Source organism: Chenopodium album, chromosome 12 (assembly GCF_948465745.1).
Source record: "Chenopodium album chromosome 12, dcCheAlbu1.1, whole genome shotgun sequence".
Lineage (NCBI taxonomy): Eukaryota > Viridiplantae > Streptophyta > Magnoliopsida > Caryophyllales > Amaranthaceae > Chenopodium > Chenopodium album.
In genome coordinates, this window is record NC_137845.1 from 1,288,918 (window position 1) to 1,404,207 (window position 115,290).

At 34.1% G+C, this 115,290-nt stretch overlaps 17 protein-coding genes across 17 annotated transcripts; 11 read left to right on the forward strand and 6 right to left on the reverse strand.

Annotated features, from left to right (window-relative positions):
- Positions 1 to 15,180: 15,180 nt before the first annotated feature.
- Positions 15,181 to 16,804, forward strand: LOC145571510 (LOB domain-containing protein 15-like). The gene is made up of 3 exons (XM_081630543.1): positions 15,181 to 15,399; positions 15,570 to 15,903; positions 16,132 to 16,804. The coding sequence occupies exons 1-3, from the start codon at positions 15,386 to 15,388 to the stop codon at positions 16,684 to 16,686; spliced, it is 903 nt and encodes a 300-aa protein (XP_081486669.1). The 5' UTR covers positions 15,181 to 15,385; the 3' UTR covers positions 16,687 to 16,804.
- A 4,039-nt stretch (positions 16,805 to 20,843) lies between these two features.
- Positions 20,844 to 22,967, reverse strand: LOC145571511 (peroxidase P7-like). The gene is made up of 4 exons (XM_081630544.1): positions 22,701 to 22,967; positions 22,006 to 22,197; positions 21,743 to 21,908; positions 20,844 to 21,504 (listed from the first exon to the last, which is right to left on the reverse strand). The coding sequence occupies exons 1-4, from the start codon at positions 22,926 to 22,928 to the stop codon at positions 21,110 to 21,112; spliced, it is 981 nt and encodes a 326-aa protein (XP_081486670.1). The 5' UTR covers positions 22,929 to 22,967; the 3' UTR covers positions 20,844 to 21,109.
- Positions 22,968 to 26,564: 3,597 nt separating this feature from the next.
- Positions 26,565 to 27,484, forward strand: LOC145571512 (biogenesis of lysosome-related organelles complex 1 subunit 1-like). The gene is made up of 3 exons (XM_081630546.1): positions 26,565 to 26,858; positions 26,949 to 27,154; positions 27,233 to 27,484. The coding sequence occupies exons 1-3, from the start codon at positions 26,717 to 26,719 to the stop codon at positions 27,320 to 27,322; spliced, it is 438 nt and encodes a 145-aa protein (XP_081486672.1). The 5' UTR covers positions 26,565 to 26,716; the 3' UTR covers positions 27,323 to 27,484.
- Positions 27,485 to 27,617: 133 nt separating this feature from the next.
- On the reverse strand, positions 27,618 to 29,146 carry LOC145571513 (cationic peroxidase 1-like). Its single transcript, XM_081630547.1, has 4 exons — positions 28,919 to 29,146; positions 28,619 to 28,810; positions 28,247 to 28,412; positions 27,618 to 28,093 (listed from the first exon to the last, which is right to left on the reverse strand). Exons 1-4 carry the CDS (start codon positions 29,129 to 29,131, stop codon positions 27,708 to 27,710), a joined length of 957 nt encoding a protein of 318 aa, XP_081486673.1. The 5' UTR covers positions 29,132 to 29,146; the 3' UTR covers positions 27,618 to 27,707.
- Positions 29,147 to 30,007: 861 nt separating this feature from the next.
- LOC145569959 (protein TIC110, chloroplastic-like) lies at positions 30,008 to 37,174 on the reverse strand. Its single transcript, XM_081628929.1, has 15 exons — positions 36,391 to 37,174; positions 36,215 to 36,274; positions 35,678 to 35,801; positions 35,524 to 35,592; positions 35,301 to 35,399; positions 34,980 to 35,046; positions 34,684 to 34,748; positions 34,501 to 34,595; positions 34,176 to 34,300; positions 33,919 to 34,064; positions 32,979 to 33,195; positions 32,463 to 32,617; positions 31,819 to 31,944; positions 30,646 to 31,617; positions 30,008 to 30,551 (listed from the first exon to the last, which is right to left on the reverse strand). Exons 1-15 carry the CDS (start codon positions 36,918 to 36,920, stop codon positions 30,309 to 30,311), a joined length of 3,093 nt encoding a protein of 1,030 aa, XP_081485055.1. The 5' UTR covers positions 36,921 to 37,174; the 3' UTR covers positions 30,008 to 30,308.
- A 1,471-nt stretch (positions 37,175 to 38,645) lies between these two features.
- LOC145569960 (putative tRNA pseudouridine synthase) lies at positions 38,646 to 45,412 on the forward strand. Its single transcript, XM_081628930.1, has 8 exons — positions 38,646 to 39,044; positions 39,162 to 39,194; positions 39,599 to 39,711; positions 39,804 to 39,952; positions 40,635 to 40,779; positions 41,685 to 42,119; positions 44,001 to 44,423; positions 44,920 to 45,412. Exons 1-8 carry the CDS (start codon positions 38,750 to 38,752, stop codon positions 44,941 to 44,943), a joined length of 1,617 nt encoding a protein of 538 aa, XP_081485056.1. The 5' UTR covers positions 38,646 to 38,749; the 3' UTR covers positions 44,944 to 45,412.
- Positions 45,413 to 51,095: 5,683 nt separating this feature from the next.
- On the reverse strand, positions 51,096 to 53,277 carry LOC145571514 (protein NUCLEAR FUSION DEFECTIVE 4-like). The gene is made up of 2 exons (XM_081630548.1): positions 51,922 to 53,277; positions 51,096 to 51,677 (listed from the first exon to the last, which is right to left on the reverse strand). The coding sequence occupies exons 1-2, from the start codon at positions 53,070 to 53,072 to the stop codon at positions 51,254 to 51,256; spliced, it is 1,575 nt and encodes a 524-aa protein (XP_081486674.1). The 5' UTR covers positions 53,073 to 53,277; the 3' UTR covers positions 51,096 to 51,253.
- A 4,648-nt stretch (positions 53,278 to 57,925) lies between these two features.
- LOC145569962 (RNA-directed DNA methylation 4-like) lies at positions 57,926 to 61,905 on the forward strand. The gene is made up of 10 exons (XM_081628933.1): positions 57,926 to 58,304; positions 58,400 to 58,480; positions 58,721 to 58,809; positions 59,672 to 59,746; positions 59,877 to 59,918; positions 60,353 to 60,510; positions 60,654 to 60,772; positions 61,120 to 61,201; positions 61,285 to 61,361; positions 61,444 to 61,905. The coding sequence occupies exons 1-10, from the start codon at positions 58,169 to 58,171 to the stop codon at positions 61,680 to 61,682; spliced, it is 1,098 nt and encodes a 365-aa protein (XP_081485059.1). The 5' UTR covers positions 57,926 to 58,168; the 3' UTR covers positions 61,683 to 61,905.
- Positions 61,906 to 62,095: 190 nt separating this feature from the next.
- On the forward strand, positions 62,096 to 63,479 carry LOC145569963 (protein LURP-one-related 7-like). The gene is made up of 3 exons (XM_081628934.1): positions 62,096 to 62,447; positions 62,850 to 63,050; positions 63,184 to 63,479. The coding sequence occupies exons 1-3, from the start codon at positions 62,187 to 62,189 to the stop codon at positions 63,322 to 63,324; spliced, it is 603 nt and encodes a 200-aa protein (XP_081485060.1). The 5' UTR covers positions 62,096 to 62,186; the 3' UTR covers positions 63,325 to 63,479.
- A 169-nt stretch (positions 63,480 to 63,648) lies between these two features.
- LOC145569961 (uncharacterized) lies at positions 63,649 to 67,745 on the reverse strand. The gene is made up of 7 exons (XM_081628931.1): positions 67,336 to 67,745; positions 67,080 to 67,246; positions 66,055 to 66,266; positions 65,395 to 65,649; positions 65,180 to 65,266; positions 64,608 to 64,780; positions 63,649 to 64,069 (listed from the first exon to the last, which is right to left on the reverse strand). The coding sequence occupies exons 1-7, from the start codon at positions 67,710 to 67,712 to the stop codon at positions 63,958 to 63,960; spliced, it is 1,383 nt and encodes a 460-aa protein (XP_081485057.1). The 5' UTR covers positions 67,713 to 67,745; the 3' UTR covers positions 63,649 to 63,957.
- Positions 67,746 to 73,306: 5,561 nt separating this feature from the next.
- LOC145571515 (short-chain dehydrogenase reductase 2a-like) lies at positions 73,307 to 75,694 on the reverse strand. The gene is made up of 2 exons (XM_081630549.1): positions 75,424 to 75,694; positions 73,307 to 74,391 (listed from the first exon to the last, which is right to left on the reverse strand). Exons 1-2 carry the CDS (start codon positions 75,522 to 75,524, stop codon positions 73,563 to 73,565), a joined length of 930 nt encoding a protein of 309 aa, XP_081486675.1. The 5' UTR covers positions 75,525 to 75,694; the 3' UTR covers positions 73,307 to 73,562.
- A 2,309-nt stretch (positions 75,695 to 78,003) lies between these two features.
- Positions 78,004 to 85,665, forward strand: LOC145571516 (U2 small nuclear ribonucleoprotein B'' 2-like). The gene is made up of 5 exons (XM_081630550.1): positions 78,004 to 78,161; positions 78,537 to 78,709; positions 79,815 to 79,908; positions 84,413 to 84,492; positions 85,112 to 85,665. The coding sequence occupies exons 1-5, from the start codon at positions 78,086 to 78,088 to the stop codon at positions 85,382 to 85,384; spliced, it is 696 nt and encodes a 231-aa protein (XP_081486676.1). The 5' UTR covers positions 78,004 to 78,085; the 3' UTR covers positions 85,385 to 85,665.
- A 1,167-nt stretch (positions 85,666 to 86,832) lies between these two features.
- LOC145571517 (F-box/LRR-repeat protein 3-like) lies at positions 86,833 to 90,563 on the forward strand. The gene is made up of 8 exons (XM_081630551.1): positions 86,833 to 87,477; positions 88,093 to 88,218; positions 88,335 to 88,439; positions 88,539 to 88,932; positions 89,014 to 89,143; positions 89,303 to 89,597; positions 89,682 to 89,939; positions 90,123 to 90,563. Exons 1-8 carry the CDS (start codon positions 86,833 to 86,835, stop codon positions 90,171 to 90,173), a joined length of 2,004 nt encoding a protein of 667 aa, XP_081486677.1. The 3' UTR covers positions 90,174 to 90,563.
- Positions 90,564 to 92,628: 2,065 nt separating this feature from the next.
- On the forward strand, positions 92,629 to 95,666 carry LOC145569964 (WRKY transcription factor WRKY24-like). The gene is made up of 5 exons (XM_081628935.1): positions 92,629 to 93,049; positions 93,156 to 93,350; positions 93,555 to 94,216; positions 94,356 to 94,520; positions 94,929 to 95,666. The coding sequence occupies exons 1-5, from the start codon at positions 92,732 to 92,734 to the stop codon at positions 95,407 to 95,409; spliced, it is 1,821 nt and encodes a 606-aa protein (XP_081485061.1). The 5' UTR covers positions 92,629 to 92,731; the 3' UTR covers positions 95,410 to 95,666.
- Positions 95,667 to 104,874: 9,208 nt separating this feature from the next.
- LOC145572747 (cation/H(+) antiporter 14-like) lies at positions 104,875 to 107,917 on the forward strand. Its single transcript, XM_081631718.1, has 3 exons — positions 104,875 to 104,928; positions 105,524 to 106,519; positions 106,688 to 107,917. Exons 1-3 carry the CDS (start codon positions 104,875 to 104,877, stop codon positions 107,915 to 107,917), a joined length of 2,280 nt encoding a protein of 759 aa, XP_081487844.1.
- A 1,419-nt stretch (positions 107,918 to 109,336) lies between these two features.
- Positions 109,337 to 111,427, forward strand: LOC145571518 (glutathione S-transferase L3-like). The gene is made up of 10 exons (XM_081630552.1): positions 109,337 to 109,406; positions 109,496 to 109,570; positions 109,671 to 109,731; positions 109,927 to 110,010; positions 110,108 to 110,206; positions 110,327 to 110,432; positions 110,521 to 110,603; positions 110,754 to 110,861; positions 110,982 to 111,062; positions 111,160 to 111,427. Exons 1-10 carry the CDS (start codon positions 109,396 to 109,398, stop codon positions 111,169 to 111,171), a joined length of 720 nt encoding a protein of 239 aa, XP_081486678.1. The 5' UTR covers positions 109,337 to 109,395; the 3' UTR covers positions 111,172 to 111,427.
- Positions 111,428 to 112,643: 1,216 nt separating this feature from the next.
- LOC145572749 (uncharacterized) lies at positions 112,644 to 114,836 on the forward strand. The gene is made up of 3 exons (XM_081631719.1): positions 112,644 to 113,546; positions 113,993 to 114,538; positions 114,688 to 114,836. The coding sequence occupies exons 1-3, from the start codon at positions 112,644 to 112,646 to the stop codon at positions 114,790 to 114,792; spliced, it is 1,554 nt and encodes a 517-aa protein (XP_081487845.1). The 3' UTR covers positions 114,793 to 114,836.
- Positions 114,837 to 115,290: the final 454 nt, after the last annotated feature.

Genomic DNA, 115,290 nt, shown 5'->3' on the forward strand with positions numbered 1-115,290 from the left:
TTTATGAGTATAAGTTGATGCTTTACTTGAGTGGTGGAATTTGTTCATGTGCGACCTTTGTTCTAGTAATTTGGTTCTTTAAACAATATCATTGCATGTAATAATTCTTTAATTTATTTATTCTTGATTTGGTAACCAAGTTACATATTTTAAATTGTTGTTTTGTGTAATTTGCATGCTGGAATTCTTTATTTAGAATATGGAGATGTCAAATTTCCCTCTACTCTGTTTTATGCGCGGGGAACTTGTAGAAACAGGAGGTGACGTGTCATATATTGGTGGGGAGAATAGATTTTTGCTAGTCAGTAGTTCTATGGGTTTCTCGGAGGTTCTGAGTAAGATATATGAAGTTAGGGGGTGTGATTCTCGATATTTTGAGTTGAAGATTAGAATGAGGTATCCTACACACAACTCATATGCAACCATTCAATTGAATGATGATAGCTCATTAAAAAAACATGCGGGCTACTGTAAGACAATATTCAATGTCTAATATTCAATTGTATTTAGAATTGGTTCCTAAGCAAGTAAGTGTGGTAGATAACACGGGATCTTTTCGTACCGTTCAATCTTTGTCGGGTATGGTCACAAACTCGCCGGGAAGAATTCCTAATGAAGGGAGGGTATCATTTACAAGAATGCTTACCGATGATCATTATGTTGTTGATCATTTATCGGATCGAGTGATGTGCCAGTTTGGATTTACCCAAATTATCCCTCTTTCGTGTAACAAGAGTGAGTCACTTCATCGTATTGATCGTAAAGGTGCAAACAATAAGAATTATGTCAAGATCCATGCCAAGTATTTAGAAGAGTGGAATAAGCGAGAAGATAGAGTTGTTGGTGGCACTTTGGCCAAGGGTCAAACAGCAACATTGGATGCCTATTTAGCTTGGTATCGGACAATTACAAAGCTTATTATCACTCCGCCGGACCAAGAACGTCCTTCAACTAAATATCAGCCCGCCTCTAATGAGTTTGTGCTTGTAAGAATTACGCAATGGTGCTTATGTGAATTTGATTAGCTTTTTTTTTTATGACAATTAAAATTTAAAGAGCTAACTATTTTTATTTTTATCTAGTCTGTAACCATTGCTAAGGTGCTGAGAAAGTGCACTCATGTGGAAGAGTCTACTTTCGTTTTGCCTGTTCACAAAGCTTTGGAGTTGGCATTGCACACTTTACAAAGTTTAGCAAGTTCCTACACTGAGACCTTGCATACAGTTGGCAAAGCATACATGCTCCATGATGTAGGTGTCACCACTCAATCAACATCCTCATTAGGTATCCTTGCTTCTAGGCCACCACGGCATATCCCTAATTCTCCTACTCCTACTCCTACTGATACTTCTACTGCTGCCACTCCTCCTACTACTGCTGCTGCCACTCTTACTACTGCTCCTGCTGCCACTTCTACTCAAATTGCTACTGCCACTTCTTCTGCTGCTACTGCTACTTCTTCTGCTGCTACTGCCGCTTCTTCTGCTGCTACTGCCACTCCTCCTCCTCAACGTACTTCTCTTCTTTGTCCTCCTACCTCACCACTTACTTCTCTCATATCACGACATACTACGCTCATCCCATCTTCATTCTCTTTGAATTACGAGTCTTCTCCTCCTCAATCTTGTACTCCCCAACTACCATTAACCTACTTAAGACGATCACGCACCTCGAGTTCTACTATTTCACAGGTATTACCCATTACAGAGGTTAATGAATCTGCATTTGGATCATCGGAACATCATTCAAAGAAGCAGCGTGGATCCTATGTGTTAGATAGCTAGAAGCAATTTTTTGGTCTTAAATTATATGTAAATAACATTTTGTTAATATTTTGATGAACATATGTTTAGTTTGTGTTAGAGAAATGCATTAAGACTTTTGATATGTATATCATAAACCGGATAATCTTTGCTATTAACTTTGTCTTGGATAAATGCATATTTGTTGGTTTGTCACAGATTCTTTATAGGCATTATGCCTTTTTATTTTTCCAGGTTCATATTTTTTTGGGGCACATTTACAGGTTCATAATAATTTACAGGTTCATAATAATTGGGAGCACATTTGTAGGTTTAAATAGCAATTTTACAGTGGTAAGCTCACAGGTTAAAACCGCTAATGCCGTTTGCGGTTTTACAATAAAAACCGCTAACAGTATTTGCGGTTTATATGTTAGCTTTGCCAATGGTGTTTGCTATTTAATTATTAGAATCGCTAACGGTGTTAGCGGTTTTAGTGTATAGAACCGCTATCACCATTAACGGTTCTATGTTGAACCAAAAAATAAAAAATAAAAAACCGAACCTTGTACTAGTCCTACATGGACAGTACTGTGAGAATAAGTTTTCAAACCGACGCATTTAAGGAATTGCTTTATAATTAAGCAATTTTTATGGAAATCGTTCGGTTTTGGTTTGTTTTTTATATTTTGGGTTTTGTTTGGTTTTGTCTTCTTCTTTTTTTAGTTGAGGTACAAGTGTATTGAGTTGAATATGAATAGATTCGAATGGTAATGGATAAGGGAAAATGGTACTCGCATTAAAATTACAAGCTAAGAGCGTGCGTGTGAATATAAGTTACTCGTGTCTATTAAGCTTCATTCTCCTTTTTTTTCAGATGATTTTTTTATTTTAAGGATTGTAGTTTTTTTTATAAAGAAAAACAAAAATTAGAGGGGTATTTTGAAAAAGTGAAATTTATCACCCAAAACCCCGTTTCAATTTATATATAGGATGATTTTTTTTCTTTTCTTTTCAGATGGTAGTTAGTAGTTTTTTTTTATTTTATTTTTTATTTTTTTATTTTTAGGATTGTAGTTTTTTTATAAAAAAAAACAAAACAAAACAAAAATTAGAGGGGTATTTTGGAAAAGTGAAATTTATCACCCAAAACCCCCTTTCAATTTATATATAGGATGATTTTTTTCTTTTCTTTTCAGATGGTAGTTTTTTTTTTTTTTTTTTTTTTTAAGGATTGTAGTTTTTTTATTAAAACAAAAAAAAAGAAAAACAAAAATTAGAGAGGTATTTTAAAAAAGTGAAATTTATCACTCTAAACCCACTTTCACTTTATATATAGGATAATGAATATGTGTTTAATTTTATAATTACATAATAAGGAAAGTTTGAGATCGGTATGCGTTGAGTCTGTATATGAATTAGGTTTATTAGAAACGATAAAGAAAAATATTAGTTTAAACGAAAAAAAACAGTTAATGAGTATTATGATGTATGCAAGTAAACATAATTGATTTGCCAGCTAATCGAGGTATGTATGTTTAATAGATGGCAATGGAAAATACGATCACGTGGGGGTACATCAAGTGAAAGTTGTGATTAGGAATGTTAGTGGGGCTAGTCAAGGCTTGTTTTTTCAGCTTAATTTCAGTTCATTTCAGATTTAATAAGTTTATTTCAGTTTAGTTTCTAATTTCTTTCTCTCGTAAACTATTCATTTTAACTCAGTTTGGTTCAGCTCTAATTAGTTCAGTTCACTTCAATTAAGCCTCAATCGCTTCAATTCAGTTCAGTTGTTTTCATCAGTATATCGGAACAAGCCCTCAGATAGGAGACATGCCCCTAGAGCGAAAATGGAGATGGAAATCATACTCAATATGGGTTGTGAATTAGTAATGCATCTTAAGTTATGCCCGCCTTGCCCTTTAACGAACTACATATATGTAACACCAAAAGCTAAAAATTACCTTATACCCATTTAAATTGAGAAAACAAACTTTAACAATTGAATTTCATCTTTTGGATTCTAGTAAACTTATCCAACATCAAATTCAATGAAAATTTTGGTTTGATACTTGTTTAACAGTTAAATTTTATATATAACAAAGATACTTAATGAACACATATAGGAATTTCGAGATGAGGATTATTAAGCGGGAGGTTGGGCAAGGAAGGTGGGTGTGGATGCATATACCTTGTTTGGTTAGATTTAAATCTGGTATGTGGAGATGGGGATGGAAATATTAGGTGGCTTGCCGGCTTGGGGATGGGGATAAGAAGATTAGCATCCTCCCTCGCTCCGTCCCATCCCTTATTGTGATCATGCTTCATTCAAATGCCTTAACTAACAAGTAGAGAAATATGAAGGATTTTGGAATTGTTCTCTTGGTTAAAAGCTTAGGGTAATTGTGACTATTCCGTGGGCCGTGGCTACGACTAATTGTTGTGGTGTTCTTGATTCTATATACGAAGTATTTATCATATAAAGTTGTTTGTCATTAGATTATGTTGGTAAAGATTGCGATTATGTTGTTGTATTATTTCTACACAATACGGTCAGTTAGACCACAACATGGTCATTTTTTTTAAAAAGTCACATTACCCATTAACTTTAAGTTGGGTCAGATTTATGATGCTTTGTGAACAAAACAAAAAAAATAATAATAAAAAAAAAGTTAGAGGATCAATTTATAATGAATATAGTTGAATACTTCTCTACCATGTACAATTAGCTCAAATCATACCTATGAAGTATGGTTATGATAATGCGATTATTAAAATTTTTGAATTTTTTTTACAAGAGATATTAAAAGATTAAGAGATTAAAAAAAAAAAAAAAAAAAAAAAAAAAAAGGAGAAGAAGGCATGAACTTTGTTGATTTATTATGCATCAACGTTGAACATGGCATGTCCGACTCCGACAAACTTGACTTTATCTATGGAAGTAATTGATTTCTTTTTTGTTGTCTATGTATGGTGTGCGGTTCATTGGTTTACAAATTACAACTATACAAGTTGTATTCGATGCTAGGTAAAATGGCCCAACACAAATAACTCATCTTGATGTATGATGCTCCTGCATTCCCTGTATTAGTATGTAGCTCCCTCGACTTATTAATTAGTATACAAGGAAACACTTCTTCGTTTTTCAATACATGCTACAAATTGAGTTTTTAATTAATGTATAATAAGTTAACTTGTTGCAAGTATAATGAGATTGAGGAGTAATTGTATTTAAATTAAACAACGGGTTGGAAAATAATTCAAACCATTTTATCATTAGTTACATTAAATATAATCAATTTATCGGTAAAGAAAAATCTGAAATGCTAAATTAAAATGACATTTTTGTTTTTTTATATGAAAAACCTTTTATTTTTGTGGTTGTCATTGGTGCTAATTAAACACTGACTATAAACTTTAGATATATTAAATTTGTATGCACCTCACCCCTCCAAGGATGAGTCACTTGCAAATAAAATGTCTTCATCCACTCATAAATTTAGTCCTTAATTAAGTTTGCAAAGTCGTTGGCTTCTATTGTTACAATAAATTGAAATAATTAAAAAGAAACATAATATATTTATAAGCAAAACTTTAATGAAATCCTATTTTATTGTTTTTGGATAACAATCTTTCATGGAGGAAAAATCAAAATGTAAATGCCTAATCTCTTAGCCGATTCACAATGTTTTTAAAGACGTTGTAAGAAATTTGATTGTTTTTACTTTCTCATTTTTAATTATTGCTATTGACACAGAGATAAATCATGTGACCCCTTCTTGTCTATTGTTCTCATTTTAATTTGTAATAAATTCTCTTTCAATCATCCTAAAGAATATGATATATCGATCTTTAAATCTAGAGATTCTAAGTCTATAAGACTAACTTACGAAGTATTTTTATTTCCTTAACAAACATAAAATGGCTAAAAAAACATACTATGTATTAACTTATTACAAGTTGAGTAAGAAACATAATGGGCTTGTTTGGCTATTGACTGTTGGCTGTTAGCTGCTGGCTGTTTAACTTGGCTTATTTGACTGGCTGTTAGTATTGGCTGTTTGACCATTTGTTGTATATAAATATGTTTGGTAAAATCAGTTGTTAGCTGTTGGCTGCAACTATGCAAAATGACCTTAAAGGACATTATTATGTGTTCTTATTAATTTATTATTAGTATTATTATTAATTACTTAATACTAGTTACTACGAGTAATTTTTAATTATTAATTATAATTACAAAACACTAACTATTAATTATTAATTACTGATTATTAATTTTATATTACTAATTACTAATTGTTACTTACTAACTATTAATTATTAAGTACAAATACTAACTATTAATTATAAATTACTTATTTTTAATTACTAATCGTAACTACTAGTTATTAAGTACTAGGCACTAAGTATTATTAATTACTGATTATTAATTATATATTACTAATTACTAATTGTTGATTACTCCCTCCGTCCCTTAATTATATTCCTATTTCTAAATTTACACGGGAATCAAGGAATTTGTAATAACCTTAAAACCCATGATTAGAAAGTACAATGGGAATTACAAAACATTTATTGTTGTCTTTGAATAAAACAAAGATAGAATGATATTAAATGAATCACATGTCATCAATCCTTTGAAAAAAAGGATCAATCACATTTGTTTATGAAAAATAAAAGGACCAATCATATTCAATTATAGTGCTGCACATAGATTTAGAATGTTATGAGTGAGAAAATATGAGTGGAAAAATTATGGTTTACGTGCAACCATTAATTGCAAAACTAAAAAATAATTAAAGTAATGCCACATCACAACTATTTAGAGATAATTTGGGGATATTTGATATAAATTCACTTACTAAAAAGGGAAAGTAAGAATGTAATTTTGAAACACCCAAAAAGGAAAGCAGGATTGTAATTAAGGGACGGAGGGAGTACTAACTAGTAATTATTAAGTACTAAAAATTAATAATTATTACTATAACTATTAATTATTAATTACTAATAATAACTAATTATTAATTATTAACTATATATTAATTATCACCTATTAATTACTAATTATTAAATATTAATTGCTAATTATTAATTATTAAGTATTAATTATTAAATCCTAATTATTAATAGTAATTAAATATTAATTAATAATTACTAATTATTAATTATTAACTATTAATTATTAAAAATTAAGGACAGTTTTGCAATGGGCTACAATAATTTTGTAGCCATTGTAACTTTTAAATATGCATCATTGATATGCAATATTAAATCATGGCCATTTATTTATTTGATTATACAATTCTATTAGTAATAAAATAAAATTTTAAAAAAATACAAATCATCTTCCCTCAGTTGCATCAAAATTTAGATCATCTTCCTTACCGAGATACTCTGTTTTTAATGCAGTTTGTAGAACTTGCAATTTCTGTTTAAGACTATTTTGCGCGGAGTTCGTCTTTCCTAGCCTTATTGGTAGATTCTCTGTTTGTATGAAACGTTTAATGGCATTAGCCATTAATTAGCCATCTAATATAATTCTTAATTCTATTAGAAAAGAGTTAGAATTAGTGACTAGTGTAAGTGAATGAAAGATCATATAATACCTTCTTTGATAATATTCCATCTTTATTTGTGTTAGTTTATGGTTTTGTCTTTATATACTTCAGGAAGATGATGGTTTATTTACTAATTTTGATGGAAAAATAGTAGATCTTAGATATTCCTATGTTAATTATTAATAACACAACAATCAACATTTAGACTTATGACCGCATGTGTGCATAGTGCATACTAGTATCCTCAATTTGAACGCTGCGCTGAAACTTCAATAACAATGGAGATTCGATTGTAACAAAAAAAAAAAAAAAAAAAAAAAAAAAAAAAAAAAAACTGCAAAACAGGATTTTTTTTTTTTTTTTTTTTTTTTGCTTTATTTTATATTTAAATAATTTTTAAAGTCAATTGAATGAATAGGCTAGATTGAAAATAATTACAACGGCTACAATTTTATTGTAGTCATTGAAAAGTCTTCCTAAAAATTAATTGCTAATTACTTTATAACTTAAAGAACATGATGTGCTAAGTAAAAAAAAAAAAATTAAAAATCGGACTATAGATGATGTGACACAAAAAAAAAAAAAAAAAAAAAAAAAAAAGGTGTTGACGAGATGTAAACGGATCGAGTAATGGTTGAATCGGGAGAGTTCCACGGGTGACGGGACCACCTAACTGGGTGTACCGACTCTTTACACCCGGTTTCTTTTTCTAATACCCCACTCACCGTCCTCCACACTCTTCCCGCCATACACGTAACCCTTCTTCCTTTTCTTTTCTCTTTTTAATTATGGTCATTAAAAAAAATTAAAAATAAAAATCTCTGCTTTCTCTTTCATTTTGTATTTTTTTTTTTTTTTTTTTATTGTTGGAAATTTGAAGAGGATAATTTAGGGTTCGTTTGGCATCACTTTGGTTTTCTGTTTTTTGGTTTTTGTTTTTCAAAATCATATGATTTATGTCACGTAATGAATCAAAAATTAGTCAAACTTATTAAAACCATGATAATTATGAAAACTGACAACAGAAAAGTGGAAACTCCTTTTTCTTGTTTCCTGTTTTTGGTTTTTTGTTTTCAAAAAAACTGGAAACTGAAAACAAAAAACAATGCCAAACAAGCCCTTAGTTTTTAGATGCCTCTCTTTTTATTTTTTTCTAAGATGTGTTTGATTTTGGTGGATTTTGCCTTTCGGTCTTTAAAATATTATTATCTTGACAAATAATTTATACAAAGTACTACATATAGGAGTATCTTTGATGTTGTCAACAGTTTATACAAACACTCCATATACGAAGTAGATCATATTCAATACAAAGTACAATGATGAAAGAACGTACTTTTCAAACATTGGCCTTGTTTGGTAATTGACTTTAGGCCTTTTTTTTTTTGTTAAACAGTCAAAATATATGTTTGGTAAATGGCCATTACTCGATCTGTTACATCTCGTCAACACCATTTTTATTTTGTTTTTCTGTCGCATCATCTGTAGTCCAATTTCCTTTTTTTTTTTTTAACTTAGCATATCATGCTCTTTAAGTTATAAGGTACATTGATTATCAAGGACTCTCTTCGTCTTATAATTCTTTATCCAATTTTTGACATGTATATGGACTTATGTATATGAATATGTCTACTCCATACTTTAAAGCTTTGTATTACTCAAATGCTCTATATGTATATAGAAAAAACTTAATCTGTAATACATAACTGTTTAATGCAAACAATAAAAAGTACTCTCTATTTCGTATTATTGTTTGTCTATTTCGTATTATTGTTTAATTAGTAGTTTTAATTATAAATAATTTTTATAATTATTTTAAATATATTTCTATCTTCCAAAAATTATTTCTTAATATTTTTGAAATTCTGGAAATAAAAAAAATATAAAATTATTAAAAAAATATATATATTTTTAATTATAATTGCTAATTAAAAATAAATCAAAAACAAATAATCTCAGCCGTCTATTTTAAAGAAATTGTGGTAGTCAAAAGTCATAAAACTACATTAGAAAGTTCAGCAAGAATACCCTAAGAGGAATAAGGATGTAAGCGTGCATGTTACTATGAAAATGGGGCAAGTTTTAATGGAAACTCATCCCACCTCCTTCCCATTTGAGTGCAGTGGGGATAGGTGATAACGATAGTGATAGTTAAAGTTATATGTTGGTAGGAAATTAAATGATCAAGTAGCTAGTGTTGTAATTATTTTCAAAAAGATAAAATCGTAATTATGTCTCCTATAATTAAAAGATGAAACCCAGGGCGGGATAGGAATCCAATGTGATAATCGGCTCGATTACCATCAACGTGACACATGAGTTAGTGTATGTTGATCAGCTGAATATTTGGGCGGGGGATGCGATCAAATTAAATGTGGATTACTTTTGACAATTAGATGAGATGCACAACTTCAATAAATCATAGCATGTGATTATTGGTCATCTCTTTCGGTATTAAACATTATACATGTGATAATGTTACAAGATCTCAGGTACTCCTATAATAATTTCATCAACTTTTCAAACTAACTCAAAGTCATCCATCCCAATCCACCACATCCATGGCTGTTAATTGCTAAAGTGTATATGTTAGTTTATGTTCAAGTCCACTCTTTCTACCGTCAATGACGCTTACTATTCACGTGCCAAATTATCAATCAACATGTATCGAAGTTGTCATATATATATATATATATATATATATATATATATATATATATATATATATATACATACATACAAACTATATAATAAAAAGAAATTATAAAGGCTTCTTTATTTAGTCTATTTCCTAGCTTAATTTCTTGTGATCCAACAAATTTTTCAGACGACATTCAGAAAGCTACCTTACACTCCAATAAACTAGGACAATTGTCACAAAAATGAATGTCGATCATCCTAAATATCTTCATTCAGTCAAAACCAAAGAAGCCACGGCTGTTGCTACTAATGCTGCTGCTACTACTACTACTGGTGTCGCGAGTTGTAAGGTGGGGAGAAGGCGGAGGTTGATATCTCGAGAAGCTTCTAATTTGAGCAACTTGTCCGTGGAAGCCGGGGGTGGTGAGTATCATGCACAAGAACCCGCGGCTGTGCCCTTTGTGTGGGAATCAAGTCCAGGTACACCCAAGCGCCACATTACTATGAGGTCTTCAAATTGTGATCATGAAGTTGATCACTTATTTCCTCCCTTAACTCCCCCGCCTTCGTATCAATACAAAGGTAACAAATATGCAAGCACAAGAATAAGGCCGGCTTTTACTTCTAGCAAGAAAAAGAAAGAAAATGATGGTAATAGTAATAATAATAATAATGTTAACCTTATTCAATCAATATTTCCAAGATTGTCTTTTACTAGAGATCATTCTCCAACATTGTCATCATCCTCATCTACCAAGTCATCATCACGGCCATCAACTTCGACTTCTTCATCATCATCATCGCCGTCCTCACAATCACGTTCCGTGGTGTCAACTCCTTCTCCTATACATAGGCAAAAGTTGTCATTTGAGTACTCTAGTACAGAAGTAGAGGAGGAAGAGGAGGGAGTAGTGGGTAGGAGTGGTTCCCCTGTTTCTACTTTGTGTTTTAGTCGTCTTTCTTGTTGCAATGCCAAGTTTCGAGGTCTCTACTCGACTTGGTTCTAGCTTAGATGAACAATTGCCAATGCAACACATTGGGCTACCACATATATATGTTACATTTTTGTTTTTGCAAATACCAACCAATTAGTTCTGGTGATTCCTGATTAGATCCGTATTATGTAAGCTTTAGGATCTAATTGCTTTAAGAAAAACCCTAAATGCAAATATTTCAATGGCAAGGATGCTTAATAAATTACATATCACTCATCAATTGCTATCTAATACGCATGTACAATGTGTGTATAAGTGTCATTAGAAATTGGAAATATATGAACATTTGGATATATATCATTGATCACTATTTGTATATCTTGCTTGCATGTAATATGTAACAAGCCAAAATCACCATAGAATTGTTTGACGACGTTAGCATTAATTTCCCCCCAGCTTTTTGGTTCTAAGCTTTACTCTCCTATCATGGATGCACTGCATACGCCAAGTTGACAATGATTCAAATAATGAAGTTAGATCTTGACCAAAGCGTTATTATAAAGAAGCTAGATATACGCAACTTTACCCCTATACTATGTGAATTGGTGATGATAATACATGTAAGTATGTAACACCTTCACCACACAGAGAATATTATTGTTTAACTCTAAGTAGGGGATGGGTATCAGTAGTATGTAAAATATACTTTCACAAGAAAGAATCTGATTGATTGTTATTTTGAATTTTGAATTTTGAAATTTGAACGCTACAATCTGCAGCAATCTTGAACATTAATATTCCCTTTTTATGCATGAGCTTAATTATCAAGCAATACTCTGTATGTATTAGATAAATAGCGAATGCTTAGCGCACAAATCGCTGTTGACTGATATAAGTTTTAGTTTCAATTGAATACAGAGCGACTGTACTGTGACTGACAATCCGGAGGACATAACATAATGTTTCGACGTGCCATATCATGCGAGCTGTACGTAATGTCCGATGTCCCCTATTCATACACCACTGCACCCTCATAGCGCAGCTAGGCAGCATGTTTTCACTACCCAAGTTATTACCAAGGCATATTTTTAATCAATCTGAGGTCTCATTTAATTTGCTTCTTGTTTTGTGGTTTAATTTGACAGTTTGACTGGGTATCATCACTTGTATTAAGGTAAAACTAATAAACCCCTGCCATTATAATAAAGTTGAACTACCATTGATTTTTGTGTTACTTCTTTATTATTGATTTGCTACTAAGACAGCTCGCTTTGAACTAACACTTTGGGCCTTCCTTTGTTTATTTGCAGATTTCTTTATATTTCCATGCATATATGGTCAACGCACAAGAATCTAATAGTAATGGCTTGGATGTTAAGAATAACTTGCATGTGAGTTGAGACTAATTGTACGTATCATAAAGTGAAAAAGAAGATGATGACAATCATATATATATACTTCGTATAAGACAAGTGAATTACTCAACCTATTATTACGAAATACTATCTGGTTTTAAGATAGAACAGTACAAGTGTATAATAAGAAGGGAATCTCAATCAATATGTAGCAAGAGTGCAAGACTACCAACCTTGGCCTACACTACAATATTTATTTAATACAGATTGTATCTCATAAACTCTATGTACATATCAATCTATTTATTCAACAAAGTCTTCTTTTATTCTAAGTTTTAACATGACAATAACATTTTTAAAAGGCCACAATATTTAAAGGTCCTTTAAATACTTATGTACTATACATGTAGCTTTTAACTCATGGATGCAAAGGGCATGAGAATTGTGAAAATAAGTAATATTAGTTCAAATTTCTCTAAATTTAATTATTATAGATTTATAGGTTGTATAACTATATGATAAATGAATCTTATTTAGTACGAAGATAATAAGCAGGAAGTATTTTTTTTTTTTATATAGGTGAAACAAAAGTTAAGTTTGATATATTTACTCCGTACTACTCCACTACCTTCATTATAATTTGCTCTAGCCACTTTTTATTTTTTTTAATCTAAATTTTGACAAGCAAACAGTTGGCCAAATGATTGACTTTCTCTAAACCGAAAAAGGATTTTTGCGCCCCGACGTCTCTCCTTTTGGACCACAGCCGCAATTTTTAGTGGTAATGGACTTGGTAATTATTTTAAAATCGAATTACAAAATTTTACCTACAGTTCATTGTCATTGACTAATTCACTTGGTAATGAACATTAGTTTGACGGAATCGATGTAGTCATGAACAACTTAATGGATTGATAAGCCTTTCTAATATTTGTTTGATGCACCGTGTAACATCATCATTCATCACCTAACCATCATTAAGTCCGATATGATCAGGCTATCACACATACATGTATGATATATCGATGTATGTATGACGCATTAATAGTAGATGTATTAGTAGTGTAGATCCTGCTCTCTTTACCTTAAATAGTCACTAAGTATTATATCCAATGTATAAAAATATGTTTTTGTTAGTAATCAATAAATTTATTGAACACATACAACATTGGATGATTGAAAAAAATTAAGTTTGCAACTATGATTATTTGATCATTGCTGCTTATGTCATGTATGTTTTACACCTTGGTTGATCATAGTATTCAATTATTCATAATTGCAATTAATATTAATTGTAACATAATTGGGGTTTGAAAAATGGGATTTATATATTGAGAGAAAAGCATAGTCACATGATGGCCGGTGAAGTTAGATTGACTGCAATAATATTCTTCATGTAGAATAATATAATTATAAAGTAATTAAGTATGCATGCAAGAAGGAAATGCTAATAAGTAGTAGTACCAAATTATTTAATTGGACACTCATGTGAAGTAGTTAATATAAGGTGTATGTAAATTACTTAATTTGAAACAACTGTGCGATTTCTTAGCCTTAATTTTCGGGTCAAACAAGAACTCATGAACTCATATGAGTCATGGGTTTCAATTCTAAGCAACACCAGATTGTAAGTTTTAACAAAAAAAAAAAAAAAAATTAAAATAAAGATAATTAAGCTAATGAGCAATATGTTAATTTGCAATTTTTCATTGTGTTGTGTTAGGGTGTTTTATTTGATCCAAGAGTTGATACATCAACTTACCTAAAAATTTGACAATTATAATAATGAGAAAAAAAAAAAAAATTGCATCATATTTTGAATTTTGCTTTGCATAATGTTTGATATTCTTGATCGTGTATAGTTTTTAAATACTCCGTATGTACTTGTATACTATTTCATTCATATAATTTAGAACCGTAGTACATTATCGTGAAATCATATATTCATGTTGATACAAAAATAACAAACAAGTTAATGATACACTGATAAATTGAATTGTTAATTTACAACCTTAAACATCACCAAGTATATATAAACCAACCTTTAAATTTGAAACATCTAAAAACAGTGAGTGTATTATGTTTAGTGGTTAGTATTTAGTAGCTTAGTTTGTACCCGATTGGATAATCTAAGTTGCCTCATTTTCTTACCTAACATCAGGATAGCGGCTTTCTTGAGTCAACTACCTCTTTTGTTACTTTGTATGCTTTCCCGCTTAATCACTCTTCACTAATTCAAGTTTGAAGGCTTAGTAGTCACTACTCACTAGTCAGTCGTAATAATTATTCATATAAGGAAAAATTAGTCTAATAAGGTGTACCACAAATTTAATAGGTGCATAATTAACGTATAACCTTTTGAAAAAATAAATTTATGTTGATTTAGTGTTATCTCTTATCAGGCTTCACTTAATATAATTTTGGGGCCAAATCCACTATTTGGGGTGAATAAGTAATAATATCACTCGTAAATTAAATTATGACTTATTATTATGACATTATATGGAGCACAAATAAAACAAAAAAAATAAAATAAAAATGAAGAGATAAGATTATAAAATTTGAATAATAATCACCTCATAAGATTTAATCATACGCTAACATATACGGATTTAGTTACACTTCACATCCATTTTATATTACATATTTACACTTTGTATATGACAATGTGAAAATTGATCATATTGGCCAATTGCAAATTTTAATTAGAGGATTATGGTCTAAATTCAATTAAATCACAGTATATTGCTCTGAAAAAACCAAATATAAATTAAAATAATGTGGTCAATGATTAATTGGCTTTCATAGCCGTGAAGTAACCACACGTGGGGGAAACATGAATCAGAGCTGGCATTACCAATATATTTTCATAATTTGTGTTCACTTTCCTTCTAATTTCCTCTAGAATTTTCTTTTTTTGCGATCTCTTTTTGAAAATAACAAATTTCTTAATTGTATGCAAGAACTACCGTATAAATTACGTACCATATTATATCTGCTTCTTTCATCAATTATTTGGTGATACAAAAATAAAAATTGTGTTTTATTTGCTCCATTGATGGAATTTTGACTTTGCCTTTAAGCAACCACCCTTTCTCTATCCCCCTCCACTTCTTACTTGCCTCCCTCTTCTTCTTCTACACAACATATGAATGTTCAGAGAAAGGTAAATGAGCTGAGCTGAGCTGAGCCGAATACTATCATATATAATAAACCTTTGTTTTAGTTGATTTAATTTACATGACCAATTCAATGTATATATATTGTATCGTTCTTAATTATTATAGTGAATTTTATATATAGATATTGACTTTCTTGTGTTGGTGACATTTTCAGGGAGAGATTTGAAGAGGAAGAAATAGGAAAAAGGATAAAGAGAGAAATCAATGCTTCAAAATCAATGGTGGCAAGTAATAATTGTTATGATAATAACAATAACAATAATAATCATCAGATAGTAGGAAGGAGATCGCACATGATGGGTGTAGGTCCTCCTCCACATCTAGGTACAACTTTGAACACCATCACCCCTTGTGCTGCCTGCAAGCTTCTCCGGCGACGATGCGCCGAGGAATGTCCTTTCTCCCCCTATTTCTCCCCTCATGAACCCCAAAAGTTCGCCGCCGTTCACAAAGTCTTTGGTGCTAGCAACGTCTCCAAGTTGCTCATGGTATGTCCTAGTCCAACTACTTTCACCTGCCTAACTTAAACTTCTCAACTTTTTTTTTTTTTTTTTTTTTTTTTTTTTAATTTTTATATTTTGAATTTCTTACAATGGCCGTCTTCGCATTCAGAAGACAGCCATTGTAACAGAACTATGTTATCAGTGATTCTTTAATTTGCTACAAATCTAGAATAAACGGTGTTTTTTTTTTTTTCCTTTTCTTTTCTTTTATAGGAAGTTCCGGATAATCAAAGGGCAGACGCGGCCAATAGTCTAGTATACGAAGCGAACGTGAGGTTAAGAGATCCAGTATACGGGTGCATGGGTGCAATATCAGCTTTACAGCAACAAGTTCAAACATTACAAGCGGAGCTAAATGCAGTTAGGGCTGAAATTTTGAAGTACAAATATAGAGAAGCAGCAAATAACCTCATTTCTGCAACTAATAATGCTACTAATCATCCTCATCATCATCATAATCATCATAATAACAACAATAATTCTTTGGTTACTTCTGTTGCTGCCGCGGTTATAGCTGCTAGTTTACCACAACAGGTACAATCCCCTCCGCATCAGCCTCAGTCTCAGTCTCAACGAGCATCTACACCGCCTCCACCGGCTACTCCTCCTCCTCCGTCTTCAGCTTCAGTCGTGGTTTCGTCTTCACCCTCCGGTGGTGCAGCCTCCTTGTATACACCGCCACCACCACCTCCTGATCATTCTGTTACCAACACCGGGTTTAATACTATATCAACTAATAATCATAGTAGTGTTCCATATTTTGATTGATACTTTTTTTTTTTTTTTTAATTCTCTTCTAATTTTCAGTTTTTATTTTTACCTTCACAAAACTGTAGTTTAGACTTAAGACACTTTTTTTTCTACTATAACATTGTCTGTTAGTATTAGTTTAGATTAATCAAATAATTAAGGCAAAATAATACTGATACTACCTTGAACATTTGAGCTTACACAATATTTACAGCATCTATTTTATTTTTAACCATTAATGGAATCTTTGTAGCCTTTTAAAAGAACCAGCAATAATTGTTTATCAATTTTATCTATAAATGTGTACAACTTTCTTCGTTCCTTAAAGATTGCCTAAGAAACGGGGGTAGTATGCGTGCAATACAATAATATTATTTCTAATGGTTTTTTCTTCCTAGCTATTGAAGAAGGTTGACAAAAATGTTCTAAAATGTAATTAAGTACGTCCATTTCCTATCAATCTTAGTTTTCTTAGTACAATGTGAAAGCAAAGATTGATATGTAAATGAGACGGTGAGCAACAAAGGACGCAACTGCAACCAAAGATTAGTTATAATCTTTCTTAAATTAGTGAAGATAGAGAGTGCATACCACATTTTACATCGTTCTCTGATATTCTCCGTATGATATTTTGCTACCATTGGGCTATTAGGTTTCTCAAGATTAAAGTGACATGAAGGTGACATATTATATGTACGATATGTTGGTCCACGGAATCATGTATGTACTCGGTATTGTGCAAGCTTGGTTGATCACAGGTTTATTAACAATACATGTTTTATAGTCTAAACTTTAAGCCGATCATCATTTTTGTTTAGATTGATTCAATTTATTATGTCATGGTTGATATAGTTCGATTTATGTTGAAAACATTAATTATTTAGAAAAATGTGTTTTCTAACAAATTATACTTGAAGTTTATATCAAATTCCATAGAATTTAATACAAGTGTAGAATGTGTCCATGACTCCAATTTTATTATTTTAATTTGATGATGTAAAGCACAACAATATTCTCTGATGAAAAGGTTCCATCATGCATTTGATGTCACCCAAAGAACCCAAAAATGCTATGGCCGCTGGCTAATTTGGTTGATACTTTCTATATCAAATCAATTTTAACTTATAAATGGGAGCAAAATCTTTTAACCAAATTAGTATATAATACCAGTACAATAATTTCACTAGAAGTATGAGCTTTATATTATATCAAGTTTAATTTGAGTGTTATGCTATGCAATACGTATGTAATATGATGTATATGTATATACTATGGTTGAACGGTCAAATAAAAATGGCAACAACCTTATTGATGAACTATATACAAATTGCGTTTCCTTGGCGTGGGGAGCTTACTTTGAGTAGGAATATGGGATAACAAAAATTAATCACTACTACCAAATATTGCACATCAATTTTAATACTTCAAAATTTATTATTATTATTATTATTATTATTATTATTATTATTATTATTATTATTATTATTATTATTATTATCAAAATATTTCTTGTTTAGATATGGGGAATCGTGCATGTCCTACATACAATTACATATTGTACACGTATGCATTATGATCCGTATGAAAATCAGATAGATTTATACAAGATGCGTATTTTAATTCTTAAATTTGTACAAATTGTACGTTTGGAAACCTTAGAAAATGGAGAAGTGGTAATGGAATTTGGCGTCACGTCGTCATTGCTTAAACATGTCGCATAGATTAAGCACCTTTGATCTATAGTCTACAACTCATTAGGTCCAACCCTATTTGCAAAAAATTAGTAATTTTTATATAAATAGAGAACAAGAAAAGTTTTATAAAGATAATTTAATTACATTCAATCACTAATAATTGAATTTTAGTAATTTAAAATGTAATTATTTACTAATAAATCGTAGATAATTTTTATTTGTATTGGGTTACTTTTATGCATATTTGGGGTAACTTTTATTCATTTCAAAGGTAACTTTTGATCATTTAAGGCTACTTTATAATGGATGTACAATAATTATTGTACACCTGATTTTTTTAAAAGTTTGTGATTTTTATTTTGTGATGACATTTTGAGATAGTTTTTTTTTAGTAGACCCAAAATCTAACCCAAACCAACCAGTTTATCCAAATTAATAGGTCTGCATATTCCCATTTTCATAGTCATATTGATAGAAAATATCGTATTTATTGCAACTTCGGTTAAAAAATATACAGCTTGAGTCTAACAAAATATATTTTGGTCCGAGGTTACAAAAGTGGCAAGTTTGTTTTACGTTGCTAAAACTTGTAACACACCTAGTCTGTTGTAGTCGATGCCATTATTACATGTTGGTTGTTGATATTGACAATTGTGAACAAATAAATATAGCAAAGGTAATTAAAACTCAGGCAGAAGAGATGTTGAGAATATAACACACAAAAAAGGGGTAATCACATGGTTAGATAAAGCAGATTTCAATGCTGCTTTAATAACACTAAAAACCCTATTATTAACCGTAAGATCCAGTTAAATAGTACTATATGCTCAATAAATTAACACAGCTTCTGGCTGAAACGATTTAATTCAAAGCTAGTGGGACTTGGAAAATAGCAGATCATGTTCGTGGGATGGTTGTTTAATTTAGGATCTAGTCAGGCTATTTCATATAAAAATTGTACTGTATAGTTTTCTGATTTTGTTTATTGATTGAAATTAAGGTATAATTTAATTCTTAATCATATATTATAATCATCTATATAATTATTATTTTATATAATATTGACTCTTCCTCCCTTGTTCGTGCTAGCAATTAAGTCTTTCTTTGTTTAATTAATTTGAGATGATGACTTATAATACTATAGATAATCTAATGGAAACTAGGGTTATATTATAATTTAGTTTGAGGATTGTTAATTAGTAGTGTGAACAACGTAACTTCCCATCAAGGCACCATATTTTAGAGGTGAAAGGTAGCAAATGGCGATGTTTTTGTACTCTTGTTGACTTTATGATTTTGACAATTACTCAATCTGAATCATCAAATCCCGAGACTTTAAGTAAGATACTAAGATATACTTCCTCCGTTTCTTTATAATTGTAATACTTCCCTAAAATAGAAATGTCATAATAGTTGCAACACACTATAAAAGGAAGATTTTTATGGTGAAATTTGTACTATTATCTTTATTTAAAGCACATGGCCCACTTGTTTATACTCCTAACAACCTTTTAACCTCATTTTAAGTGTATTATATCATGTGAGATCTATTTTTCTTAAATACCGTAATTAAATGTGTGTTACAACTATAAAGAAATGGAGGAAGTATAGTTCTATGAGAAATGAGAATTCAACTCCAACAATAATAATTCGATAATAATCACGTTGAGAGAGGATTTAAGAATATTCACGGGTACATACCTCATTGCAAGTATGAGTAAATGTTAGATCATAGGGACAATAATTTGCGGACGTTATTAATTAGTAACCCATTTTGTTTTTGGAAAAAAAAAAAAAGAAATTTGCCACGTCACACATGAAAGCATTATTCTAATAACCATACGAGTAATACCCTACAATTCCACAAAGCTTTAGAGGCTGATTTGCCTGATTGGGCTCTTTTGCAAGCAATTTTGAGACAATAACTAATCATCATTAATAAAGATTAAAGAAGTTACATTAAAGTTAAGTTGGGACTTGTTCTCTTCAACCTGAAACAAATCGATCTGGTCTGATCTGAATTTTTCTGATTTGGTCTAGTTTGATCTGATTTAACAATTTGACTAAATTTTGATCGCATTTTAATACTAATCTATAAAGAAAAACATCATCAAAATGGATCTTGTTAGATTCGTATCATCATGAACTTTTTAAATATGTAATTTTTATAAAAAAAATTTAATACGCAATTCACGATATTTAACGATATGTAAATGATAATCAAAAGTTCTAATCTGAATCTTTCCGATTTGGTCTGATCTGATCTAAATTTATTAAGAAATAAATAATAAGTATTTGAAATCAGTTGAAGAGAACAAGTCCTTAACAACACATATTTAGACACAATAATACATGAGTAGGCCCAACCTACCCAACCCACATACAGTAAGGTGCGATATTAAGTAAGGAAGCCCATGAGGTATAACTATGCTCCCTGGCCCATAACCCAAGCCCATTAGAGACAATGCATAAAAGAAGGGAAAAAAAAGCTTCATTTTTATTGACCAGAAATTTCTACAATTGAAAACAATATTATGTCACACTTAAAGAAAATTTGTTGTGCTTCCCTCAGTAGTACAACCAAAAATAATTTCACAACCCACACAAATAATTAAAAATTGGTACCTAGCTAAAAACAAATTCAATTTTGCTGATTATGCAAACTTTTCTTTCTTTTTTTTTTTTTTTTTTTTTTTTTTTTTTTTTGGGAGGGGGGGTTACATGATCATTCTTCTTGGTTGATCAACTTAATTGGCCTTCCTACAATTCCTCCTGATTTCGCCTTGAGAGCCGGTGAGAGGGCTAATATCACCCATCTTGATCATGGCAGTGGCGAAATCTGACCTAAAGAATCCAGGATTGTTACTGAATGATCGAACGATGGAATCAGTTGCTCCACCACTATATAGCTGCTGGTCCGAATGTAGCAAACCCCTCTTTGTAATGAGATTTGTGTAATATTTGTTATCGAAATGTGTTGGACTCTGAAAGTCTAAGGGAGCGAGGTTGTTGTCGCCCTTTCCACTTGTTCTAGGACAGTTCTTTTGCCTTGTGCTTGCAAAAGAAGCAGCGATTGTGCTTGTTTCATTGTATATGTGTGCTCTGAATGTTGTACACCTTGCCTGTCCTATTGTGTGTGCTCCTGCATGATAATAAATAAAAATATTAGTCACATAACTCATATGAATATATACATGATACACTACAAGCTAGTTTAATTGTGTATACATCTTGGTGACCGTGAAAATCCAAATTGATTATTTTGGAATGGAAAGAGTATAATTTGATTGACTCGATAATATATATATATTCATTTAAAGAAGTAAAACTATACATACTATATAAACTATGACAGTGAGAACAGAGGTGTGTATAAATACCAGATAAGGCAACCATATCTTTGGCTGAAAGACCATGAGATTGAAACCGAGAAATGAGACTAGTAAGGCTAGAGCTTGGGGGTGGGATTCCGTTGTTGGCAGCAGTCTGGCTTGCTGTCTTGGAATCGCGACGTCCTAGCTTGACATTCCAGTTAGGACCACCAAGCTGCAATAGATAGTAACAAGAACATCCAATATAATTATTGTAACAAATGTACAAAAACTCGATTGCCTAGCAAGTATTAAAGGAGATAGGAGCTTACAAGAGCGACAGAGTCACGGGAAGTGATGGCAAGGATATCAGCACAAGATACAACTCCGGGACAGACCTCCTCAACTTTGGACTTGATTTCATCAATCACATTGAATCCTCTTGCTGAGTTCAAATTCGGTGCTGCTGATTTCTCCCCTTTGAAAGACGAGGTATCATCCAATAGAATTGAGCCATCACACCCCTGAAATGTTCAACAAATCATGATTATTATGAAAACAAGCTAAGCTATATATATATATATATATATATATATATATATATATATATATATATATATATATATATATATATATATATATATATATATATATATATATATATATATATATATATATATATATATATATATATAATTCTCTGATATATATTGACAAATATAAAAGTTGTATATATATGTATTAAATGATCTAGCCAATCCTTGAGTTTCACTAGCATATATTGATGTGTAGTAGCTGTATTATGAAAATTTTCGTAATAAAGTAAAGCAGAATAACACTAAACCCGGCTCCTAACCTTGAGGTTGAAAGGTTTGTGTTACAGCTTTTTAAATAGAAAGAGGGAATGAAGGATATATATGCATAAGATTAAATTTTAAATTTGTACATGTTTTTTTTAAAACCATAAGAATTAAATTTGAGTAAAAGGATGTTGCGAATTAATAAAGAAAAGGCAGAGTTAATTTACATTGACAAAACAATCATGGAAGAAAAGTCGGAGAAGAGAGGCTCCCATGCGAGGTTCCTTAGATACGGCAGATTTAACAACGGCACGGACGGTCCCAAAGAGCTTAGGACATGACTTAGAGTAGAAATTGGGAGAAAGCTGAGCTGAAGAACTGCCTATGAAGAGCACAAGAAAGGATAAACAGACTATTGTAATCAAACTGGAAGTTGAACTACTTGAAGCGGCCATTTCTTACGTCTAGTTTGTTATTTTGCTAGAAAAGATGGTAAGATGAGCTAGTACACCAAAAAAGAGTAGATAAGGTGGGTGTATTTATAGAGACGAAAATACTAGGATCTTAGAATTATGGCACTTTGGACCACCTGGTTTTACCTACTGCTGTGCATGTTCATTGAAAGTTCCATGCATGAAATTATCTACTATGACTGCTCATGACGGCCTCCATTCTTATAAGTCTCGATTTCGTTTAAGCACGCAAAAGAGATGTTAGTTCGTTACTGATTTGGCATTTTGATTTACACAGATAATTATATGATCATCGGAAAAAAAGAAACAAATTTACTTCCTAGTTAGACTTTAATAAAATATACTACATGTCGTGTACGTGGACTTGTAGAGGATATATAAATCCAATACTTTGAGAAACTCATCATTTAATTACCAGGTGTTCATTTTACTAGGTATTGAAATGTTATTAGTTAGTATGTAGTTGATCTCGTTCGGCTCAATATATGCATATAGCCGTATATTAATCATATATGTAATCTTATATTATTACGTAGTAGCATGCTACTAAAGAAAATTTAGCAAGAATAATCAAGTGTTTATATGAAACATTTTCAAAGAAATGGGGTCCACTAACAAAACCTTCATATACAAATTTGTTGAGGCTGCTCTGCTTTAGATCATTATTGATAAAGATGTCGTAACAAAAAATATTTGACTCTCTAATAAAAACATGCATGTTTGATTACCAATTGACTTTAGCTGTACTATGTTGTATGATTTGCTTTTCATCTTATCTTTAATTTTTACAATTTTACTTTTACGCACGTATTAAAGAATTTAATGTTTGACATTCTACTTGAATCAATATGATTAAATTAGTTTGAGAATATATATCAGCCGACCAATTATATCTTTGCATTTGTGGCAATAAAGAAGATTAAGCAGGCCAACAACCGGACAATATCTTCGTTAAAATAATTGTTCTTTTGAAGAATAACTCTAAACTTTTGAAATTTTGAATGTAAAGATTAAAAGGGGTTCAAAAATTTACAGTAAAAGTCCGATCCCCTCCAAATTGGCATTCCTTGTTTGCCTTCTTCCACGAAGATGGAAAGCCCGCTAAAGATAATTTTTCATTATTTCCATTTTAATCTTTATTATGACCCGTGATTACTAATGTTCCGTCGTGTATAGTCTTAAGACTCTCATCAAGCCCCCGTAATCAAGAAACTGATCGACTTGATTATGCGACTTGTTTCCTATGATATTGTGTATAACCTTCTTATTATTTATACGAAGTATATATATTTGCTTTAATTTCGGTGTCACATGTTTTTCCAAACATCAAGAATAATATAGTGTATATGTGACGACTTTTAATTTCGAAGATAAAAATATATGATGTGTGCGTTACACGCACTTAGATGTAAGCCGATTAAAATTTAACTGTACAACCAATTTGTAATTTATTAAGTCCACAGGATTTATGTGGAAGTAATTAGCACCTCCTCAAGGCTTAAGACCTGAACTACATGCGAATTATTCTTTTCACACTAGTTATATATTAATTGTAGTAATATTTTTAATTCAAACATACAATCCAAGTGATTATGTCCTCGTCCAAACCTAATGGTTGACTATATAATTTTAAGTGGATAATTGGTGCTTAGCACCCATAGTTTAGATCCTATCAGTTTAATTCTTATCCTCCAACGTCTAGCATCTAATAATTGGTGCACCAATCTACATCTATCTTGTTTGAAAATTCTGCTACAAAAGACTGTTACTAGCTCATGAATTTGATCATTACAATTATATCATCAAGCTAGGTGCGTAATAACAAATACATAATACACATTTAGTCCAATAACAGGATACATTAGTCAATTTAAATACATTTTTTATTGTTTAAGAGAGTCGTCAATGATAGATTATAAAACATATTCTGGGCCTCAACCATGAGCTTAAGTTTTTAGTTGAATTGACCCTTTAACATAGTATCAAGAGATAGCGTGACACAAAGGTCACGAGTTAAGCGCAGGGTATGAGGAAGGTCTATGTTGCATCCACACTTTAAGCCTAACGGGCTCTCGTATGAAGGTGTGACAGAGTATAAAAGATATTCCTGGAACTCAATCATGAAATTAAACTTTTGGTTAAATTGGTCCTTTAACGGTCAATAAATTTATAAAGTCTAATACCGTTATATATACCACACACTTAGCTTGTACTTCATCATACAACATCGTAACACTTATCGGTGAAATTCCGAATTTATGATTCTACTGATCAAACTCAAAATAGCAAAATTAGTACTTTGTTAGCTAATGTTAATTCAAATATTACGTGCCATGCAATGATGCATGCATGCGGAGCAATAAGAAGGACATTGAATTAATATGATGGGAATAGTCGACGAATTGAAGGGTTAGGCGTGGAATGTAATAGAAATAAGATGATAGTCAAAAAGTTAATGCAACTTTATAATGTACGACAGTTGGCAGCAGCTAAGTTCCGAGCTAAACAATGCAAAAAAGGTTGCAAATTTGTAGTGCAGCACACTATGCTTGAATAGAGAATAGTACTTGATGTCGTCTTAATTATCATATGCTTAAACAATTTGCATATAATCGAATATTATTACGAGTATTATTATCATTATTAACCAAGAACACGTGAGAATGAATTTATCTAGTCTAACATGATTATATATTTATATGTACTGTGGGTTCAATATAAAGATTTCAATTCAAATATAAGCGCAGACAATACTTGAAAGCTAATAAGGGAAGTTCATGGAATATTCATGCTTGCGTGACGGCTCTCTTTTGAATGAATATTGTCGTTTTTTTTATTTTTTTATTTTTTTTTATTCGTGAAAGAGATAGACGATGAAGGAGGTAACAAATAGAGTTGAGGTTCCGTTACTCATTAAGGGCATATGCATAGTTCAAACATAAACAACAAATGATTATATCTGATGGAATACTATATACGGAGTACTATTTATTAGACTTTTAATAGTAAGAATTAGATCAATTAATTTCCCTTTCTTGCCTTTTAAACATAAGGGGAGGCTTAGCTTGTTTGAAGGGATAGTTGACAATTACTGATTTTTTTAAAAATATAATTTAAGGAATGGATATGCGGTTTATGGTAGGATCTATATTACATTAAGACAACATTTGATGTTAGATTGCTACACACTAAAGATTTACACATATGCTACTCAAAAAAGGTAGGTGGCAAAAAGAATTTCAAAGCTTACATTACTTGTAAGAATTTCACAAGTAATGAATGTGGTAGTAGTTCCAAACCATCTACTTGTATTACATCTTATATTCTACTCCATACAAATATTTTAGATGTATTAACAGACTGTTATAATAATTCAGATTATGATCGTTTTCCTTGAAAAATCCTAATCAAAACTTAATTACTCCATACTCGTAAAATCGTACTACCACTACTTCATAATTGTAGTATTTTCCTTAACTTTTCCAAGAGTAATCTAAACTTATTTCTATTGGAAGCAATAACAGATTTGGCCCTAAAAATTATAGAATCTACTCATCTAGGCATACCAATTACCAAATAATGAATTCATAGTGAATGACTCAATGCAACATTATTACCAGCCCAATGAAATAAGGGCCCAAAATTAATGGACTTACCAAATAATGAATTCATAATCCATTAAACAGAAAAATACTTGGTAAAAAATAAAAAATTCTTCACACAACAGCAAGTTTCTCTCACGGCGGAGAAAAACTACTCAAGATTTCCCGATGTCAATCCCACCACGAAATCCGCCGATAACATCTGACTCCACAACCGCCATTGACGGCGCCGCCACCGGTCTCGAAGCTTCCTTACTCAACTTACTTCATCAACACCAAATCTCCGCCTCTTCTCTCCGCCATCAAACTGGTCTCTTTCTCTCTCCTCCATTGTTTCAAATCATTTTCTCAAATTAGTTGCAGAAATCATGTAATTTGAATCGATTAGTTTGTTGATTAGAGAAAGCGAAGAAGGAAGCGACGAAAGCAGGTGTTCGAGTATCAGAGCTTTTGGTTGATGCTGTTAATGGCGGAGTTCAAGAATCGTTCCTCCATCAAAAGCAAATCGAGCTCGAAATTCGAGCTTTAACTACTACGGTTAATCGGTTTCAGAAGCAGACTCACCAATGGCTTGCTGCTTCTCGATCCCTTAATACTGCAATTAAGGTCTGATTATTCTTCAAATTATAACCTTAAATTATAAAATTATTTCTTACCCTTTGGTTGATTTTGTTGTGTTTGTAGGAAATTGGTGACTTTGAGAATTGGATTAAGGTGATGGAATATGATTGTAAAAGTATTGCCACTGCTATTCGCAACATTCATCAAGCTTGAAGGCTTTAACTATGATTTATTCTTTTTGTAATTATTAATCCGTCAAGCGGTTGGATTTTTAAGTTACGAGTAGGTCTTGTATACGACAGGTGTATTGTATACAACCGATTGTTCATCGAATGTGTATTGCATTGAATAATATTAACTATAAATGCAACTTAAGATTTGTTTTGGACATATTTAGATAATACAGTAACAATATTACATTGGTAATTTCAGCCAACATTCCCAAAATTACATTGTAACTTTGGAAAAAGGAGTACATGCTTACGAATTATTTGATTGCTAAAAGTTTACAGCGATCATCTTCGAAGTAAATTTCGTGCACGATTAGTATAGTAACGAAGAGTACAGAGTGATTAACGATCATATTCAGCCTTAAGGTTTAGTTGGCTTTCCAGCAATTGGTTCTAATCTCTCCTGTTGTGCCGGTCAGGGGACTCAGGTTTCCCATTTTTACCATAGCCCTTGCGAAATCCCTATAAAAGGAAGATGGATTTTTGGTATAAGAAGTGACCTGCGAATCAGTGGATCCGTTGTTGAACAGTTGTTGATCCGAGTGCATCAGACCTTTGTTGTTCACCAGATCTTTGAAATACCCATTGTCAAACTCGACAGGAGTATTAGAATCGAGGGGGGTAAGATTGTCGTCTCCCCCGGTGTTTGGGCAGTTGGATTTCACTGAACTAACAAATGATGCATCAATGTTGCTCTCGTTGTAAACTCTATTACGGAATACTACACACCTGGCTTGCCCTATTGTATGTGCTCCTGCAAGATGATACAATTTTCATTTTCCATTCCGATACAAAGCTACTATAGCGCGTCTCATGGTCAGCGTTGAGGGCTTAACACACATTTAATCACTAAATAATCACAATACTCTCCTCAATGCACTTAAGGAAAGCCAGAAGGATCACTCACCTGCTAGAGCCACCATTTCTTTGGCTGTCAATCCTTTCTTTGAAAAGGAAGATAGAAGGCCACTGAGGTCCATATTTGGGGATGGAATGTCAGCATTTGCAGTGCTTAAACTTGCTGTAGTAGAGTCTCGCCGGCCCAGCAGCACGTTCCAATTTGGACCACCCAACTGCAGATGATAAAACACAAAAGGCTCAGTCTGATAGACAAAAGCTAGCTGATATAAAGCTTTTTAGTTTCTGTGTTCATTGAAATAAAGCATTAGGTTTAACACTGCCTCGTATCTTGGTTCCTGACATTTTTGCCGAGTATAATGTGTAAGCAAAGGAAATTCTTGGGTGCACTTTATGCAAAATATATTTAAATTCTACTTACTACAACTACTGAATCCCTTGCAGCTACAGCTAGAATATCAGCACAAGAAACTACACCAGGGCAAACACTCTCAACTTGAGACTTTATACTGTCAATCGTAGTGAAACCCCTCAGCGATCCTGCATTGGCACCTGCAGTTTGCTCCCCTGTGAACGTTGAGGTATCATTTAGAAGAACAGATGCATCACATCCCTACACAAGCATAAAGCATATAAAATTAAGTCAGTTATTAGCCATTAATACACTTTCATGCACATTTTTAAGGCTTTTTGGGAGCAGAAAGAGGGAGTGTCAACATGCATTAACAAAGCAGTCGTGGAAGTGAAGACGAAGCAAAGATGCCCCCATACGATGTTCTGCAGCTATTGCTTTATGCACTGCAGATTTGATTGTGGAGAGAGCTTTTGGGCATGTCTTCACATAATAATTGGCTGAAAGCTGTGCTTGAACAGTCCCTAATAGAAACAAACTCAGCAAGATTCTAAGCTTTGTCATATTGATAGAAATAACCATTGCAATCAAAGAGAGGAGAGAGCAATGTATATAACTTGTTTCTCTGTTATAAGATATCCTCAAGTCTGGCTTCCTACTTATAGGATTACTTAATTACCCAGATTTTTTTTTTCCACCTTTCAATCAACGTTCATGGTCAATAAATACAGAGTTCAACTGAACAAAACTGGCGACCATGAAAAGTTAGATGACACAATTATTTTTATTGATTAATGCTCAGTGTTTGACATTATGGTTAGATTAGACACTTGGATTGCACTATTATTTCTATTGAGAAATGCTTAGTGTTTGACATTATGGTTAGATTAGACACTTAGTGGTGTGTGAACGTCGTTGGAGTGGGGAATCTGGTTAAGTTTGTCAACTGTGGCAAAGGTCAGAGCCTCAGAGCTCCTTTTTGCAAATCCCCCTAACTTCAGAACATTCTCTGTATGTTTACCAAGGACCATTTGCTGTGGGAGTTCTATGGTGACTCAAGTTCCTTCCCAAAACAGCTAGTTCTCTTGTCATTATTGTGGACAGAGAACATGAGATCTTCAGTTAAAAGACCACTTGAGTAAAGCTCATCCATTTATAGCTGTGAGGTTGTTTAGAGCGCAACAGAGATGGATTGCGCGGTTGTCAGAGTCCTGCAGCACCGAAATAGCACAGCAGATCACATGTTAATCAAGAGAAGCTCAGAAATCTACCGAAAACATCCATATGAACCTTTACAAAATTTAATTACAAGCACATTATTAGAGTTGGCTCTATGTGCTATGGCAAAGCATTGAAAAAAGTCTACCTCCCAATCTAATTAATTTTGTTAATAGAACAAAATTAAAATACATGGTGTAGATTTCCCTTTTCATTTACTCTGTAACTGAAGATCACAAGTGTAATCAGAAACCAAAATTTCTCATTAATCAAGGGTGATTCCATCAATAGCAAAAAATATTTACCATACAAAAAAAAAATACTAGGAGGCTTCAAAAAGCTCCCCAATACCAAGAGTGGAGGAAAAAAGAAAAGAGAGAGAGAGATACAAACTTAGGTATCCATCTCTTTTGAGATATAAGCCGTACTAGAAACATAAAACGAAGCAAAATCAAACTATTTTGTTGATAACCCTATACGAGTATTCACTAATAGACATTCCTCATTCCTCTGCACTAAACTATGACGTAACTTTTCGTCTTCAAAAGACAAATTCCTCAGCTTCAGCACTAGAACTAGGTAGTCTGTCCTCCATCTCTCTCAGAGAAGCTGCCGCAGAGTCACTGATTCCTAGCAGATACTGTAGACACGAGATCTTCTCAGGTGCTGCATTGCTCTTGGCATAAATAGCAAAAAGATCCGCTAGTTCCTCTGGCACTTCCCATGATAAGGGCTCAGCTGTCACAGCCTTGTCACAAGCTAGCAGATCATTAAGAGTGGAGATCTGCAAAATTGAGGCAAAATATCAGACTAAAAGAACCCACTCACAAAAGACAACAAAAAAAAATAAAAGTGCGCAGCTGTCATCAGAAGCATACCACCCCGCTGCGGTTTCTCTGTCTTAGTAAAGCTACAGCTTGAACCAATGAGTTAGCTAATCTACTACGAGCAAGTTCGTGGACAACTCCTTTAGCCTTCTCTGGGTTAATTTTCAAGTCGGCGGGAATCTTTTCATAGACTTCCTCATCATCAAATTCTCCAGTACCAGAAGAAAATATCTCATCCACAGACTTCTTGAAGAGATTCTCCCGTAAACTCACTGCTATCATGTTGTCAATATTTACACCAGCTTCCTTGAGTTCTCTAATTTGTTTTATGCTGAGCCTTCCTTGGCCAATAGCTGTTTCTATGGCAGCAGCCATTTTTGAATTTATAATGTTCTCTCTCACCTTTTGAGCATACTCTGGTGGCAAGCCAACTTGCTTCTGAACCTCATCCAGTTGCTCCATCCTAGCCTTAGTCAACTGCCCATCAGCCAGAATGACCTCTGCTTGCTGTCTAAAAGCTTGCTCAGCCATACCTCTATGAACCTCAACAATCTCCTTACGTGTAAGACCAAGAATATCACCAAGCTGATTCAGATAGAGGTATTCTGTGTTGTCCTTCTTCGTGGTGATTTGTGCACCAAATGGAATCTTGGTTACTTCGCCAGTTATGCAGTATAACAAGTATGTCTTGTACAGGTCAGCCCTCTCCCTCTCTGGAAGGTCATCTTTAACAGTAATCTCTGTCTGCCCAGGTTTCCCAATTTTGGCCTCAAGTTCCTTAGTAGGTCTTGATTTTCTTAATGTCTGGAGTGACTCCCATTCTTCCTCATCTTCAAATTTCTCCTCTTCCTCTTTAACAGGTTCTTCTGTTGGAACATCAGTTGATTCCCCTTTAATATCAGCAACTAATTCAGTGACCACCAAGGTGTTGAATGCGATCATCTTCTTAAGTATTTTTGCAGATTCAGTGCGACTTCCAGCTGCCCTTGCCTGTTTAATGTAGTTAATGAATATTCTGCGGACCTGCATGACAAAAGACAAGGAAATATGAATTAGTGAATCATCAGGTGTCATGATCTCTCCCGCATAACTTCAGTCAGGTTGGGATCCCACAATGAAGGCCTATTTAGACCTTGGCTATTCAGCGGAAGAAAGCTATTGAGATTGTCTTTAAAAAAACCAATAAATGATAAAAATGATTCAGCATGGGAAGAGGACACTCACCGCCTTACTAGCAATTGACATTGCAGCTTCCCTAGTCAAGCGCAAACCATGTGCTGCTTTCCTCACATTTTCTTTAACATCCGCATCATATCCGTCAACACCGGAAGCAATTGCATCCTTCACAACCTGAAATCAAGAGAACACTTCAACTTGACGCAACGTGAAACCGATATTAACACCACAAGGAAGTAGAACAGGACATAAAAATGCACTTTGCTTTGCTGGCCGCAAACCATACAAACACTAAAGCAGTATCGCCAGTAAGCAAAAGACACTTCTCAAATTTCAAATAGTAAAATTTCAGAAGCTCAAGAACCCAAACAGACATGAATTATCAACCTCCATTAAGCATCTATACACAGCCAGAGGAGGTGGGCAATTGACCAAATATACAAAGATAACATCCTTCCGCGAGGAAGGACCAGAAGGGGGTAGTTGGAAGGAGGCTCAAATATCACACAGTTACAAGTTAGCCAATGCTGAAATCTCAATGCTTCATCAACAAGGTTTTCATCAGAACAGCACAATCTAATAAAATACAAATACACAAATACAACAATGCAATATAGCATATAATCAAAGTGGAGGATAGGAAAAACAGATGAGACCCAAAGAGGAAGAGGGAGAAGACTTCATATTCTTACCTTCTCAAACAAACTGCCACAAATATCAGCATGAGCAGCTTCAACAATTTTTTGGGGCACACACAGCATGACCCGTACGCGTAGTAAAGCTTTGACATCCTCCTCACTCAACTCTCCATCAGCTAAGCATTGCTGTAGCTTCTGTCGATATATTTCTATAAGAAAAGACAAATAACAAACGGTACACCAGAGCATGTAAGCGAGCTATAGATTCACAGAGGAATAAAAAATATATAATGCAGATCCAAATTTTGACAAAGTTTAAGCAACCTTACCCCCATTCAGTCATACACAAGAATTTCCCAAAATCAAATAACACAAAATACAAAAGGTGCATTCTCTTGTTGCATTGTCTATCTAGAAAGTAAATCAACAACTCTGCAAAATGATTCAACCTAAAAAAAGGTTCTCACTTAATTGCTCTTCAGACTAAAAAGTTACAACCCCGCAGGGAGAAAATTTACTCATTCGGCAACAAGCACCATAATCTGCCAACCAAGCAGAAGGGAACAGTACCTGCATGGATCTCACTCGCCTTCTCAGGGTCAAACCGCAGCTGGTCACACAAATTCTGAAGGTAATTCGCTTTGCTTTCAGCTGCATCCAAATCACCACTAGAAAACGCTTGAGACAGTAGCTTGCGATAAACCTTCGAGGTCACATCCATCATAATACTTTCTGCTTCACGTTTTCCAAGACCAAATATGTTCTTTAACTGGTTCAATGCAGCAAGCTACAAATGGAAAAGAGAATATAAGTGAAGACTAGCATATAATATTATTGTAGCTAAACCGCATAAGACCTATGGAAGGTCTGGTAATTTATCTTCGCTACTGCGCCAGAATATGTCATTGACACCAGTAGATTTGAAAATAAAATGGAATAGGAAGAGTGAAAATATGTTTCCCGATCATAGAAGATACAGGCTCATAAATTGGAAGTTAGCAAAGTTAGAACAAAGGGAGCATTTGATAATTCTGTCAATTGTACCTTTCTCCAGACATATAGGAAATGATATGGCACTAGAAAGGAAGGTTTGAAATCTTTGAATGGTACGATCACTTCATCACTTTGAATGACTTTAATGGTATTTTTATAGTTCTTTGTACATGAGGATGTGTTTTCAAGTGCTCCACAATTCTACATTCATATTTCCATTGAGGCCAAACCTAAGCATGTCCTCAAGAGATAGTTGTCCATAATACTCTGTCTCGAGCAACAAAGAAAATATACATATTCACTGGCTCACAAACTAATCATATCATAGATTCATAGACTCGTAATAATGAATGTGTCTCAACATCGAGAATGAATCACCCCAGCCAAAAAGGCAGAACAGCTATAAATGTTCACCTTCAACTTTAAGTAGAGGTTACCAGAAGGCCAATGGCTTAAAGAGTTAAAGAGAATCACTAATAATTTTTTTTTAAAACAAAATAAAATAATAAATTATCACCTTGCTGTCTTCCATGCGGCTTTGATTGATTGATTGATTGATTGATTGATTGTCTTCCATGCGGCCACTTGATAAAGAATCAGTAATATATGCTCTGTAGAGAAGCTTCAAGTCATCAATCCTCCTGTCACTGTCAAACTCACCATCTGACAAATTATACAGAATGCTGTATTATACTAGTGTACCAGTTATCTCATGAACAGAAAAAATCTTACAAACGCAAGAACCACCACAAAAAAGGACATCAGTATTATTACCTAATAAGGAAATTGGCCCGATGCCTCGGGCAAAATTACCAGCATCTGGATGGTTTCTTAATGAGACAAGTTTATCATTAAAAGCAAGTACTCTATTCAGCTCATTTACAACCTCAATAGCTCCCCTGTCAAACATAGGTGTCAGAGAAATATGTGAATAAAAAATGGCAAACACCTGATTTTTCCCCAAAACTAAAACAATAAAAAGACCCATAAGTCTTAACCCAAAGCATGATTTTTTTTTTTTTTTTTTTTACTCAATGCAAAAGCAAATTAACTATATCAGTGAGTTTCTAGAATATGAAGATAGCAACATCAACCATACCCTGCTCTATTACGGGACTTCAGAATGTCAACAGCTCTTGAAATGCATTCTTCTACTAGTTTTCTTGTATGTTCCTTAAACATCTCCTCGGCCAACTGTAAGAAGTAGATCCAACAATATAAAAAAACTATAATCTTTCAACTGAAATTCGCCATCTCTGATACAATTTCACAAAGGAGATACCTCATCAGACAAACGATACGAAAGTTGAGCTTCTCTCAGATTAACAAGCTGCTTCATATCCAGATCTGAAAAACACATAATAAGCCACAAGAAAATCACTGAGAAATCATGAATCAATGCTAATTAATATACTACATTAACAAAAGGCAAGAAATAAGGTAATAAGGTCAATGCCATATCTACTTTACACCAAACTATAAATAAATCAATATGTTTTTTAAATCTATCTTGACAGGAATCAGTTCTCTTACGAAGCTAATAAATCACCACAAAGTGTACTCAACGTAGACGCTAACCTCTGCTAATTGATTTCAGTCTCTGAGCATACAGCCTTTGAGCATTGTCACGAACAGCAACCTCAACCTGACAGGACAACACAATATGAAATTTCCCTTTAATACCCATAACTACCACCAATTCAAAGTTTTCAAGCTAAGAGGCCAAATTCGACTTTTGTTGCCAAATTTGGCCTTATGGATCCAAAGTATAAATAGGCCTATTAGATGGGGTGAGTATTTCAATAGATGACTAAGGATGGATACAGAGTCACACCAGAGATAGGGTACATTTTCTGCCAGATTTGCTATAGAACAAGATGCTGATATGCAAACATTTACCTGGGAATCAGTCACTTTAAATACACGCTTCCAGGGTAGAAGAAATGCAGAGGCCTCCCCAAAAACAAGAGTTGAAACATACACTAGCTTCTGAAATGCCTGCGCTGAAACTCACTGATATTGGTCAAGCTACATATCTCCATAAGTCCATAGTAGTATTACCATCTAAAAATAAATAAATAAAATAGCAAGTGGTGGAGCAACATGAACATAAAAATCTTACCCGACGCTGCTCAATGTCACCCTCACGATCCCCAGTTTCAAGCCTCTGTCTGACAAACCGCCTGGCAAGCTGTAGCCAGAAGAATCACAGTAATGTCCGTAATTGTTGACAATAACGACTACGACAAAATTTGATAAACTAACACCACAAATACCTCAATATGCATGTTAGCAGCATCAGGATCATCGATGCCAAGAGCATTTTTGAACTTAACAATAGTTTCGACTTCAGTACCCTTGAGATCTTCATTTCCAGCAGGAAGCACCGACAAAAGAAAGCTATACAACCAATTGAATACAAACTCAAGAATGAGGGAAATAACATCTTTGCACAAACTATTGTGGAAATAGCAGCAACTACGCAAGATATGCAGGATTCCTTTGTGGTACTCCATACTAGATAATTTGTTTGTCTTGTCACATTGTCACAATTCATCACATTTACAGGTTAAACATGACTTTTCCTAATAGTTATCCAGCTTGTTTTTCTCATACATTCAAAATCACAATATCATTAGAAACTCAAACATAGTCCAATTACTATTTTAGGCAATGCAACAAACATCAACTCAAACCACAAAGAAACATAGTAAAATAACTTAAACCATTTTCATTCATATGCCCACAATAGAACAATCATAATTAAGTTCTAAAACATGGAAGTAAAAACAATTGGACTAATTTGTACTCACCTAAGGTACAAGTCACAAAGCTCAGCATTAAAAGATTCATCTTGCTTGCTAACACCATACCTGAAAACACAAATTCACAACACCACTTCAAAAATCCCCGCCTCATTTCTCAACAAAAACAACAACAATAAAAATTCCAAATTGTAACATAAATCAATAACAATAATTATTATTACTTATTAGCAATGGCCAGGATTTCATCCTTGCTCAAAGAAAGCGGGTCATCACATTGCGCAACATAGTTATGCAAATTGGTAGCAGCAACCTCAGGAACACAAGAATTCAAACTATAAGCCGCGGCGCCACCGGCAGCACCAAGCGCAACCGCAGCACCAATAGCCACATTCCTCGAACCCCCAATTTTAGACCCTAATCCAAAACCGGCAGCTGAAGCAGCCGCAACAAGCAGAACCGAGCTGGCTATTCTCACCGGCGGTGACAGACTGTCAGCCAATGATTGCATACCCGACAACTCTCTTGGACCCCCGAACACCTCAGAGCTCTTGATACCGCTACCGGGTTCGGGTACGGGTGCGGATGTGGGTGTTTGGTCAGAAGCAGAGCATCTGAGCTTAGAGAGGCGAAAACGGGTGAGTGGTATACGGATGAAATTGGGAGGAAGGAGAGAAGGGGTTTGATTAAGGGGAGTAAAAGATGAGAAGAGAATAGGGGATTTGGATGAAGAAAGAGGAAGAGTGGTGTTCATGGTTGTTGGGGTTGTTCTTTCCTGTGTTTTCTCTCTCCCAAATTGAGTAGATTTTGTGGGTTTTTTAGGGTTTTAATGGAGGGTTTAAGGGAAGAAGAAAAACCCAGAAAAATGGTGGGAGTAGTTGCAGTGGAGATGAAGATGATAATGGAGTGAGAGGAGAGAGAAGAAGAGGAAAGGGGAGAGAGAGAGAGAGAGAGAGAGAAAGGGTTCGTTTCGTGCTGGTTTTGTTTTTGATTAGGAGAGAGTGGGAATGGTGAGTGGATAGGGAGATTGGATTAGCCCATTTTGCTATCTTTCGGGCTTGGATCGTTCTTCTAGTGTAACCCGTCTGAGTTATAGATTTAGAATTTGATAAATGCCCTTTGAAACAGTGGTAGCAATGTCACTTGGACTTAGATCTGCCTTTGTGTCACAAACCGAGTGTTTAGACACTGGATTCGAGCGGCTCACTCTCATTTATGGATGACCAAGTTGCGAGTCAAGTATGAGAATGACTTGTAGCACGATGCAACATAGTTGAGTCAAAGAGGTGTGCATATGAATGACACTCTTGTCTATTGGTTACAAAGGTCGATTTGGGCTTGTGATGACCGAACGAGTCTAGATAGATACAAACGGATTAGTCGACATATTTTATGTATTTTGACTTTTGAGGGTCTCTGGGGGTTTGGACGCTCTAAAACATATGATGGCATATGTCTACAACAACAGCCAAGGCAATGGATAGGAGCTTCGATTTCATTTATCGCTTAACTCTCTAAAGATCTTTTTATTATTATTATTATTATTATTATTATTATTATTATTATTATTATTATTATGATATTCTCCTAGCAAACATTAGGTTAACCTAAACTTAATAATCTCTTTTAAGGCCTAGAAAACTTAAGCTAGAGATCTATAAGGCTTATTGATTTCTAACACTCTATCCTGACACTCATCAACTCAGTTACACAAGAAAGAGAATAACCGGATTATGTTACTCCGTATATATTACCACGCATTATATTATTAACCAAATTTTGCTTTAATGGGTTGGTGGAATCCCCTTCCAATATAAAATGTATCTAACTCTTCTCTCTGATTTACGATTGTTCTCACCTATTTGGCTTATTTACTCATGATAAATTTTTACTTACAATTGCACTACACCTAGTTGTTCATAATCCATCAATTCTAATATAGAAGCCCAAACATATGTGATAGTCTACTTTCAAAAGTACAACCTGCATGCACATAGTGTAGATGTGTCATTAGAGCCTTGAAGGTAACTCGTGAAATAAATCGAGTCATGTTGAGTTCATGTTAAAATTACAGGCTATTAAATTGAATCACTTATACCTAACTCTAATCCAACTTACTAATTACAAGTCATATAACACAAGTTCATTCATCAAGCATACACATTAATCTTAACCCAACAAATTAAAACAAATCTTTTGAATTAAGAAATAACTTTTAAACAACTACAACTTACAGGCCACACTAAATATATATAGTGAATATTAGCTTAACTAGTGAACAATTGTCATGTTGAATTTGATTTCTAAAGTTGAACAATAAACCAACCTATTTTGCTATGTCAAATCTATCAATTATTTAACGCATTAAAAAAATCCTAATCATATTAATCAAGCTAAATTTATATCAAAATTCAAATTAAATTACTACCGTGTCAACTTTTGTACAAGGTCCGGAGGATTCGAGCCATCAAAATCCAAAACAAGGGCCGGAAAATGTAGCCTCTAGTCTTCTACGAGTATTGGATATAGTACCTCACACTTCATTTGCAGTGCTATTGTTTGATATCACTACAAAACCATAAAATGGCGGTATGGTCTCTGCGTCTCCCACTAACAACTTCATGGAGAAATGGCAGACTTAAACCCTTGTCATATCCATGGAATTTCTCTCTCTCCAACCATAATATTCATCTACTTGCTCATTTCTCTGCTACTTCATCATCACCTTCAATTTCTGCTTCTACTCAAACCCAAGAACCTCACATTCAACCCCAGATTTCTCAAACTCATGAATTAATTGCTTCACCTTCGAAATGGGAGTCATTCCGGAAGAAGAAAGTGGTCATGCGAGTTGGGTATGTTGGTTCCAACTACAAAGGTCATTTCACCCTTTTCTCTCTCATATTCCCTTTTTTTTAATTCTTCAAAGTTAATCCATTTTTTTTTTTTTTCTGAATTTGTTTCAATTTTGTTGTTTGTTCTGGGTTTAATTTAGGTTTGCAGAAGCAACGAGAAGATAATATTCCCAGTAAGTTTGTTTTGTGTCTTAATTTCCCTTTTGTTCTACATATATAAGTAAAAAATTTGTTTCAAGTTTTTCTAATTGTGTTTCTTGTTATGGAATTTATCCACTCTCACTGCATTTGGTTTAAGGGGTTTAGAGTAGAAACCATTACAATTTGATTCAAGACTTTTTCTTTAGTTTATTGCTTGTTTGCTACCTGTTGTTACTAGTTGCAATATTGTTGGGCGGTTGGAAACCGTATTACTTTCACCCCTAGTTGGAATTTTGGGGTCATTTCGATTCGTTAGTCACTACGAACGCCCCGTGATCAGTGGAATGAGTGTGTGCTTGTTAATTACACTGCAATTGCTAGAAGCCTAGAACTGTCAAATATAGCTTTCTGAACTGCTGCATTTTCTCAATTGTAGCCATTGAAGAAGCTTTGGAAAATGCTCTTTACAAAGTAGGTGGCATCAATGAAACCAATTATGGTAACTTACATAAGATTGCCTGGGCGAGGAGTAGCCGAACTGATAAAGGAGTAAGCTAGAAACCTAGTATCAGCTTTAATGTCACTTCCCCAATGCAATATTGGAATAATCTGAAGTTCCTTTTGCTGATTGTTGTTTCTAGGTTCACTCACTGGCCACGACGATATCTTTGAAATTGGAGATTCCTGATTATGCGTGGATGAATGACCCTAATGGTCTCGTTCTTGCAGACCATGTTAACTCTCATCTCCCTGATGATATAAGAGTGTTTAGTATTTTACCTTCTCAAAGGTACTGTCATTCCCTTTTCACCGTTCTTCATAGCATCAAATATTTGGCTCAATCACTCTGCATCCTTTTTACATAATTTTTATCATATGTATGATTTTTGTTCATCTCATCTAACAATTTAGTTCTAATTTCAATGCAATTAATACTTCTATGGAACAAACCCTTAGAGTGTGTATCTTTATTGAACACTATATATGGGGCAGCATCAATTCTAGTCTTTTTTCCCCTTTGTCTTAACATTTTGAAGATGAATAGCCGTTCAATCTTAAAGTTTCTTCCTTAGTTGTGTGTATTTGGACAAGGAAATGTGGACTGTGGAGGGAGGAAGGAGGGACAAGAAATTGATGAATCCATTTTCCCTTATTTAGATATTAATGGGGAAGGAAATCAGAGGGATTCATTTTCCTCCCCCTTTGAATAAACCATTTGGAAGATAAATGCAAGGGCAGTCCTTTCCACCCTTCATCTTACCTCCCCTTTCTCCATTTCCCTTCTCACCCATGATGTAGTAAATTGTGGCATGGAACCGTTGAAAACAGGGGATGTGTCTATTAAAGATATTTTTTTTCATTGTTTTTTAAATCCATGTGTTTACGTATGCAAAACTTGCTAGGCAAGTGCATATGCATGTCAAACTAGACAACACAGATCTCTCTCAACATAATTCAATCTCATTTGTTAGGAGCTTTGATCCTCGACGGGAATGTCATGTCCGAAGTTATTCCTACCTTCTTCCAGCTGAAGTTATTGGAATAACAAGTGACTCCTCTTCTGCTGAAATTGACTATCATATAAAAGACTTCAATGAAATTCTAAATATCTTCGAGGTATCTCTCTTTGTATCATATTTCTTTATAATCTATGACAATCAATTTCTTCATTTGCATTTGTGGCTCATGTTGAAGCCAAAAGTTAAATTTTGAATAAACTACATTTACCTTGTAATGAGTTATCATGTGAATATGATGGGTCTGCTCTTCCATGTATAATTTCTTTCTTATTGTTAAGTACGTTAAGCCTATTGAGAATGTGAAATGGGTCTGGCAACCCAATAAAGAGGAAAGTTTATTCCACTTGCTAGCTTATAGGAAGTTCCACCTTTAAACTGTTTGCCCGTTTGGTCATAGGAGTAACTTTTTTTTTTTTTGAAAGATGGTCATAGAAGTAACTTATAAAGCTTATAAAGCCTTTATTTTAACTTCTCTTCTCCTATATTAGACAACTCACATAAGGACAAAAAAAGGGGTTACAACTTTCAACAGAGTAGGAGTGGTTCTGTTATTGTTGAGATTCTTTTATAATATATGTACGTTGTAATTACCTCTCTTGTCTGAACCCAAATGGCATACTCCAACTCCCCTTTCCCCCACTTTTGACCAGGGTGTGTGATGTTGTGTAAAGGAGTAGTTTTTAAAGTTTAATTGAAAATATGGGAAATGGGTCAAGAGAGAAAATATCTAATGATTACGCTTATCCCTCACACCTTTGAGTGGAGGTAGTGGATGGGTGTGCCAATATGTCTCATGATTTTCCATTTAGATCCTCTGTGATGCACAATTTCTAAAGCATTTCTGCTTGCCTATATTCCTTATGCATGCTACTATGGGTTTTTAGAAATTTACTTTGTTGCGGACTTTAAATGCCTTTTTGGTTTCTGTATATTGTATTACTGGTTTTATTGGCTGATTTACACAAGCTCTGTTAGTTCACTGTTTTTATATGCATTTTGCAGGGAGAATACCCTTTTCATAATTATACAGCCAGGTCTAAATATCGACGAAAGCCACTAAAAGGACTTGCAAATAGAAGATATAAAGTATCTGATAAGCCTCCCCTTTTGGAGGTTGAGGAAAACAATGCTGATTGTCAGTCCTCAGTTGATAATGAAGATGCATTGTGTGATGAAGAACTTATCACTAATATGCCAGATGACGGTGATGTTGATGCGTTGTTTGACTCTGAAGATGGCCATGGTGATGAGTCAGAAAAGAATGATTCTACAGTAGTTATTAAGGCTCGATGGCTTCATGAACGTGATGAGGCGGATAAGCTCAGTTCTGCTCATTGGAGGAAGATATTTCAGTGTTCTTGTGGCAAGTTGGAAAGGTCACTTGAGATGGGTTTTGTGGAGCTCTCAATATGCGGGGAGTCTTTCATGCTGCATCAAGTAAGCCTCTATTAACTGCCTGTATTTCGCTTAAGTTTCATGCTCTGATTATTTGTCTTTTACTTGTAGCATGCACCATGCTACAAATGTTAGATATTATAGTGTTAAAAACTTGGAAAAATACTGTAGCTTATTTAGCTCATTGGTCTTCTGATTTCCAATTGACAAACTATGTGATTTATTTGTGTAGCGTGATGCAGTGACTAGGTAGAGACAGTGGCGGACCCACCCTTGCGCATGGTGGGTCACGTGACCCAACAAAAAAAAAAATGAGGTTATAAATATTAAACATTGCAATTAATAATCATATGTGCTCACTAGTTTAGTGGTTGAGGCCTAACATTTCTTAGCAATGAACATGGTTTCGATACCCACAAGCAACATTTCCTTTGTTTTTTTTTTAAAAAATTTATTATTTATTTATTAATTAATTAATTAACTTAATCCTACAAAGGCTCAAATTCTACCTTATTAGTTTTTTTTTTTTTTTTATACTTCCTCTGTTTTTTTATACTTGCAACACACCTTTTATCACGCTTATCGATGAGGTGATTAAACTAGGTAAACGAATGATTAAGCTATGAAATTTAAACCGTAGCAACTTATCCCTTTTTTCTTATAAGTGTTAAAATTTTGTAAATTAATTTATTTGTTTACCTAGTCTAATATCTTTCTTAACATGCGTGCCAAAGGGGTGTGTTGCAACTAAAAAAAATGGAGGAAGTACCTTCTTAGTTCTCAGTTCTTACTAAGCAACTTGTTGAAATTTTTTTTTATTTATTAATTTCATCCCTCAAATCCTACTTTCTTAGTTTTCACTGGGTAACTTGTTAAAGCTCATCATTTAAATTTTTTTTTGGTAATTTCATTGGTTATTTGTCATTATCCGGCACAAATCCTCCTACTACTCTCCCACAAGATATTTAAGATTTTTGGAGTGACTTTTTTTTATTAGCTTCTAGGATATTTATGTATTAATTATTGATGTGTATGTGGTCGATGGGAGACGGTGACCCAGAACCCGTAAAATCGTGGATCTGCCACTGGGTAGAGAGCTATCTTTTCTCGTTGATTTTTTGTTGATTGTGTAGACTAGATGTAGTTAAAGTAATGGTTATGTATTGACTTGATTTTTGGGGCTTATTCTACACTAACAAGTTTGCTGGTTCAAGGAAAGGTACAACTTCATGCAAATTTATCCACTGGATCACAACTTTTTTTCATTGGTTAGACTGGATTGGTGGATGGATGTCCTGTGTGCTGCTTTAGTAATACATATATGTTGTAATTTTAAGTAGAATCCTTCTAGATAGTAATTTTCTTTGGTACTTCCTCCGTTTCTTTTTAGTTAACACGTTTCTTTAGTCATGTTTGCCAATGCACAATTTCAACCACTCATATCTTTAATTACCGATAAGCAAAAATTATGAAAAGTTGATATTTTGAACATATATATCGTGACAAATCTAACAAGATCCCGCATGACTATATTTTTCATTACGTATAAAGCACAAAACACGGTCAGAGGGAAGTGTGTGAATAGTGCTAAAGTCAAAACGTGTCAACTAAAAAAAAACGGAGGTAGTATGATTTAATGCTATTATTTGATCTACATATCATAGCACTAGGCTACCTTTAAGAGAAATTTCATTTGTGTTCGAAACATAGGACCAACCTAATGCCTATAAATCGAGAATTATGTGGACTTGATTGTTGGTTCTTTGTTTGAGGAAATTTTCTTTAAGATACTTTCTGTGTGAGTGAGTGGCTTCATTGGTATGAATTTATTGGTTTGGTTCCTTTGTTATATGTTCAATTTTGATTCCATTTTAGTTGTTTGGTACTTTGGTCAGTCACACTATAAGCTTGTAAATTGGTCAGATCCGTAAAATGGTTGGCACTGCTATAGCAGTTAAGCGTGGATTGTTCCCCAGAGATATTCTCAAGCTATCACTCAACAAGTTCTCAAGAATTGTCCTACCTCTTGCTCCATCAGAAGTTTTAGTTTTGAGAGGAAATGACTTTAGATTGAGGAAACAGCCTGGGAATAAGAAAAGGCCAGAGATGCGTATATTAGTTAATTCTGAAGAGATAAAAAATGTAGTAGATAAGTTCTATGTAACTGTACTGCTACCTCAAGTTGCTAAGTTTTTGGATCCTCATAAGTCTCCCTGGAAGGAATGGCTTGAGATTTTGGATGCGAATGCAAGTATACCTGAATCAGAGTTGGAGGAAGTCAGAAATGCCTGGAATGTGTGGAATGAAGAGTTTCAAAACAGGTTAAACAGGATAGTTTCTTTAGAGGTAAGGTTTTTTTTTTTTTATTTAAAATTCATTAAATTTATTGCTCCAGTATTTCTCAATTTTCTAATAACAGTCTTATAAGAGATTTTATAGCTAATTTTAACAATATGTTGACATTAATACGTTATGACTATATGAAATAAGGTTTTTATTATATATTATTAAATTCATTGCTATTTCTCGGTTTTCAAATGACTTTTAAATATTTTTTTAAGCTAATTTAACAACAATAATGGCATTATGACTGTATGAGTGCTTTGATATATTTATCTAACAACAATAATGACATTGTGACTGTACAAGTGTTTTGATATATTTATGGCCAAAGTTAACGAGTTTTGATCACAACATAGCTCATTATCCTGTAATGGGTGGGAAAGTTATGTTAGATTTTAGTGGAGATCTCTCTCAGTAATAGTAAAAGTTAATAGTTAGCTGAGTCTGAAAATTTGATGTACTCACCAATATGGCATTGTTGATGTATGCTTACCTGCAGAAAACTGGAGCATTAGATGAATGATATGACATGAATATAACAACTCAAAATCTGACAAATCATGGGTGCTGGTCTATCAGGAGCTTTGATATGCATGAGCATCTTGCTGGCTGCAGGGTTTTTTTCTTCTGAATTTCGTCTTCTTACCTAGCATATCTATTGCTCTTGCATTCAGCATTGTCTTCTGCTGCTAGGCTGTGCAAAGTGGTACATGGATTATAGCCAATTTGTTGTATCTGAAGATTGGGATTTCCTCTTGTCTATATTTTTTCGATGAATGTCTATTATCACCTTAAATACTACTTGTCTGCTCAGTGTTCTTTTGCATACATTTAGATCACTGCTTCAAATCTTGTGGTGTGTTACAGACGTGTGTTTCTGGTTGCTTTGTCATCTAAATATGTTTTTACTTGGTCCATGTAAAATAAATCTGTCATATGAACAGATGCAATCGTGAATGAATTATGTTTGATTCTAGATTCTGTATATAAAATGACTAGGGCTACAGAATGTACTTTTTGTGAGTGGTCATGCTGCATTAGCATTCTCCAGAAATCTCAGTAGTATTCCTGGCTAAAATTGCAAGTCTTCAAGTTTCTCAAACAGTTAAGATACTGTAAAACTTGTATACTGACTACTGAGGATGAGAAGTGACCAACTTCTTGTTCATAGGGTCACTTGCATCTGACAAAAGTTCTACTGTAGCTTCAAAATTGTATTCAGTAAGGTGTGTTGTCAGTCTGCCACACAACATAATACTTGGAGAATCCTGCTTACCCTTGCTATTCAAGAGCTTTGAATTAGATTTTTGTCAGAGGAGTCAACCCTGCATCTGGGGAGAACCTAACTGATGTTCAGTTCTTATGGCTCAATTGCAAACTTAGTTTTAAGTACTACTTTTTGATAAGTTTAACTACACATGTAACACATTTTAAGAAGGGATTGTAGAAGTAGGCTACTCTTGCTTTAACTTTGCCAAATTAGTAGAGGAAACCCTTAGAATAATTGTGTGGTCCTCTACAATAGATGCCAACATTCTTCATCTATGCATCCTATGGGTCTTGATTAGCTATGAAATCAACATCATTAGATAGAAGGACCCTAACCACTACCCTAGACACAAAGCTATTGTCTGACCAATGATGAATATCTCATCTATTGCATTTTACATGCATAATTGTGAGACACTTCTTCCTATTTCCAATTTTTACTATCTTTCATCTTATGCATATTTGAATATTATCACCATTCTCTAGCCCCCTTTCCATCTGCCATTTCTTATTTTAAAGGTGAAGCTTATAGAATCTTATTTCTTATCTTGTGACAAGATCAAAACAAAGAAGCATATGTAAAAACCCCCATTTTTGAAGGTGAAGCTTTCTTGAAGAAAGTTTTAATGCTGTCTCCAAAAGGCCATTATGGTCATTTTAAAGGATTTGAGTTAAATATACCATAAATGATCTTTACATTTCAAAGATTCACATCTTCACCGTATTAATGTTGAATGGGTGATATGGGAAAGTTTGTAATTAGTTAACTTAATCAGTTAATCTAGAAAGTGACCTATTATTTAGCTACGGGAAAATTCAACCGTATCAAGCTAAGGTCTCTAGCATTAGCAAGCTTTATGCAACTTAATTGAAAACTTTTCATTTTCTATAGTACTACGAGTCATTAATGATTCTAGTAAAACCTTGTTGGTACTAAATTGTGCTTATTTAGTACTAATATAGAACAACTTTTTAATAAACTGTAATTTAAGCTTTTGTGTGGTATCGAGTTTGTTTGTTTTTTTGGGGGGGTTTATATAGGGAGTGCCAACTAAGTACATTTTAGAGCCAACAAGATTTTACTAGTCATTAATGGCTCGAGGTTGAGAAGCTCTCTAACCTAATTACATGATCATAATTAATATGGAACAATTGGATGAGTGTGTGTTTTTTTTCTTCTTTTCAATTTCAATAAAATTGAAGGCTCCCACAACAGAAGTTATCATTGATAGGGACAATAGGGGCCTGCTGGACGGTTGCTAGCAAGAATTAATTCGGATAGAAAAAAAACTAATGGGCGGTCGAATTTCATTAGGCAATATTAGATGTTATCAATTACAGTGGCCGTTGGTTGTTATAAGTTAGAAAGAAGTAAAATCACTTGAATCTAAAAGCTACTAACACTGAATTCAGCCACTTTTTCCAACTTTTTTTTAATACACTGCCTTTAAATTCCAAAATCTTTGTATTTTGAGTAATATTTTACCAAATCTCCCCTGAAATCAGTTACACTTTTTCAAACTTTTCTAATACACTGCCTTTGAATTTCAAAGTCTTTGTAAAATGAGTAATAATTTACCAAATTTTATGTTTTACTTGAAAGACTATTTCTGAATATGGTAGTAGACTCGTAGTTACACAAAACTGTAGAAAATACGAGTTTTTACGAAGACCATTCAACTTTCATATAGTCAATATTTCGTTTTTTCTTTTCTATCAAACAAATACGGAGTATGTGGTATCTAATCTACGATGGGCATGTAGTTATCATATGGATGCCCAATTGTGGTGTATTATGGATTCATGGTACATGCATAAATGATAAACAATTGTTTTCATGTAAAGAATCATTTGTCTACAGCAGTACAACTTGTACAACCTATTTGACGGCGTTTATGTTTGTTGGGCCCAACTCTTTTAGGTCTTCCTTTTAACGTGTGGGCCTGTGGTCTTTTTGCATGTTGTCACTAAGACATCACACTGACGTTGGATACATCCAAGAGACCAAGAGGTTGACCTTGGGATGACTTTGAATTTTCTTTAACACAATAAACTTTCATAATTAAATTTTGTTACTTTTTCAAACTAATTTCTACTGCTAGTTTGAAAAAAGTTACAAAATTAAAAGAAGTCTTAATTTTCATGTAGGTATGCCAGTGTGATTGGCTTAATTTGTTTTTTAAATTTATTATTTTGTTGAGGTAAGGAGGTCATATTAAGCCGGAATCACTCATAAGTCAACCGATCTAGAAAATAATGGAAAATGCCCCTTAGGAACGGGTGGAGGGGGGGTATAATGGAATCTCCACGCCTAATGAGTCCCCTAATATGGGATTTGATCCCACAATTTTTCCACCAAGCCAAGCTTTGCTTGGCAATGCGTGAGACATATAGGAACATTAGAAGCCTGTAGCCCTATTTTATAGTTCACATCAACAGTTGAAAGTAATCAATAATCTAAGGTTCTTCAGTTCATTCAAATAAATTCTTGGTATTTGATATAAATCTTTCTTTTATTGATAAGCCTACAATGATGTACCTCTTCAGAGAGATGATGTTAGGCTTTTAGTTTCGTGGTCCAACCTTGTTGATATTGATTATGGCTGAAACATTCCTTTCATTATATTACTAAGTAGTTCAAACCTACTGTTTTTACCCTTCTAAGGACGTATACTCGTCTAATTTCTCTTCGACCCCTTTGTAATTTCTTTATTCCCTAGGCCACCTCTAGTTCAGGAGATGACGGGAGAATTTTTTACTAGGATGTCTATGTATATTTAAAGGGTAAAATGGAGGGGGTGGGGGGTTCACATGAACATCAAAACATTTCTATAAATTCTGGATTACAAAGTATTTCTAAATACAAATATGATCATTCAATTCCGTTGGATGATATGCAACCAGAAAGGAAACAAGGTACGTGGCTAGCTACTGGGTGTGGATTTAATAGCAAAAGGTCACATCAAAATGCTTCTAAATTTGATTGAAATCACCTGAGGCTGCTATGAAATATTCAAACAAATTAAAATTTTCAAGATGTAGCCCATTTGAACTTATTAGGGTTGATAGGATTAGAAGTTGCAGCCCCAGTGAGAGGTCCCCTTACTCCTCTAGTACACGGAAACACGACTACACAAGCACAAATGTGGAAAATGTCAATTTCGAGTGCAATAAATGGGAATAACCTCCTCCAAAGGTTTGTAATGCCTTGTTTCATACGATCAACTCTGTTATATGAATGGTTCTTATGCCTTAAGTAATTCATTCTACTTCTCTTGGTCAATATGCCATTTCATCATTCTGTGTTAGACTATTATTGCTAAGTTTTTTTTTTTAACTTGTTTGAACATCTGAATATATGTGCTAATGTTATGTTGTTGACCAGTCCTGGTCATTTACATACAGTATGTGCACTTCTGTTTTTGGTCTTCGTCAATTTTAGATTTATCGTTTCTAGTCAGATGTATTTCTAGCTATTTTTGACAGGTCTTTTCAAACTTCATAGAGAAAATTATTTTTCTTAACCCTGAAACAAACACAACAATTGTTGACGAGGACAATATTAGCATAAAATAGACAAACGTGGACCTTTTATTTAGACGTGAAAAATGACGTGTTATTAATTAATTAATGTCCTTAAAAAAACTCTTTCTTCTACTCCGCACTACCAAGGGATTTATGTTCGAATAATAATAATAATAATAATAATAATAACAATAACAATAACAATAACAATAATAATAATAATAAAATAGGGATTTACATTTTTTAAATCGGTACTTTTGTCAATACACAACTAAGGACCGGTTCATATTTAGTGAGCTAAGATGAATTGAACTAAACTGATTGGAGCTTAACTGAACTGAACTAAATAGAGCTGAAATGAATATTTTATGCGAAGGAAATTAGAAACTGAACTAAACTGATTGGAACTGAATTAAACTGAAATTAAGCTGAAGTAAACAGGCCCTAAGAAGTCACCTTTTATTATAACTTTCATAATGTTGATATTATAAAAATACACATTCAAATATTCAGGTAAAAATCATTAATAAATAGTATAGAAAAACGGAGGGAGTATGCTTTAATTAGTTTGTACGAGTGAATGACATGGTGACTTGTACATCACTGGGGGAGATGCCCAATTTAATGTTGATTATGCCTCAGCTACCTAACTCCCAAAAGGCCAAAACACACTTTACAGGCTCCAGAACTTATTTTTGTGATGTTACCTGCTGTTCCTTGAATCCTTGTGAATTGACACTGTCTATTACGAGTACTATGTACAATGATATAACTTCGATTGTTCAATTAGCTTAAGTAGGAAACTTGGAGGAACAATTTCTCGTCTTAGGTGTTGAATCAAAGAGGGTAAGTGATCCCAGATTGCACGTAGAGGATCGCTTGTTTATTGTGCTCCAATGTGAAGATGTGCGTCGAAATTTAGGACTGCAAATGATCCAAGTCGAGTTGAATTTTAGTCTGTTCAAGCTAAGCTTGATAGGAATATATCTCGAGCTTTAAAAATCCCGCTCGAGCTTAGCTTGCTAAGGATTTGACTTGTTCGAGATTTCTTCACGAACATGGTCACTTGTATTTTGAGTTGAAGCTCAACCTTAAACGAGCTTAATTAAATAGACTAGTCCTAATTTATCTATCCTCTATTTTTTTTTTTTACCCTACTATTACTTTATAATATATCTCCCTCTCACAATATACCTAGTGGTCCCCCATTTATTTCTAATCATATACTCCACTTATATCTTATTTTATTCTTTTGCCTAAAACTCCGTACACACCCCTGTGGGGTAATTTAAAAAAACTCGGAGGGAATACTTAAGTAGTTTGAATATAATAAATATTATTCGAGAGTGAGCTTTGACCAAGTTGTGATCATGTGTGAACACACTTATAAGTGAACTTAAAAGAGTTGTTCACGAGCACTATCGAGTAGAACATAATGTTCGAGATTTGGTTATTTATTTGACGAGCTTAAGATTTTTGTTCAACCTTGCTCGTTAGTCGTTACTTAACAAACGAGTTCTAACCTAGCTTTGACTGAGTTTGTTCGCGATTAGCTCGTGAACGTATCGGCTCATTTACACCCCTACTCGACACACACTATATGTACGTGTCTGTTGAAGCACTATTATTGGTGGTTTACTTCTAGGAAAATCTATTCAGGTTTGGATTTAGGGTGGCGGTTTACTGAATCATATGGATTGAGCCAATAACAGAAAGAACTGTTGAAACTGCAAGTCATGAATTTCTCATGCATGTATGTAGTAGATCTACTAAAAATCTACCTACATTTCATACCTACATTTGCTAGTACTAACACTCCTCCCAACTTAACACAATAACACATGTCAAATTAAGTAAGAATTTGATGACTTCACTGTAGTATACACAACCCAGAAAGTGCAGGAAAATACATGCACCTGGTTAGTATCTAGTATATTGAATTGGGCTGTCAAAAAAGACAACAAATCCTATATGGTATTTAGTATTCTTCCTAGAAAAAAAGCATTGACATATATATATGCTACTCTGCCCCTACAAGGCTACAACCTCTGCAAATAGAATTTGCGAGTGCGAAAATGGAGTACTAAAGCAAGGACAATTCCTAAGGAACATAGGGATCCCCAGATGCCGAAGGTTTTGCTGTAACATTGCAGACCCAAGCATCTGCCATGCCCATCTCCTTCTTTGCGATACAAAAGTGCTGCTAGACCTCCGAATAGGAAGGACCCTAGAGGGATATTTGCGACCACAACATTATGATTCACTCCAAAATTGTTGGGTCCAAAAAGCTCTGTTGTTGTAGAAACTGAAATGGCAGTGATTATACCAGTGGAAAAACTTATAATTGCTGTACTGAAATGAAGTAAAAGGTTGCTTTTATTGATTATGAGAAAGAAGAATGCTGCTGCCATTGGCATCATTGCAACTCCTATAGAGGCCGGCCCTGGAACTATGCACTTGCTCCTGCTTGACAAAAAAAACATAGTAAATTAAAGATCAGTACGTTTCGCAGGATGCGTTAAGAATTGTTTGGTTAAACTCATTTCCGTGGGAAGTTTTACTTACCTAGGGGAGACTAAGTAAGCAACTTCCTCCACTGGATGGGATGTCAACCAAACAACATCAGGGGTTTAACCAAGACACCACTTAGTTTTTTTGCATTGTGTCCTAGAATACAATAGTAGTTTGCTAGTTGGACGGAGCATACCTGGAGTAGGCATAATCGAGGGCAGTTGGCAAGAGACGACCAAAAAACACGAATGCAGAGGCTAAAGACACCAAAGAAGATGTCCTAGCAAAGCCTCGAGACTCTGCTATTTGTCCCAAGTTGTTTAGATAAACCAGTCCCAGAGTGCCACCAGAAATGTATATGAAGAAGTACAACCAGAAATTCAGTCTCTTCAGCATCAATTTGACACCAATCTCTTCCATGGCACAAATTTCCTGCTTGACTTCAACGACGTTTTCACTCTGATCTTTGATTCGATTCTCAACATCTTGCTGATCATCTACTTCATCTGCATCAGTTGTAAGATCACATACCCGCCTTTCCCTGTTAATATGACATTTTTCTTCCAATATATGAACAATAAATTCTGCCATAGGAATTAGCAACAGTGCTGTTAGACAGACTCCTAAACCAACCACCTTAAACCACGGCGAGGACTTCCTTGAGATCGGTCCCAAGTTACTCATTACAGCATATATTCCAGTGGCTAGTGTTATCACTAGAACACCAAAAAAGCCACGCTCAACCTTCTTAGGCTTATCATTATCAATATGCCGGAGAAAAGGCGCAGTTATGATACTAACTACTAAAGGAAAGAGGGAATTGAAAAGCATATAATCTTCTGCTTTTTTAGAAGGCTTAGAAGAAAAAGCACCAACAGCTGCAGTATAAATTACAGCACTTAATCCTAAATAGCAAGTACTCAGACCAACAGCAGCCTGCCTATGAAAGGGGAAGTTTTGTATGGCAACCAGATAACAAACTGTGTTGATCCAGCAAATGCCGTTTCCTGCTAAAACTGTGAGAAAGAATATATGCCAGTATGAAAGGAAAGTAATATGGTGGGTGAGGAAAAGATACTGCAAACCATAGCCGATCAAGCCGAGAGAAGAACCAATCAAAAGAACTAGCCACAAAGGTAGGTAAATGGCAGCAATGCCAGCAAACCAACCAAAGAGCTTCCCTGCATCAGATGCAAGTGCAAGGTTGTTGAGTTGCAGTTGGGATATGGAAAGGAGTTGCTTTAGCTGAGAAGAATAAGCAGGGAAGTTAGAATTGGTTCCGTTTATCGATTGAAGCCATATAATACCCACCAAGCTTAGCCATTGAAGAGCTGTGCTTCGAGTCATGGCTATAGCTGTAGTGGCTACTGGCTAGGTGGGTTTAAATTCTTTTTTGAGACGAAAATCTATATTTCGAATGATTTTTTATCTACCTGATTCCCTTCTTTATAGGAAAAATTCAAGTACATATATATATAAGAGAGCCCTCTTTGAGAGGGAAAGGATGTGAATGAAAGACAAAGAGCTAGAAAGCAAGATATGTAAGTAGTTTTGGACAAAACTATATATTGTGGCTGGAAAAAATATAATGTGGATTTTTATCTACCACCACCTTCAGTTTTAATGTTGATGTACGAGCTTGATTAATGGAAAAATCACGAGTGATCGTAATATACACGCATTAATTTTTGATGTGAGTACAAGCATGTGCATGCATGCCATATATTATATAGATGGGTAACTACTTAAATTCCTTTCTTGGTTGGGGTTGGGATCGTCTTATCTTGGGTTCTTGTTGGGTTCAAACTATGCTCTTCCCAATCTTATTCCATAATCGTGAGTAGATATTCTGCCCCATATTGTCCACTCGGTCTTGAGTGTGTTCGTATCGGTCTATAAGTGAGACACGCAGTAAGTCACCTTGATCTAATTTAAAAAAACTCATCACCATTCAACAATATAACAAGTCACCTCAGACCTGTTGGATGCACCGATAAAATTAGTGTCGACTTGTTACACATACAAGAGTTTCTGCTATTAATTTCAAGCCTATCATAACATGTCTTTATCAACAGAATAGTGAGACGCCGCCCGCAAGAGTATTTAATTAGAACCACCCACACATATCATAGGGTCCCAGTAATGAAATGAGAAAATCTTATTCATGGCTAAACTTGCTGATCAAAGTAACAGAACAAACTGTAATTAATCTCATTAAGAGATAATTCTAGGCTTTTCGACGGGTCTAAATATAATTATGATTATGATTATGATTACGACTATAATGATGTAAAAATATTTGTTACAGATTATCTCTGTTCCTGAGAATCCTGACTAGAGGGTTAGAAACAGGTGTGAAGAGAAATACATGGTAGTCAAGAAATAGACCAATCAATTGTCTTAATACAAAGTTTATCATTAATTGCGCTTCTAACACTGAACTAATCATGTCACTAAACTTAGACAAGTTTTCCGGAATTGTTAAGGAACTTTTTCCTCTTTAAGTCAAGGCAATTTATGTACATTTATTTATACCTAAAGTGACAGTACTACTATATCATATTCATAGGCGTTAAAAACTAAAGTATATAGAGTACAATCTTAACAAGATAACACAAGTACGAGTACCTAATTTTGAATATAGGAAAAATAGAAGTAAAATGGTAGAGGTTTTAAGGTTTCCGTTATTAAAAGAGGACAAAACTTATAATCTTTATGTTATGTTACACTCATCTTCTTCATGGTTTATTCATGTTCCGATTTGCATTGCTTCTTTATAGCGTGTCACTAAATTACGGTGGCGGCCCAATAGTTTCTCATAAAATTAGCCTGCTTTATATGAAGCAATCAACTGCGACGTGCAGCAAATTAAAGCCTCTTCGCAAAAATAGTGAAATGGAAATTATTCAAGAGTTAAGCATCTTTCCACTTCTAGTGTGAAAAGGAATACCCTTGTAATTATGCTTTGATTAATGTAATAGGACCAACTACAGGTGAAAACAGTTGAAAATCATTAACCAACAAAGACGGTGTAAATTGAGTCATTTAAAAAAAAAAAAAAAAAAAAAAGAAAAAAAAAAGAAAAAAGAGTAATATGGGTATAATTATGCCTCCGATTTATTACTTCCTCCAATTTAAAACATACTCATAATAATTTGACTTTTATATTATTAATCATATATAGTACGGAGTAGTAACTTAAAAAATCAAATATAATTGTATAAATAATACTATTGTTAAATTAGTCACAAGCTTATAATTATAATTTTTTTTCTTAATATTAAATAATATTATCTTTAAAGTTGTGCATTAACAAGTGTATTTGACAAATTATTACTATAATTTTTTTATTTTTTATTTTTTTTTGACAAGAACTATTACTATAATTTTTAAGTACTTTAATGGGAAAGCAAATTTATACTTCGTACTTCTTATATTCATTAAAAAAGGAGTTTACAAGGAATGTTTTGTCAAATCAAATGCAAGATCCCTAAATGTTACTCCCTTCATTTTTAAATACTTGCTCCATTTCTCTATACGCGGAGTTTTAGGAGGAATTGGATAAAGGAAAAAAAAAATGGAGGTAGTGGCTAGTGGGGTAGGTGGAAGAATAAAAAATTGTAAAAAGAAAAAGTAGTAGAGAAAATTGGAGGAGAGAGAACATGAAATTAATAAAATATCATTAATGGTGGGTCCACTAGGTGAGAGAAGTTAATTAAATATTGTATTTAAAAACAAAGGGAGTAGCTGTTTTTTTTTTAACAAAATGAAAAGGATTTCATTAATGAAAGATAGCCAAACGGCACTTACAAACAATTCCGAGGAAATCTAAAATTCCAACACAAATACAATTCACCCTATAACTAGTTATCGCCTTTATAAAAATCTTCATCCGAAGCAATACAATCTGTGAGTTAGCACTAAATCGGCTTGAGATCCACGGATGAATAATTGTTTGGGTGAAAAAACTCACATGGCCTTCTAGATACTTTTGGAGATTGTGAAACCCTAAATCCTCAATCTTTTGCAGACGAACAAACAAATAAATTAAACCTAATAGAATAAATACCACCATAAAGATGTGATCCTTTATTGAAAGCAATTAAAAAGTTTTTTTTGGGCTTACCATCGATAAAAACACCAGTGGAAACCCCTACAAAAATTTACAATTGAGAACAGAAGAAAAAAGATGGAAGGGAAAGAGAGAAAAGGAGAAGATTGAAGGAAAATTTTCAAAAAAGTAGAGAAAATCTAGCAATGAAGGCTAGAAAAACTCTCCCAAGGGAGAAACCTTGGAGGGAACCAAAAAACAGGGAGTAGCTGTTAGCCGACAAATTTTTTCTTACGGAATTTATTCATTCAAAGGTGTTCCATTAGACCATAATTTGTGTTCATTATATTAATGAACACATGTATTTAAAAGTTAGCCCAAATCATCAACCTATACAACAATAAACGCAAAGGCCAAAAGAAAAGAAGTCTTCTTGGGACTTTATATGATGTAGCAAAGCTAGCTAAGCGAATTGTTTTAGAAGCTTTGCCCGAGTAATCAAAAGAAGAAAAAGGAAGCAACCTCCATTATTTCATAAGTAATTGCTTATCTTTTCTTGAAACATTATGAACTTCATTGATAGATAAATCCGGAGGATTGGACGTGCAAAAAAACAAACACTTGCCTTTCTTTTCACAAATGCAACAAATTTTATTTGGAGTTTGGCCAACGAAAATTTAATAGTCTAAGAGTTCACACCGTTGCTCTAATACCCCAAAATAGTAGGGACACTCCTTAGCTCACTCAATTTTCATTTTATTCTCTAATCTCAAGTTATACATGCTCTGTATTTATTATAGGGTAATGATAAATGTAGCTCTTAGGGCTATATATAAGCATTTAATATACTTCCTAAAATGGAATTAAGTTGGGAATTCATGACAAAATCACGCGTAAATCGGTGTAATTAATTTTACTTTATTCTCAATATTTTCTTTTTTAGCTTCTTATTCATAGCCCTAAGGGCTATGTTTATCATTTTCTTTTATTGTATAGGACATTAACTTGAATAAAAAAAAAGTGGCCTATCAGATATTTTAGCGCGCAACCATCTCTAAAATATGGATCGGAGTAGTTAGTCAACAGATTACAGAGATATATGAATACGTACTAAATCGATATAACAGAAAAAACAATTCATAAAAAAATTAAAAAGAGAGAAGTGTAAAATACCTAACAAATTAAAAAAGTTGAAGAAGAGCGTAAGTGACAAAAATTAATGTCTAGCTTCAATTCCTTTATGTTGTATTAATTTATTTGTCAAGCAAAATTGTTTCAAGTAATCTTCGAAGTCATAGCTTACCAAGTGTATTAATAATCTTCACTGACATATGAATCAAACATATATGAAACATATATACAAGTATTAAATATTCCAAAATTCTTAAATTTAACATGCACAACCAATAAATTCTTTAAAAATCAATGATAGTCTTCCCAAAAAGAAAAAGTACAAGGAAAAAAAAAAAAAGCAAAGAAGAGAAGAAGATAGATCATACATAGGTGATAGGTGCATGAACTTGATCAACATGATGAAAAGTGTTGATGCTTTGCATGCAAGATTATACGGAAAGATCGAGTAAGAATGAAGGTCTGAAGGATATGAATGCTTAGAGAAGAAGGGGAGGTTAACATAGGAGATTACGATAGTAATGGTGTTAAATGCAATGTAACTTTTATAATTAGACCGTGAAATGGAGTTTATTAACGAGGTTTTGATTCTAAAAGAACATTAAAACCAAATGAATGATTATTGATGTTTAAGGCTAGATGCAAACAAATAGTAATTCTCTTTTTCTTTTTTTATTTTTTTTTATAGGAATAATAAAGTTTTAATACGGAGTAATATTTTAGAATATATTTTTTATGGGAATAATAATTATTGACATACTTCATATTTTTTAGACTTTTATTACTCCGTACTATCTATAAGTGAAAGAATACACTAAGTAATTAGAATACACATAACCTTGCAATATTAAATTTTTGGTTTTCTAAAATTGGGTGACTATTGATTTTTTTTTCCAAGAAGTATATAATAAATCGAATAAAGATAAGGAAAAAGATACCGTGTATTTTAGGAGCTAGGAGCCCCTTCATACAAGGTACGAGTAAATTTTTAATCCAAAAACAGCTAAAAATAAACGCGAACCTATTTTATTTGCGTAGGTAGACCTAAATAAATTCCCTCAAAAAAAAAAAAAAAAAAAATAGACATAAATAAATAAATAAAATGCCAATAAACTGTGTCGAAATTCTGGAGCTCTTTCACAAAATTCTGGGCAAAACCCTCCCTTAAACCCTTCAATTTTATCTGAAATTTCCATCTTTCTCGCAAAATTGACGAACTTTCCAACTCAAATTCCAAATTAAAGTAGAAAAAGAGGGGAAAATGGAGTCAATTATGAAGGAGGAAGTTGGAGAAAGCTCTTCAAATTCAAGGTTATCGAGCGACAACAATGGCGATAATAAGGCAGTCGTTGTTAGGGTTAAGCGCAAGCTTGATCAATCTCCTCTTGAAGCTTTCTGTATGTTCTCTCTCTCTTTTTTTTGCTTCCTAATTTTGAATTTGCAAAATTTAATTTGACAAAGAATATGTTTTTATAATGCAATACGATGTTAGGGCTGGAAATTAATGAGAGACCTGTGAAACGACCGTTAATTGATTTTCAGAAGTTGTCGATTTCTGATTCTTCTACTCAAGGTTTGTTGCAATTTTGATTTGACTGTTATAAAATTAGGTTAAATTTTGGTGATTTTTATGAAATTAGGTTAAATTTTGGTGATTGCTTTACTTTGTTTTGTAATTGAATTCAGCACTTTGTTTTCTGGGAATGATTTTCCATTGGAATAGCTTGTTTAGCTTAAACTTTGGTGAAATTGCAACTTTTGAGGTTGAGAATTTCATAAGTGTTTTGTAATTGAATGTTACTGCTTGTGGCAGAGGAATTGAAGATCAAAAGGGTCCTTGTCGAACATGTCGAAACTGTTAGCAGTGCTAAAGCTAGCATTCACTTTCTGCAATCTTTTGTGGTTAGTTTTTCTATAACTTGCTTCCCCCCCCCCCCCCCTCTCTCTCTCTCCCTCCTCGAATTTGCACAGTTCGTGTTTTGTGCAGTTGTGCTCTAAATTCCTTCTTTCCATCTGGATAATTGTCATGTTGTCGCAACTCCTCAGTACTTAAGAGTACACCAATTTTAACCAAAATGTCTGTTGTAGGAAGCGAGGATATGTTGGGGCAAACAATTGAAATGACACTGCTTGTTGAATGCCCCAGAATTCTATTCACTATTCTTAATTTCGGAAGGTGGTGAATGATTATGCATCCCAAATTATTTTGGACTTGTTGCATTGTCTCTGATGGACCAACATCTAGTAGATCTTGCATGAAGATGCTTGGTTTAAATTAGCCATCATTATTTTGGATCAGTGTTCTCTCCTCCCAGGATAAAATGAGATTATTTATGTAGCATCTGCTGCCTCATTTGATTCATATTCTGTTTTTCTCCTTTACTTTGCTAGGAGTGATGTCTATATGTTCCTGCTATTGTCTAACGGTGTGTTTGGATAAAGAAATGGGAAAGAAAAGAAGGGGAGGGAAGAGGAAGGGAGGGGAAGGAAGAAATATGAGTTTTCCTTCCAAATCTCTCCATTGTTAGAGAGATCAATTTCTCACAATTTAATCTCTCCATTTCTCTTCTCTCCTATTCCCTGCCTCCCTCATTTTTTATCCAAATGAAAGATAGTTCATCCCTCCATTTCTCTTCCCTCCCTTTCCCTCCATTTCCTTCAATCCAAACAAAGTGTAAAACTCAAAACATGAATAGCTGTAACCCAGTTTCTTAATGATTTGTTTTCTTATCCAATTTCGCTTATGTATTTGTTTTTTATTCAGCCACCTACTCCTGATGGCGATTCCAAGTTTAAAGCTAGCACTAAAGAGAGAAGGCGCACTCTCCAGAAAGAGAATGTATGTGCTGACAAACCCCCCCCCCCCCCCCCCCCCCCCCTCCTTTTGTTTTGGGTTACATGTATGCATTTGTAAGGAGATTATGTTGAAAGCACTTATCTTTTTTGTGTTTAATTTTTGAATTTTGCAGAAGCATGACCAGCTATTGTCCAAAGCAAAGCAAGAACAAGAGGTAGTATTACTGGGATTGTAAATCATGCATTTCATCAGTAGGAATTTTTAATATGTTGTTCATTGGACATTATGGGTACTGTATTGTCTTTAATTTTAAATGCCATCAAGTGGGTGAGCATCCACCAAGTTGCATGTTATAGCTTCTTCACTGTCTCAATGACTACGGAAGTTGTTGGCTTTACCTGTTCTTTGAGCTACGAGAGAAGCATTATATATCATAATTAGCTCTACAAGCATCATAACCCATCTGTTCTTCACCATCAACACACACTTCCTGAATCACCTTCTAATTGATTCTAATAATTACTATGTATTATATAGTGAAACATCGTACCGATTTTAGTTTGTTTCTATGCTGATAGTATATCCATAATTGAAACTGTTGTATGAACTTACATTAATTTGCCGTCCATGTGATTTTGCCTCTGTTAGGAAATAGCAAGAAGTGCACGTTTTGAACAAATATGGAAGCATAGAACACACAATAAAAAGGCTATCCATGATGAGGCTTTGGATGAAGTATGTCGTGTCTATGATGTTCTTCGTGTTGACAAGGCAGAGGAGACCTCTAAAATGATAAACAAGCAGGAGTAAGTTTCCTGTGTTCCTTTATCAATCAACAAAAAATAAATAAATATATAAATAAAATGTAAAAGCTCTCTGTGCCCTTCATATAATTTTACCTGTTTAATGTTGTGTAATTAAAGGATGCTAAATTCTTTGATCGTTGCAGAGAAATGTCTGTGGAAGAGCAGGAGATCCTCAGTAAATTTTTACCTCTTTTAAGGGAGTGTGTTCCTGGTGCTGCTGAAGAGATCGAATCTGACATTGTTTCTTCTGCTTCCAGACATGGTTTGTTTTGACATTTTCTTTTGTTATAGTCCTTATAGATTTATGTTAGAAGATATCAGACAGAGGGGATGGCTTTACAATTCAGTTGTGAAGTTTTTGTTTATCTTGTTAGCTGTGTTATGGAATTTATTTTGTTAGCTGTGTGACTAAGCTGGAATTTATCTTGTTATCTGTGGCTGAGCTGGAATTTATCTTCTTATCTGTATGACTAAGCTAAAATTCATTACTAAAATTCTTCTGTGAGAGTATTTTGTAGCTGTAATTCTTTTGTAGTAGTAATCTTGGTGTTAGCCAAAAGATGAATTCATTACTATACAATTATACGTAATTACGTATGCTCTTTGCAGATTCAGCTGAAGAATACGTGTACGACCTGTATACAGTCAAGGAACAGATAGATGATACAGAGGCATCTTATCCATTTCCTTTGTATGGAACTTTACTTGTGTTCTTAATACATCATTCAACATTTTGTTTCCCCTGCTTTTGCTTATGAACAATTCCTTGATCAGGGTCCAAGTTGATGATGATGATGATGATCACTATGATGGTCCTGATTATTCGGACTATGAAACTGATGATTCCAATGGTAATCGCTTCCATCTCTTCTCTGCCATAAATCTATTGATTACAGGGTACTGACACAAAATGTTTTTCATACTGGGTGACAGCTGAGGACCATCCTGCTAACGATTATCCAGAAGAGGAGTCTTCAGACGAGGAGGAGAAGAGTTCGAAATCTGGTAGTGACTCAGAAGAGGAAAGCGAAGCAGAGAGTGATATATCGGAAAAATCTGAGGACTCAATAGGATTTGAGCGAACAGAAGATCCACTATACGAAGATGACATGAACGAATCCCATGACAACGCTGACTCTTATGATGATGGTGACGATGAAGACTGGAGATGAGCACATCGTTGAGTTGTTGGCTTACATTACCTTTTACTAACTATATATTCTCAACGTAATGACACGCTTGTAAATTTGGTGCATATTTTGCTATATGCTAAAAGTGTAGGAAAACGGGTGGTGGTTGCCGGTTGGTAATGTGTGAACAATTTTGACAACATTGATAGCTAATTGTGTAGAACTTTCCATGAATGAAGTTAACTATTCCATTCTGATTTTCAAATTTGTTTGTCTCAAACCTTTCTTTATACGGAGTAATAAGGGAGTAGAATATTCTGTAGTATTTACCTTATTCAAATTGGAGTTTCGCAGTGATTTTATATTTGTAAAAGAAATTGGAAAAAAAGGATAATAAGTATACGTATAAAAAACGCTAGTTGAAGGAAAAAGGCAGATTCTTTTTTCCACAATTCAACCTGGATTATGATGGTGATATGAGCAAAAAAAATGTCAAACCTTTGGATTTTAATTTTTTGATTAAAATTAAAATTAAAAATCTGAAGGATGATCAATTCGAGTTTGAGTTCAGAGGAGAGAGAAAATGAAGAGGCAGCAGTCGAAGTTCATCAAGGAATTCCACAAATACCCATAGATCTATTCGTCAAGAAAAATCGAAAAGGCGTACGCTTTCTCGACGCTTTTGGCAATCTACGCTACAAAGTTACCGACGCTTCTCCACTTTCACCGAGGCAAAACCATGGTTTACGTGGGCGTGTCTTATTGGATTCTTCCGGCAATTCTCTCGTCTCTATTTTCCGCTGTCATGTCAGTTTCTCTCTCCTCCTTTCTTTGGAATCTTGCGTTTTAATCGATTATTGCATTGTGATACCTGGGTTTGATTCTGTTCTTGCAATTGGTGTCAAATTGTTGATGATTCAATCCCTGGTTTCGCAACCACCTCCAAGACTTTAACCTACTAAATTAATTTGCGGCTTAATGTGTTAATAAGAATTTATGTTATGTCAATTGTGCTCATATAATACAATCGCATTCAAGAATAATTAGTTTTGGTTCTCATAGCCTGAAAGAAAATTAGTTTACAATCCTGGTTTCAGAATAATTGATTTGGTGACAGATCAATTCTACAACAATTTGGCACGCTGTGTTTGGTAATTGATCTTGCAGACTATGTATAAGCAGTAATTGACTTATGGTTTATATATGTAGGATGGGTCATGGAAAGGCTTCAAGGGTGATAGTTGTGAGGAATTGTTTTTCAAGGCTGAACAGACACTGAATACATTCAATAAAATAGAATTTAGTGTAAATGTTGCTGGAGATAATGGCACAAACTTAACTTTTGCGATCAGAGGTTGCGTTTTCTGGAGAACTTGCACCATTTATCAGGACAAATTCATAGTAGCTCAGGTATGGTACTCGACACTAGCATGAACAGCCCGTCCACAACCCTGGCTAATGTGCAGGTTTATCTTTCGGTTATCAAATTGCTTACTTTACCATCGTTTCTTGTGAGTATGACTTGAGTTTTCATTGGATGCAGACAAATCTTATGTACAAGCTTGGTTTTAGGAAGCATTTCGTGGGGAGGAGTAAATTCAGAGTAACCATTTTTCCTGGATACAGCGATTATAACTTCATTGCGTCGTTGATTTTAGTATTTTTGGATGGACGAAAACAATGATTTTCATTTTTTTGGCAACTTGATGAAATAATTTGATAATTGTGATTACATTAGCCTTCGCAAATATTGTTGCTACTCATTGTGGCATGCAAAGCATTCCATTCAATTGAAACAATTTTAAAAAAATTCTCCATCTCAGTGCTACCCGGCTATTGTTTTCAGACTAATGTATATTATGTATCTGTGCAACTGACATTTAAAGCTATACAAAGTGATTCCTAGAGTCGATATGGTCTGTTGTGAATTTGTGACCTGTGACTTAGATGCCAAAAAATAGGGCAAGTCAGGATTAAACTGTTATGATTGGCGAGATTTCCACACAACTAAACGACCAAAAACCATTTCTATCATCAATTGCATAGTGTTTACAAAACCTAAGTGCCTTGAAAGCAAGGCCAGTGGAGTTCTCCATCTTTCTTCAAAACCCCCAAAAGAAAGGAGGGGAGACATAAATAAAGTTACTATGAGGGGGGAATACTAACCAAAAAAGAGTCTGCTATTACTCCATGGTGTTTACAAGGAAACAACAGGACCTTATTCCTGGTGATAGCAATCAAAATTGCAAGGTACACAGTATAACGCCAGCTTGAATTTTTAGCTGAATAGCTGAACCGAGGACAGGATTGTACATATTCACCACATTAGGGGTGAAAGCCATCTCATCTCTGATCCATTTCCATTTGCAAGATAATACATCTTCTTCCACTTCTCTTCTGTGAACACTTCTCGGCGGATAAGCCTTTGCCTACATTTGCAAAGTTGTTAAAGCTCAAACTAGAAAACCATTATGCTCTTCACAATCAACCATGAGAACAACAAAAACAAATTACAGTATAAAACAAATGATAAATAAATACAGAAACCAGCATAGGCAGCAATAAAAGACCAAGTGGAAATATCAGCAAGGGGAGCTAGTTACAATAGACACATTTAAATAGAATGACAGCAGCAATTCATAAACTTCAACATCCTGCATATAGGCAGTACAATAATGACGCATATTCTCCATCCCAAGTGAGGCAACCAATAACATGGCCTCGAACATATAAAATCCAACCTACGAAGTACCAACTTTCCTTCTCCCAGTTTATAGCAAAAGTTACTTCCAGTATGCACATTTGCAGAGGGGTTCAAGTCCACACCACAAAAGAAGAAAAGATGCAAAATTATCAAGGATAACTACATCAGTAACACCATAAACCTTTAAATTCATATTATGATGATTGGAGACAGCGCAATATGATCACAAAGTTACATTATGTAGCAATTATCTGAAGGCATACCTAACGTAATAATGGCAAACAGCTGCAGCTTCATCCAGAGTGTATCGAGGGAAATCAATACGAGCATTATCTGGTACACCAGGCAAGTCTTTACGCAACTTCCCCACTGCTGTAGAGTGCGAGAATGCACCAACCATCATGTCATCATGTGTCATGGGCCTGAATGCATTTACCTGCACACAAAGGATTCAACGATGAATCAACACAAAGCTTCTAATTGTACAATGTTACCAAATTTACCGTAGAATTATAAGAAATTATTGTGAGCCACTTCAAACACGTGTACTATAGCTTAAATGTGTGTGTGTGTGTGTGTGTGTGGATGTGTGTGTGAGTGTGTTTGTGTGTGTGTGTGTGTGTGTGTGTGTGTGTGTGTGGATGTGTGTGTGAGTGTGTTTGTGTGTGTGTGTGTGTGTGTGTGTGTGTGTGTGTGTGTGTGTGTGAGTGTGTTTGTGTGTGTGTGTGTGTGTGTGTGTGTGTGTGTGTGTGTGTGTGTGTGTGTGTGAGTGTGTTTGTGTGTGTGTGTGTGTGTGTGTGTGTGTGTGTGAGAGAGAGAGAGAGAGAGTTCTCACCGTTGCAAGTTCTTTAGCATGAATTGGTCTGGAAGAACGGGGTGTAACAACCTCTTCAAATTCACTAAAAGTAAACCAATTGTTGTACTGCAAAAGCCAGCAAAATAAGCAGAATTTATAAGCTTAGCTGAAGCCGAATCTGTATCCATATTAAGTTGATAGGAAGTTAACCAAGAGTTGGCATAGAGATAACTAAAGCTGCAATACAAACTTACTTGGTCAATTGCAAGAAGCACAGGAACATCTTTCACCAGGGATAACTCCTTCCGTAAGCGGACTAGCACTCCAACAGCAGCATGTGTATGAGTAACTCCAGTCTGGATTAGATCATATAAAGTTGAACCATCTGGCATCGCCATGGAATCTGCTCCCTTCATAAATCCCACACCAGCGCCTTCTCCCAAAGGAATAGGTTCAGATATATGACAAGGGAGTTGACGTAAGCAAGTTTCATTAAATTTGAGAAAGTCCTGTAAAGCAAGTAAGAGGAATGAAACATTAGTAAATATTATACGAAATAAGGGAACAGACCATGCATCAACTTAATAATTTCATTGTGAGTTGAAAAGGCACCAAAGATGGAAACTTATTTTTTGTGAAGTAGGGGAATATATCTGTGTTACTGTTCAAATGTCAAATTTAAATAATACTTTGTTTTTGGTAAGGTTGCACACAATTTACTGACTTCACTGCCCTGAAGAAGCCTCTAGAGACATCAAGGTAATGTTGAAGTAGTTGGTGATGATGTAATAAATAATGCAGTGCCACATATTCAATTAACATCCTCTCAACCTTGGAGACATCTTAATGATCTAGTCAACTTGCTACAACCTCACTGTGAATCACAAGAGTTAAAGACAGTGATTGGAACTTGCCTTCAGAATATTTTCAGCCTGAACAGGGGAATCCCAAAGACCGGTTTGTGGATTTTTATAGAAAAATCCACCATGAGTCCAATCACGACCTTTGGGGGAATAAAAGACCAGCCAACCTTCATCACGAGCCCAATGAGCAAGCATTGCAAGTGCAATACTTTTACCACAGCTACGAGGACCATCCAAGACAATCTGTTTTCTAGGTTTTGGTGCTGAAAATATATACACAATCCATGTACAACACCTGAGTTAGGAATTCAGAACGCAAACCATACATGAACAATTCCATACATATCATTAATGGTTGAAAGGAACGTTGTGTTACGGTATTAGTTTCTTCCAAAACAACAAAGCTAAACTTCCTACCCCCTCTCTTCAACAATTATGGTTGGCTACACAAATGATTTTTCAAAATCCTCATAAACTGTAAAAGATTAAATCAGATAAGCTCTTATGCTGCTAGTAGTCCAAGAAAGCCTAAATAATTCATTAACTAACCAATTTTAATCAAGAATTGACAAGGCAATGACCATGTGATCCAATACACTATATGATGTAAATAATCATCAGCGTAGTAAACTTCCATGAAACATGTATATTAGTAGAATAATTTCAAACTCCTCAGTTTCAGCTCACAGCAATCAGGTAGAACTCAAAGTCAAAAAATCATGACAAAAAACAAAGGCAATGTGATGAATAAATGATTACAAATACACAATGGCTCCACACATTGTTTGAGCCATCAAAATATAGCAAAAGCAATACAACATCAAGTCTCATTCTCATGGAATTTGCTATGATTGGATATCCTTGTATGCTCAATTATCTAAAAAATTCCGTTCTTGAGATACATAACAAATGTTCAACGCGTTCACAATCGCTTGATCAATCCCAAAACACTCACATTTGACCCTAACATAACTCATAACATATAACATTGAAAAAACAGCTAGATTGCAGAATCAAATAGAAACATAATAAGCTAAATTTTTAGGGTTTAGGGTTTTAGGAATGAAGTTGAGTACCTTTAGCAGAAGAAGACCAAGTAGGAGGATCAACAATCCGCCTAAAATTATCACGAAGATCCAAAAAACTCTGCCGAACAAGCAAAGCGCATCGTTTTGTATCCTCAAACTCCTTCAACATCCCACTCGGCAATCCCTCCGGCAACGCCGCATTCAAATCCTCCATCCTTCAAATTCAACCCACAAAATCAAAACCAAATTCAAATTCACATCTTTTCGATTCCAAACAAAAAAGAAGAAGAAAAGCAAAAAAAACCTGAATTTCATGTAAGAGCAAGTATCTTTCCGAGAGAGTTGAGAAAGAGAAGAAGTGGAAGTGAAGAGAGGGAGACCATTGGGACCCACATCAAGGGACCTATCCTTGTCATCCTCAGCCAACAACCTTAACCGAAGCTGTTCACCTTCCACGTCAGCATCGAGCTCAGCCGAGGAACCGCCTCCGACATCATCGGGTTTCCCGTCGCCTTTGAACTTCTTCTTTGCTTTAGCGAGTGTAGATTTCGAGGGTTTTGCCGAGAAATGTCGGGAAAAGTCGGTGGTGTAGGTTGATAATGCGGCGGTGATTGGAGTAATAGAGGATGAATTACGGTGGCGCGTGGATGTAACAGCGGTGGTTAGAAATCGCCGCCACATTTGGCCGTCGGAAGTTGGATGTCTGCTGTTGAAATGGGGGTTCAAGAAATGAGTTCCTAAACTACGAAGAGGAGGTGCAGTGGTTGAGCTTCGTTTATTGGGCCTAATTAATTGGGCTAATATCTAAACAATTGGGCCTTCAATGACATTGTTAAAGCTACCCATCCTATTGGACTAATCCACCACCATGGTCCATGGTCTATGGGGGGGAAATTAAATATGAGTAACGTCTAATTAGTCAGATTGGTATAAAAAGAATGCATTCGTGATCAGTCTGGTTCTGGTATATACAAACAATTACGAAGTGAACATATTTTTGATCCGTCTATTAAATCCGACTTCAACTTATATTGATTTCTGGGTTGAAAGAATGCATTAAAAGACCTACGGAATATAAGCCTACATTAAAATGGGTTTTTACACAATATAGTGCTAATTATTCATTATCCATAATTATTTTGTTTTTGTGTCAAAAAAAAATATACTCGGTATTATTATTTTGGTTTCATCTAGTCAAGATATTGTGATTGTTATCCATATGCTGGTTATAGACTAGTATCTTAGTTATTGTAATGCTTATGATAATAAGGAAAATTCGTAACAATGTGACTTAGAGCTAAACTATTTAGTGTTATTGACCATATTACTTTGGATTTTTTATTTTATTTTTTTTCTTTTTTGTGACAATAGATTACTTTGGATTGAAGAGTGGAATCTTTAAAGAACGTGAACCAAAAAATTAGAAATATTTACTAAATTGTTTATATATATATATAAAAAAATGGATATTAGTCATTTTCTTTCATTCAACTCTAACAAGTTTTCTCAAAGACCAAACTCTTTGTAGGTTAGTTATAGCAAAATTATATACCTCAAGGCCAAAGTGGTTTGGTCAAATTCTTTATTTCCACTAATAAGAACATATACAATTTTACTATCCACGTACATTGCACCTACATATATAGTCCATAGTCCTTATAATTTAAGACTACTTAACAACCAAAATGCAGAAACTTCTAAATTATGCGATCTTATCTATTTTAAGCAGGGTAGACCTATTCACGTGCACAGTATTTTTGAGATTTGGTTATACAATAACTGGTCTCTTTCATGCTACTGCGAGTATTTCATTTCATGAGTTTTGCGCTGCTTTCTTTTATAATTAAAGAGACCGGTTATTAAACCGATTATATTTAAAACCGGTCTCTTAAGTTATCTATTTTTTTTAAAAAAATAATTTTTGCTTCTATTTACATCCTATATGTGTGTAAGCAACTTTAATAATATTTCCCCAAAGCTTATCAATTAAGTAAAATATCATAAAATTAATGTAATAGTTTTATAATACCATTATTTGTAGTACTTTCGATTTATATGATTGAATTTTTATGTACTAACTATTTGATTGTAGTATGGACTTTTGTATACCTTTTTTTTTTTTTTTTTTTTTGAAATCAATTTGGTGAAATTTTTTTATATATATATAATTTTTGGATTGAAATTAATTATGAACAAGACTAACAACCATACTAGCTAGCATCTTATATTGGCAATTAGTCAACTAACACGTTAGGTCATGTTTTCTATCAATTATTTCAAAAAATTTTGTATACATCTGGTTTACACTAATATTAGTGTACATCGAGCAGTATAAGGATAACTCTAAGTCAATTTAGGGTAACTTTAAGCCAATTTAGGGTAACTTTTTACCTTTTTTAGTAATTTGAACACAATCTGATTCTTTTATAAATAGAACAAGAAAAGTTTTATAAGGGTAATAAAATTATTTTGAATCACTAATAATTGAATTTTAGTCATTTAAAATGTGATTCTTTACAAATAAAACGTATATTAGTTTTTTTTGTATTGGGTTACTTTTATGCATATTGGGGTAACTTTTATTCATTTCAGGGGTAACTTTTGATCACTTTAAGAGATATTTATAATGAATGTACAATAATTATTGTACACTGATTTTTTTAAAAGTTTGTGTAATTATTTTTCTTATCATTCAAAATAAATAATACGAAGTACCTTTTTTTTACCTTTTTTTTTTTTTTGAAGGGTATACGAAGTACTTATTTAGATTAAAAAAAAAAAGTTAAAGAACTTTAATCCCATAAAATCGATTATATTAAATTGTGTGTATATTGTAATCCATTGTTGCAGAAAGTACAAATAATGTCCATAATGTCAATTGTAAAAAGCATTGAATCTCTAAGGTAAATTTGAAGATTGAAAGTCTAGTAATAATACAACTATACAAGATCGACTAACAGTTTTATATAAACGAACAGAATGAACAATGTTTGTAAAATATGTTGATAACAAATCTAGCTTGGAGCAGCATAAATGCCCACAAAGTTCTTCTCATGGCGCCACAATTACTAAAAACTTGCTTGAACTATCTCCCTTATTACATAAGATGGTATATAATCTCCCTAAGGGCATAAGGCCACAACTAGCAAATTGAATTAGCTAATTGATAACAGATAATGTATCCTTAATTATAAGTATATCAAACTATTAACAGACGTGCCAAACAGTATGCAAACTTAATTGCATTGATTGATTAGTAGATTATGTGTAATATGGTGTTTGGAAATTAATTAGTAGTATAGATCTCAATTATCGTTTTTTAATGAAAAGATAATGTACAATAAGACATATTAGAAGTACATTATATGATTATGTACTCTATATATATGAAATATCCCTCAATATATATATATATATATATATATATATATATATATATATATATATATATATTACTCTCTATATATCCTTAAATCATTTTAGGTGGAATCAAATCAATTATCAAGATTGCAACATAAAAAAAACTCATACTTATTACAATATAAATCCTTATATCGTTTTAGGTGGAATCAAATCAATGATCAAGATTGCAACATAAAAAAATTCATACTTGTTTAAGAAAAGAAAACAATCCCTTGGATTAGCACAGTACTTAGCAGGTAAGCCAAACAGTATATGCTAATTAAATTTTAAAGTACGTCCTACTATTAGAAGATATAGTTTAATTAGCAAATCGTATTGTTCGATTCTCTCTCATCATTACACCATATAACTAATTTAACCGATAATAAATTAATAATGTAGTATCTACCCAGATTTGAGGCCTACATACTGTATCTTCTAGCTGATATCAAAAGATACATACGAATTTTTTAAATGATCCAAAAAATATATAAATGTCTTATTTTAATAGATCGATATTTGAATAATGCATATGTTGACCTTATACTAAACTCTAGGGGTGAGGAGCTAGGTGAAGTTGTTATTAGCTAATTAGTGATTAGTGGTCCTGTGTCGCTTAATCAGGTTGTTGATGAAGTATTAGTTATGTAATTTAGTTTCTAATTTCTAGGTAATATGACATCAATTGTCGTGAATGGACCGACGTGAGGAGCAAGCATCATAGTAATTAAGTACGTCTTGCTCTTAAAATAACTATAGTTGCATGAATCACAAGTCCTATTGTTTATTCCAAGTTGTTGAGGACTACAACTTTATTGTATGTAATTTATAAGAGATTTGGAGAATTGACCAATTTGTACGTACAATAGTTTTCAGTAATGTAAACAGGTCACTCGAATTGTATATATGCAGAGTAAACTATGACTTGTATAATAATTATAGTCTGTAACTTATATGATAGCACCATTTAAAATTGGAGTACCTATTTTAAATCTAAATTGTATACGGAGTAAATTTCAACTTAATTATACTAGATAGGCCGGTGGTCAAAGCCAGGTGAAGCCAAACAAGAGGTGAAAGTCAACTATAATGCATTAGTAATGCACCACTCGTATGAATATAATGTATGATGTTGTGGAGTTGTGGACAGCTACATGTTCATGAATATTGTGAATCATCACAGTATCACACTATGCTGTCTATAAGTACAGTTGTATCCAGCAGTAGCTTAAGTGGAATACCGTTATACCTATAATAGTAATATTATCATTAGTATTTGTACGTCTAAACAAATGTCAGGTTGAAATATTCTAATTGTACAGTTTCTGCCCTATTAGGTATATCTACAGATTTCCTAACCCTACTAGATCGGATTCACTTTTATTTTAATGTCTTAGCTAGTTGACTTTTAGTGTTTTTATAATGAAAAAGAGGGGGAAAAAAAGGTTGGAATAATCCTTTAATTGGATATGTAAATGAATTTCATGAAATACAATACTCTGTTAGTGCTCGTCTGTCCGAACACTTCAATTCTGGTCAAGATTAATTTTATTTATTTTATAAATGAAAGTGTAAAAGTATTGAGAGGAAAACAAAAAGATTTGTAGTGCGATTTTACTTAATTTAGAGGAAAAATACAATAAAAATAAAATACATTTTTTTAATTGTAACCGCCTCTTTTTGTATTGTTGTTGACTATAAGAATTCTTATAATGAAAAAGAATTGGAAAAAAAAAATGTTGGAATAATCCTTTAATTGGATAGGTAAATGATATTCATCATATCAAAAAATATAAAATACTTCAATTTCTTTGTGCTAGATCTTCCTTGACAATTATAATCAAAATTTTAATTATTTTTTATAAAAGTGAAGAGGCGTAAAAGAAAAAAAAAATGTGTGTAGGGTGAGAGGAACTATAGATCGAAAAGGGATATGAAATCATTATGATATATTACGTAGGCATCTTAAAAAATACGACTATGTGTAATAGTGAAAATTAAAATTATGAATGGATTTTTTTTTTTTTTTAAATCCACAATCAAATTGTGGGTAGGCAAATGGCCGGGCGGAGTATTGAGCTGTGGAGTAATCAGTAGCTAATTAAGCATCTTTTCAAATGCTTATTGTCATGTCCAAAAGTCAAACATACCTTTTTTTTTCAGTCAAACATACTTAGGTTGCATGATGCATTTATGAGACTGATTTACTATGTAGTGAGATTTTTGAAGTCAAACATACTTAGCTAGCATAATACGTAATCCTTTTGTGATTCTACTGAAACTCTTTGGAAAACAAAAAATATTTGTTGAGAAAATTGAATTTTCAACCATTATTGGAGTTGGTGTCTTTAATTTGGTGGTTCAAATTGAAAGTTGACCAATGTTCTTTATATACTTCAAATATTTAAATATAAAGTACTTATATTAATCAATAGGGTGGCTAACGCAAGTGATACGCCAGTCATGTTCGAAGAGTCCTTTTAATTATTAGCAACATTTGTGAGGAAAATATGTAAATAAATAAAATGTCTGCACACTAGTTTTACGAGTTCAAAAAAAAAAAAAAAGGCAATTGACATTAATGAGGGTAAATAAGTGAATATACATTTTCAAGGGTATAATTGTTCAAATATTTTTCATAAGAGTTACAATAAATTCTTAAATCACACAATAAAATTTTTAGACACTGTTAACAATCTTAACATCATATCAATGAGGGCATAGGTAAATAAACATTTTGAGGATATAATCATATAATTGTCCTCAACCTATATATTCATAAGTGTCTTCTCATTTTTATTTTTATTTTTATTTTTATTTTTATTTTTTGTACAAAATTTGGGAAATATCTTAATTGGAATACTTTCTTTCATGAATGTCATTGTTATTATAAAATAGTATGTACAGTATTATGTAGTATAAATGTAATTGTCAAATGTGAAAAAACATAGGACGGAGTTACACAATTCTTACACAAAAATATCTGGTACAACACACCAATTTTTTTAATAAAGAGATTTTGACAACTTTACACTAAACTAACGTGTAAACATTGAACCCACAGTCCCACACTAAAAAAATAAAATAAAATAAAATAAAAGAAAAACTAGGGAAAAATAGAGGTATTGGTCACAAGCCAACACAATTTTTGGAGGTAGTAAATCCACCATCAACAACAAGATTATGACCACTAACATACCTAGACTCATCACTAGCAAGATATAGTGCAGCCTCAGCTATGTCCTTGGCTTTCAAAGTAGCGCCTTTAAGTGTTGCTAATCCTCTCACAAACTCCTCCGTTTTCTCCACTTCTTTCTCACATGGCAACCCCAACTCCATCTCATCGTCTTCGTCTTCGTCATCACTTCTCCAAGCATTGATAAGCATAGAAGTGGCTACTCCAAAGGGAGATATACAATTAACTCGAATTCCGAACCGGCCTAACTCACACGCCGTGTTCTTTGTTAGCCCCACGATGGCATGCTTCGACGCCGTGTAGGCGTGGGGGCCCATGCCACCCATGAAGCCCGCCACGCTCGAGGTTGAAATAATACAACCGCCACCCCGTGGTATCATAACACGGGCAGCGTGTTTGATCCCTAAGGCCATACCCTTTACGTTGACCGACATGATGCGGTCAAACTCATTAGGGTCAAAATTGAGTATGCTTTTATTACACTTTGTTTGTGACCCTAACACACCAGCGTTATTAAAGAGTATGTCTAGTCTGCCATACTGTGACACGGCCGTGTCTACAAGGTTGCGCACGTCGTCTTCGTTGCTGACATCGCAGTGGACGAAGGTGGTGGAATGAGGGAGAGAATCTGCCAATGCTTTGCCTTGTGCATCTTCTACGTCTGCAATTACCACTTTAGCGCCGTGCTTTACAAATAGTTTAACCGTTGCTTCTCCTATCCCTCTTGCTCCACCCGTTACTATTGCAACTTTTCCTTCCAACCTACACACAAACAAAATATATTCTAAGTAGGTGTACAAAAAATTCAACGTAACATGCATTCATATCTAGCTAGTCCACTACCACTCGCTATTATAACTTTATAATATACCATTCAAATAAAATAAATAAATTTATAATATGTAGTCCCTCCAAGTCTCCGACCATGTACGTCTGTAATAATATTCTTCTAAGTATTTATATAATATTTGTACATTTTTTTTATGGTTTCAACACGTACATTTGACTGCCAAAAACTACAGTTATACGAAATACGTTTGTTTTTTATAAAAAAAAAAAAATAATTGATGCTTTGAAAATTTGTATTGTGGAGATTATTTATATAGCAAAATTGCACTTGCTGTTTTGAATATGGTATAAGAAAATAAAAAATGATTTTATTACACTTTAATTTTTGGTCTTGAAGGGACATTGTTAGAAATGTTTCGGTATTTATTTTTATATTTTTTTAATATGTATTTTGATGGAATACACCAAAAAATGATGATGGGTATATGTCTAGATAATCTTATTAAATAATTGTATGTGCGAGTAACTGAAAAAAAATGATGGGTATCTGTAGATAATCTTATTAATTAATAGTAAGATAGGAAGTACATATATAATTGAAAAAATGATTGATGAAGATTGGTTTTAATTCGAAGACCGGTGAAAAAATGAAAATTACTTGAAGAGAATTTTATACATCATTGTAAATGCTTTAGTATTGAAAAATTTATATTTGTCAAAAAAAAAAAAAAAAAAATGTTGAGAATTTTTTAACCAATAAAAGTGGTAGAATTATGGCCGGCTTTAGATTTGGAACGTAGTAGAAAAAGAAAATTTGAGTAATAGTTCTGGTCAAACAAACAATGTATGAGATCCGCTAAATAAAACAAAGTGGGAATTCAAGAAAAAGAAAGTAGACAAATCTAAGCTAGAAAATTTTAAGGGAAAAAACACATTATGTGTACGGCTCCGTTTCTCTTAGAAATAGTAGAAAGAACAAATAGAGACAGAGGGAGTAATACATACCTTCGGAACATAATAGAAGGAGCGTTATTATTATCTTTGCCCATAAGATGAAATCCTTGATGAGTAGTATTGGATTCAGAAATGACAGCAGCCGCAGGCATAATTTGATCGAGTAGAGAAAGAATAATAATAATAATAATAATAATAATAATAATAATAATAATAATAATATGAAAATGAGAATAGAAGAATTGAAGAAAATTAAAGGAACAAGTCTAATAAATTAGGAAAAGAGGTTTAATTTGGTTTGGTATATGGTTGGAGAAGTGGAATAGTGGGGACTAATAATAATAATAATAATAAGCAAAGTGAGATCGAGAAGAGTAGTGAAGTGAGGGGAATTGAGAATGGTGGTGTGTTTATATAATACTCTCTAACCAGGTTGGTCAATATGTACAACCTGGCTTCCAAGGAACCTTCCCTTGTATTTTTATGCTCTCTTCACCTTCTCGAACTATTATTATTCCCACTTTTGAGGATCTTCTCTTCTTTTTTAAGTTTGTGCCTTTTCAATGGGAGTTGTACAACTACTACTCCCTACGGTGTTTTCTGTTTATTGCTTTGACCGTCGTAGACTTTTACAAGGTTGAATAAAATGGAGCATTATGTTGTATGTGTAATTCGAGCGTGTCCGGTAGTTAAATTAAACAAGAAGTGAAACAAATTTGCATTGTAAGATCGATGTTGTCAAGAGACGGGCATGGCTCATTCGACACGAGAGTTGATCAGGTATGACACAAAAATGACTGGTTCAATACAAGCTCAATACAACAAGAGAGGCACACCACTCCAGTGTTTGCTTGCAAAGCAATTATAATAGCTTTATTTAAATTAGGAATTCCCCTCGTGAGGTAGACTTTCTAATAAATTAGAAAAAATTTATCTTTCGAAAAAAAATAAATAAATTATAATAGCTTTACTGAGTACCTAAATACCCCTATTTATTGTATACATTTGAGAGATCATGTGTCTTACTACACAAGGATACCTAAATACCCCTATGATTACTGTATACATTTAAGAGAACATGGGTCTTACTGAGTTACCGTTAAAGGGTTACACAACTTTTTATCATTTAATTCAATATCATCACGTCATTCATTGTCCAACCAATAATAAAATTACTCCCAATATTATGGTATTTATTTAATATATGATATGATATCCTAAATTCTCATCATCGTTACATTGAAAAATTGTCTTACACTTGGACGATTTAATTAATCGGGGTAGGTTGGTCATCTCTAGCAAAAAATTTGACACCATGCACTTGGGCTAAATGGCTAATGTTGCCATATGCCCATATGGTCTTAGGCCCTGCTCTTTTGAGCTTCTGGGCAGAGCAGAGCAGGGGTACGGTCAGCAGAGCAGAGCAGATTAAATTTCAGCATAGCAGATCAGATTTCAGGATAGCAGAGCAGAGCCGAGCCGAGCAGAGCAGAGCAGCTTTCAACATTATTATTAATACTATTATTAATGTTATTATTATTAATGTTGTTCTTATTATTATTATTATTATTACTATTATTATTATTAATACTATTATTAATGTTATTATTATTAATGTTATTATTATTATTATTACTATTATTAATACTATTATTAATGTTATTATTATTAATGTTGTTGTTATTATTACTATTACTATTACTAAGTGCATATACCATTGATTTAGGTGAGTGAAAACATAAATATATGTATACCATATTTAACATATGTTAATAGTAGAAAGATAAAAGACAACGGTTTACTTATATTTATTTCACAAAAAATTTAAAATAAAATGATTTAATGAGTAATAATGATTTTACTTATAAATTTGTCTTAATCATATATTTTATACCCTAAATATAATAATGATATACAAAGTACTACTTGAAAACAACCTCTTTTTTTTAATTCTTAAATTGTATGGAAAGATTTGAAAAATAATTCAACTCAATGAACTAACTATCAATACCCACATACATATAATGTTTCTACACATTGTGATTATAATATCAAATGTTTATAAAAGAAATTGTTATTAATTGTTATTATTATTATTTATTTTTTTTGAAAGAATTGTTATAATTATTATAAATTATTGATTAATAATATTATTAAATATTAATTCTTAATAGTTTGAATTATTAAATATTAATAATGATAACTATTATTATTAATTATTATTATGATTAATAAATATTAATTATCATTAATATTAATAATTATTAAAATTATTTTATTAATAATTATTATAATTATTCAAAATAATAAATTATTATCATCAATACAATATTAATTATTATTATTATTGAATATAAATTATTATTATTGTTATTATTAATTATTATTTAAAAATATAATAGAGCAGATTTCTTTTGATCAAAGCAGAACGGATTTAATTTGAGCAGTGCAGCTCTAAAGAATGGGGCCTTATATTGTTGAATTTTTTTGCATCTAAAAAAACAAAAAACCGAAAAAAAAAATCGAACCAACAGCCGTAGTCGAACAAGGGGGTTTTACCGCCTTGCTGAGTGTTCCTCTCTCCTCAATTCTGCATTCGACTGTTTAGGGCTTCGCAATTTCTCCTTCTTCCCTCTTTTTTTTTTTTTTTTTTTTTTTTTTTTTTTTTTTTGTTCTCTGCATCAAATCAATTCGATTAACATATTTTACGACAATGATGTTATCCGGCGATATTCCTCCTAATCAATCCATTTACGTTAAAAATCTCAATGAGAAGGTCAAGAAAGAAGGTAAACCCTAATTTTTTCACTCTTTTTTTAGCTTGTAATTTCTTCAATTTTCATCAGTTTTCATCAATTTCATGCTCGTGCTCTTTCGTATGCTTGATTATCTTCAATTTTACATTCTCAGATTTCAAAAATCACTAATGTGCTTTGATTTTAGAGGAGTATATATTAGGTTATCATGATTTTGGGATTTCTAATTTTTGATGCAATGGCTGATTTGTGACTTATTTTGCAACTTTAAATCTTCCCAATTAGTGTGAAATTGAACCAATTTACTTGGTAATTGATGCAATGGGGTGGTAATTGTTGGGTTTATATTTAGTTTTAGTTTCTGATTCAAGTATTTGAGCTAGTGAGAATCTCTTATGAATTTTCCAGAATTGAAGCGGTCGCTTTACTGTTTATTCTCTCAATTTGGGAGGATCCTGGATGTTGTAGCTTTGAAGACACCTAAACTTCGAGGTCAAGCTTGGATTTGTTTTAGTGAGATTACAGCAGCGAGTAATGCTGTTCGGCAAATGCAGAATTTCCCTTTCTATGATAAACCTATCGTAAGTACATCCATTTCTAGCTGTCTTTCAATAGTTGTGTATTTTAGTTGGTAAAATATGAAGGTGAGGGGTGAGGAGATGTAGCAAGTATAGAAATGGTCTAGTGGGCTTGATAGATATATGGGGTCTATAAAAGATGGCACATTGTAATCAACTGAAATTGGTACGAGACCGTGCATTCTGCTGTCTGATTCGTACTAGTGGGCTCAGTAAATGTAATACACTCAGAGTCTTAGACTAGTATGTGTGAATAGGAATGCATATAGCTGATTAGCTCCATAGGTCCAACATTTGTTGTACAAATACTTACTCCATTCCGTTATAAATGCACCATTTGAGTTTCATGCTTACGAATACACAAGTTTAAATTTAAAGTAATAATAAGGATATATTGGAAGTGAAAATCTAGGCGAATCTTACAAGATCTCACAAAACTATAATTTCTTACATAGTTACATAAATTTCACAAAAGATGGTCGTGAGGGAATGTGTGGACAGTGTAAAAGTTGAAATAGTGCAATTTTTCTAGAATGGAGTAAATAGAACAGGAATCTTGTTAGTATTTGTTTGCTGTGAAGTTGGGGTTTGGTGTTTTACAAAGTATGTGCAGAAGCCACAAGCTCATTTAGCAGAATGCTGTAGTTACATCCTTGATTGATGCTAACTTCCTAATTCCTCTATCTCATTGCTGAATATAAGTTTGTGATTTGATGGGAATATTGGTGAGAGTTAACATCAAATTTGAGAATCCAACATTTAAAGACTTTGCCACTAATGAACTTTTTGACAACTCAATGTGAACAATGGCACCAATATTGTTGAAAATGACTACAATATGAAGGGAGTATCGATCATTTTGAGATAGCTACATTTCTTCTTTTAAAATGCAAGCTGACTACAGTTTTATTGTTCTTTGGAAAACTTATTTTTAGATAGTGCAAACTTTGATTTACCATCCCTATGATATGTAATGTTGGCTTGGCACTCCTAGAAGTTTGATTTACTTAAGAGTCTTATTTCTGATACCCTGCAAGCTTACACATGAATATAATTACATATGTAGTATGTTTAACATTGTATTGTTCTTCTTGATGACTTCTTTCAGCGGATACAATACGCTAAATCCAAGTCAGATTGTATTGAGAAAGAAGAGGGAACTTATGTTCCTAAGGAAAAGAAGAAGAAACAAGAGGAGAAGGGTAAAAACCCTGTTCTATTCTTTGACTATTGTATTATCATATTGCCAAAAATTTCTCATATGTGGTTAGCAATTTTAGAGTAGTGGCTGTTTAGGAAGCCATAATTACATAATTCTTTGGTACATCTAGTATGTAATTACTGAGTGGCTTGAAAATCACTAGGAGCAGGCAGGGAGATTTATGTAATTTTGTCCGGTCTCACCCACACCCAAATCCCAAATAGGCCATTATATAAATGAGGGAGAAAAGGGTCCAATTGGCCGCTACGGCGCTACCAAGACCATGCATGCATTAGCTGCCCTTAGAGAATGTATTTGTAACCCCAATCTTTAAGATTGCAATGTGATGTTTTTCAATCATTCATGTTCTTTTAGGGCTGTTTTCTGTAAATAAAATCACATATGATTGCAACAATTTTTTGTGGCTTGCTGTCTTGTCCTCTTATTCCATCAATTATAGGCATATGTTTTAGCTATCAACTCTTAATGTTTCACCCATATGGATGTTCTTTAAATATAATATTTTTTTATAATTATTATAATGTTTGCTCATAATTGTTTGTTAATGGTAGTTGTAAGATCTTAGATCCTTGATTTAATATTAAAAAAAACCTTCCATTGATACAAGTGAACATTAGTGGTATTTTTCAGTCTTATAGGATATAAGCTAATGGGTATATTTGAAGATCACCCTTTTCTTGCTGTAGCAGGGTGGCCATTAGCCCATTAGGAAAGATTTATGTGAATAATCAAGTGCACAAAAAAGAGAAGATTAAGGGGTTTATGAGAAACAGGTTAATTAGAGTTTTTTTGGTTGTCTTGGTAACTATTGTATGTTTAACAAAATATGTCAATAAGTCAAGAAGTTGTTCCATTGGGAAGGAGTGGGTTCACTGTTATATGTCTGAAATAGTGTGCGGGAGTAATGTGACTGTTGTTAGGCACGAGAAAATAGGTCAGTTAGGCATTTTGGTCATTTGTCTAACATTATATGTCATAGTCAACTAATTTGGCATTAGTTAAGACTATATATGTGGCTGTTAGCTAATGATCAAAGTGAGCAAATAGAGAAAAAATAATTGAATAGAAGGTCTTAATGACGACAGTTTGATCATTTGGCTTACTATTAGCAACAATCAATTAGACATAATCATTCAAAATAAATAATGTTCATGATGTTTGAAGAGAGTGATAAGGGCTAACATAAGAAAAGGGTTACTTAGGACATTTTAGTTATTTTGTCAACTGTTAGATATCTAACAATTAGCCAAATAAAAATTCTTATTGGGAAAGAGTATATCTATTTGGCTAACTGTTAGGTATCTAATAGTTAGCGAAATAACCATAAAATTACAATAATAGGATAAGGTGTCCTTAGAATCAAACATTTAACATATATACTAATCAATGTATAAAAAAGCTCAGGCACAATGAGGTGATGAAGGTCTTGCTGCACCTTTTCCTAGAGGCGCGCCTCTTTGAAGCGAGGCACACAATATAAAACAGATGAAGAAATTTGCTTATGTGCGCCTCAGGTTTGCCTCTTTGAATGTGCCTTGCCTAGAGCAAAAAAGGCGCTCTACCCTAATCGCCGAGCGCCTTAGCACGCCTTTTTATACACTGATACAAATTAGCCCAATTCCTTTGCAAGTCCTTAATTGTGTATTTGTGTAGCTTTGGAAAGCCCCAATTGCCTTAATCCATGAAGACGCTGATAAATTTACTTTGTCTCATAGTAAGTTGGGACAATACACGATTAACAGTGTGACCATTTATCTCCAGCCAAATACTAAATATTACTTATTATTACCAATCACTCCATTTCTCCAAAGCAACTTCTTGTTTTTCACCACTCCAAACCCTACAAAATGAATCCATAGAAAGTCTTCTATCTTTCAAAGGGCGTACTCAGTTTGCTTCACACACCATAAACACTCGGTCTTTTCCTTTCTCTCATCCTATGATCTGTGAAATATGGGTCATTTTTTTTTATGCTGCTTTTATTTATTTTAAGCTTTCTTCATCTGCAATATTAGGCATCTGGGTGTTTAGTACATAATGTAAGGGGCGCTTAAACGTTGTATTGAGGTATTTGACATGTGTTTGGCATTAGGTTCTGGAGTGGAAATTAGAGTTTTTTTTATAAGTTTTTTTATGAGGAGCATCATTTAGTGTTGACGTAGCCAATAGTGTTAATGGTTATGTTTTAGCAGTTACTTAAAATTTGGAGTTGTACTAAGAAAAGCTATTAAAATTTACTGTAATGTTTTTTTCCTTTAAATTTATTTTATTATTATTTATGCATCACATGTTATCTGCAATAATTACATTTGTTATTTTTTTGTTACTTATCTATGGTATTTTGCACTGGTGCTGAACACTTTTATAAGATAATTATTTTGACAACTAATCTCTAACTGCTAACTTCTAACCACTAGCTGGAACAACTTAGAGCAATACAACAACAATTGTTGCCGTACAGACCTTCACTGCTTCAGTAATCATAAGAAGCTGGATATGTTGTGAATAAAAAAACAAAAAAAAGGGTAAACAAAGTGAAAAATTAATATATATCAGGATGTAATACGTAGTACTTGGGTTATTTTACTATATCTTATTCTTGGCCATCTAAGCATTTATGTTATTGGCCTCAAATTGCCCTTTTGAGGTTTTTCGAAAACTTTATGTATTACCTCACTCCTGCGTAGACCCCTTTTTTTTTTTTTTTTTTTTGGTTGCCGTGAGGGGGAGAAACTAACATGCATGCTAGGTACTATCTGAATATTCATGCATAATATCCAAAAAAAAAAAGGTACTTTCACATCCCAATATGTTATCCAACTGACCTCCTTGCTTCATTGTAAGAGTGCTGTTTGAGGCATATGGCAGGTTATGGTCATGTATGATATAGTTTACCCATTGAGAGCTCACATACTCAAGATCTGTAATTTATCTGTAACTAATATCAGTAGATATTCAAGGGAATTTTCTATGATTGGAAAGAGATCATTGGTAGGCTGGATCATCTTCATGCATGCTAGATAGTTTCTGAATGTTTGTGCAACACACACACACACACACACACATCATTGGTAGGCTGGATCATCTTCATGCATGCTAGATAGTTTCTGAATGTTTGTTTCACACACACACACACACTCACACACTTGTCAAAAATAAGTCAACCTTTACGTGATTAGCTCAAATAAGTCCGGTTGTTTAGGTTAAGTATGCCACATGTCATAATATAATTGGTTCATTTTAAAGTTTTAATTAAAATTAATTTTTTCAATTACCTTTTTTTTAATTTTCTTTACTCATTGCTCACTATTGAACAACACAACCGCCTTCCTCTCGTGCCGGCAACATCAGTCCAATCAAGCAATAACCAATCATCCCCCACCCACCGATCACCGTTGATCCCTTTCTCTTTCTCCCCTCCCATTGCCGCCTTTGCTCCTACACTATTTTTTCGAATTTTTTGGTGGTATGCTTTTTCGGGTGAGTGTTGGGTTTTTCGGGGTGAATGGAGTGAGTTTCGGTGGTTATGGTTTGATTTCGGGGTAGATATGGTGATGTTTTGGTGGTTACGGTGGGGAATCGAGGTGGGTATGGTGGTTTTCAGGTTGGTTTTTGGTGTGGGTTCGTGGTTTTGTCCTTTTGGGTTGCTCTCGGCCAACAAATGCCGGCGTTTAGGGATGGGAAGTCAAAGGGTTCAGCCGGTGTTCTAGGGGAAGGGATGGTGGGCTGGAGGGAGGGCAAAGAAAGAAAAGGATCGAGATGAGGGGTGGTTCCTACGGTGGCTGGTTGGGTGGGGGGTTGGAGATGGTGATGGGTGCTGGTCAGAAGAAGGGGTGGGGTTTTTCTTTTTGTGTAATTTTTTTTTTTTTTTTTTTTTTTTTTGCCTGATTATCTAAAATAAATAGTTTTTAATTATAAAATGTGAAAGAAAGTGACTTGTTTGATAAGTTGTAGGTCATTTGACTTGTTAAAAGTTAATACCCTTAAAATTCAATTTATTCTTAATTAATCGAAAGGTTGACTTATTTTGAGCTAACTGTGCAAATGTTGGCTTATTCTTGACAAATTTTCCTGTATATATAGTACCTTGACGTCCCAATATGTTTTCTCTATGTAACTGATTTCCTTGCCTCACTGTAAGAGTGTTGTTTGAGGCATGTGGCAGGTTATGGCATGCTCTTATGCTTATGTATCCCACATACTCATGATCTGTAATTTATACTGCCAAACCTTTGTTTTTTTGAAGTTTGAGTAACCTTATTCTGGCCTGTAGTATGTTTTGTGTGCTCAGTAGCTGTTATCCATTAGCAATATATCTATTATTATCAGTGAAGCATGCATTTTTGGCTACTACTGTAGTTTGGAGATTAATTATTATGTAGACCTCAGATAGCGGCATATCAGCCATTCAGTAAATACTTTTTCCTAACTCGGAACGAGGCTAGTTTTATCTGATTTTGAGATAAGTTTTTTCCTTTCTCCAGGTGAAAGGAAGCGTCATCCAGAAGACCAAACAGGTGCTGCTGCTAATGGAAATGCTTCTCAAACCAATGGTGGCCCATCTGTAAGTATACTGCTCAGAAGTTCTGTTTTCTTCACTTAAAAACAACATATTTTAGATAAGTTCTAACAACTTCCAATAAGGCTTGGCGATGTTGACCAAAAGCTATGTTCTCCATAATATGCTATTTACAAGCACCAAATTTTGCTTCTGGGTTGCCTATCATACATTCATACTATCTTGACCACATCTGTAGTTTTTTGTCCTTGTTGGGGCCTTCTTCCACTACATGCCCTATGCGTTTCTACCACATTCTGTGGCTTCCTGGCCAAGCGGATCTAGATCTTTAGTCATTATTTCATATTGAATTATTGACAACCAGGATTTTAGTTCTTCTCTGTATTTGCCCATTTTTATTTTAAAAGTTTGGCTCATTGTGAGACACATATACGAAGTATGAAGATGCGACAAGTGAAAGGAGAGTTCTAGCGTACAGTACTTGGTGCCACTTACCCACTTCACAAAGTTCTCAATTCTATGAAAAACCTTGGATGGCTATGTTAGTGTATTAGAACTGTCATGAATGGACTGGTGTCACACTGTCACTAGTTCTTGTTACTGTTCTGGGGGTATTGTTCTATATTGTTTGAAGCTAACGGTCAATGCTTTATTTCTATTACAGGCTACACATCGCAAGACTGGTGCACAGGAATCTGCAGCTCCAAACAATATTTTGTTTGTACAAAACTTGCCCTATGAAACAACCAGTATAATGCTGCAAATGCTCTTCCAACAGTACCCAGGTTTCAGGGAAGTGCGGATGATTGAAGCAAAGCCAGGCATTGCTTTTGTGGAGTTTGATGATGAGGACGAAGCTGCAATAGCAATGCAGGCGCTTCAGGGCTTCAAAGTTACACCACAAAATCCCATGGAAATCACTTATGCTAAGAAATGATTTTATTCTGTTCCATTTTGTGGGAGTGTGATTGTCAATGGCAGCTGTAGAGTGTAGTTCTACCATATGCAAGATGCAAAGAGAAAAGTGTCAAATTTTGTTAAAGGTGTCCTGCATTATGTTAACTGTACATCAGATGATATCCTGTTACCTGTTATGAGAAGGTCTGGTTTTGAGTAGCTATAGTTATAAACTAGCTAGTATTAGCGAGAAACATATTTCAGTTTGTCCAAAACTCGTTTTACACATGATTAATCGATAATTTTGTGGTTAATGGTGAATGGAATCTCTTAGTTTGTTTTCAAGGAGATAGTCAAAAGCTTCAAGTTGCTATATAGCATCGTATGTAAGAAATACTCCACAACAAGCTGCATAATTCGTTGATCCAGCAAATACTCGTACCAAATACTAGTAGGCTGGAGGATTGTCGCACAAGGTCTTTACACCTCAAAGATTAGTGAACTTTAATTTATTCCGTAGCAATTAGCTGATTAGATATTAGACTAAATGCTCTTGCGCCTCCACAAGATGTACCACTGAGAACCAGCTTGTCCTCTCCCACAGCCAAACGTGCGAAGAATGCATCCACATTATTTGAGTACACGTCAAATATCCTTATTGTGCCATCCTCGCATCCACCCAGCCTATGGATCCATGTAGCTCATAGATAAGCCCTTTGTGAGTGTGGCTTCGCATGAAGAATATATACTACGGTTTTCCTTGCACCTCCATTCACATACACGAGTCTCTCCCTGTCCCTCCCAAAGCAAGAACCTTGCTCTCATCAAAGTCGAAGTCAACTAGGCGACGTAGATTATAAGAGTACTCTAATACTCTTATACTTTTCCAAGCATTTGTTACCCGCACTAGTTTAGATATATGGAGTAACCATTTTTCTCATCCAATTCCTTAAATTCCTTTCTTATATTAATTCATTCATAAAATCATGCGCGTAATTTTCAGAACAATAACACCATCAATCATTCATATTACTTGTACTTTTTTTTTTGACAAGCATATTACTTGTACTTGATTAATTCATTTAAATACATTACAAATTATTTTTTTAAGGGTAAAGAGAAGGATTGTATAGGGTCAAAACCTCTCACAGATCAATTTAGTCCGGGTTAAAATAAATACATTACGAATACATAGACTAAAATCACTCTAGCCATTAATCAAAGGGTAATCTTAAGACTTTTTATTTGGCCATTAAATAAATTTATTTATAGAAAATACCGTACTAGAGAATGCACTTGGTAGTACTTTAACTTCCTCAAATATGGTCTGCCCCAGATGATATCAGACCCTCTCCCACTTACCACCTTCTTCCCAACAAGTAATATTATCCTCCTCCATAAAATTTTCAACCATTTTTCTTCTACAATTATCAACTGCTGTACTTCTTCTTGTACTTTCCTCCATTTTCTCTCTCCTCCAATCCTTCAATGGCGAAATCAATGAAGCATGATAACAACAACAACAACCCCTTCGACCTCCTCAACGAAGAACTCCTCTTCATAATCCTCGATCATCTCTCCATTGACGACCACCTCGCTGTTAAATCATTTTCTCTCTCCTCAAAATCATTTCACTCCGCCGAATCCCAACACCGAAGATCCGCTAAACTCCTCCGACCCGAATTCCTCCCTTGCGTCCTTCGTCGTTACCCGTTTCTCTCTCACCTGGACCTCTCTCTCTGTCCTCGAATCACTGATACCCAGCTCCAAACGACGTCGTCTTTGGGACCCGTTTTGCGGTCCATTAAGCTTACTTTGTGTAGGTTTGTAACCGGGTCAGGGGTTTCGGATCTGGTATCAAAATGCCCGAATTTGGTGGAGTTGGATCTTAGTAATGGTACGGAGCTTAGTGATTCTGCTGCTGCCGCCATTGCTGGGGCACAAAACTTGGAGAGGTTGATAATGGTGAGATGTAAACGGGTTTCGGATATGGGTATTGGGTGTATTGCTGTTGGGTGTAAGAAATTGAAGAGGGTTAGTTTGAAATGGTGTTTAAGGGTTACTGATTTAGGGGTTGGTCTTCTTGCCCTTAAATGCAAGGACCTTTGCTCTTTGGATCTTTCTTATGTTCCGGTATTTGCTTTTCTCCTATATTTTTATCTTCGTGTTTGCCATTTTAAGTGTTCGGTTTTCGAATATGTACATTGAACTGATTTTAATACGTTACCGTGTCACGTGACTATGTTTTTCCGTGTATGTAAGAGTTTTGGTTAGCCTCCAGTAACGCAAGTCTTTGATAACTTTAGTGGACAGTTTGGTACCAAGACTACCAACAACGTACGAGTTAGTACCAATAGGATCCCACTAGAGTGTCAAGGACTTTCGTTATTTTATCTATAGATTATGGAGTGAATTTATTTGCATAGTTTTGGATTTGTGTAAGAAGGTCAAAATGGGACTGTGGGAGTGTTAAATTGGAAATTCAGAGTTGTGTGGGATGAAAAAGTTGGTTAAGTGGACAAAAACTACAGTATTTTTAAGGAGTATATGATTTTGGTTGATTAAGTGATAATCTTGATGATTAGTCATAATTTTTTGCATTATAATGTTTGGGCTTCTGCATGTTTATATAGACGTTATTGTTTATGATTATGCTATGTATGTAATGATTCTTATTTAGGAACACTTTTAGTACAATAAATAATCATGTACTTGAAAGATACTTATCCTTGTTTACATGTATAACAGATTACAGAGAAAAGCCTTAAGCCTATATTGCAGCTATCTTCTCTGGCAGATCTAGTGTTAGTGGGATGTCTTGGCATTGATGATGACGGACTTGGTTTACTTGACAAAGGTCACACTATGTTGAAGGTCAGCAATTTCTTGTGATCCAGATTATTTCCTTACTTGATACCTACCTACATGTTCGTCTAGTTTCTGACTTTTAACCCTCTATTATGCTCTTTATCCATCTTATCACTCAATAGACACTTGATTTATCCAACCGTCAGAACATCAGTCACACTGGTTTAGCCAATTTGACTAGAGGTGCTGGATCCCTGAGAGAGATCGTATTGGCATATGGCTCAGCTGTAAGTACCAAGATATCTACGCTCTTTTCCCACATTTTTACAAGTTATCTAAAACGATATGAAATAGTATGGTTGATTTATATTTTTTCTCGATTTCAGGTTACTCTTGACGTAGCAAAATGTCTTCAGAATCTCTCAATGTTGCAGTGTCTGAAGTTAGATGGTTCCCCAGTCACTTGCTCTGCGTTGAGGATGATAGGAAATTGGTCTGGTTCTCTCAGAGAGCTGAGCCTGAGTAAATGCTCAGGTGTAACTGATGAAGGAATTGCCTGTATAGTCAGGAAGCATACAGAATTGAGAAAATTAGACATCACATGCTGCCGCAAGATATCAGTTGTGTCAATTGACTGTATCACAAGGTCATGTACTGCTCTCACTACACTTAAAATGGAGGCTTGCTCTCATATCTCTGCAGATGCTTTTGTATTGATTGGACAGCGTTGTCGAGCCTTAGAGGAATTGGATGCAACAGACAATAATATAGATGATGAAGGTTCGCTTCTACAATCCATCTTTATATCCCTTTTTTTCTTGTTACTCTTTAGTAACAAGGTTATGACCACTCCTATTGCAGGTCTAAAATCTATTTCTAGATGTTCTAGGCTTTCCTGCCTGAAGTTAGGGATCTGTCTTGGCATTACTGATGAAGGGCTGATTCAAGTCGGGACTTATTGCTCTAAGCTAAAAGAGATTGATTTATACAGGTAAATTAGATAGATTGCTTGAGTTATTAGCTTGGCAGTATCATTAAAACATTTGGCTAGAGTTTCCATTACTAAAAAAATCGAGCTGCAAACTCCAATTACATTGAATGCTTCCAAATTCCAATATTATTAGTAATTAAGCCCTTTGTTTGCTACCAGAGCCGTAAGAATATCTGATAAAGGCATAGCATCAGTAGCTGAAGGCTGCCCTATTCTTGAGCTGATCAACATAGCATATTGTGATCAAGTTACGGATGTCTCTCTGATAATGTTATCAAATTGTTCGAGATTAAAAGTGTTGGAAGCTAGAGGGTGCTCTCGTATCACATCAAAAGGTCTGGCAGCCATTGCTGCTGGATGCGGGCAACTTGCTGTCCTAGACATAAAGAAGTGTTTCAGAATTGACAATTCCGGAATGATTCCTTTGGCTCGTCATTCTTTGAACCTCAAACAGGTATTAAAATCAAATCCATGATTGTATTTAGCTCATTATCCAAAATTCACAACTCTGACGGACTTTTGTTATCAATGTTGGCAGATAAATCTGTCATATTGCTCAGTTACAGATGCTGGACTGTTAGCATTAGCGAGCAGAAGCCCATTGCAGAACATGACGATATTTCATCTGGCTGGATTGAGCCCAAATGGGCTAGCAGCAGCCTTGCTGGCATGCAGGGGATTAAAGAAAGCGAAAATCCACGAATCCTTTAAAGCTCTGCTTCCTCAAATCCTTCTTGATCACATGGAGAGCCGTGGTTGTGTATTTCACTGGAGAGACAAAGCCTTTCAACCTCAGGTGATCAATCTTCTCAGTTGTCCTCTTGTTTAATTTCAAACCAAATCCTCTCTTGTCTGTTGTCTCATGCTTAATAAATCTGTTAACAAATGACTGAGAATATCTGAAGTTATTGACTTATCTTAGATGACTAAGTTATATAGTTGACAAATGATTGAGAAAATTCTTTTATGACTTGGGCAGGTTGACACAGATTTATTGAACTGGAACCTACAGAGTAATAGACACTCCTGACCCATTTGACACTCCATTTGGACCTGGAAGATGAAAACATATACGACGGCTACGAGTACTAATTTATTGTAACCATATTTAGTTTTTGAATCTTTTTCCTGTTTCTCCCCTAGTCTGTTGTTAGTTTTTTTTTTTTTTTTTCCAGAAAGAAACCTCATAAAATCGGCAATAATGAGGCATACTGATAAGGACTTAATTTAACAGAAGTATGTTAATTAATTAAAATAATTATAGTACGTTGTCAACTACGTGATATTGTTATTTTTTTAAGTGTAGATAATTTATAAATTAAATATGGTTGTATTGGTGTCAACCAACCAAATGAGGTTGACAATATTTCATACAGAATTGGTCCATCAATTTATGATATGTTCACACTTTCGTACTATAATAGCTTTCCAAATTATTGTACTTTGTATTAAATACCGCGTAATATTACTTTGCACTTTCTTGTTGAATCCCTGGTATCCCTCTCCCCCTCCCCTCCAATCTCTCCTCTTCTTATTCTAACTTCTTGAACTAAGATCTGCTCTTACTTACATCCGAGTGTGATATAAAAGTAATTAGCATGGGTAATACGGGCGCCACTAGGCCATGGGAACATACATACATTAAGAGTTTTTTTTTTTTTTTTAAGGTAAGGACTAAGGAGAAAGATCTTGATTGTATTTCAACCGTCACGGATGATGTAATAATACCTTATACCTACATGGTATATTAGGATCTAAGATGGCCAATCCTCTAAAAATGGAAAGTACAATGAGGGATAAGAGAAGGAAGAAAAAGAAAAGTAAAACAGTTATACAGATGGAAATTTGGGAGAAAAAAGAAGAGAGGTTGTGGGATAGCCAATAGGAAGAAGCCACAGTCGTGATACATATGAAAAAGGGACCCACCCAGAAATTATGGGGCGTTAGCCATTAATTTGTCTCTCTTTTTGTGTTGTGGTATAATTGTATTCATATCTTAGTGAGCCGCCTCTAGCGTCTGCTTTGTGATTGTATTTGTATCCTAATCAGCAATCCAGTCAAACCCACATGTTTTGACCAGTTTAGTCTCTTTCATCTTTTTTTATTTTCCTTTATTTTTTTTTTTGTTTTCATTTTTAAGTGTTATTGCCGTGGAATTCCACGGTCAAATGCCTCATCAGTCATCACCTTCTTAGAAGATGCCAACCCTTCTTATAGCCTTTTCCTTGCGCGTTACGTGACCCTTTTACACTACCCTTTTTTATTTTATTATCAAATATATTATCTTATGCCTACCAAATATCGTCTTTTACTGTTCATTTGGGTAGTCTAATTAAGCTTTATTACTCGTAATTTTTCTTTATAAAATTTCATCTTTTACCATTACTAGCCTAAATTATTCAAACTCTTTATACTACGTATGTATATTTGATATAGAGTAGATATTATAATTAATAAATAGAAAAAAATTTAAATTTTTGTACTCTGTAAGTTGTTTTGGCATCCACATGAATTTCAAGACTTTAACACAAGTATCGATACTTCAACATTAATTGAGATTATAATCTACGGAGTCTTTTATGTTTAATTCAATTAATCGGAGTTTAACATATAAAAAGGTGCACCTGTATTAACTACTTTGTGTGAGTTCACATTATTATTATGTAGTACGGAGTACTTACCTAAATCCTCAAATTAAGATTTGTTGTTTTACTTATATTCATTATTGTACCGCTTACCTAAATCCTCAAAGATGACTTGGTTGGAAGGAGTGAGGAAGGATATGAAGTGCATGGATTTACGTGAGGATGAAGTTTTGGATCGTAAGGGATGGAGGAGAAAGATTTATGTTGATGACTACACGGAATAATCAAATTTGGTTCATGTTAGCCGACCCCACTTTTGGGATTAAGGCTTTGATTGATTGATTGATTGATTGATTGATTACAATACATTTTTTTCCTTGATTAAAATACTTATTTCTCATTTTGAATATTCTACATAATTAAATAAAAAAAAAAAAGGATTAAACCACCAACCTATTTTTTGAGTCACATTATTTTTGAGTTCACATTATTTTTGAGTCAAGTTTAACAACAAATCTCAATTTTCTTACCATAAGATAAATATAACATGAATTTTTACTCAATTTTTATTTAATTTTTTATAATTATTATAATCAATACTCCCAATCCATTAATTTTGTACTTCGTAATACGGAGTATATTTCTTGGATACTTATCAAGTTATCCTTATGATTTATTATTATTATTATGATTTTTTTTTTTTTTTTGTGGGAAAGTATCCTATTGATTTTTATTTACCATTTTAGTGACACAAATAAGTATAATTCAGTTACTCCGTGTAAACTTTATATCGCAATACTAAATACTCATGTCGAAAAAAAAAAAAAAAAAAAAAGAAAAAATCACAGCATAAAATCTCACAAGACTCACCAGCCCATTTTGTTATTTCATTGAACCCTATAAAAGTCTCTCCCTTTCTACCTTATCACAATTTTCTCTCTCTTACCCAACTCATCATCCCATCCTTCTCACTTAACTTTCTCTCTCTTTCATTACATGGGCTATGGGCTTCTCTAATGCCACCTTTGACACCAACAATCACAACAACAGTTACAATTTCATGTCCTCTTTCACCGACCTCCTCAACTCCGGCGCCGCCGCCGCCGCTGCCGACAACTCCACCCTCTCCGCCGCCAATCGGAGCTTATCCGATCGCATCTCTGATCGAACCGGGTCGGGTATTCCCAAATTCAAGTCGTTACCTCCTCCTTCGATACCCATCTCACCTCCTCCCATTTCACCTTCTTCTTACTTTGCTATTCCTCCTGGTTTGAGTCCTACTGATCTCTTAGACTCCCCTGTTCTTCTCTCTTCTTCTAATGTAAGTTTTTGTTATTACAAATTAATAAACAAAACCCATTAATAGTTTTAAGAATTAATTGTGATTAGATGATTAATTTTTGTTTTGGGTTTGTTATATTTTGCAGGTGTTACCATCTCCAACAACTGGCGCTTTTGCTGCCAACTGGAAATCTTATTGCAGCAACGTTAACAACAACAACAACAACAAACAGGAAGATGTGAACAACAATTATTCAGATTTTACATTTCAAACCCAAATGAAGCCTATTGATGACGTTTCATCTACTATGTTTCAATCTTCAATGCCTTCGTTTATTAATGTAAGTTTTTTTTTTTTTTTTTTTTTTTTTTGTTCCATTTTCAATCACGCGTTGATCAGTATAATTAAATGTTTATTATATCGAGTGTCGTTTTTGGGATATGTATCAAGTATTTGTTGTTTTTTAAAGGGGTTACGTTTAGCATTTTTTCAGTTTTAAAACGCGTTGTTGTTGATAAAAGCTTTGCTGTTTACTTTTTTTCAGGAACAGGCTATAAGAGGAAGGGAAAACCAACAACCACCACCACTATCACAACAACAATCATGGAATTTTGGAGATCAAAACAAGCAAAACAATGAGCAATCGTCGAATTCGATTACAACTATGGTGAAATCGGAGTATCCTAGTGAGAGTTACAATCAGGGAAACGTTGTGCAATATGAAGGTGAACAAAATCCATCATTCCGACCAGCTCAATATATAAGAGAACAAAGAAAATCAGAAGATGGGTATAATTGGAGGAAATATGGGCAAAAACAGGTAAAAGGGAGTGAAAATCCAAGGAGTTATTACAAGTGTACATTCCCAAATTGTCCAATGAAGAAGAAGATTGAAAGAGGAATTGATGGTCAAATTACTGAGATTGTTTATAAGGGTACTCATAATCATCCTAAGCCTGTTAATACCAGAAGATCCTCTGCTTCTGCTGTTTCTGCAGCTTTTCAGCAGGGTTCTGTTCCTCAATCATCCAATGATTACCATGATCATTCACTGGGTCCACAGAAATCATCATCGGGACAGATGGATTCCGTTGCTACACCGGAGGATTCGTCGATTTCGATGGCTGATGACGAGGTGGGTTCACAGAGGAGTAGATCAGCTGGGACTGATCTTGATGATGTTGATCAGCCTGAGGCTAAAAGATGGTATACCTTTTAACCTACTTTTCATGATTTCAAGTTATTTTACTTTTATGTAATTTCAACTAACTTAGTTGGTTAAAGTCTTGGGATTAATCCCGTCTACGACAAATGCTAATTATTTGATTTGTTTATGTGAAATTAGGAGAGGGGAAGTGGAGAATGAATGTATGTCAGCAGCACCAGGGAGTAGAGCAGTGAGAGAGCCAAGAGTAGTAGTTCAAACAACAAGTGATATTGATATCTTGGATGATGGATATAGGTGGAGGAAATATGGTCAGAAAGTTGTCAAGGGAAATCCAAATCCAAGGTAAATTCATAGTCTTTCCCTTTTTAATACCATTCATTTGTTTTTGTTTCAAAAAGTTGTATTGGATTTTGGTTAGTTTTAGTATATTTAAAGTGAACATTTTTGTATTGAAATTTGTCTGCCTTTTTGATGCATTTTGGGTATAGGCAATAAAAAATTTCCATATTGATGAATAATTATGATGGAATGGCTTTTATTTCATTACTTTGCTAATTATAAGTATCATAAATTTGATATAATCCGGGATCTTTGATTAGTGTTTGGTTGGTAACCACTATTGTCATTTTGATTCTATCTTTATTAGGCCTAATTCAATTAGTTGAAGTTCAGTTCATACTTAATAGTTACTCCACTTTTCAAGATACTTGCTGTCACATTATCTGACTTATGATGCCAAATTGATTACAGGAGCTACTACAAGTGCACTCACCCCAATTGCCCGGTGAGGAAACACGTGGAACGGGCAGCTCATGATCTGAGGGCAGTGATCACAACCTATGAAGGAAAGCACAACCATGACGTTCCTGCTGCTCGTGGCAGTGGAATGAGCAGGGCAGTCGCGCCTCCTAACAATGGTGCAGTGCCCGCTATGGCTATAAGGCCATCTGCTGTGAACTATATGAGTTCGAATGCAGGCGACAGCCACTCTTACCAGACTAATCAACAAGTAATACCCTCATCTTTCGAAGGTGCTGGACCATTATCTCCCTTTACATTACAGGTGCTGCAAAACACTAGGAATTTTGGGTTCTCAGGGTACTTAAATCAACCTCAATACTCAGACAACAACATGTTTTCTGGTAATACTACAACAGCAACAACTACTACTACTGCTAGAGCCAAGGAGGAACCAAAAGAAGACGTGCTTTTTGAGTCGTTGCATTGCTGAAAGATTATACAGTATATTTTACCTCTTAGTTTTTTAGTGGGGTCAGAGGAAATTTTTACTAAGAGGAAATTAGTAGTATTAGTTTTTACTGACAAAAAAAAAGATCAAGATTCATTTGTTTATTTTGTATTCAACATGGTTGGTTTGTTTATATAGGAGTTGTACACAGAAATGACATACAGGAGTTTAGGCCAAAAATGCCTTATTGTATATTGTATACATGAAATCGTATGTATAAACAGGATTGATTTTTAGTACTTTTTTTCACCGACTTTTTCTCCTCCGACTTTTTGTAGTATCATACTCCATATTTCATAAGGCTTATTTAATACACTCCGAGGCGGTAGGAGCAACGGTAAAACACTCTCATAAATCAGACTTTTATTCTGATTTGAAGGCAAATTTTTTGATATTTATGTAGAAATATCTTAGAAATTTCCTTATCAGGAGGGTAGTTTGGATTAAAACCATCCGGGAGCTGACATAGAGGATCCGATTCAGGATCAACTAGGAGTTCCTCGAGGACGCTAAAAGGGAAAACCATAACTGTTTAGGATGACTTATACCCGCATATTATGCTACGCAATGGAGCTTAATTGGAGGGAAGTTTTCTACTAACTCAATGCGTACTACTATACACTACCATGGTCCTACAATATTATAGTAACACTACATACATATTTGTATGAAGAAGACTTGGGATTGTTTAGCATTCTTTGACTTGTCTTATAGTTGGCTTCAAAGGGTACTAATTGACAATGTAATTTTGCACGAAGTATCTGAAAAGGAAACATTGATTCTAATGTGAACTTGGTCAGAGTAGATTGCATGAATTTGGCTGTGCTAGTCAAATTCCAACCAAAAGAGAGACAACCTTTAATTTAATGGGAAAAGGATTAGAAAGTAGTGTAAGTGCATGATGTCGTTAGAGTAAAACTCACTATGCGTCACTTTGATTCTTGTCCGGTGGAATCAAGTGTCTTGCATACTGATTCAACGGCCCGAGCTTGGAAATGCATCATTTGACATTAAATACTCGGCTTTGATGTAGGGTTCGAAGGTACGTAATATTGATAGGTCACATAGGTGATTCGATGGTTGTGGTTTTACAACTAATTAATACACTGTCGTTCATTAATAACTATTAGATTGTCTCAATTCTTAATTAAGAGCGTAAAACAAATTTAGTAATATAAAAGTACTTGATTAGTTGATTACTCAAATCTAACTAAGTTTTGTAACTCAATTGATCTTTACAAATATAATAAATTAATTTACGTGATTATTATTTTCAAACAAAGAATCATTATCGACTATACGATTGATGACCTTATCTCCGGTATTGACAATATGAGAATGAATGCACTTCAGTAACTCATCATGGGAGCTGAGAAGTGAGAAAGCCTAGAGTCATAGTCAAAACAAAATAAAGTGTCACTGATTACTTGGATGTTGAATACTTGTAATTGGTTAAGGATTATCAAAATCCAAAGTAAACAAATATTCTTTTCCTTTTGATTTTGGTTCAAAGGTGGACTATTAATTATAACTAAATCTATTGTAAAACAGTAAAAGTGAACATTTTTGTAGGAGTATTAAAATTTGTTTGCCTTTTTAATGTTCTTGCTGAGCTTTATATCTATTTGTTCACTTTTACATACTACCTCCACTTAAAGTTACTTGCAACTTTGAGATGCTTTGCGGAGGTCAAGGCAAAATTTTGTATACACTTAAGTATTAATTCAAATAATTAAAAAGAAAAAAAAAAAAAAATCAACCAAATTTTAAAAAAGAAACCCACCACCACCGGCACCACCTAGTTGTACAGAAACCACCCACCAGGCCACCACCACCACCTACCTCCGAACCCGATAAACCCAACACCGACAACCCCCGAACTTAGTCACAACCACCAAACCCTTCGATCTCAGCCACAACCACCTAACCCACCGATCTTAGCCATGACCACCAAACCCTCCGATCTCAGCCACGACCATCGACCTCAGCTATCCTACCGACCTAACCTGCAAACCACCAATCTAACCTCAGCAAACCACCGAACCACCGATCTAACCTCAACAACCCACCAAACCCACCGATCTAACCTCAGCAACCCACCGAACCACCGACCTCAGAACCCACGAACCATCGACCTCAGCTACACACACTAACCATCGACCTCAGCAACCCACCAAATCCACGAACCCAGCACCCTACGAACCCAGCTCCACGAGGCCGCCGATCTACAACCACGAAACCCAGCACCACAATGCCGCTGATCTGCAACCACGAACCCAGCACCCCACGAACCCAGCATCGCCGACCCACCAACCCACCAAACCAACGAAACCAACCCACCACGATGTTGCTGATCTGCAACCCCCGCCGCTCTTAACACCACGAAGCCACCATGAAAATGGGGTTGGAGGAGGAGAGAGAAAATAAAAGGGAATAGGGTTTAATTAATTAAGCTTGGGGTTTAATCTAATGAAATCAGATTTGTAATTAATAAGGTTGTTTAAAAAAAAAGTAAGGGTACACTGGTCAATTACCATCCAAAAACATACTAAAAAAGGAAAGAAAAAGGAAAGTTACAAGTAATATGAACCAACCCAAAATGGTAAAAGTTGCGAGTAATTCGAACCGAAATTAGTATATAAAAATATGATGATTCATGGCCAAAAAAAAAAAAAATAATGATGATCCAGAATTTTTTTTTGTTTAGTGGGATCACCAATATTTGACCGATGACTAATACTTTGATTTGGTTTCCCATAACAAGTAGGTCCATTTCAACTTGCTGATCATATTTCACCCCAAGTCTATCACACGTACAAACTAGTTTTTGTTTTTTTTTTTTTTTTTTTGGACAAAGAGAACGTACAAACTAGTTGTCTTCCAAAATTGCACATAAACTACTCATGATTGTTGGAAGAAAGTGTTCACAGACTCAGTCACAGCTTATAATACTTATTATAGCTAGGGGTGTTCATAAATTGGTCAGGATCGAACCACCTCGGACTGGACTGAATTAATCTGTCCGGTCTTCGGGTCTTGAAATTTATTTTTCCGGTCTTTGGTCCGCTCCAAAACCCTATAAAAATCGGTCTTGGATTGGATCAATTTTTTAATTAAAAATATGCGTGAAACTTTAAATAATAGTTAAGATTATCATTAATAAGCTTAGAAAACTTTAATTTTATAAGTTTTTTTATACTTAATTTCAAAAAAAAAAAAAAGATGTTAAAATATAGTTTTTCCTTTATTTTTTTCGTGTTTTCCATAATTTTATTAAAAATTTAGAATTCTTTAAAAAAAAAATTCTTAAATTGGTCCAAAGTGGTCCGATCTGGGTTTTGGACCGATTCTTTCGGTTCGGTCTCAACTTAATCGGTCCGTTCTTCGGTTCTTAAAATTCTAATTTTTGGTCCGGTCCGGTCTTAGACCGATGAACAACCCTAATTATAGCCATTGTTCTTGATTATGTTTATCAAAGGGAGTACACAACACATTCTATTAACATTCCAATCAACGATTATCTTTATTGAAGGTAATACACAGTACATTCTATCAACATTCCGATAAAAACGTACACATGATGTGTCTGGTTTTCAATTATAACTAGTTATTGGCCCTGGTGATGCTCCGCTATATCGTAAATTTATACGTAGTAAAATTTATCAAAATTAATAAAAAGGGTTAATGTTGAACAATTATTATTGAGTAAGTGAAAAATATAATAATTTATACTATTATCTTTCACTAATATATATAAAAAAAATATGTCAAATGTATATAAATATATGAAGGTTATACATATGAATAGTTGTTGAAGTAAATAAATCATAGAGTTTTAAAATTAATTACACGTTATTGCAATTCATGTGGTGAGAGAAGGGTGTTACACATAGGATGATACACATGTGGCACCAATAATAATAAGGGTACACATGACGTTAGCATGTTAATCCCATGAGTTTTAATAATAATATAGATAGATTTGTCTTTGACATTAAAATAAGCTATTTCGTAAAAAATTGTACGTGACTATGAAAACCTAAAAAATCGTAAGCTCTAAAATTGTGTGTGATTAATGATTATGTGTTTAATACTACTCCGTACCATAAATATTGAATATTGCCCCTATTGGTATTGAATATGAATACTGCAAATATAGTCAAACTTATAACTAACTATAATGTGGGATCATCTATTTGAAGTACCAAAAAAGGATTAAAACAGAATGATGCATGTGTTAGATGAAAACAATCAATCAATATTACATATGGAAGCAGAATCCTTCAATCTAATAATCAATTACCATAAAATAAGGAAGAGAGATTAGCCAGAGTGAGATTAATTAGCAGGTGATTAAAACTCTAAAAGCATGATTCATGAGCTTTTAAATTACTGTATTAGTGATGACACGTTGTTACATCAGCAGTGACATATACAAAAAGATTATAAAGTAGGCTAAGGAAATTACATGTCACGTTGGTGAGGGTCTCTTTAACGAGGTTATATAAACGGAGGGTTGAGAGAGATTTAGAAGTGTCTCGCAGGGGTAAGTTGGTCATTTTATGCGGGATTTAAATTTTGTCATTTTAGATTTAGTGGTACAAAATACACTCTCAGTGGTACAAAATATAATTTCAGTGGTATTTAAAAAAAGGTTCAAATGTCTCATTAGGATATCAAATAATACCATTAGAGCTCAGTAGTACAAAATACATTCTCAGTGGTACGAAATAAAGTTTCAGTGGTACTTCAAAAAGGTCCACTGGAGTTTTAGTGGAACAAAATATAAACTTAGTGGTAGTGGTCCCAAAAAATTTTTGTCCGTTTTTGCACATGATACATGTCTGAAAAGTTTTAATGGGACCCACACCACCTTTTTCACTCTTCCTATCTCTCTCCTCCTCTCTCTCTCTCTTCCTTTTACTTTTATGTTATTTTAATAGTTGTGAGACACTTTTATTTGTCTCACAACCCTTGATTTATACTTCCTCCTCTTTAACGTATTTAATGATCAACCTCCTTTATTTTTACTTCTCTAGCCGTACAAATAGAGCCTACCCTAATTATTCAATAACATTATCTCATCATCATCATCATCATCATCATCATCATCAATACTTCAATATAGTACATAGTCGGTGAGTTGTTATCACATTAATTAATTTGTTATTTGTTTGTCTAATCTATTAACAAACTACTCTGATGTATTATTTAATACAACTTCTTCCGTCCCTTATTTTATTCACCAATTTCCTTTTTAGTCCGTCCTTTTAATTTTATCTCATTCAATTTTTTGGATATGGAATCACAATACAATCGCCTTATTAACCTCATCACTTTTCTCTTTCATCATGTTTTTTCTCAACCAAAAATTAAAGTGACATTACCTCATTTAACTCCATAGATTAAAAAATAAGGGATTGAGAGAGTACAAAGTATGGAGTTTTCCTTTATTAGTCTGGTTTATGTATTTTTCATTTTAATTTTGGTTTGTCCTTTTGGTCTTTTTTTGAATAGTTACAGGCTTACCGCACCTGTCTCTTTCGTCCGTTTTGTAAATAATTACAACACTAAGAGTATGTTCTGTTCAGTTTAATTTCAGTTAAATTCAGTTTCTAATTTTCTTCTCTCATAAACAATTCATTTCAGCTCTATTCACTTCAATTCATTTCAGCTCAGTAAATCAGAACATGCCCTAATTATTTCATCATGGAATACTATTATTTTAAAATTTTCCCTCCTAATAACTAGATGTGTCAATTCGGTTAACCGGGTCGGGTTTTGTGAGATCGGGTCGGATCTATTTTTAAACTTGAGTCATATTATTTGTTGTGTCCATACGAGTCAAAATTCAAATCGGATATTTTTCAAGTATGTTTCGGATCGGATTATATCGGGTGTGATTTTAACACCTCTACTAATAACCCTATTTGCATTAATTATTTACGGAGTATTGTTTATCTCTCTCACAAACAATCAATAGCACTTCTATTAATACCTATAGCAAATTAGTTTACCCCATCTATTTGTATGTACTACCCATAATTCTACCTAAAACTACATGCAAACTCAAGTGTTGGAAGTATTTACTCGTATTATTTAGGAACATATGGACACAATTTTTTTTTTTTTTGACAGATATATGGAGACAATATAGGAAACAGAGAAGTTATCTATCCTATTTGCCAAATTGACCAACTCTTATAAATAGTGAAATACTAGTACTCCTTATTTTTATTTTTTTTTGGAGAAATAGTGAAATATTGAAATATTACACATTAATCCCTCCATTTCAAAAATAAATGCTCTACTTTTTTTTTGGCAGCTGAATAAATAAGAGATTTTGACCAGCACATTTCCAAAGCGGAACATTGATCATAAGACGGATGAAGTATTCCCCCTTTTGGAATAGTAATAGATAATTTTTTATTTTATATTTTTTTTATTTTAAAAAGATGATGGATAATTCGGCCTCCTTTTGGAATAGCCCGTAATGAGGCCCATAAGAGGGCATAAGCTAAGAGCCTAAGAACACAATAATCCATGGGAAATCTATGGAGCTTTTTCTTTTTGGGGGGTCTGCATGACCCTGAGGAGTCCACACATCTAAGAAGAATTGATTTGTAGGTTCCTTCTTTCCCATTTCTTACCTCTTCTGGTAAGCATAAGATTTTGTTAGGAGAAGTGCTTAGATCAGAAACCTGTGTTTAATGACTATATACTTGAAGTTTGTAAATACTTGAAGCTTTTGGTAATCTACTAATAGTAGGAAACAAAATTTGATCGTGATCAATCCTTTTATTATGTTCTGTTATTACGTTATACTCTTTCCATCCCAGAAAACACGTAATCTGTAGATTCTTTTATTCAGCCAGTAGCTCGCGATCTTGCATGATTAGATGCCTTCATACACGCATTAAAAAAAATAACACGTACACGATCATATTGCTTATACATATTCCATAATAAAAACTTTATTCCATTCAAAGATAATTTTATAATTGTTTCATAGAATTTCCCATAACTAGAAGGATATAAGCCAAGACATCTTTAAAACATCCACAATGCAGATTACAGGACAATACAACATGACACATAGCTAGAGTGAAACATATATTGTTCCTGATACATTGGACATAGATGAGTCTCGGTATTAATACTGAGGTAGCTAGGCAAGAAGCCAGGGGTGCTGACGAATCTCAAAGATAGTCATTCGATTCAGAGGACAAACAGTGAGCATCCCAGTAACCAGGTCACGGAATTCAGCTGATAAGTACATGTCAGGAAATTCAAACTGCCCACTCTGCACAAACCATCAAATATGTTGATACGTATTATATTGTTTCATCAGGATTATAAAATTACAAATACCTTAATTTTGTTGAAAAGGCCATCACGATCCAGATCCTTAAATGGGAATGAACCACAGACGATAGCATATAAGATGATGCCACAGCTCCAGGTATCTACTTGTGTACCTGTTTCAGTCTGATCCTGACTTCCCCAAGAATTCGGACCTGAGATCCTGATACTCCTATCGGCAAGCTGAGAACCTACACAATGAGAAGAAGTTAGCTAACCCCGGGGTGATCCGGGGATAACCACTCCGATGATAAAGTCAGAAAGTGTATAAGAGAAGAAGGTAAGTAAGAGAGAGAAAGTAGAGAGAGAGAAAGAGAGTGTCATTCATGTCCCCATTAATGAGGTCTTACCTACTATTTATAATGATCTACCTTGACAGGTGGCTTTCATCCATGCAGAGCCTTCTACGCCAAGTGTCGAGCTTCTGTTGCCACGTGCTGGATTTCGACAGGCCGACATGTCTTTTTTTTGGGGCATATCGGCATCCTCTCATAACTATTTAGAGCCTGGCCACGCGCTTTCACAAGATATCGGTCATGCTCAGATATCATCCCATACAGTACCATAGTATGGTTCATTCGAAATAAGCTACATCGAAGAAGTTGAGATTTTCTCATCAGCAACGCAAACACGTATTATAATTACAAAAGCAGGTATAAATTCTACAAAGCTACAGATCTTCACTTTCTCATAAGAGAAATAACTCCATTATTCTTAGCAGATCTAAGAAAAGTCCTGCACATAATGTCTGAGAAAATATTGAACATGAATATATAATGAAAAAATTCAGCTTCCAAGAGGCATTAGATTATACATTAAAACAAAAAATTCTAGTACAGGAAGTTATCAGACCTCAGGAGCAGCGTATTGTAGGCTTCCACAGTTTTGTCTCAGCAAATAGCTATTGTTCATTATAGCACTCAAACCAAAATCCAATATCTTCAGATTGAAATTTCCATCAATGAGTAGATTTTCAAGTTTCAAGTCACGGTGTGCAACCATCTTCTGATGCAGGTACTCCACCCCTGATATCAGCTGTTTCCAGACCGAAGAGAACTAAATCATACTAGTATCAAATAATTATAAAAAAAATACTATAGAATGTGTTTAGGTAATGAATCTATGTAGTGAATCCGATATCTTCATTATCTTTTATTAATGTATTAAATTATTAACCAAATGATAGTAATAATAGTCATTGAACTAACTAATTCAATTCAAAAAAAATTATTAAATAAATTATCAAAATTAAATTGAATCAACTAAATCATCAACATCAATAATTCAACTCTACTTCTTATTAAATTTATTATATATAATTATCAACTCTATTCTCAACCAATCAAATCAGGTTTAAATTTATTATAATACTTTGAATTAAAAGATATTAATATTCAAATTAGTACATCGATGGTAAATTGTAAAAAAAAAAAAAAAAAAAAATGTTAGATGTATTAAAAAACAAAGGACAGTCCAATGACTGTCCACTTAGGATATTTTATGCCCTCCCTATAGACAATGCAATGGACTTGCTAGTTGTTACTAAAGGTTGAGTCAACCAATTTACCAAAAAAAGGGTACAATTAATCCAAAACACCAACCTATAACATAGTTTATTATCTTTGATTATTCTTTGGTATATATGTATGTTATAAGTGTTAATTGTACATTTGAGGTCATTAGCTAAGGGAGCACCGAAGATGAAGGATTTACATTATTAGAAGACCCTTACATAAACTTAATTTTCTCAATGGTTAAATAATATTAAGGTCACTAATTTTAAGGAGCAAATCTAGTCCAATCCCTCATATTTTGTTCCTCAACATCTCTTTTCATATTTTTGATCAAATATCACCAATTATATTTTTCTTCACCATCTTTTGACTCTTTTTCTTTTCCCTCCTTTTATTTTTTCTACTTAGGCAATTTAATTACCATTGTATTCGATCTTCTCCATCTTGTTCATTATGTCAAATGTATGGTTAACTATGATTATTTGTTACATTAAACCATAATTAGTACATATAGTAAAGAACAATATATTAGTGTTTAGAAGATTAATTAAGGGCATACAAAAGAAGAAAAATGGACGTGCATGGTGGCGAGGCGTATCCAAAACAATGGTGGGCAATGGGAATGGTATTCAGGGATAGGCTTATATGCCAATATCAAAGGTCAGGAACATCGAATGGTGTTTGGTATGGAGAAAATCCTTTGAGTTATCCCACACCATTAGTTTTGCTCCAAATTATAATCATATTTTTCGTCACTCGGACCGTTTTTTTCCTTGCTCAACCCCTGCGCCAAAGTATGACTGTCGTCCAGATTGTTGTAAGCCTTCTTTTTATTTACCATCATTTTATAATGCATTATTTCTATATTACTTTGGAATTTCGGATCAAAATATGTATGTTCCAAGGTTACTCTATCACCATCGAATGTGATTATAGGCCAGGCCAAGGCGCAATACACGTACGTACATGTATGTACACACGTACAATTAATTAGTGTTGCCTTCGCATTCTAAACAGTAAACATAAGAGTTGGGTGCACCGTGCACAAATACTTGTATGTATTATTAGGAGGGCAACATTTTCGTGACACCCCAGTTCATAATTTATAAAAATTATTTCGAGTATATAAATGAATAATGCGATACAAATTATCATACGATACTACATATGTTCCTTGTTACGTTGTTATTACTCTAAATGTTATGTTTTGTTTGTTTCAGGCCGGATTATTAATAGGCCGAACATTAATTAACTATAATCAGTCTATCATCAACACCTTGTTCCCCCCTCCTGGAAGATACATTATCAAGACAATCGCAGGATTCGGATTCATGCTTCAAATGTTCATATCAGGAGTCATGATTGACATGAGCGCGATTAGGAAAAGCGGGCCTAAATCGATCCTCATAGCATTTTCAGGCGTACTAATATCCATCATCTTCGGGTCCATGGCCTTCATATTGATTCGACAAGTCGTTGAACTTGATGAGACTCTATTCACAGGCATTCGAGTCTTAATCCTCTTCAATTCACTAACATACTTCATGGTAACAAGTTACTACCTTCATGACCTTAAGATCATCAACTCTGAGGTGGGCCGAATAGCCTGTTCCTCGTCGTTGGTGATCGATATATTTGGACTCTTAACCACCACATTTGGGCTCATCTGGTTGAGCCCAAACCCTGATGCACCGCCTAAATGGCTATCAGCAGCAAGCTTGGCCTTCTACTATTTCGTGTTGTTCGGTGTCTTTCGGCCCATGGTGATGTGCATTGTAAGGAGAACTCCTGAAGGTTGTGACATGAAACAAACTCATTTCTTGCTAATCTTAGGGATTGTAATGTTTACTTGGCATTGGGGTGAAAGAGTGGGCCAAAGATTCTCAGCCTTCTTGTTTGGGCTTTCGCTGCCTCATGGGCCCCCATTGGGCTCTGCATTGGTCCAGAAGTTACAGCTTTTTACTTCAGGAGTACTGCTTCCTCTCTTCTGTACCATGGCTGGTTGGAGGATTAATTTGACGTCATGGAAAGGAACTTCCTCGTTTTGGGCCGTTGAGATCATATTCATTGTTAGTCAGCTTGGCAAGTTCTTAGGTACCGCCTTTTCGTCTATGCTTGTTGGTGTGTCACTTGAAGATGCCGTGCCTTTGGGTTTTATCATGACTTTCAAAGGTATCATGGAGGTTGCCACTTTCGGTGTTTGGATCGATCAAGCGGTATGGTTCTTTAATTAATTTCTCTATATTTGTCCTTTTGGTAGTTAGCGTAGTTAATATTGCCTAGGAATAATATTAATTTGTTTTGTGTGTTACTTTATACGTTGTTGATTGATTTACATGTGCAATTAAGTTCTCACGATGAAATGATAATTATGTTTTTGATAGATTATGGATGATCGATTGTTTGCATTGGCGATGATAAACGTCGTGATCTTCACCGGAGTGGCGTATCCACTAGTACAATGGTTGTATGACCCTTCACATAAGTACAACATCGTGAGGAAAAGAAAGGTTATGGGACTAAGCGATCATGGGGATCTACAAGTGTTAGTGTGCATCCATAACGAAGAAAACATCTCTGCGATTTTTAACTTCCTAGAGGTGTCCAAGTGTGAGAAAGTGGGTGCATCAATATCGGTTTTTGCACTCCAACTAATAAACCTTGCCGGAAGTGCTATGCCCGTCTTAGCACCACTTCATGAGTACAAGAAGACGGCTAGCACTTTTAGTCTCTATGATCACACAATTAAGGCCTTTGAACAATTCGAGGAAGAAAGCCAAGGTTACGCGAGGGTCCAACAATTTGTGTCCGTCACACCTTATAAGAGTATGCACAACGACATATGTGCACTCGCACATGACAAGAGAACAAACCTTATCGTCGTCCCCTTCCATAAAAAATGGGGTATCGATGGTAATGTAGAGACCTACAATCAACAAATAAGGAGTATAAATCGAAGTGTGCTTCGAAAATCCCCTTGCTCCGTTGCCATCCTAATCGATAGAGAAATAGTTGACCAAGCTGGAGGAAGCCTCTATCGAATTTCAAAATTTGGACACCAAACTTACCAAATAGTAGTGATCTTCATTGGAGGGACCGACGATCACGAGGCCTTAGCATTAACTAGGCGTATGGCTGAGCATCCGAGTGTTTGGCTAACCGTGATTTGGTTGAGAGTAAACGATTACAAGCCCCAATTACAAGAATATCAAGAAGATATAAGAGTAATGAGAGAGTTTCATATAAAAGCCAAAGGGCATGAAAGAATTAGTGTTAGAGAAAAATTTGTCGACGATGGAATAGGGACAACCAAAGCACTCCTCTCAGTACAAAATGTCGCGGATTTGTTCGTGTTAGGAAGATACCATGAAGCAAATTGTCCTGCCATCCAAGGCCTCGATGCTTGGAGCGAAAGCCCCGAAATTGGAGCTTTAGCTGATACCTTAGTTTCTTCGGATTCTAGATACTCTATCTTGGTTGTGCAACAACAACCGCGAGTTGATTGGAAGATGAACTCTTCCAATAAAAGCAGGGATGATGAATCATACATCAGTGTAAGCGTTGCAAATTCTCCTAAGAGCACAAGCAGATCACGCTTGAGTTTAAGCAAGTAGATGGTGTACTTTTATTCTACGTTCTTATATAAAAATTAAAAAAAAATAAAAAAAATAAAAAAAAATCATAGACAGATAGTTTTGTTTTTTTTTTTTTTTTTTTTGGTCAACAGCGTGTTACAAACAACAAATGATGTAAACGGAACTTTATCTTAGGGTATCACCGTCCTAGACTTTTACAAATTAAGGTAGTTAGTATCTAAGGATAGCTAGTTCTTTGTACAAAATGTTGGCATGAAATGCTAAAGCCTATGCTAATAATGCAATGTTGTACAAACAAATTAAACTTCCAATATGATTTTACATTAGATTTAGAGAAAATGTCTCTAATAGCCTTAATGCACTTTTCTCTCGTCTCTTTACTATTGGTTTGTGAATGTACTATACATGGAAAGAACAATACAAACTATATCTAGTGTTACATTTCAAAAAATAAAAAAAATAAAAAAAAAAATAGAGTATTGGATTATCTACTATCTAGTGTTATCCTTCGTAATACTTTTATCCTAAAAAAATAACGTTGACCTTTTATACCTATTTATAGAAAGTTTAATTTAACCATTAATCTTCATTGTAATACGTAGTACAAAGTAATGAAATATCACAGGTTACATTATTACTATCTATCTATATTCTAAGCTAACAAGTAACAAAATCATATTTTGATATCACAATTTCACCCAATAATCCTTTATAATTATTGACAAAATGCTAAGGACTAAAGAGGGCATCGTTGACTTTCTAATTGAATGCCGTTTTTTACAAAGTCGAAACTGAACATTGCATTACGGAGTATTATTAAAGAGCCGTCAGAGTTGACCAGCAAACACAGAGACTTGACTAGTCCTTGTATGCACTGGATCAGCCTTCTTCCAGAAGTTGACTTTTAAATTCAATAAGTGATGAAAACTGATACTGTATTACACAACTTTTTCTTTTACTTGGTATATAAAAAAATTTACCAATATGAATATATTACACTTGTAGGAAACTAAAAAAATCAAGGTGTCCATCATACTGATCACGAGTGTAAAATCATTCATTTCACTTAAATATACTCCGTAAATTATTAATATTGATATAGGATAAAAACCGACATAAAATTCACTTTGATGCAAATCATGCAACTATGATTTCAATGGGAATTAAGTAATAAAGAATGGAAATAAATGGAAATAATCTATAAAGTGTGAAAAGAAGTGTTGAAAAAATCTATAGATAGTATTATTGAAAAAATCAATATTTAAATTGAAGATTTTAGAAGTTCATAGAAAATAATTTAATTCTCTGGTCAAATAAGATCAAAAATATATTACTATTTTTATAAAATTGAATTTTGGTCAAAGTTTATCATAAAAATAAGTATAAGAAGGGGCTATATTGGAATCATATCTTCAAATCTAAGTACTCTTTCTCCATCTCAAAACTTTCTAACCCATATCAAAGATAATTCTCAAGTTCAATTTCATCTTCAATCAATGGCTACACAGTAATAATAATGACCTTTATGCAACTTTATTTTCTAGAATTATCTTATTTTTGTTTGATTTTGATGATGAATTATTGTATAATTTGCAGATTAACTCAAGAAATTCTTCCACCATTCCTAGGTTCCAACTCTGAACCACCTTCTGTCTTCGACGGAACCACCAGGTTGATATATACTTCTTAAGATTTTTAAGCATTTAATTATGCAATTTCAATATGATCTCTTGATTTTATTCCTAACATTTTTTTTGAAAAAATTTAACAGGTTGTACACAACCTATTACTGCCCTTTTGCCCAACGTGCCTGGTTAGCTCGAAATTACAAGGTTTGACATCATAACTTTACATTCCATGCACCACGTTCTCTCATTTGTCAACTTTCGCATTGTTATTTGGATATCAACTAGCTTAATTGATAAAATACTTGAAAGTTTGTACAATATTGCTAACGTTTGAAAGTTAATTCTCTTCATCAAAAGATTAAGAATGAATATTTTAAAGTTTCTTTTTGCAACTTTCAGGGATTACATGATACAATCCAATTAGTTCCAATTGATCTAGATGATAGACCAACTTGGTACAAAGAGGTCTACCCAGAAAATAAGGTGATTAATTTGTCAAATTGAGTTTTCCATTTCATCTCCCTTTTTCATTCCATTTTTATAAAAACTCAGAATGCTGATGATGATTTGTTGATCATAGGTACCTGCTTTAGAGCACAACAACAAGATCATCGGAGAGAGTCTCGACTTGATCAAATACATCGATGCCCACTTCGAAGGACCCTCACTTTTCCCTGAGGTAGTTATTAAGTCTATAAGTTTACTTAAATTCTAATTTAATCACATAATATGCTGTAAAACTTTGGTCTGACATTTCTTATAATAAAACTAATTTATTTGGTTGTATGAAATTCTGCAGGATCCTGCTAAGAAAGAGTTTACAGAGGAATTGTTTGACTATAGTAACAAGTGGAACCCAACTCTTTTCTTCTACCTTAAAGGAACTAAATCAGATGATGAAATGAGTATGCATCAGAAGCACGATTTCATTAATTTAGACTATCTATTGCTATTCATTTGAAGTAACAATGTGCATTTCTCTGCTTTTTATAGAAACTGCTTTTGACACATTGGAAGAATATTTTTCAAAATACAACCATGAAGGGCCTTTCCTCCTAGGTGCCCAATTCAGCGCGGTCAGTCAGACTAATTCATTTATATAAACTCCTGTTTATAATATCAATTGCAACATCTATGAACATGTTGCAGAGAATATTTACACTGTCAGAAATTTTTCATCCTGGTAATTTTTCTCTGACAAATATTTGCTGTTATTTTGTGATCAGGCTGATGTTGCATATGCTCCATTTGTACAAAGATACTATTACTTATTTACAGATTTGCACAAATACGATATTACTGAAGGGAGGCCAAAGCTTGCTGCTTGGCTCAAGGTATAGCACACCTCTTATAACTTAGTCTGTAACAAATTACATGTGATCAATACAGAATGATATACTTCATATTAGATTGTTAAAGTCAGTACGACGCCTAATGACATGTATATGGTGCAGGCATTGGACACAGTTGAGGCTTGCCTGGAAACCAAATGGGATGAAGAACTCAACTTAAAGATCTACAAAAGGCGAAACCTGGTAAACCGGCTAAACTTCTATAAAAGGGACTAAATTCAGGACATTTGGAACCTTTTTAATGGTCACTAACTTGATCTTTGTTTGATTTATTCCTCAGGGGATAGTCTGAAGTCTGAACTATGCAATTGCTGATGGTCCTGTCTGTGCACTTAACACTGCGCCTTACCAGCTCAGATCATTCGTCGAAAATTTCTACAAGTTTTCTCTAAAACATGCTCTTGAATAAAAAATAAAAAAACTCTTTTTATTTGCTGTTTGTACCAATTTGTTAAACTTGCTACATGAACAATGTTAGTTGCCAATGTAGCAGCATTTAATTTATAATGTCTTTTAGTACATACTCCATTTGTATAAGGGTGTTCCATTCATAATTATAAAAAAACTACTCATTATTATAATTCTAATTAGTCACGTATCTGCTCTCTATTACTAAATTTTCAATAACATAATCTGCAAGCTTGCAATTTTATACATTAAATTTTTCTTATGTCAAAAGGATAAAAAGCTATCAAAAGCTACTTTTCTTCCTATGATCCATTGCTCTATTTGCTTCTAGAAATAGATGTGCAAATCATTGGATTTATTAAATATTAATAATGGAGATAGAGTTATCGAAATCTTTAACTATAAGTAGCCATTTTTCAGCGATTTTGCTGAAAATTTTCAAAACGAAGATGACTAGCAAATTATTACCTTCAATGACGAGATATTAAAGAAACCAATATACTTGAACATCTATGCCTGAAGGAATTAGTTGGGAAGTGGGTTAGTGACTTGGTGAAGTGGAGTACCTTCAAATTAAAGTGGCATTAAAAAAAAAGACTGCAACTATCATATCCTATCATTTCATTTTATAAAGAAAAAGGAGGTCCTAAAATAATTTATCTGGAGAATAAAATTTTCATCATGAAATATAATACTCCTAGTACATACAAAGAATTCCGTACATTCCTTTTATCCGCATGCTCTAAAATATCCTAACATTTTGAGATTTTGAGAAATTAAAATGAAAAAAAAGGTACATACTAACGTTAGACATACATAACAAACATTTGATATTGCATACATTCTCATAATTACAAGTATAAATCATTAAATCTCTTTTTTTCTTTATATGTCATATACGTATTACATAACAACCATTCTTTTTTAGGGAACAATAGACATAACAAACATTCCGTACATCATAGATTCTCATAATTAATGATTGTTCTTATGAGAAGCATTCAAGAAAAGAACAAAATGAATGAGCTAAAAGCCTAAAAATCAGCTCTTTTGTTGTTAAAAAAAATTAATACTATAAATAAATATAGTAATAGAAGAAAAAAGAGCTTACAAAAGAGGCAACAACTATAAGGGCGGTAGAATTGAGCACCCCACACTTGAGATGGCAAAAGGAGAAAGAATAGGCTTCACCTTCGTTAATCCACAACTAATTTCAATCTCCTCTGTTTCCTCTGTATCTCTCTCTCATTTGCAACTCGAACTAATCATCAATCCATGGCAATAATCTTTACCTAGACAATATCCGACGAAAATCAGACATTAATCATATCATTTAGTCATTTAGTATTAGCACCAATGATTAAGCTCATATCTTGGATCATCATCATAACATCAGCCATTTGTTTCTTGTATACATTCAACCAAATTGTATATCACCACCCTGAATGTCCTACAACTACCGCGATTTCTAACATCTCTGAGCTTGGAAACTTAGAGACTTCCCTCTATTTCTCTAATCATTCCACCCCACAACATAAAAACATCAGCTCTCCTGATGACAAGGAGGAATATGATCAACGATCTGCTTCAATTAGCAGCGGTCACATTGCATTGACAAAAGCCGAAACAAGTGGATCACAAGATGAAGAGGAAAAGGAAGAGCCTACGCAGCTGAAACACATTGTGTTTGGGATCGCGGCCTCTTCCTTTTTGTGGGACAAAAGGAAGGAGTACATCAAGCATTGGTGGAGGCCTAATCAAACCAGAGGAGTTGTTTGGCTCGATGGAAATGTTAAAACCTACAAGAATGAGAATCTGCCTGAGATACGCATCTCTGAAGACACCAGTAAGTTAAGGTATACCAACAGACTTGGAAGCAGATCTGCATTGAGGATTTCTAGGGTGGTGTCCGAGACCCTTAATCTCGGTTTAAAGGATGTCAGGTGGTTTGTCATGGGAGATGATGACACTGTTTTCGTGGTTGATAATGTTGTTAGGATCCTAGAAAAGTATGATCATAACCAATACTATTACATTGGGAGTAACTCAGAAAGTCATGTCCAAAATATTATTTTCTCTTATGCTATGGCTTATGGAGGTGGTGGTTTTGCCATCAGCTATCCTCTTGCTAAGGAGTTAGCGAAAATGCAGGATCGCTGCATCCAACGTTATCCTGCTTTGTATGGTAGTGATGACAGGATACAAGCTTGTATGGCTGAGTTAGGAGTACCCCTTACTAAAGAACTTGGATTTCATCAGGTAATTAACATTGTTCTTCTTATTAAGTACTACTTGTAGAATATGTTTTGCTGTAATATGCTTAACATGCTTATCACAGGGGAAGTTTCTGGAATCAGTGGCCAAATAAGGGGTGTTTTATTTTACTGTCATAAATATGTAGTTTTCCTACTTCATGTTAATAGATATTAATAGTTAGGATTTCATTTAGCTTTAAATACATTTATTTCAAATAGAGTCATATTGGCACTCCATTTTTCTAATATAGCCGAAGACAAACAAAAGACGAGTTTAATCACCATTGATCTGATTAAATCCAACACAATGTAAACATGAAAAGTTTTTATTTTTGGCAATAATAAACTGATAACAATGCAATGAGGCAACTAAGTATACTTCATATATGAGACTACAACTGATTAACAGCCATCTTAAGTCCAATCTCTGATGCTAATTGCTAAATGCAGTATGATGTGTATGGAGACTTATTGGGGCTACTAGCAGCGCATCCAGTTACACCACTAGTCTCAATCCACCACCTTGACGTGGTAGAGCCCATATTTCCAGGCATGACACGACCCCAAGCAATTCGTCACCTGTTTGAGTCTGTCAGCCAGGACTCAGCCAGTATAATGCAGCAATCCATCTGCTATGACAAGAAAAGATTCTGGTCCATCAGTGTCTCCTGGGGCTATGTGGTTCAGATTATTAGGGGAGTAGTCTCGCCAAGAGAGCTTGAAATGCCCACCCGAACCTTCCTAAATTGGTACAAGAGAGCTGATTACACAGGATACTCTTTCAATACCAGACCAGTCACCAGACACCCTTGTCAGTCTCCCTTCATTTTCTATATGAGCAGAACAAGGTATGATCGCGGCAGCAAGCAAACAATTGGAATTTACCGGGCTCATGACAGGTATAAGCACCCTTTCTGCCGGTGGAAGATGGAAAATCCTGAAAAAATTGACTCTGTTGTGGTGCTGAAGAGGCCAGATAACCTCCGTTGGCAAAAGGTATGCAGCTTCAGTTCCTTCTGTCTGCTTCTAAAATATGCAATTTATCGACTATTTATTTGGACATATGCATCTCTTCATTTCCCAATCTCTAATTCATCTCAACTACAGAACAAAGGTTAAATACTTATTTCTTTTTTGTAACACAGTCGCCCAGGAGAGATTGTTGTAGGGTGGTAAATTCCAAAAAACGCTCAGTATTATACGTATGGGTGGGCAATTGTCGACTTGGTGAGGTCAGTGAACTGAAATAGCTAATCGAATTCCAAACATACAAAAGGTAATGCTAAAAGGTGGATCATCCACACTAAAGGGATGTATTGAAGACACAGAAGAGAAAAGAAAATTAGAAGGGGACTCTTACCAAGAAGAACCCACAAACATCAGAGCACACAACTGTAAGAAGTAAATTTGCATTTCAAAAAGTCAAGGCAAATTATGTAACATTTTGAATACTGTAACAATTACATTCATTGGCTACTCTGAAGTATGTAAGGATTTAATGTCTCAAGCAGAATTCATTGAAATGTAAGTTTTTTATACGAGCAGTACCATCATAGCTATTGTATCTTACTCCAAAAAGTTAGAGACAATACTTCCAGTATAGCATAAACTTCATAACATGGAGCAGCCTACTCAGTACTACATCATGGAATCTCATATTATTGAAACAAAACAGCAAATAATCAAACTGCTACGGATCTAGGATAGTGTCTAGCATTGAAAATCTTCAAAGATAAGTGTACTGTGTA

What these genes read in the sequence shown, in the direction of transcription:
- LOC145571510 (XM_081630543.1), top strand. An exon ending in ACGTCTCCAAGTTGCTCATG is followed by an intron (nt 15,904 to 16,131) that starts GTATGTCCTAGT and finishes TTTCTTTTATAG; the next exon opens with GAAGTTCCGGATAATCAAAG.
- LOC145571511 (XM_081630544.1), bottom strand. Translation starts at nt 22,928, where the DNA reads ATGGCCGCTTCAAGTAGTTCAACTTCCAGTTTGATTACAATAGTCTGT. An exon ending in TCCATGATTGTTTTGTCAAT is followed by an intron (nt 22,198 to 22,700) that starts GTAAATTAACTC and finishes TGAACATTTCAG; the next exon opens with GGGTGTGATGGCTCAATTCT. An exon ending in AGATATGGTTGCCTTATCTG is followed by an intron (nt 21,505 to 21,742) that starts GTATTTATACAC and finishes ATTATCATGCAG; the next exon opens with GAGCACACACAATAGGACAG.
- LOC145571512 (XM_081630546.1), top strand. Translation starts at nt 26,717, where the DNA reads ATGTCAATCCCACCACGAAATCCGCCGATAACATCTGACTCCACAACC. An exon ending in TTCTCTCCGCCATCAAACTG is followed by an intron (nt 26,859 to 26,948) that starts GTCTCTTTCTCT and finishes TTTGTTGATTAG; the next exon opens with AGAAAGCGAAGAAGGAAGCG. An exon ending in CCCTTAATACTGCAATTAAG is followed by an intron (nt 27,155 to 27,232) that starts GTCTGATTATTC and finishes TTGTGTTTGTAG; the next exon opens with GAAATTGGTGACTTTGAGAA.
- LOC145571513 (XM_081630547.1), bottom strand. Translation starts at nt 29,131, where the DNA reads ATGGTTATTTCTATCAATATGACAAAGCTTAGAATCTTGCTGAGTTTG. An exon ending in CAAGGGATTCAGTAGTTGTA is followed by an intron (nt 28,413 to 28,618) that starts GTAAGTAGAATT and finishes TATCATCTGCAG; the next exon opens with TTGGGTGGTCCAAATTGGAA. An exon ending in AGAAATGGTGGCTCTAGCAG is followed by an intron (nt 28,094 to 28,246) that starts GTGAGTGATCCT and finishes ATCATCTTGCAG; the next exon opens with GAGCACATACAATAGGGCAA.
- LOC145569959 (XM_081628929.1), bottom strand. Translation starts at nt 36,920, where the DNA reads ATGAACACCACTCTTCCTCTTTCTTCATCCAAATCCCCTATTCTCTTC. An exon ending in ATCCTGGCCATTGCTAATAA is followed by an intron (nt 36,275 to 36,390) that starts GTAATAATAATT and finishes TTGTGTTTTCAG; the next exon opens with GTATGGTGTTAGCAAGCAAG. An exon ending in CGTATCGTTTGTCTGATGAG is followed by an intron (nt 34,596 to 34,683) that starts GTATCTCCTTTG and finishes TACTTCTTACAG; the next exon opens with TTGGCCGAGGAGATGTTTAA.
- LOC145569960 (XM_081628930.1), top strand. Translation starts at nt 38,750, where the DNA reads ATGGCGGTATGGTCTCTGCGTCTCCCACTAACAACTTCATGGAGAAAT. An exon ending in GTAGCCGAACTGATAAAGGA is followed by an intron (nt 39,712 to 39,803) that starts GTAAGCTAGAAA and finishes TGTTGTTTCTAG; the next exon opens with GTTCACTCACTGGCCACGAC. An exon ending in AAATTCTAAATATCTTCGAG is followed by an intron (nt 40,780 to 41,684) that starts GTATCTCTCTTT and finishes TGCATTTTGCAG; the next exon opens with GGAGAATACCCTTTTCATAA.
- LOC145571514 (XM_081630548.1), bottom strand. Translation starts at nt 53,072, where the DNA reads ATGACTCGAAGCACAGCTCTTCAATGGCTAAGCTTGGTGGGTATTATA. An exon ending in CTCGATTATGCCTACTCCAG is followed by an intron (nt 51,678 to 51,921) that starts GTATGCTCCGTC and finishes TTTGTCAAGCAG; the next exon opens with GAGCAAGTGCATAGTTCCAG.
- LOC145569962 (XM_081628933.1), top strand. Translation starts at nt 58,169, where the DNA reads ATGGAGTCAATTATGAAGGAGGAAGTTGGAGAAAGCTCTTCAAATTCA. An exon ending in TTCTGATTCTTCTACTCAAG is followed by an intron (nt 58,481 to 58,720) that starts GTTTGTTGCAAT and finishes TGCTTGTGGCAG; the next exon opens with AGGAATTGAAGATCAAAAGG. An exon ending in TGAAACTGATGATTCCAATG is followed by an intron (nt 61,362 to 61,443) that starts GTAATCGCTTCC and finishes ACTGGGTGACAG; the next exon opens with CTGAGGACCATCCTGCTAAC.
- LOC145569963 (XM_081628934.1), top strand. Translation starts at nt 62,187, where the DNA reads ATGATCAATTCGAGTTTGAGTTCAGAGGAGAGAGAAAATGAAGAGGCA. An exon ending in TCTCTATTTTCCGCTGTCAT is followed by an intron (nt 62,448 to 62,849) that starts GTCAGTTTCTCT and finishes TTATATATGTAG; the next exon opens with GATGGGTCATGGAAAGGCTT. An exon ending in ACAAATTCATAGTAGCTCAG is followed by an intron (nt 63,051 to 63,183) that starts GTATGGTACTCG and finishes CATTGGATGCAG; the next exon opens with ACAAATCTTATGTACAAGCT.
- LOC145569961 (XM_081628931.1), bottom strand. Translation starts at nt 67,712, where the DNA reads ATGTGGCGGCGATTTCTAACCACCGCTGTTACATCCACGCGCCACCGT. An exon ending in TTGGTCTTCTTCTGCTAAAG is followed by an intron (nt 66,267 to 67,079) that starts GTACTCAACTTC and finishes ATATATTTTCAG; the next exon opens with CACCAAAACCTAGAAAACAG. An exon ending in TGCTTCTTGCAATTGACCAA is followed by an intron (nt 65,267 to 65,394) that starts GTAAGTTTGTAT and finishes TGGCTTTTGCAG; the next exon opens with TACAACAATTGGTTTACTTT.
- LOC145571515 (XM_081630549.1), bottom strand. Translation starts at nt 75,524, where the DNA reads ATGCCTGCGGCTGCTGTCATTTCTGAATCCAATACTACTCATCAAGGA. An exon ending in CCTTCTATTATGTTCCGAAG is followed by an intron (nt 74,392 to 75,423) that starts GTATGTATTACT and finishes GTTTGTGTGTAG; the next exon opens with GTTGGAAGGAAAAGTTGCAA.
- LOC145571516 (XM_081630550.1), top strand. Translation starts at nt 78,086, where the DNA reads ATGATGTTATCCGGCGATATTCCTCCTAATCAATCCATTTACGTTAAA. An exon ending in TGAGAAGGTCAAGAAAGAAG is followed by an intron (nt 78,162 to 78,536) that starts GTAAACCCTAAT and finishes TGAATTTTCCAG; the next exon opens with AATTGAAGCGGTCGCTTTAC. An exon ending in GAAGAAACAAGAGGAGAAGG is followed by an intron (nt 79,909 to 84,412) that starts GTAAAAACCCTG and finishes TCCTTTCTCCAG; the next exon opens with GTGAAAGGAAGCGTCATCCA.
- LOC145571517 (XM_081630551.1), top strand. Translation starts at nt 86,833, where the DNA reads ATGGCGAAATCAATGAAGCATGATAACAACAACAACAACCCCTTCGAC. An exon ending in TGGATCTTTCTTATGTTCCG is followed by an intron (nt 87,478 to 88,092) that starts GTATTTGCTTTT and finishes CATGTATAACAG; the next exon opens with ATTACAGAGAAAAGCCTTAA. An exon ending in AAAGAGATTGATTTATACAG is followed by an intron (nt 89,144 to 89,302) that starts GTAAATTAGATA and finishes GTTTGCTACCAG; the next exon opens with AGCCGTAAGAATATCTGATA.
- LOC145569964 (XM_081628935.1), top strand. Translation starts at nt 92,732, where the DNA reads ATGGGCTTCTCTAATGCCACCTTTGACACCAACAATCACAACAACAGT. An exon ending in CAATGCCTTCGTTTATTAAT is followed by an intron (nt 93,351 to 93,554) that starts GTAAGTTTTTTT and finishes ACTTTTTTTCAG; the next exon opens with GAACAGGCTATAAGAGGAAG. An exon ending in AAGGGAAATCCAAATCCAAG is followed by an intron (nt 94,521 to 94,928) that starts GTAAATTCATAG and finishes AATTGATTACAG; the next exon opens with GAGCTACTACAAGTGCACTC.
- LOC145572747 (XM_081631718.1), top strand. Translation starts at nt 104,875, where the DNA reads ATGGACGTGCATGGTGGCGAGGCGTATCCAAAACAATGGTGGGCAATG. An exon ending in AATGGTGGGCAATGGGAATG is followed by an intron (nt 104,929 to 105,523) that starts GTATTCAGGGAT and finishes TGTTTGTTTCAG; the next exon opens with GCCGGATTATTAATAGGCCG. An exon ending in GTGTTTGGATCGATCAAGCG is followed by an intron (nt 106,520 to 106,687) that starts GTATGGTTCTTT and finishes TGTTTTTGATAG; the next exon opens with ATTATGGATGATCGATTGTT.
- LOC145571518 (XM_081630552.1), top strand. An exon ending in GACCCTCACTTTTCCCTGAG is followed by an intron (nt 110,207 to 110,326) that starts GTAGTTATTAAG and finishes GAAATTCTGCAG; the next exon opens with GATCCTGCTAAGAAAGAGTT. An exon ending in AGCTTGCTGCTTGGCTCAAG is followed by an intron (nt 110,862 to 110,981) that starts GTATAGCACACC and finishes TATATGGTGCAG; the next exon opens with GCATTGGACACAGTTGAGGC.
- LOC145572749 (XM_081631719.1), top strand. Translation starts at nt 112,644, where the DNA reads ATGATTAAGCTCATATCTTGGATCATCATCATAACATCAGCCATTTGT. An exon ending in AAGAACTTGGATTTCATCAG is followed by an intron (nt 113,547 to 113,992) that starts GTAATTAACATT and finishes TGCTAAATGCAG; the next exon opens with TATGATGTGTATGGAGACTT. An exon ending in ATAACCTCCGTTGGCAAAAG is followed by an intron (nt 114,539 to 114,687) that starts GTATGCAGCTTC and finishes TTTGTAACACAG; the next exon opens with TCGCCCAGGAGAGATTGTTG.